The sequence below is a fragment of the Ambystoma mexicanum genome, chromosome 1q (genome assembly GCF_040938575.1).
Source record: "Ambystoma mexicanum isolate Mex_15411 chromosome 1q, UKY_AmexF1_1, whole genome shotgun sequence".
Taxonomy (NCBI): domain Eukaryota; kingdom Metazoa; phylum Chordata; class Amphibia; order Caudata; family Ambystomatidae; genus Ambystoma; species Ambystoma mexicanum.
Window position 1 is genome coordinate 459,306,595 of NC_090922.1, and position 144,179 is coordinate 459,450,773.

General features: G+C 47.7%; 1 protein-coding gene and 1 non-coding gene across 2 annotated transcripts; one reads left to right on the plus strand and one right to left on the minus strand.

Moving 5' to 3' along the window:
* Positions 1 to 14,932: 14,932 nt before the first annotated feature.
* Positions 14,933 to 15,039, minus strand: LOC138565197 (U6 spliceosomal RNA). Its single transcript, XR_011301103.1, has one exon. It is a non-coding gene; the product is annotated as a U6 spliceosomal RNA (small nuclear RNA).
* A 4,292-nt stretch (positions 15,040 to 19,331) lies between these two features.
* LOC138521462 (N-formyl peptide receptor 3-like) lies at positions 19,332 to 107,387 on the plus strand. The gene is made up of 2 exons (XM_069634326.1): positions 19,332 to 19,486; positions 105,859 to 107,387. Exons 1-2 carry the CDS (start codon positions 19,474 to 19,476, stop codon positions 106,962 to 106,964), a joined length of 1,119 nt encoding a protein of 372 aa, XP_069490427.1. The 5' UTR covers positions 19,332 to 19,473; the 3' UTR covers positions 106,965 to 107,387.
* The last annotated feature ends 36,792 nt before the right edge of the window (positions 107,388 to 144,179 follow it).

Consider the following 144,179-nt stretch of genomic DNA (forward strand, 5'->3'; position numbering starts at 1 on the left):
TCACGTAGTCGACAAGGAAGTCCAGTTCCCGTTTGCAGAAAGGCTTCTTCCTCGACGTGCCGGAGGTTGTGGCAGTGTGTGGGGTCCCAGCCTGTGCTGCAGGTGCAACCTTCCTCCTCTTGGATTGTGGCGCAGACCCAAGCTGGCTAATGCCGCCCTGATCAGTATGGCCAGTGGGTTTGGTGGATTGAGGCAAGGGAGTGGCAGGTGGAGGGACGACCAAAGGCCTGACTTGTGTCAGTGGCAGCTGGGTGCCCTCTAATGGACCCTGCGCAGCAACATCCGCTGTGGCAGGGTCATTGACCGCAACTGTCCTAGTTGGCAGACTCACAACCGGGGTGTTGTTGGGTGCATCTGCCCATGCACTTGCCAACACCCGGCTGTTCGGGGCAGCAGATGACATAACTGCCCCAGGGACACGTGTCTTGGTCAGGGCAGCCCTGCGTGCCCCTGCGGTTTCCCTCCTGGCCTGTTGGAAATCTTCCAAGGGCTCTTCAAGTGCCAACGCAGCCTGCGCTGGCAGACCCTGAGCTTGGGTGTTGGGGTCCACAGCTGCACCTGCAGCTACCACTACCCTTGGGCTCGTGGCAGTCGATGAAATGGACTGCCGGGTCACACAGGTGCCAGTGCCAGATGCAGAAGCTGCATCTCCCAGAACCACAGGGGGTGGTGGCATGACTGCACCAACACATGGCACAACATCGTGCTCAAGTGGCGCACCCCTGCCTCTTTTCCCTCTGCGGCCACCCTGGACACCCTGGAGTCCCCCTACTCCCTGGTCACCCGGCCATGTCCCCGACCACGCCCACCACGAGGAGGACACCCAGCTGAGGCGCCCCTCACCTTTGGTGGCCTCCCAACCATGGCACAGATGTAGTAGTGCCGGCACAGATGGAGTAGTGCCAATGGAGGTGTACACCACAATTGACCTGGGCAATTGGGGTCAAGGGGGTGGGATGCAAGATGTTAACAGCCCCCCTGCACCTGCAAGGCTGTATGTGACCCCGGTGATGCAGTGACGGATCGCGCAACACTCAGGCACCCCAAAACTGCAGTAAAACAGTGCACGAAACCCTGCAGCCTACGTGTGTGGAATCAACCTCCCGCAGTACGCGGTGGCACCCAGTAACACGAAAAACGCGTACGCGTGGGACACGCAGGCTACTATGACCTTGAAAATGGGTGCGATACACAGGGGCACCCGCAGTGGGAAAAATAGCGTGCGCGACTCACCGTCTGACTAGCGCGATGCAGAAAAACACGCCTAGCCAATATCCACGCCAAAAGAAGAGATACGTCCTTGATAGCTGTGAAGTTGTGATGGCGCGCGAAACAACACGAAGCAGCCACACACATCGGTCTCCATGAAAGGCACGTACAGCGAACTGCTGGCCCCGCTCACCTTTAACCTGTGCTGAGGGGAACGCCCACGCGCGTCACGTCACTTACGTGTGTAGGCCCTTTCCTCGGATAACATGCATTCACGCTCGGACGTGCAGTTTATTCACGCGCGCTGAACCACTATGCCCACGTCACGAGGGAAAAGCCAGCGTGAGTCACGTCACAGAAGCGCTTACGCGCTAAGGGCCTTTGGTCCAATGAAACCGGGTACGTGTGCTGACGCGCTTACGCGCAAAGGGCCTTTCCTCGAATTACACGCTGACGTGCAAGATTTTCACATGCTAAATCACTCCGTATCAAGCTGGCCATGCAACAACACACGGAAGACCACGCTCCTGCCCAGAAAGCCGAATTACTGCCTCCCTGAGCACGCTCCCACCTGCCATCTGCTGCTGCCTGACTGCCTGCTGCCCACGTGCCCTGCTATTTGCTGCCTGCATGTCAACCAGGGGTGCAGTTGCTGTGACCATCCCTGCTGGAACCGAAGACTCCCGACTGGGATACCATCGCTCCACATCCCAGCCCCAGGACCCAGTTGCCCACCCACTCCTGCCTCTGGGGTTGCCATGTCGGGCACAACACCATCTGGCACCACTGGCAACCCCCAGCCAGAGAGGCAGAGGGCCACCAGCTTCAGTGCCAGGGAAGTTGGTGTCCTGGTGGAGCAAGTCCTGGGGCAGTATGATGCCCTCTTTGGAAGTTTGCAAGCCAACAATGAAGGACGGACCAGGATCTGGATGGACATCGTGACTGCCATCAACACAGAGGGGGTGGCAGTCCGCGACTTACAACATGTCAAGAAGCGCTGGGAGGACTTCAGGTCCAGGACCCTCAACAAGGCCAGGCGCCTCTTGAAGGCAGCGGATGCCAAGGGACGCCGGGGCCACCTGTCCGACCACCAGATGAGGGTCCTGGAACACATATGCCCAGTGCTCCACGTCCAGGTCCTTGAGAGGCAGATGCGCCTGGAGTCGAGCGGTAAGTGTACATGCATACTGATTGGACGCTTTGCGTGTGGTGGTGTGCCAGTAGTGTGCAGGTTGCACATGTGTTTTCGTAGGGCCATGTAGGGATGTGTATGAACAGGGGCGTGAGGCTGCCACATGTGAGTCCTCTTAGGTGTGAGACACATCGATGGTGTATGTGTTGGTAAGCATGCTCTGCAAATGCAGGTGTGGGAGCACACATGTTTGAATTTCTGTGTATGTACGTTGGCATGGTTGTGGTGTCACACATGGATGGTGGATCCTGCTGCATGTATCTGCACTGTGTACATGTGCATGTGTGTGTATTTGACAAGTGTGCAACTGTGATGCAACATGGATGCACGTGACACTGATATGTAGAAGGCTGGATGCCAGATGTGACATGTATGGCGATCGCATCACTGCGACAGTTGGAGGAGATGTTGACATGCATGTAAGTGTGGTGGCGTGTGTGTATGTCTAGTGCACTCCCTGTGTTTCATGTGATGTCAGGCTCACCTTCGGCTGTTCATGCTGTTGTATGTGTATGGATGTTGCTGCCTGGTGCAATATTGCTGTGGAAATGCTCATGTGTGTGAGTTGAAATTACATGTGTGTCGTGGAGTGTGATGCCATGTCTGAAGTTTGACACTGCCACTCATGTGCAACTGTCATGTGTGTATCAGTCCATTGTACAGTGCCCTGATGTCTGTGTTTTATCTCTCCCTGTCTGCAGCGTCAACTGATGAAGAGGGCGGAGAGGGTGCTGCGGAGCACAGCGGCAGGGATCGCACCACCAGCCGGAGACGCAAGGCTCGGCTGCCCTCCCAGATTGTCATCTCGTCAGGGAGTGAGGAGTCTGGTGCCGCATCCCAGGCTGCAGCTGCCGAGGGTAGGTCCAAGAGGCAGAGGTCAGAGGTGGACTCCTCGGCAGCAGAAGGGGCAGCTGAGACCCCACAGGGTCCAACGGAGGACAATGGCACGGAGTCATCCAGGTTGGTGGGGGGTTTGGTGGAGGAGGAGGCCGCGGAAGGGACACACACGGGGTCTGGAGGTGGGGATTCCACTGGTGCTAGTGGTGCAGTGCAGGGACAGGAGGCAGCACAGGCGCGGAGGTGCCTGTGTGTAATCCTGTCCCTGATCCTGTCACTCTATCATCTGGCACCAGCAGGGATGCCTATGTCCAGACCCGTTTTCAGGGAGGGGATGAGCGCACAACAACTGGCCTTCCTCTCCCTGCAGACGTGGTTATCCGGGACCGTGTTGAGCCTGTCCTGAGTGGGATAGCATTGCGTCAACGGGGCATGCGAGGTGACCTGCAGTCTTTTCGTGAAGAGACTGCATGTCGTCTCGCATGCCTCTTTGACCACGTTGACCTACTGGGATGGGTCACCGGTGCTGGATTCCTCCGTGTGCTGGGCCTTCTTACAACCCCCTCTTCACCTGTACCCCCTACGCACCAGTCGTCCTCCCTGCCATCTTCCCACCCATGTATCACCTGGGTACCCTGTGGAGCTGCCCCTGACCCAACGGCCAGGTTGGTGGAGGACACATCCCTGCCACAGTCGGGAGTCGGACGTCCAGCGTGGGTGGCCACCACGACAACTGCACCCCAGCCGGAGGAGGACATGCAGGCAGCAGAGCCAGGACGCAGGCACAGCAGCAGCAACATGGTGGGAGCAATGATGGCTCGGGCCTTCAACATTGGAGGGGCAGGCATCGGCCATAGGGCAGGAGGACCCCGGATTTCAAGTGTCTTCCGTGTGGCAGCGGTTGGGCCACGCCATAGATGCGGAGCGGCAGCGGGCGGAAGAGGCACGGCTCACAATGGTCAGGGGGGAGAACTCCATGCGGAGGGCCCTAAGCCGGGCCGAGTGCGTCGAGGCAATTCGCAGGGAGTTGGAGGTGAACATGTCGTTGTCCCTGCGAACCCTCAGGGCCATGGAAGAGGACCGCCTCCAGGACATTGAGAGGAAGTTCGACGATGCCCTGGCCCGAGACATCAAAAAGTGAGCCGTCGGACTAGTCCGCTGCCATTTTAAATAGTTAGATAGTGTTAGGTTTCCTTTCTGTTTTTGTTTATTTTGGGCCGCTTGGACAATGCACCACATTTTTGTATATAGTTCATTATTAGGTAGGGTTTTTGTAGGTTTCATTTCAATTTTTGGGCTCATGGACCCTGGATTGGTGATTTGTATATAGTTGAACAGTGGATGTTTCTCGTTTCAATTTTAATTTCACCATGGCGCAATGGATCTCATATATTTTTTTTCCCTTGGATTTGCTTTGTTGGGCTGAGACTTTGGACACATTTTCATTTGGATTTCTTTGGATTCTGATTTCATATTTTTAATTTTTTTCCGGACATGCTGCATTTTATTTCTTATTCCCATTATTGAGTTTTTTTTTTCATTACATTCATGTTGTGTTCAATACATTTTTGTTTCATACTTCGATGTGTGGTATTTTCTCATTGGTTTCATGCATGTCATGATGTGGGTTTTCACATTCACTTGCACCCATTGTGTGTGTGTGACGGACATGTGGTCATGTACATACTTGGCATTCGGGTTGTATCATGTAATGGCCATTTCTCTGTGGGTGGATGCAATACTTGTTTGGGTCTTTGGGCTGGGGTGTGATGTGGGTGGCCATGAGGCCCATGATTGAGGATCGTCATGACTTGGGTGCTGGGGGACATGAGTGGGACACGAGTGGGGGCCTGCTGGCAGGTGCCCCTGACTGCTGGGGGGTGAGGGTGCTGGGGGACATGAGTGGGGGCCTGCTGGCAGGTGCCCCTGACTGCTGGGGGGTGGGGGTGCTGGGGACATGAGTGGGGCCTGCTGGCAGGTGCCCCTGACTGCTGGGGGGTGGGGGTGCTGGGGGACATGTGTGGGACTTGAGTGGGGGCCTGCTGGCAGGTGCCCCTGACTGCTGGGGCGTGAGGGTGCTGGGGGACATGAGTGGGGGCCTGCTGGCAGGCGCTCCTGACTGCTGGGGGGTGGGGGTGCTGGGGGACATGAGTAGGGGCCTGCTGGGGTGTGGGGGTGCTGGGGGACATGTGTGGGACATGAGTGGGGGCCTTCTGGCAGGTGCCCCTGACTGCTGGGGGGTGGGGGTGCTGGGGGACATGAGTGGGGGCCTGCTGGCAGGTGCCCCTGACTGCTGGGGGGTGGGGGTGCTGGGGGACATGAGTGGGGGCCTGCTGGCAGGTGCCCCTCACTGCTGGGGTTTGGGGGTGCTGGGGGACATGAGTTGGTGATCACTAGTGCAAGGTGACATGTGGCTTGGCTGGGGGGCATGCCCATGGTGGATGGGCTGCCTGCGGGACATGACCAGGGGTGCAAGGTAGTCCCCTGTGGTGTGGGCTGCCTGCAGGGGCCGTGGAGGGTGTAGAGGGAACACCTGGGAGGATCCACACTGCCAATTCACGTGTAGGACTCCCCGCACACCCCCGAAATTCACGTACCCCGCTCTGACAGCAAAATCGCATGTGAAACTTCCCGCGAAGCCCAGTTATTGACGTACCCCACTCACACAGGGCATTTCGCATGTGAAACTTCCCGTGCACCCCCGAAATTCACATACCCCGCTCTGACAGCAAAATCGCATGTGAAACTTCCCGCGAAGCCCAGTTATTCACGTACCCCACTCGCACAGGGCCTATCGCATGTAAAACTTCCCACGCACCCCAGGAATACACGTACCCCACTTGCACAGGGCATTTCGCGTGTGAAACTTCCCGCGCACCCCCCGAAATACACGTTCCCCTCTCCAATTGCGTGTGAAACTTCCCGCGCACCCCAGGAATACATGTACCCCACTCGCACAGGGCCTATCGCGTGTGAAACTTCCCACACACCGCAGGAATACACGTACCCCACTCGCACAGGGCATTTCACGTGTGAAACTTCCCACGCACCACCGAAATACACGTTCCCCTCTCCAATTGCTTGTGAAACTTCCCGCACACCCCAGGAATACACGTACCCCACTCACACAGGGCCTATCGCATGTGAAACTTCCTGCGCACCCCAGGAATACACATACCCCACTCGCACAGGGCATTTTGCGTGTGAAACTTCCCGCGAACCCCTGTTATACACGTACCCCACTCCAATCGTATGTGACACTCCCCGTGCAGTGGGGTACGTGTATTCGAAGGGGTGCGCGGGGAGTTTTACAGGCGTTTTCGTGGTTGGGGGCCTGTGCGCTATGTATAGGATTTGTGCGCTGGTGCATGGCGCACGGGCAGGGGTTGGGGCGTAACTGGCGCTGCTGCAGGGTTGCTGCGCCACTCTGCGCCACGGCTGGTTTTGGAAGCTAAAATCCATGAATACGCTGTGCACAGAAATGGATTTTAGCGCATGCGGCTGGCGCAGAAAATCACACGCGCACACTGTGCACCAGCCTCGTGCACCACTTGTGCGCTGAATTCTATGAATTACCCCCATAATGTCAATTTCTTTTGTTGAGGATTGGGATAGACGTTTGTCAATTTCCTGCTTAATTGGAGAAAGGGAGTTGTCCCTTTGGTGTTTAAGTGGGCTGTTGTACATATTTATCAGATATAGGGATTGGCCATGTGGGGTGGATTAGCTCGAACAATTTGAATGAAGGCAGTGGTATTTCTTGACCATTGTATTACCTTACATTGCAGCGATTTCTTAAAAATGCAGCATTTCCTCCATAATATCGCCCCCTGGACTTTTTTTGCTCTTATTTGATATGCTAAATAGCCATTCAACAACAGATCCTCTCCCTCCCATATATCTATTTCCTCTAATGACGTGAGTTTTTCATACCGGTTCTCAGTGAATATTTCCCAATAGTATCTATGTGAATACTGTGGAAAAGAATACCAGTGCCAAAAATGTTTATTAGCCCACCCCCTTACTCTCAGGGTTTTTTACCCTAACCCGCCCACCCCACATTTAATTGCGTTAACATGCGCAGTATACAATTCAGCATTTTCAGCTTCTGCGTTTTATGCAGCGCAGTATTGGTTGATATACAGATATTATTGTCAGGATCTGGGAATTGTGATCAGAATTGCCCCACCTGTATACAAGTTCATGGATGGAGTTCTGCATCTCTCATGAATCTAGAAAAACACTGACCATTATAGTGAGTACACTAGAAAGAATGGCAACACCCTGCTTAACCTCTCTACTAAAATGCCCAATGTCCCCTGGATAAGTAATTTTGAGTTAGCTACTAGATGCCCATCTCCCCAGTCCATGATTGTGTCTGCAATGTCCGATAGAGCACTGGTTCGTGTCACCCTCTGACTGTTTAGGATAGACTTGGTCACTGCGTTGTCCATGCATACCAGGACTCTTAAACCATCCAGGAAACTTAAGAAGGCAGTAATGGCTTTGACAAATCCGTGAAGTTCCTTATAATTGGATGACTATTCCCCTCTGAAAGACTAAAATGGCACTGAGTTTTTTTCCTTTCCACAGGTGCGCCCTTAACTGACCTCAAAGGCATGGGTTCTGATGATGTATTGATGGGAAGCGTCTAGCAGCGTTCTCTCTGGAGATTGACTGGATTCAACTCCAAGCAAGATTGTGGACAAGTGAAGGAGTCACCTTGATCTGGGCCTTGTAAATCCTGATGATGATCTCCAGTGCCGTGGGTCATGATTTAGCAGCACCTTCATATGGAATCCTGGCGAGGAAAGCAGAAAGAAAGTGGTGCCAATTCCCACTGGAGCATAAACTAACCCCTGCCTAGTTAGGACTGTAGCTGAAGGAGGGCTGAAGCCTGATCTTCAGCTCTACGGCCCTCTCTGCTGGGAAAATAAGAACTCTGTAATATGTGTGCAAATTCAGGCTCAAGTAAACTTAAGGTCCATGGGGGCCGGTACTAGATAGGCTTCCTCTTGTTCATCAAGAACCCCAGTTGTTGTTGGAGCTGACATGTCCTGGCTGAATCCTCACAGGTTGTTTCACTTGTTGGGGAATGAATGAACTTCGAGGTAGGGGGTTAAACCTGTTTGCCTTGTGGATAAAACAACTATACAATGGGGGCATAACTTTGGTGAAGAACATTGGGGTGGTTGTTAGGCCAAAAGGCAGAATGCTGAACTGATAATGTGGACCTGCAATGGCGATATGTAGATATCTTGGGGGATTTACATGGATTGGATCAGTGCAACTTCAGATTAATCAGTTACAAGGTGACCATCTAACATCCTCCTGATGATTTTGAGATGATGAAGACCATAAATCAGAACCCTTCCCCTGGCTCCTTCCTGGGAACTGGACTAACAGTATTTTTTGCAGGGAGGTTCTGGATGTTGTTGAAGAATGCCAAGGAATTCTCCTTGTTCCCTGATAGTGACATGTATATAACTCCAGAATGAGCAAGGAGCTGGGGGAAGGGTTCTGATGGTCTTCCCCATCTCAGGAGGATGCGAGATGGTCACCTTGCAACTGATTTCTTAAACAGATGCCTCTGCTAGAGGAGTGATATCCCATGGTCTACCCTGAGCATGTTTTAAGTCGCTTGCCGCTTTGGCTTAAGCTTAGTACAATTCAGAAGAAGAAAAGTTGTTTTGGGAACGGTGCACGTTTTTTATTCATATGTATTTTTGGTACTCCTCAAACTTTCAAGCTCCAGACCGTGATGCACGACATTACCTTGCTCCACGGCTAGCACTTTGCCCTGAGCTTCCTGCCACTGCCCCCAGATTAAAGTGCAGTAGTTGCCATCTCTCATGCATTATGCGAGAATTAAAGGGGGTGCACGCAGCATATATCTCCCTTCCTAGCCGGCAAAGGTAAAATAGCTAGAGCTTGGTTCCTAAAAAAAAGTTTCCTTGCTTGTGTGCTCAAGCTTCCCATGTGGGCTGGATAAATGGGGATCATTGCGTATAGAGCGGATTTAATGCTCCTGTAATGTGTGCTTCCTATGTCCAAATCATGCTGATCCAGACCTGCACACAAGATGTAGATTGCATGTCCCGGGGCATTGCAGGAAACATGTCAAGGGAGCTGTGAGTGAATCCTTCATTCGCAAAGGGGTGCCCTCACAAACGAATACTGTCATGGCATCTTTCCATGTGCCAGCTCTGTGGGGTGCAGGCTGGGACCAAGGGAGGCAGACAGGGCATATGTAACCACTGCATCGTTTGCAGTGATCCCATAAGGTAAGGGTATGCTAGGCATGCATGTTTCTATTCAGTTCAACGTTTCCACCACTAAATTAGGGCTCGAAATGTAAAACATGTAATTTCAGTGACGGCCTTTGAAGTCCTAACACCTGAAATATGCTGCCATTTAAATCAGGCCCTCAGCCCTCAACTAACCTGGATGCTGGGAAGCAACGCGCTCAGGGGGTTTTGGAGAGTGCACCGACACTTACACGTGCACTGATGCCCAGGCTGCCCGCCAGCAGCATAACCAGTGGACCCAAATGCAGGCAGGGTAGTAACATGACCTGGGTGACAATGCGTCCCATGCTTCGCCCCACCCAGGTAGTACACGAAACATTGGGTAGGTGTTGGCAATAAAAGGCAGTGGGATTTTATTGCACAGTTTTGGTCATAACAAACATACTCGTAATTAGGGTAACCATAATATGCTGCACTTTTGGGCATCGGGTTCCGAGGTTACCCCCTATGGCCCGTGCCGCCATTCTTGTCCCACGACAGTGTGGTCACCGTACAGTGACCTATCGTCTTTCTCTTTCTTCTTGTCCTTTTTCTAGGGTGGAAAGGTTCTGGGAAAAAGAAGAGACTCTGAGAGCACATAGTACTCTTTGGTTTGGGTCCCTGTGCAGGGACCACATAATGGTTCGCCTGGGTCCCCGCACAGTTACCACAAGCTGTTTCTGTTTTCTGCTGTCAAAACAGCTCCTTATATGCGACCCAGGGGCTGTACCCTGGGTCCTTCTGTGTGGTGGGGGGCTGTGGTGCCTGCCACCTGGCCAGCTGATGCCGACAACAAATTGCACCTTATGGTGCCTAACAACTGCTCTGTGTTTCCCGGTATGGCGACTGCGTGTCGCCTTTGTAGTTTGGTGGGGGAGAGGGGGAGCACTGGCACATGTGTTTGGCTGCTGCTCCCCCTCTCTCCTGCCTGGCTGCCATGGGGCACAGGTTACCAGCCCTCGCCTGGTGCCTGCGGCGTTGCCCATAACCAGTGGACCCGTATGCAGGAAGGGTGGTAACATGACCTGGGTGACAATGCGTCCCATGCTTTCCCCCCCCCCCCTCCAGGTAGTACACAAAACATTGGGTAAGTGTTGGCAATAAAAGGCTGTGGGATTTTATTGCAGTTATGGTCATAACAAACATAATCATAATTACAGTAACCATAATATGCTGTATTTTTTGGCATTGGGTCCCGAGGTTACCTGCTCTCCAGGCAATGCGCCACGACCTGGATGGGTTACCAGCTGTCCAGGATCCCCCAAAAGTTGTTGCTCGTTTTTCCCCAGCTGACTTGTCTATTCCCATTAGTTTGGGCTAGTTCCTTGACCGTACCTGGTACTGGCCCCTGTAAGGGTTTTGTCATTACCTGGTCTTAACCTTAACAGGGTGCGTTAATGCTGCAAAAGACGTTCTACCGCTATTTGCATGCACATTGCTGGCTTGTAGTTATGTGTGGCCCAACGTCTTGTGCTGGCCTCTTATTTCCCCTTGTCTGGCTGTCTAAATTTGTTTCTTTTAGTAAAACAATCAAAACTAGATTGTTTAAGAAAATTAGACCTTGGCTATCCCTTGGGTGGGATGGTTCCCGCTCTGACCGCTCGCGGTCTTTGAATGGTTCTAGGTGCCCTTCTATTTTATCTACTTGATGTAGTAATTACGTGTAGCCCTGCCGTAGAGGCCTTCTGGCACATCTGCTGTGGTGTGGGGATTTCTACCCTGTGTTTGCAGCGGATTGGTTTTGTCTTATTACTTCGGTTCCCGCCTAGAGCCGAGTGTTTGCGCCTGTTCCTGGGAAGCCCTGCGCGCTACCCCTGCTTATCAGTATTGCTCATATTTCTAAGCTGTTTCAGATATTATGCTATTAACTGCTTTCTGCCCCGGCCCTTGCGGCATTGGCCTGTGTGTCTATTTCAACCATTATTATTTTTTATGCTATTAAAAGCTTTGGGCCCTGGCCCTTTGTGGCGTTGGCATGTTTGTCTGTGCTGCATGGTGATTTTCCACCCAGGGTGGACTACGAACACAATTGGGGAGCCTTGGAGGTAATTGTTCACATTAGGCCCGGGAACCTGTTCCCAGTAACCCAAAAACCTTTTTCTTATATAGATGAGTGCCTCCCCCCTGCAACCCGAGGTGTGTTAACCTGTTGTGGCACTTCCCGGGTTTCCTATCGGACGGTCCCCCTCTGTTTTTCTCTTGCTTGTTAAAAAAGAGTATCCAGGTTCCATGCTACGTTGTAGCTCCCTGGCCCCGACCCTCAGGCGTTTTGGCCTGTTACCTTGTGCTGTGTGTTGCATTTCCCCACTGTTCATTAATTTGTCGAACCCGTTTTCTGGTTCCGTGATACTTATAGCTCTCTGGCCCTGGCCCTCGGGCATTGGCCTGTTGTGTTGTGTGGTGTTTATTCCCCACTGCTTATTATTTTTGTAGAACCCATTTTCAGGTTCAGTGCTACTTGCAATTTTCCTGCCCCAGCCTTCGATTGTTGGCCTTGTGTCTTCTTTTCTTTCACGCTCGTATTTTCCTCTGAGTATTTTTGCTGCCATGTGGGCTGTGTCGCCCTATTTTCTAGTATCCTGATGTACTATCTACCTGACTTGTGATTTTTCACATGTGCTGTGGCTTCTCTTTGTGTTTAAACGAACACCTTATTCTCTTATATGCTCTGATACTTTTTTTGATTTCACCCCTCTTTTTCTGTTCTGTACCGTTTGGGAGGGTGGTGACTATGTTTAGGGATGTGTCGCCCTTTCTGTTACCTTGGCTGCCCTTTTGTGGCAAGCCTTGGCTGCTCGTTTGTCCTGCTTATTTGTGTTGCCGCTGCTTCTTCCCCTGTCTCGGTTGGATATGCTTGTATCTGTGACTCTGTTTTTTAAAAGCTGTCAGGAAAACGTGCTTCTGTGTCTTCCTTGGGTGGCTCCAAACTATTCCGCCCTTGCTGTGGTCTGTTGCCACTGACTGCTGGAAGACTGGTCATCAACTTGTGTACTACCTGCATGTTGCGGGAAATCCCAGTGGTCTGGAAGGCTTCGTGTTTGTTGGCACCCTAATTTCGGGGTTTGTTATGATCTTTAGGCTCTGACTTTGGTATGTGTGCTGTTGTTGCGGCCACCATGGTCAGGTGCTGGGTCTTGGCCCTGATAAACCTATAATTGTGCCCTTTGGGATCTCTGAGTGCTGTATTATTCTTACCCCTGATGTGAGGCACTGATTTATCACCCTCGGGGAGGTGACAGGCTGAGTTTTGGCCCTGCCAGGGTTTGAAACTGCGTTGGCAGGTTCTGGGCCGATGTGAAAAAGGGAGCGCTATGGTTTTTGTGCTAAAAGCCCGGCTCTGCATTTCTGCACAGCTTTATAATCTGAGACGGATAGTTCTTTTGGTTTTTAAAGGCTGTGGGCTGTGTTTGGTACTGCCCGTACTGGACGCTGTAACCAACAGTCTCTGAGCAGATTAAAAATGTAAACACTCTGCTTGCTGTGCTACCTGACTGTTGGGTTGTCTGTCCTGCCTTAGCTCTTTGATTCAGTTCTTTAAACAGTCTTTGGGCCTGGCTTGATTGTTGTCTGCCTAAGTGTGTGCTTCTTTGGGACCCTGGCTGGCTGTGGGACCGTCAGTAGGTATGCAAAATTGTGTGTCTTCTGGTGCCCCCTGCGTGTTTTCTTTTACTTACTATGCTGTGTTGTTTCTTTGGTGCCGTCTACCCTTCTTCACCTGGCTACTTACCGCTAGCACCCGATGTCACAAACGCTTCTGTGCTTGTATTGCTGTATTGTTGTTGCCCCATTCCGTGCCTGTGGTCTGATTCAGTTGCACTACCTCAGCAGTGTTGTTGCAACTGGGTACCCCGAGTACGGGTTTCCCTTAGTTGTGAGGTATTGTTTTGAAACCCTGTTTCAGGGTTCTGTTGTTTATTCTGCATACACAGAAATATTTGGCAAGCTCCATTTGGATAGCTGCTTGGAGTTGGAGATCTCTTTTTACGGGTTCTCCTTTTTATGGCCTTCTGTTTCTGGCTGGTGCTGATCGCATTGGCTTGTGTGTCGGCTCTGCCGGGCTTCAAACTGCATCAGCAGGTTCTGTCGAAAGTTCAAAACTTGAGCGCTTAATGCCAGCTGGGCTGACTGTTTGGTGTTCTTATAAAAATACTGTGTGACCGCTGGGGCTTTCTCCTGCGTTTTTTAGAATTGATTTGTAATGTTTGATGTTTAATCTTGATAAAGAGCGCTGATACAGAGGCTTCTGCCTAGTCTGATCCATATTCCAATTTTTGCCCTGTGCAGGATATTGCTTTTTCTGTGGCGCAAAATGTCTCACCCTGCGTTTTTTAGGTTTGATTTGTAGTTTGTGATGTTTATACTGATACTTGAGGCTGCTTGCAAAGTTTGTGGTAATTTGGCTTGTTGCGTGCTGTCCAGGGTCTACCCCTGTTTGGTGGCATGTTCTATGTCTTGCTTTGCCCCGTGTCAGCGTACTGGTTTGTAGATATAAGGAGCTGATCTGACTGTTTGGCGTTCTTATAAAGTGCTGCTTGACCACCATAATTTCTCCTTTGTTCTTGGGTTCCCCTTTGTTCGTCCTGAGAGGAGGCTTATGCCTAGTCTGATCCCTCTGTAAATTTTGCCCCGTGCAGAGTACTGTTTTTTGGTGCAAAAAATATGTCTAAATCAGTGTTTCTTAGAATTGATTTGTAACATTTTCTCCTCTTGGGTTTGCCATTAGTTCGCCCCTCGTGAATTTAAATTAAGCTACGAAATTGCTTCACGTTGTCCGCCCATTGTCTTAATCTGAATTTTGAAATCCACCCGGGTCTTTTGGCGTGAAAACCCAGAGAAAAAAACGTGTTGCTCCTTGTCATCTTGCTTCCAAAGTGAGCATGTTCACCGTGCTTGTGGGTCCATTCTTCTGTGGTTAGTAATTAAACAAATCCTATGGCCTTGGCTCTTGTCCTGAGGCAACATTGTTTATTGAATTTTAGTGATTGCATTTATTTTGATTGCTATGTGACCTGCAAGACGTTCCCTTCTGTTTTTTGTTTTTCTTCTGAAAACGACTTGGGCGATTCTTGGGACAGAAAAGCACTTGGCTACCCGAATGCCTCTGGTGATTTTCTTGAGCGTTTAATAAACTGTTTTATTTCTCCTAAATTGTGTCCGTGTACGTGTTTCCTTATTTTCTACTGCTTAAATGCTGGAGAGCCTGAAACCCACATCGATATTGTGCAGCGCTGTGCATGTGTGGGCGGTGGTTACAGTGTGCAAAATGCATGTCTTACAAAATTTAAATGTGCATAATGGAAAAAACCTGCGTTGTTTCCCCTCATTAAAAAATGTGGTGGACTAAATGCAGTGGCTGTATTTGGGCACCTTTGGTAGTTATTAGCTGTGTGTCTTCACTCTCTTTGGAAAAAATATGAAACGCTTCACGAATTTGTGTGTCATCCTTGGGCAGGGGCCATGCTAATCTTCTCTGTCTCGTTCCAATTTTAGCATATGTGCTGCCGAAGCGAGCACAGAGATGACCGTATTCTTAAGTTTAACATATAAAAGGCTGTCCCCGTTCCTTAAGGGGTTCCTATCCCTGCTCTGTATTTTGTCCACACACATTCGATTGTCAAGACTATGCGGCAATGCTTAATCTGCCCATAGTTATGCTGTGGGGGTGGGGGGAGCAGTGGCTAGCCTTTTGTAGAAACACAGACACTTTGTGAATCCTTTCGTCACTGTCGTCCTTATTGTTTATTTATTTATTTTTATTTATTTATTACATTTGTTATACGCCCAGACCCGGGGGTATCACAGCGTAGTTACAGACAATGGGAGAATGCAATCTTAGAAAGTACACAGAGGTACATAGGAATAGCAGTCAATAATATACAACAACATGCAAAGCAGTCAGATATGTACAGTTAATTGGAGCGGATTAGTGCTCTAGTTCAGTTAGAACTTATTGAAGAGCCAAGTCTTCAGGAAGATTTTGAATTTAGGGAAGGAGGTTTTGTTCATAATGTGGATAGGTAGCACATTCCAGTGTCTAGGTGCCAGTGTTTTGAAGCTACTACCCCCTGCTTTCTCTCTTTTGTATCTGGGGGTTTCAAGGTATGCGTTTTTGTTGGACCTGAGAAGTCTAGTCTGGGGCTTCATCGTGACTGTATTGTTGAGGTATTTGGGAGCTTTGTTAGCCCTACATTTGTGGGTGATGCTCAGGGTTTTAAATAGAATTCTGGCTTGGATGGGGAGCCAGTGGTGGTCTCATCTGGTGTTAGAGATATGTTCAGATTTTTTGATGCCTAAGGCTGCTCTGAGGGCTTTGTTCTGCATGAGTTGGAGTTTGACTAAGTTGGCTTTGGACATGCCCAGGAAAAGGACATTACAATAGTCTAGCTTAGACAGTATGAGTGCTCTGGCTAGAGTAACACGATTTTTGGCTGAGAGGAATTTACGGCTGAGGGAGATGAGTTTGGAGGTGTAGGAGGTGGACGAGGCTAATGTGTTTACTTGTTTGGACATGGATAGTGTTGCGTCTAAGTAGACGCCAAGGGTCTTGACTTGTTTAAGAACAGGGATTGTGGTTCCATCGATGGTGAATGATTTGAAGGCGGGCTCAAGGGTGTTGATTTTGCTGGGGGAGCCTAGTATGAGGAGCTCCGTTTTATCGTCATTGAGACAAAGGGCCTCATTACGACCCAGGCGGTAAGTTACCGCCTGGGTCGTACCTTTACCACCATGGCATAAACTACGTTTACGCCATGGTGGTTGGCGGACTTACCGCCCCATTCCGAGGTTGGCGGGGCGGTAAGTCCCCATTAACCCATTTACCCTTCCCCATTCCCATTTTTGCCCCATAGGGCATAATGGGAGTGGGGAAGGCGTTAATTACGCCACCGTAAATTACGGTGGCGTAATTAACAACAAGGTCCCTTAGCGCCATGGATTTTAACACCTGCTAAAAGCAGGTGTTAAATCCTCCATGGCGCTAAGGGACCTCGGAATCAGGCGGTAAGGGTCGGTGCTGTTTACGCCGCCGTAAACCCCTTACCGCCTGGGTCCTAATGAGGCCCAAAGGCTGTTATTGGCCATCCAGTTTTGGATGAGTGAGTAGATTTGGTTAACCAGGAGGGAGTCTTGTTCATGATTGCCTGAGAGAGGAATGAGGATTTGGGTGTCATCGGCGAAGTTAGTATAGATGACACCCATGGCATCCAAAGCTGTAAATAATAGCTTAGTATAGGCATTATACAGAGTGGGGGATAGGCAAGAGCCTTGCGGCACACCTGCTGGGACAGGCACTGGGTCTGCTGATTCTTTGCCGATGGACACTCTGGAGGTCCTATCAGCCAAGAATGATTTGATCCAGTTGGTAGCGCTCTGAGCTAGGTTGAAGTTGTTTGCTAGAGTGTTGCAGAGTTTGTCGTGGTCAACCAGATCGAAGGCCGCTGAGAGGTCCAGGAGCATCAGCAGACAGAGTTTGCCTGCTTCTTTAGTGGCATCCATTTGGATCTTCAGATCAAGGAGGGCTGTCTCTGTACTATGGTTGGGGCGGAATCCTGACTGGCGGTCTCCTAATAGTTGATGTTGTTCCAAATGGTTCTGAATTTGGCAGTAGGCTATTTTGTCAATTATTTTTAGGCGAAATGGGACCATTGTAATAAGTCGGTAATTAGTGGGTATTGAAGGGTCCAGTGATGGTTTTTTGAGGAGTGGTGTCACCCAAGCTTTTTTGATACTGGTGGGGACTGTGTTTGTGAGGAAAGAGGCATTGATGAATTCGGTAATTATGGGTGTGAGGGTGGGGGCACAGAGTTTCACTAGATGGGAGGGGAATTGGTCTTCTTTACAGTTGGAAGCTTTGCGTTTCATTATGGTGTCAAATACTTCTTTGTTAGACACTGGTGTAAATTGAAATGGGGGGCCAATAGTGGCATTTGATGTAGTCGTTGATATAGTGGGTGGAGTTTTGTCAGCTAGGAGCATTTTTTTATGATCGATTTTGTTTTGCAGTAGGAGAATTTTAGATGAGAGTGCGTTTTGTATAGTGGTGCACCAGTCTTTGCTAGCGTTAGAAGGTGCTGAAGTTTGACAGGGGTTTTCGAGCTCTCTAAGGATGGTAAACAGTTCTTTGCTGTCGGAGGACGCATTAGTAATGCGGAGATTGAAGGCATTGGCTTTTTGATTGATTATTGCTGATTTATATGTTTTGTTGGCTTCAGCGAAGGCTAGTGCCGATTCTGGGGTATTGTTTTTGTTACCTTAGGTTTAGTATGGATTCCTGAGTAAAACGTTCCCATCTGTTTTTCTTCTTCCCTTGTGTGATCCATTTTAGCATAGTATAAACATGCTGCCCCGATTGCTTAATGTTCTTTTTAAATCGTTTTCTTAAATTTTTCTTTCAAAACAATTGCCAACCGTGTTGTTATATTTCCCAATCTGTTCGTTCCTGTTAAAGCGCGGTATAGCTTTTCAGAAAGTTGTTGTAACAAGTACATCATTATATATTCTACATTCTATACATTCTATATTCATACAGTCTTAATGTGCCGCTTCTTTGTGCCAGCCTTTTTACCGCCTTAATTGTTTTTAATACAGGGCTAACATGCAGACCTGTTGCCGGGTAAACCGCAGCGCAGGGGCCGATTTACTTGTTTACAAGGTGGCAGAAAAAACACACCGCCTGGGCCAGGTTTCTTTGTCATTTCTCTCTCTTCCTGAAAGCTTTTGTCAGCCCATCCGCCTGCACCGCTCTCTGACCCCGACTTTGGTCGCGCCACTGCAGCTGATCTGGATACTTTTTTTTCCCTTGCTCGCCTAATGACACCGCGGCCTTCCATAGTAAGTGTTGCCACATACTCGCTGTACTGTGCTCAATTGGGCTATTTCGAACAGGGCAATGTTCGTGGAGGGAAAGAGAGAGGAATTCTTTAGACGCTGAGTGCACAGTGAACTAGAGTAAAGAAAAAAGAAGAGACTCTGAGTGCACAGAGTACTCTTTGGTTTGGTCCCCGTGCAGGGAGCACAAACTGGCTTGCTTGGGTCCCCGCACAGGGACCACAAGCTGATTCTGTTTTCTGCTGTCAAAACAGCTCCTTATATGGGACCCTGGGGCTGTCCCCTAGGTCCTTCTGTGTGGCAGGGCTGTGGTGCCAGCCACTTGGCCGGCTGATGCGGACAACAAATTGCACCTTATGGTGCCTAACGGCTGCTCCCCCGCCTACTTGCTATCTTTGGGGGCCCTGATGCTTTGAATCCTTGTGGGAGGAGGGCAAGGCGTGATTAACACCTTCCCCTTCCCTCTGTTTCCCCGGTTCGGCGACTGCACGTCACCTTTGTAGTTTGGTGGGGGACAGGGGGAGCACTGGCCCATTTGTTGGGCTGCTGCTCCCCCTCTCACCTGGCTGCAATGGGGCACAGGTTACCAGGCCTCGCCTGGTGCCTGCGGTGTTGCCCACAAGCAGCGCCCATCTCCCACAACACGGTGCCCTCATTGGTGGGACCTGGATGTTGGCGAGGACTCTATCCCTGCCATGAAATGGGCGCAGTGCTGACGCCATGCAGCTGGCATGGACTATATTGAACACAGTTAATGTGTTTGCAGATCCATATGCAAGCTAATATTATTATTATTGCAGCGTGTACTGACTTAATAGTTATTGACACGAGGCATCTCCTATCTACTGCTATTATCAGTCGCGTGCTTCGCTGCGTGTCCATGTTTGGTCACTGGCATCAGATACCGCATTGCACTGTTCATTGCGAGGAAACCACCCCTCGTCCCACTCGTCCCTGCTGGAGTAGAAAGTAGCGACCAATCAGAACCAGTGGCTACTGAGCTCATCGTCTCTAGAGGACCGAGACAACTAAGGGAACCGCATCCCAGCGCCTCTGTAGTCCCAGGGCAGCAAGTATTGAAAGAACGGAGGCGGAGACCGGGACAAGCTGAAATCACAAAGAATGAACGCATCAGGTAGGGGCAGTGGCTGGCACATTCAGGCCAACATGTTTTGTTCCTGGAATTATCTTTTCTGATTCAGTGAAAACAAGACATCGGAGATGAAGCCCTGGTGAATTCTGCTCCAGCCCCGCCTGCCTTTCCTGATCCAGGCCGGCCAATGTCCCAATAGTCATAGATCAGTCTGCTGCCTCGGGCCCCTTTCTTTCTACACTGAACAGCTGAGCTGTATACAAAGGAAGCCAATACACTGAAGAGGTCCCTAAAGCCAGGTACCGCCACAGTGCATAGCGGATATGCCGCACTGCAAGCCGTTAAAATAATAAGCATGGGGTGTCCCAAGAGGTCCGTGTACCCCCTTCACCCCTGCTGGAATCAGAAAAAGAAAGAAGCAGGATCTCAAGGGAAACATATGCTACCTGTGTCCTCGCGGCTCATTTTACCAATAGCAGCCACACGAGGTGTCCCTGGCCTGCTGTGGCATAGATGCTGGACACAGATTAGCAGCTGTATGACAATGGACAACATAGCCCATCACAGGCAAGGAACATAGATCAAACATGCCAGGGAAGGTCCATATACTTCGGAGAGGGTGGGTGTGAGCAGCAGGAAGGCGTGGTTGCCGCGCTGAAGCTTGCTTCTCTGTGGATGCTGTGTACTTGCAGCCGGTTGCAAAAATCCGAAGGGGCCGTGCTCAGAGCCCCTGGTGGGACGTTGTAGAGGGGTTGGGCATTTTTGCATAACTAGGGTGCCATTCGCTGCGCGGCCAGAGAATCCGAAGCGACTGGAGCTCGCATAACTACAGACCCAAGTGGTCAAAACACGTGTCGCCACCCTAGAATCATTAAAAAAACCTTGCAAAATACAAGTGGTTGTGAGCTTTTTGTAACCACAACATGACAATCCGAATCCCAATTCTTTGACATTGTACCAATTGCATGTACAGCGCCTATTACGCAAAAATCCGCAACCCCTCTACAAGGTGCATTATGCGTATACTGTTTTGCGTGATTTATGAGTTTAAAAGCCACGAGAAATGGGCATGAGCCCGGGCGCGGCTACAGGGCACGGATTGAGAGCTATAAGAAGGGGTGCACATCGTCACTCAGGAGGGAAAACCCTCCCCAAATCACTAACGAGAAGAAGAGCCAACACGAGAGGTGCAAAGTACAGGGTTTAGAAGTTCTGGGGAATTCCCACATAAACACATCACAGGTGCAGGGCACAGACTAGCGGCCTCAGTTGGCAGCGACGAGGAAGGTGGGCACACCATGGCATAGATAGGAGATTCGGAGTAGAAGGTACCAGAAAGGTGCACGAACCTCAACATGAACACGGTTTGGAAGTGGCGTTGCCATAACCGAGCCAAGACACATATGGCTTTGTGGTATGCTATTTATCACCGGGGAACATTATTAATATAATTATATAGGAAGCGACATTATAGCCAGTCAAACTGTGAGGGAGGTTTCTTTAAAGAACATACCCTGACAACAAAACCAACCCTAAGGGCTGACAATTATGAAATATTTGGAAGCTGGCATTTTTGACAGATTAGATATTATGAGATGTGTGTCCAGTATCACACACTTTCGTGGTAAAGCTAGGATTTTTGGCTCAGTCTGAAACGTTGGTACTTGACCAAGTTTATTGCCAGTTCTTGTCATAGTGCACGCTGTGAATCTTTAACTCGCAGGAACTAAATACCCTGCTCTGTGGTCCTGAAATTGGAAGGTACACACATCGCCCAATAAATCAATATGGCCTTACTTACAATATAAATCAAAGAAAAACATGTTTAACAAAAAGAGTATGATCGTAGCTTTTTTTCCTCCATCTAAATGGAAGTCCACAGGTTGTAAGAAAAAGAAAACAGTGTGCTTGCGTCAGAAAATCAAACTTCAAAATAATCGTGCCAGATGCCAGTGGCATTTGTTTGGTTCTGTGTTGCATCGGACCCACTCTACTCAAATGGCGGATATGAAAAGAAAGAGCAGGCAATGGGCTAAAGAATGCCACCAGAATGCGAGGAGGCAAACCTTTCCACCAAAGACAGCACAGTACTTACTACACTGAGAGGCAAGGTGATCTGTCCAAAATGACAGTACCTCAAGGGGCGCAGTAGGCATTGGATCGCGTCTCTGGTTCTGTGGTCTTCACTTTGGCAACTCAATCACCAGTGCCGATTACCTCATTATGCTCTTCATTGAAGGTGGCTGCCCAGTTTTTTCAACCCTTATTTGGGTGATCTGAGCTCTAGACCCGGACCGCTGTAATGCTATTCTATTCTAGTTTAAAAACTGGTGCTCAAGTTCATCAATATCAGAGCGGAAAGGCTGAGGCTGCCAGGCCAGGATTTGGAACTGTGATCAGGCACATGAACGTAGATGTCTGCAACAAGTGCTTAACATACTGAGCTATCTTTGGAAAACATCTTGGCACTCAGAGTTGTCAATATGCCTTTTAACTTCGGTTATTGCACTTGATCAATATAGTCAATACAAGCAATGTTAAAACCCTGCACAAGTTGACCCATAGGGAACGCACAACCTACATGCAGGACAAGGAAGAAAGCGCCCATTAAGAGATACCTGATCAGAGCTGATTGTAGTTGTTACCAACAGCAGAGCAGCAGCTTCCGGTTCTCAGCAGCACATACACAGCAGCATTACATGGGGTGTTTATGTTTTATACAAAAATGGGCACTTACTTTTTTACCATGAGCAGTCAGGTGGGGGCCGGGGATACTACCCGATATGGGGTCCCAGGGCACGTGCCCTTTTTGGCCTTCCTAACAATATATTTTTGAACATGAAGTGTGTGCAATATCGCGTTGTGATATGTTTCTTTGTTATAAGCAGTGTCTTTTCTAATATGTAAATGTTTCAGTGTTTGGAATTGTATTGGAGCGCTTCAAACTGAGAGCAATCACATAGCTAAAGGTTTCGATTAATAGATAACGAAAGTGATCAAAAATAAAACTCCCCTTTTAAAGCTTAATTTTTATCTATGATTTCTGCTATTTTGAACTGCAATTTTTTTTTAAAATTAAAACATGCATAAAAACAAACGAGTTTCTATGAAAGTATCCCAGCTTCACTTTTTAAACAGTGTGTGATTCTTGGCAAATCATTTTATGTCACTGTGCCTTACCAGCAAAAATTGGTAGACTTTGAGAGTGGCCAATTTTTGCTGGTAAGGCACAGTGACATAAAATGAGTTGGGCAAATTTGGGAGAAATTGGGCACTCTCAAAGTCGACCAATTTGCATACATCAACATGCTGGGTCAAAACAGGCCACGCCAGTCTGTGATTGATGAGCATCTTTGAGAGATGGCAGAATTAGGCTGACAGAATCAAATGCAAAGTGCATGACTTAACAGTAAACTATTAAACTGAGACGTGTGTTGTCATCACTCAGATGTTTCAGAGTTCCATGCGCCCAAGGACCATGCTTAGAAAGAAAGACAGGGTTAGACAGCGAGTTCAAGAGGGTGCGATAAAATGACTGGAGTGGGAGTAGGGGCCATTCACAAATATAGCATTAGACACAAAGAGAGAGGCATTCATCGTAAGTGAGACAAATGGAGAAGCACGAAAATAGAGTGGGATACACTGTGTGCGATTCATTGAACTGGCTCAGTGAGTCTCTGCCGGGCCCCACCTTGAGAGCAAGTTTAAGAATATTCGGGTCTCTTCCGAGTTTTTAACCCTGCCCCCAATGGGTTTCAGAATCCTACTAATCCCTGCCCAACAGGGATCATGAAAAATACTTCTAAAAACACTGATGCGTGAATTAAGTTTACTTCTCTGATTTCGAATTGTTGTTTTATGAGATGAAAAGGGAAACACATATTGAGTCAAGTCAGATTTGTTTGATTTTGGGTATCAACTCTTTTTCCATACAACATAAAAGTTCATTGAGAAAAACACATTAAAAATAAAGCAAGGTAAGCTCACAAAGATCATAAAATCTGCTACACATTAAGAAAATACATACTTTATCAATCTAGTAGTGTAGTGCAACTCGCCATAGTGCAGAAACACAGATGAGATTACAACTCATAGCTTGTAGTTGTTATAGAGCTTGTAGTGAAGTGATCCTGTGGTGTAGTGCAAGTCGAAAGTAAGTATGAGACTATTCCTGGTGTTTCATCTTTTAACAGACAAGTACACCATAGGGGTGAAATGGACCACATCAACATTTCATACATTTAGCAATAAAGGCCTGCTCCTGAAAAAAAAGAGCAAAAAAATACCAAATGGATAAGATCCTCCAATGATGCAGGACAAACTAGACAATTCATCTCCTCTGAGTGGGGCACCCATTTGGAGATTATGGCTTTCTGTTGTAAAAGGTTACATCTAACCCTAGTAAACAACACACAGTGAAATTAAAATTAGCTGCTTTGTAAAATGGTCTGTGTGCTGATACTAGTAAGGAGTCCATGTTGCATTAGCTGGTTTAATATGATATGATATGATATGGCATTTATAACACGCTTATACACAAGTGTTTCAAGTGTTTCTGTAATTGGCATTGTTCACTGTCCATGGAATAATGCCTGCACAATGCGACTTTAATTGGAGTAGAAGTATGCAAGTCAGGTAATTCATGGATTATTTGTGCCAAAAATAACGGGATTTGTGCACCATTCTGCCCGCAAATCCCCATTTGTTAAACAGGGATTTGCGGGCAGAATGGCACACAAATCCCGTTTTTTTCGGCGCAAATAATCCATGAATTACCCAGTAAAATGGATTGAGAATAGACTTGCTTCATTTATTCTTATAAATGGCAATTTCACGGAATTGAACTGTGGAAATGGCCTTACTGTTATGCCAAATTCTTACCCATAAGAGCAATGGTTCTATTGTTAGGTCATCCTCCAATTAAGACATCCCCAGTTATGTTTTAACTGAGTATGAAGGGGCTGAGGTCGGAAAGCCAATGAGGACATTTAAGACTTTGTTTTCCTGCACTTGTAATCTTGTAGAATTCTTGTGTCCCCACAGTGCTGCCCCATATATGGCTACAGCTTTTACCTTTGTGCAATAAACCTGGAAACACACATCTGTAGACTGGACTTCAAATTGTGTGCAAAAGTGATAATTACCTCTTATTGTCTGAAACATTCTTGACTCTTGTAAAAGGCTATTCAAATTACTATCAAATGTAGAAAAGTTAATCCCAAAATACGCAGAAATAGAAACCTGGTTGGCCGTCTGTTAAAGATGTACATCAGAGAACTGTATTTTTATTTAGTTTGCAACATATTACCACTGATTCCTTGGCATTTATTTTGAGCAGTGGTGGCTGGTGATTCTTTTCATGGGAGAGGCATAAATAATGAATATACGGGAGTGAACGAGTGTAGAACAGGAGGCTGAAAAAACCAGGAGAGGTCTGGGGTTTCCCCAGGCATTTTTATTAAAAAAGGCTGGATCAGGTATCATTGCTATTGGCACCCGGGGATTACAATCCGCAAACCTGGGGGGCTGACAGCAACATATTTTGTCAGAATTAATGGGATGCATGATGGCGTCTCTTTCATTCACACACAATACTTAACTAAGATGGCTGCCATGGAGCTGGGTGGCCCGGGAGGCTAAAGCAGCAGCGGCAGTTGAGCCGCCACCAAGATAATATGGTGAGTGGGGTAGAGGTTTGGGCAAGGGGGGAAGTGAATGAGGGAAGGGGAGTGTGAAGGGAAGATGGCAGGGTGGGGGAGCAGCCATCCAGTTGCTTGAAACACAGGCTTGTATCGTTCGATTGAGCTCATGATCCAAGTAACCTGATTAGCTTGTTCCCCTTCCCCAGGTGCTAATGCCAATGCCACCAGTAGCAACCCTCCCAAATAAGCGGCACGCTCCCTGTCACACACTCTGCACAGGGCAGGCACATAGATACTCTACTACATTTATAAAACATAGGCTCTCTCATTTAACACGCCATTCAATCTACACACAACATATACTCTCTAATTCACCCAGGAATGTGTACATTCACACAAAATATACTCACTCATTCACCTAGTCATTCCATCATTCACCCTTCAGACATCATACACTCTCATTCACCCAGGCATTCATACATGCACATAACATATACTCAATCATTCACACATGCATTCAATATTTCACACAAAAAAACTCTCTCATTCACTCAGGCATTGATAGATTTACACAACATATACTCACTCATTCACCTAGGCATTCAATCATTCACACAAAATACACTCTCTCATTCACCAAGGCATTTAATCATTCACACAACATATACTCACTCATTCACCAAGGCATTCCTGCATTCCCACAACATATATTCATTCACCGAGGCATTCCGGCATTTACACAACATATACTTACTGATTCACATATGCATTTAATAATTCACACAAAATACAATCTATCATTCACCTAGGCATTCATGCATTCACACAACATTTGCCCACTCATGAACTCAGGCATTCAATCATTCACACACCAGGCACTCGCTCATTGACCTGTGCTTTCATACATTCACAAAACATATACTCACTATTTTGCCAAGGCATTCAATCATTAAAAGTGTTCATTCAATCGTTCACACAACATGTACTCTCTCTTTGATCTACACATTCAAACATTCACGCAACATCCACTCTCATTCATCCAGGCATTTATACATTCATACAACCTATATTCTCTCATTCACCCAGGGATACAATCATTCACACAACATATATTCTCTCAATCACCCCGGCATTAATAACACACGACATATACACAATCATTCACATAGGCATTCATGCATTCACATAAGATATGCTCACTCATTCATCAAGACATTCATATATTCACACAATATATACTCACTGATTCACCCAGGCATTTATTCATTCACACAAAATCCACTGTTACTTTCACCCAATCATGCAATTATTCACACAACATATATTCACTCATCCACACAAGTATTCACTCATTCGCACAACTTATATGCACTCATTCTCCCAGGCATTCAATCATTCACACAACATATACACTCTCATTCCCCCAGGCATTCAATCTTTCACACAACTTATATTCTCTTATTCATGTAGGCATTCAATCATTCACACAGCATATACTCACTCATTCCTTGATGCATTTAATCATTCACATAACATACGCTCTCATTCGCCCAGGTATTCATACATTCACACGAACTATATACTCAACCATTCACACATGCATTCAATCATTCACACAAAATAGACTCTGTCATTCACCCAGGCATTCATAGAGTCACACAATACAATATACACTCTCATCCTCCCAGGCATCAAATAATTCACACAAGATACACTCTCTCATTGACCAGCCCATTCCAACATTCACACAACATACACTTTCATGTACCCTGGCATTCATACATTCACACAATATATATGGACTTATTCACCCTGGCATTCAATAATTCACACAACATATACTCACTCATTCACACAGGCATTGCATCTTTCACACAACATGCACTCTATCATTAACTCGCACATTCATACATTCACACAAAACAGACTCACTCATTCACCAAGTCATCCATACATTCACACACACAACATATACTCACTCATTCAACCAGGCATTTGATCATTCACACAACATATACTCAATCATTCACTCACTCATTCGCACAGGCATTTATACATTCACATAACATATACTCACTCATTCACACAGGCATTTAATCATTTGCACAAAATACATTCTATCATTCACCCAGGCATTCATGCAATCGCACAACATATGCTCACTCATTAACTCAGGCATTCAGTCATTCACACAGCATACAATCTCTCTTACAATCACCACAAACTTTGCTTTCACCGTATGCTGGTACTCACGAGTCTTCGGGTTTGGCAGTTGATTCTGAAGAGGTAAGAGGCGTCCCCCCGGATGTCCAGAGACCATACAACTGGGCTCTGTGCAACCCAGGGGCCACCCCCATGGAAACCCTCGTGGGGAAGAAAACCCAGAATCTGTTGACGTAATGGAAGTCCAAAGTAAAGATGTTTCAAATGTCCAGTGGAGGAATGAAGGTTCAGTTGATGGAATCTCCAGCAAGGCTTGAATCCCAAGGCAAGTAGAAAGTTGCAGGAAGGATACTTCACTGGAAACAGTAACCAAAATGGGAATTCCAAACTACAGAATCGCAGAGAAGGAAAAGAAAAAAGAAACGGACTACAGAAGAACAGAAATAAAGAATGGATATGGAAAAGTAAAAGGTAAGTGACAAAATGTCAGAAAGGCCAGAGAGCTGAAAGGAATTCCGGAAGACAAAGCGCCAGGTAGCCCAGAGAGCCGAGAGAGGTGAATAAAGGCAGCGAGCCGGAAGGTAAAATGAGCCGAGAACGGCGCAGGAGGCGGGGTGCTAAAAGTAGCAGGGAGCCGAGAGCGGCGAAGGCGGCAGGGAGCCAAAAGTAGAAGGGAGCTGAGAGCGGCAAAGGCGGCAAGGAGCCGAAGGTAGAAGGGAGCCGAGAGTGCCGTAGGCGGCAAGGAGCCGAAAGTAGAAGGGAGCCGAGAGCGGCGTAGGCGGCAAGGAGCTGAAAGTAGAAGGGAGCCGAGAGCGGCTCAGATTGGCAAACTCTGTGAGAAGGAGAGCCGCGGCGAGTCCGGAAAGGGACAGAAAGAAAAACAACAGGGATGAAGTCGGAAAGACGAACGAGCAAAGGGGAACCTCAGAAAGGTTCGAGTAGAAAACTGCAAGAAAGGAGGAATGCTAAGTGTAGAGACAGAGTAGCAACGAAGTTACCTGTCTGTTCTTTGGTGTTTAAGTACGATTGAATGGTAGAAGTGCGATCTCCATATTGAATGGAAGACTAGACCTGCACTGTTAGTTGGTGGTAACGTTGTCAAGCAGGCACCACCTTGGATTCCACTCAACATGCCGTGGATGATGCATCTTCCAGTGTCTCCATAGGCTTCTAGGGTTCCTTCTGACAATCTCTCATTGACTCATGCATTCATACATGCACACAACATATACTCACTCTTTTCCCAAGGCATTCAATCATTCACACAACATATACTCTCTCAAGCACCTTGGCATTAATACATCCACACAACATGTACTCACTCATTCACCTTGGCATTCATGCATTCACACAAAACATACTCACTCATTCATCCAGACATTCATACTTTCACACAACATATACTCACCCATTTGCCTAGGCATTTAATCATTCACACAAAATACACTCCCACATTCAAACAAGCATGCAATCATTCACACAACATTTACTCACTCATTCACCCAGGTATTCAATCATTCACACATGTTTTACTCGCTCATTCATCCAGGCATTTAATCATTCACACATTATACACTCTCCCATTGACCAGCACATTCCGAATTCAAACAACTTGCACTCTCATTCACCCAGGAATTCATACATTCACATAAGATATGCTCCCTCATTCACCAAGGCATTTAATCAATCATACAAAACATACTCACACATTTACCCAGACATTCAATCATTCACACAACATATATGTATTTTATTCTATTGGTTATTACAGCTCTTGTCATTGACACTTTACTGTAGCTGCGTGATCGAAGGTGGAATGTTGAGTATCTGTTGGAATTTGTGGTGCAATTGTAGGGGTTCTGGGCAAGGCTGTTGGATGATGGTTGGCGAGTGGTGAGCATGTATGGTGGGGCCTGTTACCATGATTACAAAGATACTTTGAATTGCTACCTACTTGTCTGATGTGACTACTTCAGATGGCGACAAGGGTGGGATGGGAACTGCGCTGAGTTCTTAGTGATTCCTGAGCCAGTGAAGTCAGGCTCCACAGTGCTGCAACTGGTACGTTTCCTTCTGATCAGTTCTGGGTTCCGACTGGCAGTTCCCAGTAAGCGCGGGTTGGCGTGGATCAGTTGTGCTGCCTGTGAAAAGAGTTTGAGGGCTAAATATAGCGTGTTGTCTTGCCGGCATTTTATTAATTGGACATGCGCATGTTGATGGATAGAGTTTCCATTACCGCAGCTAGTGCCGACGCACGTTCGAGGAAAGGACCCTTGAACATGAAATTGCATACAGCCATCTTTGCTCCAGGCATATCCCAGGGCCTCCTAATAGAAGGAAACTACGTGGTGGCACACGTTTAGATATAAAAAGTGTCAATTGGGTACACATTTACAACTGTTAACACACACGCTGCCAGCAAAGAAATAGCACCTGTCTGTACTGATCAGCTGCCTGCACAGGAAAAGAGCCTGCCTCCACCATTATGAGTAGCCCCTGGCAACATTAGAAACACTTGCCTACAATTAGAGATTGCAAGGGTTTGCATTGGATTCTGTTGCTTTTTAGTGTGGCACTTTATTTTCGCATCGCATACTTCTTTTTAAGCCACATTATTTAATACTGCTTTATCAGTCATTCTGGCAAGCAGCAAATGTGCAACAATGCAGGGGGTAACCATTCATCCACCACAACCATTTCTGGCAATGGCAGGAGATCCCCCTATTCTGTGGAAGGTGTAGAAATAGTATTGGGGGAACTTTATGGATGCTATTGACAATGACAGTTTCACAGCAATTAAGAGGAAAAAATCACTTCTACACTCGCTGGGCCCTGAAGTGCACAGGATTTACAGAGAATACCCATCTCAAAGGGCCAGTGAAGGTGAAGGAGAAGGCGTGGATGAATATGAACTCAAGGTCTCGGTTTCCCCCTGGGATTGATCTATGATTTACTTTCCCCGGTGTCTCATGATACGAAAAGACATGAGTTGCTATTGTAGAGATATACGGTCGTGCAGGCTTTAGATCTGTGGTGGGCACCTTAGGGAGGTCAGGGCCTGGGGGTTGGATACTTATCGGTATCTAAAAAGGTAGGGGGTCGGGTCGATGAAGTATGGCCGGCACCGGCCTCGCTGGGTGGGGGTCAGGGGCCTAGTGGCAGTTTAGTGGAGATGAATGGACATTGTTTTGGTGCCTGGTACTGTCTCATGCTCTTCGCAGGGCGCATTCTTAGAAGAGATACTAGATTATTTGTAACACTGAGATGACAGGAGGGAAATTGACTACCGTGGGAACAGAGATCATGAGTAGCAGGCTTGGTGTGCCGATGTCAGACTGGGAATCTCTGAGTGAACTCGGGCCATGCGCATCGCAGGCCATCAGCATGTCTGGTTTTGGCTTAATATAAAATGGAGTGACGAAGCAGGAGCATGGCTAGAGCTATTCACCTACTTCTAAGCGCTATGGAGCTTTTATATGTGCCCTGTGAGTGGGTGCTTTTCCTCCCTTGTAGGTTATATCACCTCATATGGGGTCCGCCTACTTGGAAGTGTCTAGGTGGGTGGGATAGGCTCTTTTCCATCTCAACATTCCCCCCTTTCGTTACTTCTACAGTAACACATTCACCCCCTCCATTTCTTCATTCATTTTCTCGTCTTTCTGCTTCTTCCCATGCTGGGGTACCCTTTATGGGCATCCACACTCTGCATATGCTTCTCAAATGTTTCCAGCGCAGCGCATACTGTTCAGTTGTACAGGTCATGTATATGCACCCTCCATCTCCTGCTAAATCTACCCACACTTCCTTGTAATTCTCGGGGTCTGGCAGGTGTGCAATAGTCATATGATACACTGTGTCCACTTCATCCCCATGACCATGATATATTGCAACCATATGATATTTAGGATCATCATTTTGCTCTGTCTTTATTTCTACTTCCTTTGTATAATGAGGCAACCTTTTATTATTAATATTCCCAATTGTCACCATCATCATTGCACTATTAGGTGCTGCTTTGGCACAACAACGGAGACCTAACTGGCACACACAACAAAATCACCAAGATGAACACAATGATAGGGATCAGCATCTTTACCGTAGTTCCAAGCCATGATGCTACCCAGCCGAATGCACCCAGTCATCTTCTTGTATCCCTGCTTCCTTTTTCATTTTTACACGAGTTCATGCACCACTGCTATTACATGTCATAGTGTCCCGTTTTCAGTGTCTGTAGAAGGTACGAACTTGCAACATGAACTCCCGATCTTTTTACAGACCCCACCCTCCATAGCCGTGAGGAGGTCGAGGACGTACCGGTTCTGCATTGTCATTAACCAGAGTGCTCTGATTTCCACCTTGATGACGCTGAACCCTTCTTCATTGTCATTTGCCAACTGGATCAGCTCCCAACGGACGATTTGAAGCCACTTGGCGTTAGCTCTGGTTTGAATGCTGGGCACAAGGGATGCAAAAAATGCCTCTGCAGAGCTGAAAAGTTTATCTTCATCAGGTGTTTGTGCAAGCAGATCAGAGGAATCTTGGGACAGATAATTGGAGGATCGTTTTTTCCTGAACAGGCGATCATAGCACTCTTCTTCTGGGAAGGTACAGAAGCTTGAGGGTGATGCAGTAGGCATTACTTCTGTTGTCTCAGATGTTGCTTGTCCGTTGTCAGGCAATGGTCCCCCCTTTAGGTGTTTCTCAGGTACTACCAACAGGGCTGAATGTAGCGTTGCGACCAAACAATAACCTCTCCATGATGACGGGAAGTGCAAGTATGCCTTTTTGCCACAGACCCAGTAGTAGTCCAACAGCACCACAGTTCCTTTTCGGAGAACTGAAATAATCACTTTTCTGTTGCAGTGTTTGTTGGACCCCACATAAACAGCTCTTTCACCGTAGAAACAAAGCTCAAACTGTTCTTCTTGTACTTTCACTGGCTTCTCAAGGCAGTAACCCATGTCAGTTTTGTAATATGTTCTGTCCATATTTGCGCACATGTTTTCTCTGCAAGGCTAATGTTTCTTCGGAATGACCATTGAGTCCTTCTGCTTTGCACATGAAAGTTGCTTCTTGCCACTTATTTTCTATGAAACTTGTTTCGTCTATGGCCAGGAAGGGTTCCTTGAAGCATTTCGGATCTGTCGAGCCCATCTTGCATTTACGAATTTCCGGATCAAGAAGTTTTAGCTTGATGCTGCGTGCCTGAAAGGTCCCCTTTATCCTACATAGTGCAAGGTGGATGAAACATTTGGGGTCATTACGAGTTTGGAGGTAGCCATGGTGCTATTAGCGCCATGGCTTCCTCCAAAGTCATTTCCGGGTCTGAGTTCCTTGAATGGGGACTTACTGGGTCATTCCAACTTTGGAGGACCCGGTAAGTCCCCATTCAAAATACCCTTCCCCATTCCCATTCGAGCCCCTATAGGGCTCGATGGGAATGGGGAGGGAGCTAATAACGTGGCCATGAATAACGTGCCTGTTATTAGCTCCCTGGTCCCTTAGCGGCTCCCACTAAGGACAGCTGGTTTTACCAGCCGGCCTTAGTGGAACCCGCTAAGGGACCTCGTAATGCGGTGGGAAGGGGTTAATGGAACTGGCATACTTACTGCGCCATTAACCCCTTACCGCCAGCCTAAGGGTACCTCTTGTCGTACTAAATCCTTGGGCACCCCACATGCGTGCAGTATTAAGGAACAAACATAGCAACTCCCATTAGTCGTTCGCCTTCCCATTGCACTCATGTCAGAGTACCAACTGTTTGAGTGACCAGGATGGCGAGGGTCTTCCACTTTATCCAATCCTAAGCCATGATATGCATCATATTTATACTGGCGTGCCTGACGTTTTCGTCTGTCACAGCGCAGGGGTAATTTCCTTCCTTGTAATAATGTTCTATGTGATCTACTCCTGTTGCATAATGGGCTTTGTACACGTGTTGTCAATAGTTGAGACATTACACTATTACACAGTGTGATTTGGGAGTTGCTAAAGGTAGTGTTAGTGGTATTAGGCATTGTGTGGCTTTCCCTCAGTACAGATTGTTCGATACGTATTACTGAAACATTATTATTTACATTCACGTGTTCATCCTGAGTTGGGGGGTAGGAGGAACCTATTATCATGTTAGGGGCCGGGGTAAGCACTATGTGAAATACTGAGGTCGATGGTTGTACATGGAAAACTATAGAGGGTATAGAAGTTGTATTTGGGGCATCAGGTGACACATTAGTTACATTTTCACTGAATACAATAATACCTGGATCTCTTTTCTTTGTATTTTTATGCAAACTAGTGAGAAAACATGCAGAAAACATTTTCACCTACCTCCCACCTTCAGCATGCCAACACCATCCATGACACCAACCCCATGCAGATCGCACTGACTGACACAAGAGAAGAGGACTCGTCTCCTGTCAATCAGCGTGCTCGTATGCTAGTTGAGCAACAATGATAGGTGGCAGGGCTCGGCTTCCTATGCCCCGGGGGCCTCTCATTATTGCCTACTGTGCATTTAAACATGGCAACTAAACCAATCACATTATCATTTAAAGAGTTTTGCATTCTTGGCCATTGAAAGTTGGCAGACCATTGAAACAGTTTTGTTCTTGTTAATCCCTAATTTGTATTAGAAATCTGAATTTCATTGATAACACACCATACAAGAACACTCAGCAATATAAAAATTAGACAATCTGTCAACACATTACAAAACATCATAAATGGCATAATAAAATGACAAGTAAGAACGTTTCCTAAAAGAATGATTAAAGAAGGTTACAATTGACTTAATTTCTACTAAAAGGGTGCAAGTTTTCAATATTTCCAAAGCAGTAAAAGAGGATTTTCCACTAAGACAAGACCAAATTGGCTTCATCCAGTGAGATCTCTCCTTGATGTGGACATGGCAGAAAGTAAAAGAGTGCTTTTCATCCTCAAGTGGGCCCAAACATCAGGGGCACCTGGCAAGCAGATTCTTCCCCTATTTGCAGGTGTGGCATGCAAGTGGCAAAATTCGAAACGCGAAGTTTTCATTTTCAAGTTCAAGTGGAAATCCAAATACTGTTCAAATCCCTAGGACTTTTTAATCACGAGGTAGGTGACCGCCCACTTGCTCCCAAGACAGGAGTCCATCATCCTCCCCAGGGCCAATGATTAAACCAGGTGTTACTAGTGCCTTTATATGCCACACCAATTTTAGTAGGATTTGGCAATAAGTCTGCAAGGCCAATATTAAGAAGCATAGTTCGTACATGTGAGAATCAAGAGAGCGATCAACCTCCAGCCACGGAAAGCAGCTCGCTCAACCCTTTCCTATATGGCACAAGAGCCCCAGAGTACCAGATCCTCATCCAGTATAACACAGGTGAGAGCATTATTAAATATTTCATCTGGACTTGCCCTACTTCACATGCTACTTGCACAGATGGAGTATTAATAGGCAAGCCAAGTAATCTTTTAAGAATGTATTCTCGGCCACTTGGATAGGTGCGGTATCAGCCCAGCCCCATAAGTCTGCTCCATACGAAATTGCAGATACCACTTTAATCAAGTATAGTTTTAGGAGCAAGGAAATTGACTCCCCTCTTAATCACAAAACCATACTACTGATAGTGCCATGCTGGCATGCACCCATCAAAGCCCTCCTTGCAGACTGGGGTGCCCATTTTAATTTATTTAAAAAAACAGGCCCAAATGATTGTAACAATCGACCATTGTGATGCTGGAAATGCATTGGAGGGACATGGTCTCCCTGTCCTTGTTCTGTAGTCCTTTTTCATGTATGTTCTGTATTGTTTGTTTCTGTCCAGGAATCCATGTGGGACTCCTGGCAGTGCAGCTCTTCTTCTTTTTTGGTTTGGTGTACAGACACTTGGGATACCCTTATGGCACCCATGGGTGGGGGTACAGCCCTGTACCCCTAGTGTATGTTTTTGGGCCCCTGTGTGTGGCCCACAGAGCAGGGTATGGGCTGGTGGCAGCTCCATGCTGAATTTGCCAGGTGCTCTGAGTATCCTCCATTTTGGGGTACCCAGGCCCTGCCATTGGAATCAGTTGATTCCTGATAGGAGACAAGATGGCCCTTGTGGCCTCATGCTTTCTATTGCCTGTTACCTTGTTTTTCCCAAAGTCCTGGGAAGCCCTGACTCTGTCCCTTCCCCCTGACTGGCATTGGGTGGAAGTTCCATGTATGGTTTTGTGGGGAAGTCCAGGCCAGACTTGCTGGAGCCCTCCCAGTGACTGTATATTGTTGGTACACTCTTGGAGTGGGACCTGGGTGAATGGAGTGTGTGACCAATATGCACTTCTTGTTATTTGTGTCTGGTTTCTGGTATGTGACACCAAGACTGAGACAGCCCTGCCCGAAACTGGTATGAATGCAGTGTGGAGTGCTGAATGGCTGGGTACTTGACCCAATACACATTCCTTGTTGTGAGTGTCTGAGAGGGAGGAGAATGGCCTGAATGCACTTTGAGCCTGATTGGCTGTCTGCCTGCTGAATGCCCTTCTGGATGATTGGTTGCCTGAGTGTGACCCAGCAGAGTGAATGAGGGACCTCGCACTGATGGAAATCGTTCAGAAGTTGAAGTTGATACTTGATGCTTAACCTTGAAGCCAGCTGGAAGAAAAAGAATTGCTACTGCTGTCCTTCGCCAATCTGAGAGCTGCTGTGCCTTCAAGGAACTGATCCAAGAGAGTACCTGGCTAGGAGACCTCTCCCCGTGCTATGAGGGACCATCGTGCACCAGCTAACCTTTGCCGAAGCGCCCTGGAAGTCAGTCCTCGAAAGGCTGCTGACCACAGATGGGGACCGCCACGAAATTACAAACCGAAGTGCCCACACATTGAAGTCCATCACTGTCACCGACCGCCGTCGCCGACCATAGCCGCAGTTCTCCTTTGCCTAAGAACCCTTTGAAAAAAGGACTCCCTTGCTCATCCTCGTCGACCGTTTGCTTCCTACTGGAGAAAGTCAAGGCAGCTGACGACCAAGGAGAATCCGCCGGTGGGTTTCCCGCCACCCGAAGACCACTGAGACGCCGATGACCTGACGCCCTTGCTGGGCCAAAGTTCTTCATTACCTCTCTGCGGCAACAAACACTCGTCATCAAGGTGCACCACACGCCTCGGCTTGCAGGATGTTTTCAACCGATTGTCAACAAGCACCGCAAGAACCGATGCTGCTGCCGCAATGACAGTGTTCACCCTTTTCTTCACCGACTCTCGACAACCCATGACTCCTGCCTTAAAGAGGGTGCACTCAAGAAGGGCCCGTTGAAGACTCACCAAAGAACTCCACGAAACCAGGTACTTTGGGGTCATGCAACCTTTTAGAAGGAATCGAGACTATATTAAGCATAATTGGACTCAGCTTGTCAATACGCTTTTTTTAGGTTGCCCAGGTGGGGGGATCCTCACACAGAACTGTCTCTGGGTAGACGGGGGACTGTTCTGCCATTGCTTGATTTAACTTGCATTCTTTCTGTGGTCTATTGTTGATTTGTCTTATAATCTGATTCGTATGCTATTGGGAGCTGTTAGCCGTGGACGCATTTTAAAGGAATTGATAGGAAGAGTAGTACCACATAGACCTGTATTTGCCATTATAGTATTGCCAGAGTACAAAGTGTGTTATTGTGATTGTGTATATAACGTGAACCTAATTTATATCAAGACTGTGTTTTCACTAGCACAGTGTGTGGACATTCGTTTGTGGGTGTTTGGGGACTACACTACAAGAACCAGCCTGCATCACCTCCCTAGAGCTAAGCCTTGATTGCTCGCCACGTTTTACCAATATAGAGAATCTTGGCTGGGGTGCTCTGCTCCTGTCCTCTGCCATATAGAGAGCAGGAGTACAGACACCACCCTCCAGTCTTTACAACCATCTCCAGTAATTGGTCATTCAAATAAAACTTAGAAACTAGGCAAGCTTGATGGGGCACACACCATTGTCTTAGTTTTTGACTGGTTGATACGAAGGCCTTTTATAACACATAATTTGCCAAATCTGTCAAGCGGATGTAGCAACCTCACCAGTGTTTTAGCCAGAAGAACAGCATCATCAGAAAAGAGAAGTAGGCTCCCTTTGTGGGAACCCAAAGTAGGAGCATCCTTTGCCACTTTGTGCAGATCAGAGGCAATGTCATTAATAAATAACAGAAATAAATGCGGAGCCAACACACATCCCTGTTTTACACCAATCTCAATTGCGACTGGCTCTGTTTTTCCCCATTGGGACCCCAACGAATCCTTGCACTGTTACCAGAGTATTATGACTTAATGGCATATCCCAACCATGTTGCGATTTACATCCTCTCTAGGGCCACCCATAACCAATCTTGGGGAACAGTGTCGAAAGCCATTTGCAGATAAACAAACTCTAGGTATATTGGGTGCGATTTCAAGGTTACATGTTTGCGCAGCAAGAGATGCAACCTCAGGGCATGGCAAAGTGTAGATACCCCAGGGCAAAAGCCCGCCTGTACACGCGAGAGGATACCCAAATTATCTGCACAGTCCTATAATCGATGCAGGATGACCTTGTAATACATTTTCACTAGGCAATCAATCAGAGAAATGGGCCTAAAATGTGATGGTAGCTTTGAATCCCCCTTATTTAAAATAGGAATGGTAGATTCTCTCCAGCAATCCGGAGGAGCATTTGTACGAACAACACCATTAAAAAATGTGGTTAAAAAAGGGACCCAGATGCCACGTTCAAAGGAATCAGGGTCCACAGCTCTGCCACTTTTCTGCTTGTGCACTGCTCTTTCCACTTCCTTAAATTTGAAAGCATCTGGCATAGATGTCATATCTTGATGATGCAGCCATTGCTTCCCAACAGCTTTGCTCCCACTACCCCCATTTGATGACAAAAGTCCAGGAGATTACACTGAAGAAAAGTGCCTGAATCATTCGCCTGGATCGATGTTATTTGAATTTGAATCCTGCTCAGACTTGATGTTAGATTTGACTAATCACCAAAATGTTTTACTTTTGTTTGCCACTTCTGCAGCTTCCAGAGGCCGCCAGATACTTTCACCACGTTCCCTCTTTTTCTGAAGCAGAAGGGACTTATAGGCAGATCTACAACTAGCTACCTTTCATGAGCTTTTTCCATCACTATTTTTTTTTATACTTGTATTAGAGCCACTTTAGCCAATCTAACCATCAGTACTGGTTAGTGTTAGTGATGGGGGCCCCTTTACCCCTTCTCATCATCAAAGGTGTCCATTTATCCACCACTAAGTTATAAAAGTTGATATGAGAGAGCAGTGAGTTAGGTTTAGAGAAAGCAGCAAACACAGGAAGCAGAGTCTTAGAGATCAAGGGAAGCAAGTTCCTAGAGATCACTGATGACCAGCTCTGCATCCTTAAGATAGCGGAATTTGCGGGAACATCAATCTGGCTGCCCCTAGAACTCTCGCTCTAGTTAAACACATCAAGCAATAACGATATGAGAAGGGGGTCATTGTCATTTTCGGTACGTTCTACGACACTTTAGGAGGTCGCAGCCTCCCAATACAGAATTGATATCCAAATGTAACCAATATGGCTATTCCTAGCTTGGGTACGAAAAGTTACACAAGCAGGGACATCCTCAGGAAACCCACCCTTAAATACATGCAGCCCATGACTATATAATATAATGCAGACTTTATTATCATATGGATAAACACCGCTGGTGCTGGGATGCCCCACAATTGGTCTTCTTCAACTAAATCAGACAAGTTTGGACTAGGGACCTACAACTGGCAGTTAACGTCACCAGCCAGCACACAGCATAGGTCACCATGCCCTGTGACCAGAGTATCTAAGCTGCTTAACACACTCTCCAGGAATGCTATGGCTTGATGGTCTTACCTTAGATATACATTTAGGATTGATAAATTGAGGTCGCCATCACTCCTCACAATCACGCCAAGCATATCAGGTGAATTCAATTCGATTTGACAACACACAATGTTAAGGCTTTCATAGATCCAAGTAAGGAGTCCACCCTTAGGATGGCCCCCTTTGGATGGAACTGCTGGTCTATAAAATGTCCAGTAGATTAACTTATGAGTGGGAGCAGTAATCCATGTTTCCTGAAGACAAACCATGTTTAACTAGTTTCTATTCACTACGAAAGTGCTCAAGTGCATGAAGCTGCTTCTTAATACTAATGAGTATTTTGGAAAAAAGAGATATGTGATCTGCATATAATAAAATATCAGGTTTTTCTCCATCAATGCTCACGTGTCACTGTTGAGGTTTTGGATGGTGGTAGCCAATTTGTTAATTTAGATTGAAAATTAAAAGGTGCCAAAACACATCCTTGTCTCCGCCATCCCCTCCCCCATTTTAGTGGCACATACATCAGTGTTATCACCATTTGGGCCACATCTAACTCTTGCTCAAGTCTTGGTGTAAAGTGACTGTAGTTTATTTAAAAGTGAAATGTCTATGCATAACCATTCTTGCAAAACCCACTAGTACCCCACACCGACACAACACTGACACACACACACACACACACCCACACATCGAACAAATCACACACACACAAACATACACACAATATCCAAACCTCCCAAAGACACAAGCACTACAACACAAACATTCAGGTCTCTCACAAAGGTATTGCTACAAATAGGTGTATGCAAAGAAATTATGATGCAAACACGTTAGGTCAATCTACACATACAACATATACACATAATGGGGCTCATTACGAGTAGGGCGCAAAGGGATACCGGGCACCGTTAAGGATATCGGTGCTGGTAATCCCTTTGCGCCCTATTCCGAGGACCCTTAGCGGGAGTCGCAAAGGGACCAGGGAGCAAATAACGGTACTGCAAATTGCGGTACCGTTATTAGCTCCCTCTCCATTCCCATTGAGCCCTATGGGGGCTTAAATGGGAATGGGTATTGCCTTTTACAATGAGGATTTACCGGTCCCTGCAGGGTCGGAATGGACCCGTAAGTCCCCCTTGAACCAGGTCAGACTCGGGACCGGTATGGGAGGTAGTCATGGCGCAAATAGCACCATGACTACCTCCATACTCGGAATGAGGCCCAATATGTATATGCAGACACACCATGCAGTACACACAAACATCATATTCATATTACACACAAGCATGGAACCAATACTCAGCATATACATACACACTTCACATGTGAACAAAATAGGCACAGGATATTTCAGAATCTGTGAATTTATATTTCTGCTAGTGCTTTACGTACATATTCTTATTTGATAGCTGTCTTGATCATAAAAGGAATTAATTTTTCATTTAGATTCGACTTTTAGGAAATTCCTGTTTTTAGGCATTTTTAAATCACCTTTCATGAATTATTTTATTATTATCTTTTGACTCAACTGCATTCTTAACTTCAAGCTGTCTCTGTGCCCAGACGCTGCCCGCCAGCACCTGAGAGACTGCATTGCCCTGACACTTTGAAATGCTGATAACGCTACGAACTACAATCCCCTTTGGGTTTGTAGTTTTGCGAACTTATTTAGGAAGTAATCCGGTGCATCAGCGCCGGCGCGTCAGGGACTAGCAAGTCTGCGCAAGTCCGCAAAAGGACGTGCAGGTCTTCTTACAATTTGTATTGTACCTGCCTTCTGGTTATGGATACAGCCCTGAAACTGGATGCCTTGTTGGCAACCCAGCAAGTAAAACGGGAAGCCGTCGCACAACATTTTGCACTCCTACAAGGAAATCCGATGGCACAACAGGAGGCCATAGTGCAATGGTATTTGAGTAACCTTGTGGTAAATTCTGAACCGAAGGACATCCAAAATGCTTACTGCCTACTAGACTTAGGAAATTGTGTGCCCCCTGTGCAAACAAACACACCTGTCCCTATGCAAAATGAAACAAACCTCACATCCATTGATCTTAGATACTAACACTATCGTAGCTGCCAATTGTAACAGCCTCACAGGATGTCCCATCTAAACTTTCCCCTATGGACCCTGTGAGAAACCTGAAGGTGTCTCACTTACTAGTCCCTGGGGATCAGACATCCAGGTGGCCAAGACACTGCCATCACTATTGGATCTAGTTCCTGGGGGAGGACCAGTGAGGGAGGATCACCTGGATGAGGTATCTTTGGGGAGTGGAAGTGGGACACCGAAGGGTGAGACGCGGTATCCCCTTCCTTATGACACCTTTTCCCATCCTGTCCAGTAGGATACTTAGACACTCTACCACCCCACCCCCTTTTCCAACACAAGCACTTTCTTACCCTGTGAGCAACAACAGACTAATATCATAGCTATTTACCCAACACAAGAGTCAGGCAGAGTCAGGTAATTGTCGACAACTACACACACCTGACAGCCCTTTCCCTTCCCCACTGGGATAAAAGGCAGAGCGCAAGAGCACAATCCGAGCAAGACCGAATGCAGGAGGAAACAACTATTACAGAATGGCAGTTCAAACGGAGGAGAAAGGCAGCGAGACCTGAAAGGACGTCAAGGAGGGAGTTGCCCTTGTCCTCTTCAATGCAGACCCGCAAATTCTCTGACAAAAGAAACATAGGACCGGGAATCGCAGCTGGAACATGGTGTGATGGATGTCAGTGGTACATGGATCCTCCCGCACTGATAGCCTGGGCGAGGAGACATGGTTGCCATTGTGGTACCATCCTTGACTCCAGTGGCAAAAGAAGCACCAACGAGTTCAGCACAGCTGGTGAGTTGGAAGAGCCTGATAGTGGGCCGGACTGTGGTAGACTTAAGGTTGCAGTGGCACATTAAGAAGATCAAGAGACAGAGGTCCTTTGTGAGTGAACTTGGTACCAGAGATAGAGTGTTCCGGCGCCATGTGGGCACTTGTTTGGAGGTCTCTAAAAGGTTTCCCTCTTCTGAACAAAGAAACTGATTTGAACTAAATATTGCTCTCGACACAATCAATCCCTCAATCCTCCTAGACCGCCTCCACTCCCTAGGAATTCGTGGAACTGCTCTTAAATGGATAGCTTAATTCCTCAAGGATCGGTACCAAATAACGATACTCTCCAACTATACCTCCCAAGCCCAACCAGTTGACACGGGAGTCCCACAAGGAGCGTGCCTATCCGCCCTCCTGTTCAATCTCTACTTGATCATCCTCCCACCAATAATTTGCTCGCACAACATCCTGTGCTACAACTACACCGACGACACCCAACTAATTCTGAAACTCCTGAACTCAAATCCCAACTGACGACCTGACCTGGTCTCCTGCCTCCCTGACATAGAACTCTGGATGACCCAAAGCCACCTCCTGTTAAACCACTCCAAAATGGAAATCATGCTATGTGGCAACATGGAACTTCATCCACATCCACTACCCTGGTCATCCGCCATGGGCGACTCTCTGACCCCCTCCAACTCAGTGAAAAATCTTGGATGCACCCTTGACTCTGACCTAACACTCTCGCGCCAAGTCAACAACGTCTCAAAGTCCTGCCGCTACCACCTTAAAACCCTTAGGCGCATCTTTCCATATCTCTCCTTTCCCAACAGACTCTCCGCGGTCCAATCAATCATCATATCTAGACTGGACTACGCAAACCCCCTATACCTCGGAGTCCACGCGTACCAACTGAATAAACTCCAAAGGGCACAAAACGCGGCAGCTAAATTGCTTCTTGCACTTGGCCCAAGAGACCACATCTCCCCAGCCCTTAAAACGCTGCACTGGCTTCCAGTAGCCTGAAGGGTGACTTTCAAAACCTTGTGCATCTCGCATCGAGCACTGCATAAAACCGGACCTCAATATCTTCAAGACAAGCTAAAACCCTACGATCCCCCACAAACCTTAAGATCAAGCTCTACCGGCCTCCTAGTCATTCCAAAGACAAACTCAATCAGGTTAGGAGGATCATCTTTCTCAGCCTTGGCCCCCACGCTATGGAACTCACTCCCACCCCACATCCGCCAGACTGAGGATTTAATGTCTTTCCGCAAACTGCTGAAAACATGGCTCTTCCCCTAAAACCAACACATACCAAACTAACCCAAACAGACCGACAGCAACTCAATGACACCAATCCATCAAACCACCGGATGCGAGAATCTGACAGCGACCCCCAAGGTAAACTAGAAGGGCAAACTTAATTAAATTAATAAAGTAGATCAAGCAGTGAAATGGTTAATAAGAATAAATCATACGGGAACAGGAAGAAAGAGTTTTAAACTCCCGAAATGGATAGAATACATGCAGAGCAAACAAAGTAAATGGCATGGATGAATTACTTAGAACAAATAACTATATAGTTTGAATGAATGTGGAAATCGAATGAATATGTAGACCGATGAGTATATGGAATGGATGTATGTAGAATGGACAAGCGTGTAGAGCGGATGAGCGCGTAATACAGTGAAGCGAGTAGAACGCAGTAGTGTGTAAAACAGATGAATGTCCAGAACGGATGAGCGTAAACGGGATAAGCGTGTAGAAAAGACAAGTATGTGAACCTGATGAGTATGTAGTGCACATCAATATGAATAACGCATGAATATGGAAGTGCGGAGTGTGTGTAGACCTAGTGAATGTACAAAGCGGATGAGTGTATAGAGCGGAGGAGTGTACAGAGCGGAGGAGTTTACAGAGCGGAGGAGTGCACAGAACGGAGGAGTGCACAGAACGGAGGAGTGTACAGAGCAGAGGAATGTACAGAGCGGAGGAGTGTATAGAGCGGAGGAGTGTATAAGAGTGGATGAACGGATAGAGCGGATGAACGGATAGAGTGGATGAACGATAGAGCCGATGAATGGATAGAGCGGATAAGAGTGGATGAGTAGATAAGAGCAGGTGAGTGGATAAGAGCGGATGACTGGATAAGAGCGGATGAGTGGATAAGAGCGGATGAATGGATAAGAGCGGATGAGTGGATAAGAGCGGATGAGTGGATAAGAGCGGATAAGAGTGGATGAGTGGATAAGAGCGGATGAGTGGATAAAGCAGATGAGTGGATTGAGCGGATGAGTGGATTGAGCGGATGAGTGGATAGACCTGACGAATGGATAGTATGGATGAGTGGACGGAGTGGATGAGAGGATAGAACGGTTGAGAGGATGAGTGGATAGGGCAGATGAGAGGATGAGTATATAGGGCGGATGAGAGGATGAGTAGATAGGGCGGTTGAGTGGATGAGTAGATAGGGCGGATGAGCGGATAGAGTGGATGTGCAGATAGAGTGGATGAGTGGAAAGAGAGGATGAGAGGATGGAACGGTTGAGGGGATGGGTGGATAGGGCGGATGAGTGGATTGAGCGGATGAGAGGATAGAACGGTTGAGAGGATGAGGAGATAGGGCGGATGAGAAGATAAGTAGATAGGGCGGATGAGAGGATGAGTAGATAGGGTGGATGAGTGGATAGGGTGGATGAGAGGATGAGTAGATAGGGCGGATGAGTAGATATGAATAGAGTGGATGAGTGGTTAGAGTGCATGAGTGGATAGAGTGGATGAGAGGATGGAACGGTTGAGAGGATGGGTGGATAGGGCGGATGAGTGGATAGAGTGGATTGAGTGGACAGAGTCTATGAGAGGATAGAACGGATGAGAGAATGAGTGGATAGGGTGGATGAGTGGATAGGGCAGATGAGTGGATGTGTGGATAAGGCGGATGAGTGTTAGAGCGTATGAGTGGATAAGTGTACAGAGTGGATGAGTAGATAGAGCATATGAGTGGATATGAATACAGAGTGAATGAGTGTACAGAACAGATGAAGGTATAGAACAGATGAGTGTAGAGGTGAATATATAGGACAGGATAGTGCTATTGAATGCGTGAAAGGCACAAGTGCTTAAAGCAGATGAGTACGGGGAACAGATGAGTGTGGGGAGCAAAAGAGCGCGGGAGTCAGATAAGTGCGTAGAGAGGATGAGTGCGTAGTGGGGATGAGTGCGTAATAGGGATGAGTGCGTAGTGGGGATGAGTGCGTACTGGGGATGAGTGCGTACTGGGGATGAGTGCATAGGGGGGGTGAGTGCGTAGTGGGGATGAGTGCCTAGAAGGGACAAGTAGGTAGAAGGGACGAGTAGGTAGAAGGGACGAGTACGTAGAAGGGATGAGTGCGTAGAGGGGACGAGTGCGTAGAGAGGGTGAGTGCGTAGAGGGGGTGAGTGCATCATGGGGGTGAGTGCATCGTGGGGGTGAGTGCGTCGTGGGGATGAGTGCGTCGTGGGGATGAGTGCGTCGTGTGGTGAGTGCATTGAGGGGGTGCGTGCGTAGAGGGGTTGAGTGCGTAGAGGGGGTGAGTGCATAAAACTAGTGAATGCTTAGAGGGGGAGAGTGCGTAGAGGAGCATGTGACGAATATAGTATGATTTAGAATGCAGAGAATGTCTGAAAGGGCATATAACTCATCTTATCTCATCACCACGCTTACCCTCTCCTTACATCACCACTCAACTAGAACACAGAGATACTATGACACCATTCGGTATAACTGTTCTCATACCAACACTCGCCGCTCACTCCAAATCATTCTAAGTAATCCCTGCTGGTTACACACCCCCCAGCCGGGCGTTCTCCTCAGGCCTAACGCAGCCACATCCGATCTGGATAAATCCTGCCAGAACGAACACATATTCCTGACCTCTCTACCGGCACACCTATCGCTAGAAAGCAGCTATCACATGGATCCCGCACAAGCTGCACACATACCCGGTGCTCACATGCACCCTTATTTTGACTATCTCTACTCCCTCTACGGTATGAACTTCGGTTCCCAAGGGCGTTCAACCTGCCAGCGCCTTCAGAGCATACCAATGGTATATAAGGCGCTATATAAATGCAAAATAACAATAACAATAACAACATGGTCTCTGCGGAGGCATTGGGGCACGGTTGCAGCCCTCCCAGGGGTGAGGTTGCTTGGGTCTGACTTCGCCCTCTGCGCTTATGTGGTGATAAGTGGTAATAGGTGATGCTGCTCGGGACTGCTCCTGCATGGAGAATAGGGGGCGTGAGCATGCCAGCTTGGGCGCCTGATCTCCTTCCAGACCCCTTCTCCCAAACCCTGGTACCCATGGGATGCACTGTGCCTGGAAAGCTCACCTGTTGATTAGTTTTGGCGAGCACTCCATCCTGCTGCTTCTGGCAGGGGAGTTTGTATAATCTGGACCGAGTTCCTTCACTGGTCCCTTGCACGTGGTAGTCCAGTCCTGCTGCGACTAAGCCACTATACTTCAGGTAAGTGTTCCTGTTTGCCTTTGTCTTTCCTCGTCTGTTTTTGTTGTATTGTAAAATTTGTTGTCTTGTATTGCTGTCCGTTCCACTTTTGATGTTTGCTCTTTTGCTTTCTTCCCTTGCAGGTGATGTTGCTGCCCCGGCAGAAGCTGCAGAGCCCGAAGCGGCAGCCGGAGGGAATGAGGAACGAAGCTGCAGCGGTACAGTAGCTGGTAAGTTGTTAACAAGGGGGCATGCAGGGTTCAAATGCGGCATGGCCCTAGGATGGATGCTCTAACCTTGTCTTTCTTCTTCTTCACAGGGTCCAAGTTTGTGGATGCGGAGTGCAGTGCTGCAGCATCGGGATCAAGATCACTGGATGTCAGGAGATGAGTCTGCAGATGAAGTGATGACGCACCGGTTTCCTGGAGGTGAGTATGCAGGAGAACGCCTGGTTTCAAAGGAAAGTAAACTGGTCCAAGCGGTGGTGAGTGTCATGTTGCACGCGAGTGCACAGTAACGCGAAGCACCGGCCTTAAGGATGGAGCAGCTTATATAGCTGAGCTTCTGAAGCCACGGCCACCAGGTTCAACCTGCCTGCCACACCCTGTCACACCCGATGAGTCAGCACATGAAGACCAGGCCTAGGGAGCCATACCTGATGAGTCAGCACATGAGGATGTTCTCTGGAATAAAGGCTTTCAGCTCCTGGAAAGTTCTTGTAAAATAAAAGCACTCCTGCACTGAAATAAAGTAAAAGCACTCATGCACTGAAATAAAGTGTTCCTGCTCACATCTCTATATGAGCTTGGCAGCAAAGGCGCCAGGACTGAGTCCAGCCAGGGCCCCTGTGTTTATGGGTCCCAAAGGGACATAAGTGAGTTAAGTGACCCATTGCACCCATCACTAGATGGTGTGGTTATTGTGTTCTGGGGCCTTTGGCCATGACACTAAAAGGGTAAAGAAAATACCAGTACCAAGAGGCCATAGGGAAGGCCGGCGTGTCAAATGTTTGATGATTGAGGAAATTGTGAGACATTAATTTGCACCCGGAGGAGGGGAACGCTGTGCAAACTGGTTTTTGTGAATAAACACGCCCTTGCCATAGGCTAACATAATGACCCAGCAAGAAGTTATCGCCCTTCGGAAGTCTTTGTTTGAAGTTGGCAAGTGCTATTGATGGTCTGAGCCCGGATTAGGGGGACCTACCTAAAAGATGATCGTTTAAGAAGACATGGATGTTTGAATATTACAAATAAGGAACTTGAGTGAAAGACGATATTGAACCCGACTGAGGGACGCCAAAAAAAAAGTGTGAAGAAGGTAAATGAACAGTATTGTAATTGGAAAAAAGGGATTATATCCTGTTGTGCCAACCAGTTATTTTCAAAAAGAGGAAAAAGCAATTGCCAGTTTCTGTTTAACAGTTTACAACTGTTTGAAACAGTTTTCATTTTAATTAAAATTTTTGGTTTTGTTGGTAGATACTCAAATTTCTCTCTCTCTACAATATTGTGACAACAAATATGAACCTGACTGAGGGATATCCACAGTGAATAGTTGGTCTGAGCCGGATAGAGGGAGGTTAACCACTAAGAGGAAGATTGGGGTCTGGCTTTGGGGTATGCAGTAATAGAATTGCAGCAAACATGTCACCTTGACAAGAAATTGCGGCAAAAATGCTGTGGTTTGACCTGTTAAAGCTGTACCCCATTATACCATTTAAAGGGAGCAGGGGTTGCGGGGGTGTCCCCTGCTCCCCTTAAATGGTATAATGGGTCTGGGGGTTGCGGGGGTGTCCCCCACATCCTTTACATGGATTGCGGCGACAAAACCACTGCCTTTTTGACGCAATTGTTTGTGTAAACAGCCATTTTTGCTGTGATTTTAACACATGGAACCGGCTGGGGGAATCCAAAGGTGAAGAGGAATCACCCTATGTGAAGGTTACCAGATGGAATTGGTTGTTTTGTTGTTTTGGCATATCGGACCCTCTGAAGCAAGACACTTTGCACTAAAGAGACTTGGGCACAGAAGACCCTGATATAGAGAAAAGGAACTGTGAGCTCATGCCGGAGAGGCCCAGGAGTGTGATGTGCTTGAGAGTCCCATCTTGTCCCGTGCTGAAAACATGGTGAATGGAGACCCTGGCCATAACATCCTGACTTATCATTTTGGCAAACACTTCTTTCTTTTTTTTCTTAACATCATTCGACACTATTTTGTAGCATAGCGGTAAGGATTGGCAATAGGTTTTCTTAGTTTAGGCCCTTTTTATTTGAATAGACTCCAAGAAGACTGTATTATTATTATTTGATGGTCGTAGCTTGCTCCCATTTTAGATTTAGGTTTAGATTAGGCGTTTATCTCACCCTATTTAGAGTTTAATGAACACCCTTGAACTGTGATCACCTGTGTCTGTTTTACTTTGATACCATGCCATTCTTACACACTTGAGTATCAAATAGGAGCAGAACTCTCACAGCCAGCGATGTTAAACATGCCCTTCTGAACACTAGTGGCCTGAGTCACAGAAGCGTTTTATAATGGTGCAACCCCATAGGAAAAGTTTTGTGAATCAGGCCTTTGGTCTTTATCTAAACATGTTGTCGATGTCCATGACTGCATTGTCGAAAATCAAGCTGACATTATGTGTCTCACAGAGACTTGGTTGTTAGACTCACATGGGCCTGTGATAGAGCAAACGACAGATGGTTCTTGGGGGTGGTGTTGCCATCATCAGTAAGAGAGACATAGGAATGTATGAAACCAAGATAGATAGTGAGGGGTGTGAAATCTTAAACACAAAGATCACCCCGAATCAATATAATATTATCAATCTAATCATGATGTATAGGCCTCTCACAGAGATCTCTTGTTAGCGCTATGGCATAAATAATCCAAAAATCGAAAGGATGTATTTAGCGAACTGTATGGGGGAAATTAGGTCTCAAACAGCTGACCTGGATTGCCCCGACCATCTAGCAAAGAGCTTTAACACCCATCTAGAATTGCTGTTAAATAGAACTGTGCCACTTTAATTCAGAAGTTAGAGATCGCCCAAATCACCCGCGTTGGTTCACATCTGACCTAACTCTTATTGAACAGAAAAAAAGACATGCCGAACGTAATTGGATTAAGGTGAAAACGCAGACAAATAAAGAAGCTTGGAAGCTCCTTGAGAAGGATTATAAACTCAAGATCATGGAGGCTAAAATATCTTTCTGCAATGAACAAATAACCAAAGCTGGAACTGAAATGAAAGAATTATTCAAATTGTTCAAAACATGGGAAATAATCAATGTTCTGAATCATTCCTTCAATCCAGACAGAGAGGCCCGCACTTACAGTCAGAAAACATTTGTGGTTAAAATGATTACGACTCGCACCAGAATCTGTAAGGACTTAGACATGCAACTTCAACTGGAACACTCCACTACCATAGAACAGAAGCAAGCTCTGGGCCGCCAGACGTCTTTCAAATTTATGTCTGCATGCACCCAACAAGTTGTCCTGGAATCTCGTTCCCTCAGAAATTATCTCGGAGAACAGAGAATTGTTTGAACCATTCTCTAGAAGGTTTATTAATACCTCCTTTTTGCAAGGTATTGTCCCTGCCACTAGTAAGGATGCAGTGGTGACTCCACTATTAAAGAAACCAGGCTTGGATCCCAAAGACTATACAAACCTTAGGCTAATAACTAACACCCTCTTTGTCTTAAAAATCATTGATAAAATGGCCACTTACCAGATACAACATAATTTGGAGACAGTAGGCCACCTTCATAAGAAGAAATCTGGGTTTTTGTAGCGCATATGCAACTGAGAGTGCCCTTCTTGATCTTCGCACCTACATGTTTACTACCTTGGATAGGAGTGGGTCGGGCCTGTTGATTCTTTTGGATCTATTGGCATCTTTCGACCTACTAGTTCATAAACAGCTGTTAAAGAAACTGAGCCTCATTATGATCCGGGCAGTAAGTACCGGTCATTACCGGCATGGTGCAATTTCTGGGGCCCCTGCTGGCAATAGACCGCTAAAAGCAGCCCATTACGAGTTTGCGGGCACGAGCTTTGCACCATGCCGGTAATGAACTCACCGCCATGCCGCAAAAGCCCGAATAATCCCCCTTTCCGCCATCGTCTGTAGTGGAAATAGCACCTCCGGCATCCTAGCCATCAGCATCAGCGGTCACCTCTAATAGCGGTGATCTCAAATAGCGGTAACCGCTATTAGCGGTGACCGTAAATACACGGAACCGGAAGTAGTGTCATCGCACAGGAACGGGAAAGAGCACGGTGGCCATCTTTAAAAACACAATCCATTGCCATCCACCACAACCAAAAGCCATGTGACCCCCAGAACTCCCACACACCTCTACCACTACCTGTTTCAATTTAGGATGCCAAAAGCTGTTTAAAAAATGGGAGATCGGCTGCGCCAGGAGCGCTTCTCCAGAGAGGAGCTCATCATGTTAGCAGAGACACTGCAGGAGCATGCAGATGTGGTGTTTGCAAATGACATGTCCCGTCCAGCACCGCAGCCTAAAAAGCTTTGGGCTGGTCGCCCAGAGAGTCAGTGCCGTCGGCAGCACACCCCGCACTCCCAAACAATGCCGTAAGCGCTGGGATGACCTACATCTACGTGTGCGGAGTATACTCTCCGCCAACCAAAACCTTGCGATGGCGACAGGTGGAGGTGCGGAGTCGCCCATAAAACTCCAACCATGGGAGGAGATATGTGCTACCACCATAGGCACCGAGGCAATAGAGGGAGTTGGGGACATGGAGAGAGGAGCGCCGTCATCAGCCGATGCAGGTAGGTGTCTCTAATCAAACAATGCCAATACCGCCACGATGAAGTCCACCTGAACTGACAATGATGTATAGCAGGGTCCACCAGACACATAAGCACAAGACTGCCTACAGGCAGTGCAGAGCATCACCTTGTCCACATGCATGATGCACCCCATTTGTGTTGCAACCCAAATGCCTCCATGCATCACCCACCCAAGAGTGAGGCAACCTGTATGTCACTCCCCCCAATGTGACTCATCTACCATTCCATATCAATGAAGCCACCCCAATGCATGTACGATGCCGTAGACCCATCACTAACCCTCTCCCTCCTTTGGTCCCCCACGGGCACACATTCTGACAGCGGTGATGAGGACACCAGTGCCACACCACGGAAGAAGGCCAGGGCCGAGGAGGGTGAACACCGCCCCTCAACCTCAAGGGGCAGAGGCCAACCTAGACCACCTCTGAAGGACAAGAGAAACACAGAGGCCACAGCACCAATGTGCACCACGGCCCCCACAACAACACCCACACCAGCCACCATCACCCAGGAGGCATTGGCAGAGGGCACACCATCGGCTGGCAGCAGCACAGTCGGTGAGATGGCTGCCACATCAGCCATATCTGATGACAAGGGCGACGTACAGCTGCATGGCCCAACACCCGCCACAGGCCCCCTCCACTCACCGAACCTATCCCCATGCTGCGTGGTGGACGGCAGCATGCACGGGCTGTCATCTGTAGATTCATGGCCAGCAAGTTTCAGCCCCACACCAACTGTGCCTGACGACCAGATCATGGTTGAAACGCCTCACACTTCCGCCACAGTGACAACCACCCAAGTGGGGATCCTGGCTATATAGAGGTGCCAGGAGGAACTCACAGGGCTGCTGACTCAGCATATTACTGAAGGTATCCGTGCATGGGATGACATCAGGGACAGTGCTGCATCGATAAAAAGTGCCATCGAGTCCAACTCCAAGGACATATGTGCGGAACTTGCAGCAGTGCGCCACGTCCTCTCGCAAATGGTGGCAGCAATGTGGGACATGCATCCGCTGCAGTTTCCAGGACAATCTGAGCCATCATCATCTGCCAGCTCTACTAGGACCAGCCCTGTGCGTCGGTCTAGCAGGAACCTGTGCAGATTGGACAGGGGGGCACATGGTGCTGGAAGAGGGGGAGGGCAGTAGGCACAGCCATGCATGCTGGTGGCGTGTGGACCACTTGTGTGCGCTACTGCACACTGGGAAGTCAAGGGTGGAGGGGGGAGAGGTTGTTTGGGGGACTTGAAGGGGGAGGAGGAGAGGTTGTTTGGGGGAGTTGAGGGGGAGGGGGGAGAGGGTGTGTGCGTGGGAGTGGAGGGGGAGGGGGGAGAGGGTGTATGCTTGGGAGTTGAGGGGGGAGGGGGGACAGGTTGTGTGCTTGGGAGTTGAGGGGGAAGGGGGAGAGAGTGTGTGGGGTGGAGGGCTTGTTCACTTTTCCATACTTCTTTAATACACATTTTGGTAACTCATGATTCACATGTGTGGACATTGCTTATTGCGTACGTGTGTTTTATTGGTGAACAGTCTACAGTGTCCATGTCCCTGACACACCCAGTGCCCCGAATGCCACCTCTATGTCACACTCCCTGTCCATGTGTGCTAGAAACATTGGTTGATCAGAGTCTGATGCATGTCACGTCTCTCCTGTGCATCGCTGCCTCCCTGAGGTGATGCCCCATCTCCACCCTCCCCATTCTCATCATCTGGTGGTTGCAGTTCAGCGTCAGGGGGCGGGGGCACATTCCGTCTGATGCACATATTCTGTAGCATGACATATGTCATGACAATCTTGGCCACCTTCTCATGGCGGTACAGGAGTGCCCCACCAGACCTGCTGAGGCAGCGAAACCGTGCCTTCAAGAGACCAAATGTCTGCTCAATATCCACACAGGTGCGAGTATGTGCACGATTGTAATCCTCCTCATGCCTGTTCTGTGGGTTCTGGACTGGGGTAAGGAGCCACCTCTTCAAGGGATAGCCTGCATCACCTGCATGTGGCAACAATGTATATGTATAAGTCATCACATTATATGGGACCTCGATCAATGACACCATAGCATGCATTAATTTCCTGATTGCAACCACATTCCCATGCATGAATAGAGACACACGATGTGACTGCTATGTGTGTATTCCTCTTATGGACTGGTGTGCGTGCCATCAACTAGTGGGCACAGGGGGGTCCAGTTCCTTGTGATTGCTCATGCACTGTGTTATTCCACGGCGGTTGTTTCCATGATCTGGCTGATGTCCAGTAATTTGTATGCTTTCTTCCTGGCACCGTTGATGTCAGCCTCATGATGATCTCACTATGCACATCAAATGGTGACATGCAATTCAGTTGGACCTCTGTGTCAGTGCAGTGGTGTATTAATGTATTTGACCCTCATGTGACTCCTTAGTACGCAGTAATGGGGGACTGTCCTTTCAGTTGATGGTATTTGGTACTGTGTATTGGCCATTGTAATTGCTTGTAGCTGCATTGTGTTGGGGGGGATACGGTCTGATTTGGTACAGTGCACATGTAGATGGCTATGGAATGGTTGTGACACTGCATCATTCACACGGTAGGGCTGCTTACATCTTGCATTATGTGATCAGGTGTCAGGTCCAGTCTGGGCTGCTTTGGGGTATGAGCATGGTCCATTCTCTCCGGCACTCGCAGCCAGGTGAAGTATGCATCTCTCCCCCCCTCCAAACTCAGCCAGGTGAAGTGTGCATCTCTCCTCAAATCACCTACCCACATCGCATTTCCATAAGCCTTACAGAAACTAGGATCTGTGCCCTGCATGTCGCTCCATGTAGCATGGTATTGTGGAGTTCCGCAGGACCATTGAATCATGGGTTGAACCTGGGTTATCGGGCACAACAATGTGTGATGATCTTGTTTGAGTCACATACAATTTGCATGTTGATGGAGTGGTATAGCTTACGGTTGCAGTACACTACCTCCATGGCATGTGGGACCACCAATTCCACATGGGCGCAGTCGATGGCGCCAATGCAACCAGGGATGCCGGCCAGTGAATGGAAACCAACATTGGTGTTTGAAATCCCCTGCCCAGTCCGTGGTAAGTAAATGTGGTCGCATGTGTGCTTCAGGAGGGCATCAAGCACTTGGTTCAGCGTACGTGAGAATAATGGTTGAGATATGCCATGCATGTGCCCCACTGTGTGCTAGTAGGTGCCTGTGGCCAAGAGGTGGAGCACAGACACTACCTTTAGTAGGGGTGGGATGGCGGTGCGTGTTTCAATCAGGCTGACAATGTCGTCATGTATCATGTCAACAATGGTGGTGATAGTGTCCCGGTCCAGACGGTACAGGGTGTGGATCTGCTCAGGAGTTAGGTCGAATGGACTGGCTCTGATGCAAGGGATTGGGTGCTGCCTGCGTGGTGCCACTGGCTGCACAGGTGGGGCATGCTGGGCCTGCCTCACCCTCCTTCTCCTCCTGTGTCTCCTCTGTGCTGCCTGTTGTTTTAGTTGTTGTTGTTGTTGTTGCAGCAGTTCCAGTGCAATCATGTCCTCCAGCCCCAGCATTGCTAGTAGTATTGGATCCATTTTGGTGTGTGACTAGGTGTGGGAAGGGGTGGGGTGTGCTCCTTTTGTGCTGGCCCAGTCTGTATTGCCTCCACCTGTGCTGATTGTGTGCACCTGTGGCAGTTGGGAACACTGCACATGGCCATTTACGGGTGGTCCACGATGCCGGTATTTGCACCATGCCGGTAAGGTACTTTTCAGCCTTCACTAGGGCGTTATTTGCATGTCCGCCTGACTTGTGATGTTCCCCTGTTTGCGCCATGCCAGTATTGCCTCCATGATTGGTCGCGTGCCCGCGCTCATGTCGCTATTACTGCCCGGGTCCTAATGAGGCCCACTGATTCATACAGGTCACTTCTCAAAGAAAGCCGCAGTATGGATGGAGTCTTCTTTTTGGCAGCAACTAGAGTATGTTGGGGGATGACTCATCCAACCTTGCCGCAATTTCGTGTGAAATACCGCAGGGGGATTGTTTGTCCCTGTCCTATCAAGCCCTTATGTGCTGAAATAGAAAAACTGGGGGTCTTTTTTGCAAATTATGCCAACGACTTCCAATTAACTATGGAACTGAGCGGAAACCACAAAGTTGATCAGGAGAATCGGAATACAATGTACAAGCTTATTAAAGATTGAATGACCACAAATTGGCTATGCTTAAATGAAGCCAAGACATAACTTATGGTCTATGGATCTAAACAAGCCAGAGAATGATTAAGCCCGGCTTATAAGAGTTTTACAGGGTAATTCATAGAATTTCGCAGAAAAGTGTCGCAAGCGGCTGGCGCAGAGTGTCCGCGTGCGATTCACTGCGCCAGGCACGTGCGCTAAAACCGATTTCCGCGCACAGCGTATTCATGGATTTCAGGCTTCCAAACCAGCCGTGGCGCAGAGAATCGCAGCGACCCTGCAGCAGCGCCAGTAACGCCCCCAAGAACGCCCTCGCGCAAGGAAAAGCCATCCAAATCGCTAAATCATCGCAAAGGGCTGCGCTAACCCTGGACCAGTTCACCGGGCTGGCAAACAGCAAACGGCAAGCGGGGAACATGTATTGCAGGGGTGCGCGGGAAGTTCCACACGCGACTGGCCCCGTGCAAGCAGGGTACGTGAATTTCAGGGGTGCGCGGGAAGTTGCACACGCGATTACTGCAGGGTACGTGTATTTGAGGGGTGCGCGGGAAGTTCCACACGCGACTGGCCCCGTGCAAGCAGGGTACGTGAATTTCAGGGGTGCGTGGGAAGTTGCACACGCGATTACTGCAGGGTACGTGTATTTGAGGGGTGCGCGGGAAGTTACACACGCGATTGGCCCAGTGCGAGCAGGGTACGTGTATCTCAGGGGTGCGCGGGAAGTTCCACACGCGATAGTCCCATTGCGAGCAGGGTACGTGAATTTCAGGGGTGCGCGGGAAGTTGCACAAGCGATTTCAGCAGGGTACGTGTATTTCAGGGGTGCGCGGGAAGTTCCACACGCGATTCCAGCAGGGTACGTGTATTTCAGGGGTGCGCGGGAAGTTCCACACGCGATTCCAGCAGGGTACGTGTATGTCAGGGGTGCGTGGGAAGTTCCACACGCGATTCCAGCAGGGTACGTGTATTTCAGGGGTGCGCGGGAAGTTCCACACGCGATTCCAGCAGGGTACGTGTATTTCAGGGGTGCGCGGGAAGTTCCACACGCGATTCCAGCAGGGTACGTGTATTTCAGGGGTGCGCGGGAAGTTCCACACGCGATTCCAGCAGGGTACGTGTATTTCAGGGGTGCGCGGGAAGTTCCACACGCGATTCCAGCAGGGTACGTGTATTTCAGGGGTGCGCGGGAAGTTCCACACGCGATTCCAGCAGGGTACGTGTATATCAGGGGTTCTGGGGAGTACTACACGTGAATTGGCCGTGTGGGTCCTCCCAGGTGTACGCTCCACAACCTCCACGGCCCCTGCAGGCAGCCCACACCACGGGGGACTACCCTGCACCCCTGCTCATGTCCCGCAGGCAGCCCATCCACCATGGGCAGCCCCCACCAGGCTCCCACTCATGTCCCCCTGCACCCCCACCCCCAGCAGTGCATGGGCGCCCTCCACCAGGCCCCCACTCATGTCCCCCTGCACCCCCACCCCCCAGCAGTGCATGGGCACCCTCCACCAGGCCCCCACTCATGTCCCCCTGCACCCCCACCCCCCAGCACTGTGGGACACCCTCCACCAGGCCCCCACTCATGTCTCCCACCACCCCTACCACCCAGCAGTGCATGGGCACCCTCCACCAGGCCCCCACCCATGTCCAACTCATGTTCCCCACCACCCCCACCCCCCAGCACTGTGGGGCACCTGCCAGCAGGCCCCCACCCATGTCCAACTCATGTTCCCCACCACCCCCACCCCCCAGCACTGTGGGGCACCTGCCAGCAGGCCCCCACCCATGTCCAACTCATTTTCCCCACCACCCCCACCCCCCAGCACTGTGGGGCACCTGCCAGCAGGCCCCCACCCATGTCCAACTCATGTTCCCCACCACCCCCACCCCCCAGCACTGTGGGGCACCTGCCAGCAGGCCCCCAACCATGTCCCCCTGCCCCCAGGTCTTGACGATACACAATCATGGCAGTAATGGGTAGCATACCCAGCACAAACACCCAGCCAAGGATTGCATCCACCCACATAGCAAATGCAATTACATGATACAACCCCAATGGCAAGTATGTAAATGAACACATGTCCGTCACACACACATACACAATGGGTGCAAGTGAATGTCAAAACCCATATCATGACATGCATGAAACCAATGAGAAAATACCACAAAAGAAAGTTATAAAAACATGTATTCTCGAAGAAAATGAAGTAAAATAATCAAACATACAACAATGGGGATAACAAAATAAATTGACCTTGTCCGATAAGTAATGTAAAAATCAAAAAAACAAAGGAATCCAAAAACTAATGTTGTCCAAAGCAAAATCATGGTGAAAAAAAATAAGGAAAAACCATTGCCTCATGGTGAACACAAATGTAAATCAAAAAAATGTATTTTAAAAAATCCAACTATACACAAGAATATTCCAGGGTCCATGAGCCCAACACTATAAATGAAACCTACTACTACCTAATAAAAAAAACTATATACAGAAAAGTGGCCATTGTCCGAGCGGTCCAAAAAAATCTCATAAAATAAAGGAAACCTAACACTAACTAACTAAAGAACTATATACAATGGCAGCGGGCAAGTCCTGCGACTCACTCTGTGATGTTGCCGGACAGGGCATCATCGAACTCCATGTCGATGTCCTGGAGGCGGAACTCTGTCCTGGCCCCGAGGTCTCGCAGGGATAACCCCATGTTCACCTCAAACTCCCTGCGAGCTTCCTCGAGGCACTCAGCCCGCCTCAACGCCCGACGCATGGAGAACTCCGCCCTGACCATGGTGAGCCGCTCCTCTTCCGCCCGCTGCCGCTCCGCACCTATCCGCTGGACCAACTGTTCCCACACGGAAGACACTACCATCCCAGGGTTCTCCTGCCCTCCGGCCGATGCCTGCCCCTCTGATCTTGATGGCCCCGAGCCATGATGCCTCCCACTTCGAGCCTGCTGCTGCCTCCGACGCCACTGCCTCTGCCAGCACGACGGCATCCAGGATGATGGAAACCACCGACGCCGTCGTGCACGTGCCCTGCCCGATGATGCCGTCACATCCTCCATCTGCTGGGGTCCAGTTACTGTGTTGTCCACCCCTGCTGGACCTCTGACTCCCGACTGTGGCAGGGATGGGATCCCCTCCGAGCTGGCTGCATTGGTCAGGGCAGGTCCACAGGGGGCCATGGTGGCATCTGGGCCGGAAGACGGCAAGGAGAACGACTGGCGTATAGTCTCCACAGAGGAGGAGAGGGCCGCCAGATTGGCCGACACATGCAGGAAACCCCCGAACATGGCCGATCCCAATTGGGCCACGTCGGCACGGTGCTCTTCGTGATGACGTGCGTGCTCCTCCTGGGAAGCACGCACGGCATCACAAATCACAGCCGTGCGCATCGCGACCCCAATCAGGACCTTCTCCACATGGCCAGGGGTCCCCTCGTCTGCAGGTGGAGGGGAGTCAGATGACATGGACATCCCCTCTACCTGCGGACGGGCCTGGGACGGGGCATCCCTGCTGGTGCAAGGTGGTGCACACACAGGTTCAGGGACAGCGACATGCACAGGCCCCTCCACGGTGACCTGTGCTGCCTCCTGCCCCTGCCCCTGGACTGCACCACTTGCACCAGCAGGGATGCCCCCACGAGGCCCCATGTGCGCCTCAGTGGCGGCCTCCTCCTCCTCTGTGGAAAACACCAACCTGGATGGCTCCTCGCCGTCTACCGCCGTAGCAGGCCCCTGTGGGGGCTCACCCACCCCTTCCGCTGCAGCCGTGGGGGCATCCCCGCCGCCTTGCTCCACAGCGCCGTCTCCGCCCTCTCCTTCACTAGCCGCTGCGTAGAGGGAGACATAGAACACAAGCATCAGGGTACTGTACAATGGTCCCCTAGACAGGAAGCAATAGCAGATGAGTGCCACTGTCAAAGTACACTTCCATCATGTCACACCACAACACATGTGTCAGTCCAGGCAAAACACACACAGTGACAGTCATGGTGCGTGCCATGGACATTTCAATGCATGTCCAATGGACTCTCGAATCATACAATGTAATGGGACTCACATGCATCATGGGTCATGCCTATCACATGCACACACTTCACCTCAGTCACATCCATCTGGCCCTGTACACCCCAATCACAGTGCATACAAGGATGACTAGGCTGCATCAGTGAATCTGTACATTGTCACAGACATGTGTCATGCATTCATGGCACTCACAAGTCACAGACACGCAGGTCAGGCACACAGACATGGATACCACATATGTATCTGGCATCAGCACCCATCCCTCGCCCCCACCCATGTCCAGGAACAGAGACTGCCATGCTCTCATGTGTGCAATCTGCACAGGGCTCCCCATGTCGCATTCAAACACATGCAACAACCGTGCGGTTCACACATTACAGGTCGCACATGCATTCCCATGATGTCCCTGTACACATACATGCGTACATGGCCTATGTCACATATGCAGGCAAGTATCAGACAACCAGCACACTGCAACATGCCCTGTCTCACACAGCAATGCTTGGCCACTTACCGCTCAACTCCAGACGGGTCTCCCTCACAAGGACCTGGGCGTGGAGCGCTGGGTGTGCGCGTTCCAGGACCCTCAACTGGATGGAACTCATGCGGCCCCGGCCCCCCTCCACGAGGCGCCGGGCCTTCATGAGGGTCCTGGACCTCAAGTCTTCCCAGCGCTTCTTGACCTTCTGGATGGTGCGGGTTGCCACCCCCTCCGCGTTGATGGCAACCACACAGTCGGCCCAGATCCTGTCCCGTCCTTCCTTGTTGGCGCGGGACGATCCGAAGAGGGCATCATACTGCCCCAGGACTTGCTCCACCAGGACACCAACTTCGGTGGCAGTGAAGCTGGTGCCCCTCTGCCCCTCTGGCTGGGGGTTGCCACTGGTGCCAGATGTTGATGTGCCCGACATGGCAACCCCAGGGGCAGGAGTGGGTGGGCAACTGGGTCCTGGGGCTGGGCTGTGGAGCGATGTTATCCGAGTCGGGAGTCTTCTGTTCCAGCAGGGGTGGACACAGCAACTGGACACCTGCAGATGGCTGATGTGCAGGCACCAAATGGCAGGGCACGGTGGCAGCAGGCAGGCAGGCAGGCAGCAGCAGATGGCACGTGGGAGGCTGCTCGGGGCACTGGGGGGCAGTAATTCGGCCTTCTGGGCAGGAGCGTGGTCTTCCGTGTGTTTTCGCGTGGCCAGCTTGATACAGAGTGATTTGGCACATGAAAATCCTGCACGTCAGCGTGAAAATCGAGGAAATGCCCTTATCGCGTAAGCCCGTCAGCACACGTACGCGATTTCATTGGACCAAAGGCCCTTACAGCGTAAGCGCGTCTGTGACGTTTTGCGCACGGGCGTTGCCCTGGCAGGGCTTGGTGATCCCGCGTGCCTTTATGTTCTGTACGTGCTTTTCGTGCGGTGCGTGTGTTTTCCATCCGTTGGGGTTCACACGCTATTACTTCACAGTGGGTGTTGGCTACGCGTTCTTCTACGCGCAAAGGCAGACGGTGAGTGGTACCCCGATCCCCCAGGCCCGATCGCGTGAACCCCTGAAATACACGTAGCACGCTCCCCCAGGCCCGATCGCGTGAGAAACTTCACGCGTACCCCTGAAATACACGTAGCACGCTCCCCCAGGCCCGATCGCGTGAGAAACTTCACGCGAACCCCTGAAATACACGTAGCCCGCTCCCCCAGGCCCGATCGCGTGAAAAACTTCACACGAACCCCTGTAATACACGTAGCCCGCTCCCACAGGCCCGGTCGCGTGAAAAACTACCCCTGAAATACACGTAGCCCGCTCCCCCAGGCCCGATCGCGTGAGAAACTTCACGCGAACCCCTGAAATACACGTAGCCCGCTCCCCCAGGCCCGATCGCGTGAAAAACTTCACGCGCACCCCTGTAATACACGTAGCACGCTCTCCCAGGCCCGATCGCGTGAAAAACTTCACGCGAACCCCTGAAATACACGTAGCACGCTCCCCCAGGCCCGATCGCGTGAGGAACTTCACGCGAACCCCTGAAATACACGTAGCCTGCTCCCCCAGGCCCGATCGCGTGAAAAACTTCACGCGAACCCCTGTAACACACGTAGCACGCTCCCCCAGGCCCGATCGCGTGAAAAACTTCACGCGAACCCCTGAAATACACATAGCCCGCTCCCCCAGGCCCGATCGCGTGAGAAACTTCACGCGAACCCCTGAAATACACGTACCCTGATGAAATCGCGTGTGGAACTTCCTGCGCACCCCTGAAATACACGTACCCTGCTGAAATCGCGTGTGGAAATTCCTGCGCACCCCTGAAATACACGTACCCTGATGAAATCACGTGTGGAACTTCCCGCGCACCCCTGAAATACACGTACCCTGCTGAAATTGCGTGTGAGACTTCCCACGCACCCCGGTATACACGCACACGTATTTTTTGTCAGCGGGTGTCCGTGTTTGTGGGTACCCCTTTGCACGTCATTTGTCCTGGAGGGCCACAGTATAGGACATTCATCATGGCAGTATATAGGTGCTATTTGTTGGCGCACCTTTTGGCGCACATTTCTTACAGCCGCAGAGATGCTACCGCCTGCTTTCTTGTGGCGGTCGTGTTTGTGCCTGTGCGCTGGTTTGAGCGTGCGCTTTTTCCCCCTATTCTATTCCATGAATACGTGTTGTAGGCGAGCGTGTGGCCGTTCCGCGCACTTGTGCCCTGTACTTCCCCCGTGACACCCACGTTTTGGCAAGTTGTTCCCCATTCCGAGTGTTACGCCCGTGTTCCCCCTACTTTTGTTGCGTGCGCCGCACTATGTGCGAATTTCGCTGTGGCCTATGCGATTTTCGCTGTGACCTGGCGCACGCTGTTAGATGGCCTGTGCGCCAACGTGCACCGCGCACTTTTTTATGGCACATCCGCTGGTTTTCTCGCGCACGGCCTTCCATGAATCGATGTGCGCTGCTTTTGGTGCGATTTTCGCACTTGCACTGCGATTTTCGCTATTCCACTGCGATTCGCACGTTTTTGCCCACTTGCGCCGCGCTAATTATTCCATGAATCGGCCTCTTAGTATAGAAGGAGGATTTATCGCTGTGGTTGAAAAAGTTACAAACTTGGGTATTTTCATGGAAGCGTCCCTTAATGTGGATGCGGACTTGAGGAGAACCATCTCAGGTTCCGGAAGCACCTCAAGAACTTTCTCTTTTCTTCTGCTTTCGATCCCCCTCTACCCTGCTAATATGTTCTCTCTTGGCACCGTGGACCTGGCCACCCTCTGTCCTCTGGACCCAGGTACCTGCTCACCCTGCCACCCTCCTGCACTGCCTCTGGGCCACCCCTCGCACTGGGGTCTGTATCTGTACCCATACAGCCCCCACCCTTTTTCTTCCTGCACTTATCAGACCTACCCTGTCTGCTGCCTTAAAACTAGCACTTGCAAATTGCTGGCTGCACTACCACTGTTTGTTGCCTTTATTATTTTTTTATTTATTATTATTTATCTGTTTCTTCTCTGCTTTGCACTTTCCAGGTCTCCCCCCTTCCTTGCACTTTTCCCCTCTGCCTCTCCCATGCACTTGCGCGTTCTCAATGTCACTGGGCCTAGTAAGATCGCTGTTTTGTTCTCCCCTCCCTTGCCTTGTCGCGCTCTGAAACACTTGTGTACGAGCGCGATTGAAGTAAAATATCAATATCAATATCAATGCCCATGTAAACTTTGTGGTTAAAAATTCAAATTATTACTTGAAGATCATGAGACAGATCTGCCCCCTGTTAAGTCAGAAAAACTGTGAGAAATTAGCTGAAGCCATTGTCTTACCCAGACTCGGTTATTGTTATTCCATGCTTGGTGGGGCAAGTATTGATTGTCTGAGTAAACATCAAAAGATCCAAAATGAAGCAGTTTGAGTGGTCTCCAATATTGCCCAGAGAGAACCGGTATCCGAGGCCTGCAGAATCTCTATTGGCTCTCTGTTGCTGCTCAGTTTCAGTTCAAGATACTGACGCTGGGTCACAAAGGTTTGTTCGGAAACGCGCCTTCCTATTTTCCTACATGGTCTCACTATTCCACGCTTTAAGAGAAGCAGGGGAAATGGTCGCTCTTTACCCATACTGATTGATTGAAATTGTGAAAGGAAATAATTCATCTTGCCTTTAGGAAGAAATTGAAAACTAGATTATTTGTTTAGACAGGCACTTTCCCATGTCATCAATGTCTGTGTCTCACCCTGTCTGTGTCTGTGCAGAGCCTTGATGCCTAAGGGCTTTGGCGCTTAACAAATATAAACATAACATAACAGGAGATATGCACATAATATCCTTACACATTAAAGACACAATACAAAACACACTAGCATGCCCCAAGTAATGCATGGAATCACAAACATAGACATGCAATACACATGCAGACATAACAGGTAAGCACGCTATGCACTGTGACAAGGGCCCATGCGTGATCCTGCTCTGAATGGTGGGATTGTTGAGGGTGCCAGGTGTTGTCACAAGCCAAGTGATTCTTAGCCGGGTGTGGCATGGGGAGTACACTCTGGCTACTCATGCCAGGCCACAAATAGGAGGCAGGGGTTCATCACAATGTAAGGTAATTAAGTGAGAACAGCAATCCCTCCAAGCAGGTCAAGACTGTACACTCAACTTCCATTGCATGGGTACAGAAACTAGATATAAAACTACAGGTGAAAGAGAAGGATCCGACCCAGGAACCAGTGATTCATTTGCAAAAAATAAGTGACAGGGCTCAACAATTTTCTTTGACTGTTACCAGTGCTTTAAAAAGCCCCATCGGCAGGTGGCCAGAAAGGTGTTGAAGGCTTTTTGGCTCTGAAACGTGTGGGTATATGACAAAATGATAACCATGTTTATCATAGTAAAAGCAGTAACCAGTGGTTAACTTGTAGAGAGAGGAAGACGTAATCCATTTGAGCGAGTGACGTGAACGAGCAATACTCACTACTTCCCAGAGCTTTTGAGGGGATTCAGGGCCTTGAAAATATGAAACTATGAGCATAATGGTTCATGCTATAGTATAATATTCTAAACAAAATTGGCTAAATAGGTAAAGGTTGTACAGACACTTATGGAGGGAACATAAATCATGTAGAATGCAAACCAGAAATGGAAACTCCTTTATCGAGAACATGCCAGTTTTGAAAGGGTCCCCTGCTCATAGTACAGGTCCAGTATGGGAAGCAGAGTAAGCTTCCTTCACAAATAGCATGTAAAGTTAGAGGTGGAACAGTTCAACCTTCTAATGTGAGCCATAGAACAGACACTGCATGGGCCTCAGCATGCTTCTCACACATGTAGAACTCGTTCAGCAGCAGTGCAAGCTTCCGTCAAAAAGACCAGGTTACGTTGCAGGTGGGGCAGCTCAATCCTCAAATGGGGGGCCTAGAACAAGCATCACATGGACCTCAGCAATCCAGGCTTCTCACTCAATAAGAACTTCTCCAACAGCAATGTAAGCTTCCTTCACAAAGAACAGGAAAAGTTGCAGGTGGAATAGCTCAGTCTTTCAATGAGGGGCCAAGAACAGGCATTGCACGGGCCTCAGCAATCAAGGCTTCTCACTCAATAAGATCTTCTCCAGCAGCAGTGCAAGCTTCCTTCACAAAGAACAGGTTAAGTTGCAAGTGGAGCAGCTCAATCTTTCAATGAGGGGCCAAGAACAGGCACTGCACGGGCCTCAGCAATCAAGGCTTCTCACTCAATAAGATCTTCTCCAGCAGCAGTGCAAGCTTCCTTCACAAAGAACAGGTTAGGTTGCAAGTGGAGCAGGTCAATATTTGAGGGTCCAAGAACAGGCATTGCACGGGTATCAGTAATCAAAGCTTCTCACTCAATAAGATCTTCTCCAGCAGCAGTGCAAGCTTCCTTCACAAAGAACAGGTTAAGTTGCAGCTGCAATAGCTCAATCTTTCAATGAGGGGCCAAGAACAGGCATTACACGGGCCTCAGCAATCAAGGCTTCTCACTCAGAAAGATCTTCTCCAGCAGCAGTGCAAGCTGGCTTCACAAAGAACAGGTTAAGTTGCAAGTGGAGCAGCTCAATCTTTCAATGAGGGGCCAAGAACAGGCATTGCACGGCCTTAGCAATCAAGTCTTCTCATTCAATAAGATCTTCTCCAGCAGCGGTGCAAGCTTCCTTCACAAAGAACAGGTTAAGTTGCAAGTGGAGCAGCTCAATATTTCAATGAGGGGCCAAGAACAGGCATTGCACGGGTCTCAGCAATCAAGGCTTCTCACTGAATAAGAACTTCTCCAGCAGCAGTGCAAGCTTCCTTCACAAATAGCAGGCAAAATGGCAGTTGAAGAACATCCATCTCCATAGCACAGGCACAGCACAGGTTTGAAGTATGCTGGCTTCTCAGAACACACCCAGCTGCAGTGCGGGCTTTTGAATTATTATCTCACACAGAAAAGGTCAGCTTGTCTTGTGCTCCTCTGGCACCCCAGTCACCTTGACAGCTAATGTGATTAGACTAATCCTGCCTTATGCATGAGTGACTTAGCTGTGGCAACAGACTTTTCAGGGGGTGGTAAACCGGGCTGTTCAATTCACACTTGGAACAGTTTTGCACATTTGTTCAAGGTATGTTGAAGTTCAGTGGGTTTGGTAGGGCATCAGGGCAAGCTTATCTCACACACAGAACAGGCACATTATGGGCAGCAGCACTGCAATTCCAATGACAGATCAACAAGGTACATCATGTAAGCTTTGGATATGCAGAACAACTACAACATTTCATTTTTCACACAAACACAGAACGGGTCAGCATGAACTTCCCTCACACAGTAGGTCACATTAGTCCTCAGTAGAACTGTATTTCCTCAAACAGATCAGGTACCGAATGGATCAAAGTGGTGCACATTTCTTTTCAAATAGAGCATATAAACATAAGCAGCAGAAGTGAATGTTTTCCTCGCAAACAAGTAACCACGAACTTCAGAAGTGCTAGCTTCATCGCACTGAAAATAAACAATGTCGGTCTCAGCATGAAGGCTGTGTTGCAGTGGTAAATCCAGTATGCATGTAGGGCACTGGATGATGGCTTAACATGATGTACAACATGATACACATTGTTTTGCCAATCATGCTTCAATATACATGATGACGTCATGTACATGTCCGTCACTGCCTTTACCCATGTGACCATGGCACAAGGGAATTGGTGGTATGGTCCGCCAGTGTAGGGAGACAGTTCTGTGATGGCACTGGGTGTCAACTGGCATGGTGGAAGTGAGGTGCAGTGTATTGGTCCTGCAGCAGTTGCACATGTGTCAGTGGTGTTCACCACTTGCTGGAATCTATTCTCTACAACCATGTCCCATTGGATTTGTGGGTGTCCCTTCTGGTGCTGTGTATGGCATGGTAGTGCGCGGTGTACTTGTCGGGTAGGGGCTGTGACAGGGGATTCCCTGAGAGGCAGTTGGATTAGGCTCAGTCATGTCTGCATGACCTGTGCTGTACTTTGCTGCGCTCATGTGAATAATGCACTGTGACTGCAGGTTGGTGCACTGTGATACCTGTGGTTGAGGTCTGATGATGTACCTTGTGCATCTGCAGGGGTGGGTACTGTGTACGTAGCTACCATTTACACATGGTTGTGCAGTCATAGCACGTCTGCATTCATTATCAGTCTCACACATCCCGTCATATTCATTGGGGTCGCAGTGGTTGGCACCCAGGACAACCCCCATGGCCCAGCCAGCAAACAGGTTATGTATGCTTGTGGTCCCCCCCAACAACAACCCCCATGACCCTGTGGTTGTACTTACCCAGAAGCCAGGCACCTCATGCAGCGTCATGTTCTATGTAGCGGGCAAGAGTGGAGTTGCGCAGCACCATTGCAAGGAAGTGGAGCACAGACACTACCTTCAGCAGTGGGGGGGGTGGCGGCATGGATGTTGATCAGGCTGACTAGGTCATCGTGAATGAGATCCACAATTGAGCGTATTCTGTCCCTGTCCAGGTGGAACAGGGTGTGGATCTGTGCAGGGGTTAAGTCAAATGGACTGGACCTCATGCGAGGGATTGGTGGTTACCTGCGGGGTACCACTGCTTGCACTGGTGGCATGTGCTGGCCCAGTCTCACTGTCTTTCTTCTCCTGCGCCTCCCTTGCATCCCCTGGTTTAGTGCCTGCTGGAGTAGTGGCAGTGCAAGCATGTCCTCCAGCCCCTGTATGGCAACTCCTAGTGGTATTATTTTGGACTTGGAAGGGGAGTGGCTCAGCGGTACATTCACTCTTCATGTAGAAAAGGTAAAGCATGGGTTGTAGCAGTATAAGCTTTCCCCATAATAAAATAGGACAGCATGTGCCTCTGCAGTGCTCCCTTCATGCATCCATGTCCTTTGCAAACCTCCCACCATCATGTTGTGCTCCAAGACTGCCACATCTAAGAGTCACAACATGGGCCTCGGTAGCGCTTCCTCTCCTCCCAAATAGCCACAGCATGGGTCTCTGCAGTGCGCCTTTCATGCATTCAGGTTCTTTGAAACATCCCACCCCTTATCCCATTTTCCCATCCCACCTCCCCCACCCCAAAACCAAGGTAAGAAATTGAGGAGGTCCACTCTCCTCCATATTTGGGAACACTTTGTCATTGGGTAGTACTATGGCCATCAACCTGCTGCTCCCACGGGAAAGGCCACTGCCTCAGCTGTCCGAGGCCTCATGTAGTATTGCGGCTAGCTGTCTTCCAATAATTGTAAATGTCACGGCTGTGATCCCCGCTCATCTCCCACTCCAAGCGAGCCACGCAATCGTCCGCATGGGGGATGTCTGGACCATTGTTTCCAGCTCACCTCATTCTGGTCGTCTCGTAGTTGCAGTCCTAGTATCTTGGCAGCCTCATCATGGGCCATGCTCCTTGTTTCTCGGTCATTCCACGTGAATACCAGCCTGACGTGTTAACGTTAATGTAAAAGGATATTTGTACTGCGCACTATTACCACCGCAGTGGTCCCCTTGCCCTCTGGTGGCTCCTAAAAGGGATAAGGGGGGTGAGTTAGTGGGAATAAGCTGGAAAAGTGCAAGAGAGCAGTGATGTGCTGATGGCAGCCTCAGCTCGGTTGGTCCGTTGGCTGGGCTTGGGGTGTTTTATGGCTGGTAGTTGTCGTGTGCTGTTGTACAAGTCTATGTGTGGTTTGTTTTGTTGTTGAAGTGTAGTGAAGTTTGTGCGGATTGCTGCGTTTGAGGTTTGTGGTTGTGTTTGGTTTGAGAAGTGTATGCAGAGGGATGAAATTGTTAGTGGATTGGTTGGTTGGCATTGCTGTCCTTGCAATTGTGTCTGGGTGTGATGCTTGCTATCATTCAGTATTCCATCTGAGTGTGGCATTGGCCAATCCTCAATATTCTGACTAGATTTGAGGCAGGCCAGTGATCACGATTCCATCTAGGTGTGGCACATGCCATTATTCAAGTCCCGTCTAGATGCGATGGAGGCCAAAGTTAAGGACTCCATCTAAGTGTGGCATATGCTAACATTCACATTTCTATCTAGATCCGACGCAGGCTAGGTTAGGAATTCCATATAAGTGTGGCACATGCTAACATATACGTTTCTATCTTGCTCCGACGCTGGCTGGGTTAAGAATTTCATCTAAGTGTGTCATATGCTAACATTCACATTTCTGTCTAGATCTGACGTAGGCTAGGTTAAGAGTTCCATCTAAGTGTGGCACATGCTAACATTCACATTTCTATGTAGGTGCGACGCAGGCTAAGAATTCCATCTAAGTGTGGCATATGCGCATTTCTATCTAGATCTGACGCAGGCTAGGTTAAGAATTCCCTCCAAGTGTGGCACTTGCTAAAATTTACATTTCTATATAGGTGCAACGCAGGCTAAAGTTGAGGATGACGTCTAAGTGTGGCACATGCTAACATTCACATTTCTATCTAGATCCGACGCAGGCTAGGTTAAGAATTCCATCTAAGTGTGGCATATGCGCATTTCTATCTACATCTGACGCAGGCTAGGTTAAGAATTCCCTCCAAGTGTGGCACATGCTAACATTCACATTTCTATGTAGGTGCGACGCTGGCTAAAGTTGAGGATGACATCTAAGTGTGGCATATGCTAATATTCACATTTCTACCTAGATCCGACGCAGGCTAGGTTAAGAATTCCATCTAAGTGTGGCACATGCTAACATTCACATTTCTATGTAGGTGCAACGCAGGCTAAAGTTGAGGATGACATCTAAGTGTGGCACAAGCTAACATTGTTATACCTGTCTGGATGCAATGCAAGCTGATCTTGACCGTTCTCTATAGGTGTGGCACTAGTTAACATTCTTAGTACGTTAGTGTGTAGTGAAGTGCCACATTTACAGTTCAGGCGAGAATGGATTTAGGCTGGTGGTCACAAAACTGTCTAGGTGTGCATGGTGTAAATCTTTGGTAGTTTATGTTATGGAAGGTGAGGCAGAGTGGCAAGGGCTTTTTGGAGTAGAGTAATTGCTCTACACCCCACACATGCCACACTTACAGTTTTGTTGGTGTCTGTTGGATGCTGGCTTCATTGGCTTCCCCTACGGACACCTGCAGACACATCTTGGAGCTGCCCTTTGCCTTGGGCCCTTAGCCGCAGGGGCTGCCACGCAGAGGGCTGCGTAGGTCGGGTCAGTGAAGGCCAGACAGTCAGCCAATCACGGGTGGAGGGAGGTCCAGGAGGCGGGTAGAGGGAGGTGAAGGGGAAGCAGAGGAGATGGGGAAGCAGAGAAACACGAGGGGACCTGAGGCACATGGGGGCATCAATATACACCACAACGTGGCAAGATGGAGTAGGGGGTCCCTGCAGCTCACCTGGGATCGCTGTGCTGGTAATGGCGTTATCCCACGGTGTAGCTGCAAACCCAAACAGAGTAGGTCCGACTGGCCAATCACGGTGGAGGGAGGTCCGGGAGGTGGGCAGAGGGAGGGGAAGGGGAAGCAGAGGAGACGGGGAAGCAGAGCAACACAAGAGGGTCCGGGGCACATGGGGGCATCACTATAAGCCACAAGGTGGCAAGATGAAGTAGGGGGTCCCTGTAGATCATCTGGGATCACTGGGCTGGTAATGGCGTTATCCCACGGTGTAGCTGCAAACCCAAACAGAGTAGGGAACTTGGGAAGTCGGAAGCGGCCTTAGCGTGACCCTTACGTTAGCGGTGGTACGCTGGAGAGGTGCGGCTTGACATCCTGACGCTCGAGAGCCGGAGTCGGAGCTGAGAGTGAGAGGGAGCCGTGAGCCGCGAGGGAGCTGCTGTGCCACGGCGGGCTGGTGTGACGCGGCTCAGCCCTTGTATCGCCTGACGGCTGTAGCTGCGGATCGAGCGAGCGTGGTGCCCGGAGTGTTTGAGCTTTCTGGAGGCGAGCGAATGAGGTAGCGCCCAAGGTATCAGACTCCAGGGTGGGCGTGTGATCTGGACACGGTCGACAATCACGCAAGTACAATCACGCAGGTATCGTGGCATCTCTGTGCTAAGTTGCTCGCTTTGTAGCCGGCCCCGTGGCGGATCCTCTTTATAACTGCACTGCAACACTCAGATTAAGGTGTTCGCTGGCACTGTGTTATATGCCAGAATAGCTGTGACACCTATTGAGATCTTGGCGAGCCAGGCTGGGGACACCAATGTGACAAAGTAGGGCTGTAAAGTCACTGATGAGGGCCCTTTTAATTGTCGGATTCACAGCGGTACACAACAAGCACTAGTCTCTTTCCCTTTAAGCTGAGCGTACCAGGGACTCCTGAGAGAACCGGGTCTGAACTTTTGAGACAGTGAGCACTGAAAGGCAAGTGCATCTACTGCGACCCTGACGCTATCGTTATACAGCTGAGCCTATAGAGTCTATAGAGGAATAATACCAGACAGCTCAGTCTTACATATTGATAACGATTTAGAGTAGAATAACCCTATGCCCTCACGCAAGAAGCTCCAAGCACGCTATAATCTGCGTCAGCGGAAAATAAGGAGTAGTCCAACGAACGGCGAGAGAGCAATGGACAACGAGAAGCAAACAAAGCCAGCACCAGCTATCAAAGGTGCAATAACAGATTTTATTACAGTGGAATCCGCACCCCGAAAACAATTCTACCACCATGGAAGAGGGGGAGGCGAACAATATTGACCTGCAGGATCAAGAGAACTATGGAGATATTGATAACAACTCTCTACTGGAGCTATGCCTCTCCATGCAAAGATCGATGACACCTGCGGTGATTAAAGTACTACAACCGGCTCCGAGAGATCAAATAGAGGAAGCTACTCAACCCCTGAGAGCTGACTCTGTGAGGTTGTCAACAACACCAAATCTAAAAATCCACAAAAACTCTGAGCTGGAACTTAGAGAGTTGGACGTAAGAAGCATCACATCTTCCAGCCCCACAGACTTGGCTGAATTACAATCGTCGGTTGCTTCTGTACAATTTGCACTCAAGATCCTGCTAAAAATGTGTGGACGCATATTGGAAACCACATTAAGTTTGCATACACAAAAAACCCTGCTACAGAAATAACTACTGTCAGACCCTCAAGGGAGAGTTCGGTTCCAAATCCAGCGGCAACCGAGACAGTGGAAAACCTGGAAAAGTCCCCTAATGCAGTTAACACATTTGAAGTATTTCATTCCCGTAAACAGCGGAGACTAGCCAAAAGAGCAGCAACGAGAAAGAAGGTTTGTGAGGTGATACCCCCTGTATTGGAGATTGAGACATCAGGGAAGAACAATAAAAAACCGAGGAAACCAATCACAGACGGGGGTAGACGTAAGAAGAAGCAAGCAGGCTATTTAACAAGCTTGGTACTGTCAGATGATGATGGGGACTATGAAATAGAAGGTGGAACCACACCTGTATCTGTTAACATAGCTGATACAGAGCAGCCTGAGGAGTCTTATGTAACTGGTGGTGAAGGCAACATACCAGCCGACAGAGATCAAAGCAGAATGGAACCTGTGGTCAACCCTAAGAACAAGGAGGTTCCTCCTAAAGAGAACAGGATATGCCTCATTAAAAATCTGTACCAGCAAAGCGAGAACAGCTGGCTTTCCAGATCTGAGTTAATGACTAGATTTCATGCAGTCCCACAACTACGGGTACTAAGATCAGATGACTTCGAATTTGTTGAGCCTCTGCAAGTTGTCAATGCCAATGTCTCCACCATTCATTGTAATTTTATCTCCTCCGCTCAATTGATACGCAACTATAAAGAAAGCCTTCGAGATGTCGACATTGAAGTGGATGCCGATCCAGACCAGGAGGATCCTAAGTGGCCACGTAAAACCCCCTTAGTGGTAAAAGAAACTACCGAAGGACTGCCTAAACTGAAAAGGGATCAGGTAGCGATAGCTGATGTCCAGAATGTGCTAACCTGGCTAGCATCAGCATTACCGAAGGTGGTGAACTCAAATTGAACCCCCTCACTACTATCATGGAACTGCAGAGGATTTAAGCATTTATTCGCCTCGGCAGGTTCTCTTCAGCTCCTAACCGAAAATATATGCATATGCCTGCAAGAGACCTGGTTGAGGGCATCTATAATACTTAATGGCTACTCAATTTACCAGTCGCTGGCGATGAAAGGAAGGAGAGGGAGACCTTATGGAGGACTGATTATAGGTATTAGAAACACGGTTAAATCTAGACAGCTGGAGACATTATCCAGCGATAAAGTGATTGCAGTGGAAATGGAGAGCATAAGCGATGGATGCAAAGAAAATATGCTCATCATTAATCTATATAGTCCACCTTATGGAAATGGAGTTGAACCTCTTCAAGAAGCAATTCATGAAATACTAGCGGCCTGGGTGATTGTTCCGACTAATAAATCGGTAATTATTGCTGGGGACTTTAACTGCCATATGTCAGGCGCAGCTGGTACTACGACTAATCCCTTTTTGAATCCAATAAATAATATGAAACACAAAATCAAAGATCCAATTGGTGCCTCTTGGCAGACCTTTTTCAATGAATGGGAAATGGAGATGATCAATGGCAGAACTCCAAGCGACAACCCAGGAAATCACACCTGGCATAGTGGGAAAGCAAAAAGTACCCTGGACTATATATTTGTGAGCCCTCAGATGGCCTTGAAAGTAAGAGATTTGAAGATCACCTCAAACGATTGGAGTGATCATTCTACCCTGGTGTTAAAGTGCAATATTGGCACGCCAGCCATACATACTAAACCCCTGGGTGATATGTCAACTAACCACTCGGGCACCCGTATATGCTGGTCTGATAAAAACATAAACGCGGCTGGAAGCTCGGTGCAAACTATGGATGATAACATACTGTCCCAGCTCCAAAACATGTCCATAAATGAGATGGAACATTGGGCCACCACATTTTCCTCTATACATGCGACATCTGCTGTAAACCAAATAGCGACAGATGATAAAACGTCAGTAATATACGACAAAAGCATAAGAGATGCTAAACGCAGGTTAAGAGCAGAAATCCGACAAGCTAAATGTACCAACAAATCCTTTGGAGACTACCATGAGGTATGCAAAACTCTAAAAAATAAATATAGAGCGTGGATCAAAGCCAAAAGATTGAGCAAAAACTTAAGCAATGGCAGTCTATGGTTCAAACCATATGCTCCAAAAATTCGAGAAGCATATGGTCTTTACTTGGCCAAGCAAGGGGTAGCGGTAGTAGGGATCTGATTAACCCGATAAGTGCAAATAAATGGACAGACTTTCTTATGTGCCGCAATATCCCCAACGATGAGGTGGGCAAGCAGGTAGAAAAGTGACACCAAGATCCGTCCCTTTCAGCATAACAAGTGAACACCTAATCTGTAAAATTAAAAAGCTTAAGTCATCTAGGGCTCCTGGGCCTAATGGCCTCTCAAATGCTGTGCTGAGGAGCCAGCCGGAATTCTGGGCTAAATTTGCAAGCATATTATTTGGCAAAGTATTGGCGGTCGGGAGAATCCCTAAATCATGGCAACATGCCTACTTAATACCAATCTTCAAGAAAGGTGACAAGAAAGATCCCTGTAATTTTAGACTACTTTCAATGCTAGACTGCACAGGGAAACTCTTTGCATCACTTTTACTGGAGAAATTAGAAGAATGGGCGACCAAAACTGAAATATTCAATACATTTCAGAGTGGCTTCCGGAGAGGCTACTCAACAATCCACAATATCATCATCTTGGACACTTTGCGCTCAAATGCCATGAGGAAAGGAAACCCACCATTATACACTTTGTTTGTAGTCTTTAAAGCAGCCTTTGACTCGGTTCGCCGAGAAAAACTGTGGGCAAAACTCGAACTATTAGGCTATCCCGGGATCCTTCTGTATTACTTAAAATTATTGCACGAGGACAATACAGTGGCCTGCAGACTTAGTACTCAGGGGGATTTGACAGCTAGGATTCCACAGAACTGTGGCGTCAAGCAGGGATGCGTGATGGCCCCATTTCTGTACAATATGTTTACATATGATCTACCAGGTATCATCTTAAGTGAACATAATTGTTCTCCTGTAGTCGGCACTATCCACTGCGCAGTATTAGCGTATGCAGATGATCTGATAATTATGGATCATACATTTAGCGGTTTACGGAGGTCCGCACTGAAGCTATGGGAATATGCTGCAAACAACGACCTAATTATCAATCAGGAGAAAACTCAGGTGATGGTCTTTTCAAATAAGAAGATTGCACGACCCAGACTAACACTGCATGAAACAGAAATTAAATATACCCAGCAATACAAATATCTTGGGGTCGAAATAGATGCCAAGCTGGGCTATAACACTTTCATCCAAATGAGAAAACATCGTGCAGCTCAAGTAACGTCGTTGATCAGCCAATTTGCAAGACAGAACTGTGGAATGTCACTATGTGGAATCCGTCAAATCTATACCCAGGTATTAACTCCTATGGTCGTCTACGGGCTGGAAGCGCTGCTGCAAATGGACTTAAGCTGGCTGCAAGTGATAGAGGGGAAGTTCTGGAGAAGAATCCTAGGTCTCCCTCAATCTATCCCAATGGCACTGCTAAGATTGGAAGTTGGGGTTTCCTCGCTAAGGTCCATTGTCCTGAAAAGGAGAGCAGAACTGTATTTAAAGATGTCTAATCAACCAGAGTCTCGGCTATTAAAAGAATTTGGCATGGAAAGTACAAAGGAAACCACCAAATGCCACCTGAAAAAAGAGACTGAAGCCCTCCTGAGGACAATATGCTGGACCATGAGTGGAGAGAAGCTTACTGATCCTCAAAAAAAAGCTCTATCCAAAAAAATCGACCTTTGGGATTGGCTAGAAAACTACGCACATCTCGACAAGCTTCCAAAATACAAATTTATTCATTACATGCTCTACTCATTCAAACAAATGCAGCCGTACTTAACCCTCAGTCCCTCTAGTAGACTCAGGCGATTTTTACTCTTACTGAGGGTTGATAATCTACTGCTGTTGACTAACAAAAGCAAATATAATGGTTTATCTTCCACAGAGAGATATTGTAGACTCTGTAAGGATAAAGGATGCAAAGAAACAGCTAATCATGTACTAACTAGTTGTGTAAATATGATGGACATTTACTTAGTAAGCTTTGGCAACTTTGTCCATGATACAGAGTTTATAGGGGAAGCTGCTTTTTGGCAACGCCTCACAAACACTCAAAGTATGCAGCTGCAGATTGCCACCTTTAGAGTATGGTTGGAAATTGAAAGAACTCTGAATATCTTTGCATGAACCTGTTAAACACTATGACATTGACTTCTGTAGAGGTCTATGATCTTTTGTCCTATGTACTTCAGTATGTGTAATCGTTATTAATGTCTAATGATCAGAAGAATAGCAAGTGCAATAAGTTTTAAACTAAGATGAGCATAATGGTAACTTAAATCTTTTTAGTTAGCCAGAATTAATATGTAATATGCAATATGTAATATGAAATTGTTTTTTTTTTTTGCAGTTTTTTTTTTTGCAGTTTTCTTTGTTAGTTTTATATTTTATATTGTATTTATCTTTGATCTTATATAATTTATCAGTATGTGTAAAGTTTAAATATAAACTGTAACACATTATTAATAAATAAAATCAAACAGAGTAGGTCTGACTGGCCAATAACGGTGGAGGGAGGTCCAGGAGGTGGGCAGAGCGAGGGGAAGGGGAAGCAGAGGAGACAGGGAAGCGGAGCAACACAAGAGGGTCCGGGGCACATGGGGGCATCACTATAAGCCATAAGGTGGCAAGATGAAGTAGGGGGTCCCTGTAGATCATCTGGGATCGCTGTGCTGGTAATGGCGTTATCCCACGGTGTAGCTGCAAACCCAAACAGAGTAGGTCTGACTGGCCAATAACGGTAGAGGGAGGTCCGGGAGGCGGGCGGAGGGAGGGGAAGGGGAAGCAGATGAGACAGGGACACGGAGCAACACGTGGGGCAAATGGGGGCATCACTATAAGCCACAAGGTGGCAAGATGAAGTAGGGGGTCCCTTCAGATCACCTGGGATCGCCATGCTGGTAATGGCATTATCCCACGGTGTAGCTGCAAACCCAGAGTAGGCCTGACTTGCCAATCACGGTGGAGGGAGGTCCGGGAGGTGGGCGGAGGAAGGGAAAGGGGAAGCAGAGGAGACAGGGAAGCAGGGCAACACAAGGGTGTCCGGGGCACATGGGGGCATCACTATAAGCCACAAGGTGGCAAGATGGAGTAGGGGTTCCCTGCAGCTCACCTGGGATTGCCGTGCTGGTAATGTCCATCTGTATTTGATACCATCCTATTGCAGCTTGCCCATGGTATTGCGAAAGGCCTACCTCTTCTGCAATGTGAGAGCAGCTATGTCTTGGAATATGAGTCAGACTGGACATTGATAGGTTATGGTGCCCACCTTTCTTGACGCTTCAAGGATCTTCACTTCATCTCATATGAGTGGAATTTCATAATAATGTCTCTCGGCTGGGCCTTTGGGGTTCTTCTCAAAGGTCCCACTCGATGTACTCAGTCCAAGGTTATTACCCCCATAGCCAGCTCTGGATCTATGGCTTGAACAACTTGTTGCACCCAGCCGTGCAGGTCGGGTCCTTACACTCCTTCTGGGGTACCTCGAATGCAAAGATTCTCCCAATGATTTCTATTTTCCAGGTCGTCTATGGTTGTCACAAATAATGACACGTCTTGTTTGGTGCTTCCAGGCTCTCCATGGAGGCAAAGGACGTCTTCCTGCAGTGAATTCGCAGATGTTTCTGTGTCTCCCACTCTTCCTTCAGCTCGGTCTTAAGACCCTGAAGACAGTCAATGAGGTCTGCTTTGGAGATTCTTCTGTAGGAAGTCAGAGCCGTACTCCCCATCACTTCTTCTGTCCTGGAGGGTTTCCAAGTCATTCTTGTGGATTGTTTTACTGATGCAGACTGTTCTGAGGTGGCCCATAGGGTGCTCAGCGTCTGGACTCACGTACCTCGATGCTTCAATCTGCGTTGCAACATCTGCTGTCTACATCTTCAATGTAGACACCTTCCTGCATCCTTGACCATAGTCTCGGGGGGTGTCCCTTGTCTTCCCCAAATAAGGTCACACATGCCTGACAGTTCATAGGCTGCTAATCCTCGTTGCAGATACTTCAAGGTATTTGGATCAGGGTGCTAACTGTGTGCACAGTGCACCACTTCCACTTTGCTAGTGGACTGTGCTAGCTGCTGGCTTGACTACTGTGAGTGCTAGGCCCTGTTCAACTCCACCAGTCCGCTGGTCTCAGTGAACCAATGTGGGATCGCTCACTGCTCCTCAGATAAGTGCTGTGCCCTGACACATCTTCTAATGCCCAGCCAGGCGGTTCAACTGTAGGTGGTTGACGGTGGGAGTCGCCAAGAGTCTTTGTGCTTACTCCACTCTGTCTCCACTGGGGGAGAGGTGCTTGCATTTCCCGCACGTATTAGTGAAGCTTCCCCCTTAAATTACTGCAACTGCTCACTCCGGGACAGTGAGTGTGAGGAGCTCACACGCTGGGACCTGTCATGGAGCTCACTGTGGAGCCCCTGCTCTTACCTACTGCAGCACACCAATGGAGGCAAAATGTTGATGGTGTGTGGGTGTCCGAGCGCAGGTGTAAGCTCTGTCACATTCTGCTTACAGACAGATGGTGAGGATCACCACAGAGATAGGCAATGTCCAACATTTAAGCTTGTAAGGGCATGCCGGGTATTCTCAAGGGCTCCTCCTTCAGTTTGCCTTAGACGGCCGATCTCTCCCTCAACGCTGCTGTGGTCTGCCCTGCTTTGGAACACAAAGAGGTTCAAGCCCGGGGGATGTCAGGGTCATGCTCTGCCATGTTAAAGGGTGCCAACAAGGCACAACGCTCGGCCAAGAAAGGGGTGCCACCAGCCCTACCTAACCTTGGGCGCTTCACTTGTATGCAGCGTTCCTGGCATAGGCTGCTCCTTCAGCCGTTGGAGAACAGGGGACCCTGCAGAGCAAAGGCTGCCAGTCCTTAGCGTCCTCATCACTGTGCTATTGCCTCCTCTGTGTCTCTAGGACTGAAGCGGCGGAGCAGCCCACCTCACCGTCCTGTGTGCTGGCCTCCCAGGATCTGCTCTGCTGCTGCCAGAGACAAGCTACTCTCAGCCACCATATCTTCCCCGTTAATTCGAGGCCAGGAAGCGTATCAGATCAGAGTCCCTTCCCCCATTGGCATCAGAGCAGCCAACTTAGGTGGCCATGTTTGGCGGCCCCTTAGCCACGTCCCCAAAGCGGTTGTTTTGACAGAGTAGCCCAGGCCTAAATCTCAGAAGGTGAAGTGGGGTGGTGCACAGATGCATTGCACACTTTATGTTACTACCAAATAAGAGACTGTCCACATAGTACATTCTTATAAGAATATTATTTTAAATGAGAAAAGGCAAAGAGAAAAAAAAACAATACAGTCACAGGTAAGTGAACTATGGTAAACAGAAGATACCACAATGTATCAGGTAAGTAATACATTTTTAAGCACGAGTTCGGTAGAGTCAATAGATAGTCCTTCCTAGAAAGTAAATGACAGTAACAGATATGTAAATAGTTTTGTAATGGTATATGTTTGACTATTGATGTACACTTTGACCTATCCTGGCTGACTTATGATGTAAATATGCATGATGTAAACATGATGTAAATAAGACCCAGGGTGTAACTAGCTGCATGGGATGTACATAAACTTGATTTTCTGTAAAATGTCTGTAACCTTTTGCAACTTGAAATGCGCCCAGATACCTCAGGGTTCGGAGCGCCATATAGATGAATAAACAAACAAACAAACAAACAAACAAACAAACAAACAAACCTATGTTAAGGCTTTTCTATATAGACTGGCAAGTTCAAGTAAAGACCAAGGGAGATCAGTAGTGTGAATAGGTGCATTTGTTGGCCAGAAAGAGTTACCTTATTATAAATGCGCCCCAAGGAGCTATTCCCGAAGTTCCACTGGATTGAAGCCCTTGAAGCCCCAAAATGTTATTTGGCAATGAAGTCGAGGCACATAGGTGAAGATGAAAATCCCCATCCAGCAGTGCAGGAGGGATATGTTAGGAAAACCCATTGAATAAAAATGCAGGATAGTTGAATGTAGCTAGTAGTTTCCAGGGCGGTTGCTGTGTGCACACTCTTCAGAGACCAATGAGGATTACAGTGATGACACACTGATGCCAGAGAGCCCCAAGACTCTTCAGCACAGCCATTATTCCTGCTCCAGTGATTCCCATGTTAGGGGATGAGACCAGAGGAGCGTTGTTAGAGGATGAGTTGTCTCAGGTAGGTGATTGACAGTGATGCTGGGTTCACACATCATGCTCAGGCATGTAATTTGGCTTCTGAGGATGAGATCAGTGAGGAAATACACCCCAAGAAAGAACAAATTGGGAAGAGGGGCTAAAGAAGTCACATTAGACAGGCGACAGTAATTGAAGAGATACCAGGAAGTAGAGTTTTGCAGTGTAGCTTCAGGGAGACAAGGTCTTCAAGCATGAGCTGTGATCCAGTCGTCACCACTAAATCGGGAATGGGACACCATTGTCGTTTATATCTGGTCATCCCGGAGCAGCAGGGCTTGCCGCCTGATTCCCTGGAGCGTCAAAGTGAGCTGGTGAACAACGGCAGTCCTTCTTCAAGCAGTACGCCTTCCAGAGTGCAGACTTTGAGCTGCTGCTGTTGACAAGGTGAGTGGGCAAAGGGTTCTGCTTTTGTCCCCTTCAGGAGGCAGTGAGTTAACATCACCCCTATCACACACCAAGCATCATTCAAACAGAGAGGTGGTCATCCAATGGGCAGCAGTCTCTCCAAGCACACCCATGCATACAGGAAAGCCTCTCATACATAGGAGTGAATCCACACTGTCCCAGGCCAGTAGTTACATGTGCCAGTCAGAACTGGGTTAGGCTGACTACTGGCCAAAGATGGCCACCTAATTGTACATTCATAAAGAGGAACAAGGGCTAGTCATCTGACCCCCCTCAGGTTTTGAGGCAAACAAAGATAAACTCCATATTTGGATGAACGTCGGACGGGGTCATAAATGACCCAATCAGGCAAAATGGATTCCACCATTGGGTAACATTTTACACAAGACAAAAAAGAGCCACCACCGGCATAGCCACATGACTAACAGAGAGAGGAGTTCACTCTCTGAAAGATTATGGACTAGATTTGGGTACCCAAGTTTTAGGAATCATAAGGACTCTTAAGGCAGAGCACGTAAAAACACAGAGCCACACTCTCAGTCAGACATGGAATTAAGCCTGGATGAAAGAAATAAATGTCCAAAAACAAAGAAGAGCCAGCAAAAAGTCCAGGGAACAACCACCTGTGGCAAAAAGTGGGATTTCTGGCTCACCCAGGCAGTTTGGCGAAGCAGGATGGAAATGAGTAATGCATATTTGGCTCTTTGGCAAGCCTAGCCCTTCACCTTTATGCCCTCCCTTGTAGATCAATATGCCTATGATGAACACCCTTACTGCTCCTCCATCTTTTACCTTTACTGTTGGTCACTGCAGTCCTATTTAATTTACCTTTAATGTTGTCCACAACCTGCCTAGTTACAAAACATGTACTTTTGATTGTGTCAGAAGACCTACACAGGATTCACTAAAGACTGAACATGGATGGGTTTGTTCACAGTCTTTTATTGATGGAAATGGGTCAACAATTGGTTTCATAACAATACATCAAGAAGGAAGTATTTTACACTGGGGGTATTATTTAATTCCTCAGGTTTGAGCAGGATCTCCATCACTTGTAATATCTTTTCAACAAGTGGCTGTTACAGATCTCAGATCATTTAGGAATTCCATTCTACATATCACTAAGGCACATCCCCCAATGTAGTACCCCCTTATATTCAATCACTTCACCCAATTCTGGAACAAGCAACTGGGCTGTATTCATACTTAAAACTCAAATGTATTTAAGTAAAAGAAAATCAAAAGGGTCACCTAACTTTATGATGGGGTAGTCACCCCAATCAAATATCCAGATAAGGTAATAGATGATATACAGAACTAAGAAGTATCCTACCCGTGATGTCCTACTAAGAAACCCTGCACACATACACAATAGAGCTAATAATGATGATGATGATTCTTGTCCTAATCCTATGCAGAAAAGTACATTTACTAGTTGTTTCACTTTGAATTAAGGCAGGGAAATCATCAATCTCGCTAATTACTACCAAGAGGAACTAGGTGAAGGAAATCCCCTGCACCAAAAATGGAAAAGTGCAGCCATGCGACAAAAGGTTTACTGTCTTAATTAAAAAATAATGAACGGAGATTGAGACATGATCAATGGAACATTCTCCAGTGTGCTCTCTCATCGATCACAAGTCTGTCACCAGGTTTTGTTGCAGTGTGACATCCTAAAAATCTAACGGGGACCAGGATAGGTTAGTGAGATAGTCTATGTATACATTATGTAGGTGGTTAGTTCATCAATTGGATGAGAAATATGTGGTAGCTCCTTCTGTGACCACCTTCTACATGTTGCAACTAAGGTATTTTAGGCTAGTTTACTGTAATTGGGCCATGCAACAAAGTGGGAATTCAGTGTGGACGGTGGATAGGGATTGGACAAGGAGGGCCTTCTTAGCTTTGGAGCTTTGTAAAGTTACCAGGCTAAGAGAAGCAGTTAAAGGTAGTGAGAACTGCCCCAAAGTTGCTGCATCTTCCCAAAATGTTGCCATCTGTGATCCTCTAGAGCATGAAAAAGAACATTCTGCTTTGAAACGTTTGTATCATCCTGCCTTAGGTTGGATGGGAACAGCTATCTTAGCCTGGCTCAAATGAATAGTCTCTATTTCGCAGGTTCAAATCACGTGTGCAGGGACCACAAACTTAATTTCTCCTGCTTTTATTTATGAGAGTTTTCAGCCTGTAATATTGCAGGTGCCCTATCTCTTCTGTTAACTTGAAACTTTTCTATCTCTCAGTATCCTTTCCTGGGCTGTGCTCATTCGCTGCACTGGAAACTTGATCAGCACGTCTCTACGTAAACAGCCTGTCAGCTCCTCTCTTTGTTCTCGAGTCCTTTCAGCTCCATCCATTACCTCCAATGTACTAGTGGCTTCCATCTTGATTTACCTGGCCGCCCATGTTAGTTGCAATTAAGATCAGCAAGCAGTTCATATGTATTCTTGTGCGACTTGCGTTTCTGCGTAGCGGAAGTGTGTCCGTCCTCTATCTAAGTGAGTTATAAGAATGTTCTTTGTGTCTATCAGCAATCAATATATTTGCAGGCATAGCTTCATGCAGGGATGTCTATGTGCTTCATGTTTAATGCATCTTTGTCATGCCGCAGTCATGACATCATCGGCTTTATTCAAGGTTACAGTCAGTCGACTTGCTCCATCGATTGCAGGCTTGTCTCTTCTATGATGTCATCAGGATAAGTCCTGAATGGCTGTCTGAGTGAATAGCGTTTCTCACATATGCGATACATCGACGATGGGGAAGAGGAACCTAGGAATGATGTACACCTTTCATTCCTTTGCCACCAGCATGAGAGTGTGATAGGTACGTTGAGGGCTGTGTTTAGGTCTCCCTCTTCAATCCCCCCTCTGGTCGATACATCAACCACAATTCCTTGATCTTTCTCCCTGGTTATGTGCATCTTTGGGATACATACCTTCGCCACTCCAGGTCATATGGCAGCAGTCTCCATCGGGCTTGCACCATACCCATTTTCCCATGTATTTGCTTCTGTGAGTGTTCCATTTGCTCCGTCGTGGGAGGGTACGTATGTGCAGCAAGAGGGCCAGATATTGCTGCATATTCCTCCTTCCATTGCTCTGAGGAGATCCAGAACATATCTGTTCTGCAAGGTCATCAGTCGGACTCGGGGCAACTTAGCTTTTTGGTTGTATCCCCTGAGCTTGTATCCGGGGCTACAACTAAAATACCAGGGGCTATATATCCCCCTAAGCCCCCCTAGCAATTCCTCTGCTGGATGGCTCTTTACTGGCTGATGTTAATCGCTTTCAAGACAAAAGTAATGTTTCTCCATCCCACCAATGGTAAGCCCACACTCCAAACACCTTCCCATCTGACCTCCTCACTCCATCCATCAAGTATTACAACTGTGGGCCGTCTTTGCCAGTGAATTTGACCTAGGCAAGTCATCACTGCTCCTTCAGTGCTTCCTGGATTAATTGTCTTAATATATGGGGATACAGCCCCACCTCATCCACCACTGATAAAAAACACTGTTCCCTAACCTCATGCTTAGCAAACTGAACTATTGCTTGATATCCTTCTCCTTTTTCAACCCATCTGCATCTTCATTCCTCTACATGTCATCTCCACAGCCTAGCCACAGCCTAGTCAGATTGTCTTTAAATATATCCATTATCCCGCTGCATACATTTTTCTTTACTCTCTGTCTCAAACTCTGCAATCATCTTCTCTTCATAAACTTTCTGTCTCCCACATCCTGCACCTTTGCACGTTCTTACATTTTGATGCCCCCAGCTCGAATGCTCTTCCTTGGCCATCAAGTACAACCCATCAGTGTACCTGTCTAGACCCAGATCAAGCTGCACAAACTTACTGCTACTGCTATCCTCAATATATCTAATTGACACACCACCCTATGTATCCCACTAATATCGATCACAGGTGTACATATTTAATTGTACTACATAGACTATAACAATGGAGACTGAATGTATATCTTATTAATGACGTTTCCCTATACACTGTCCTTTGCTGATATCGAACTATGCAACCATTCAATCGCCTGTTATGATCTCCTCCAAACAGCCAAAGCATATTGGCATGCTACCCAGGGAATGACTCCTAAACATTTAATGGATCCCAACATTTTCATTTTTGTTAACAATTCCTCTTTCCTGTTCAATAAATACAGAGATGTAGAACTTGAGTTGGTCAAGACAAATAGGCCAACTATTAGCAAACAACAGAAAATAAGGCAGCAAAACCAAGTGAGACACACTATAGACACTGCAAGACTCAGAGGAAATGTTAGAGTGGAGAGCCTACTGAATGCCTTGGCCCAACAAAGGCAAGTAGGAGCTAGGCTTTCAGATGAACAAGCTGTGAGTAGCCTTGTGGGAGCTCGTGCCCAAATACTAGTGGGAGCTGACAAGCCATCAGAACTAAGACGTTTGCATCCTTGAAGAAAACCCTTGGCTGGGGGATTATAATTAATGTGGCCTGACAAATGCCTATTGATGGGAGGATCCTACTGAGGCAACACCACCAGGACAAGAGGAGTAAATGCTAAGGGCTTGCCCCCACAATACAGGGAAAGAAAACACCTAGGGAAAGAGGAGAAACTAAAGGTTTTGCCTCAGTTAAACCATGAAAGAGACCTATTAGGCAAGATGGGACAGCTAGAAGTCTTGTGCTGGCAGGACATCATAAAGGCTGCAGAGTCCCGGAAGGCTACTCAACATCAGAATTCTCTTTCAAGGCCAAGTAAAAGAAGAGTGCTAGGGCATTCCTAAGACTGTTCTTGATTTCAAATATGCTTTCCTGGTTGTGGACAACCACATACCCTGTGAGGTAGCTTATAGACTGGACATTGAAATCAGGACACTAGGTCCTCTTAACAAAGGCCCTTCACTGGAATTGTTTTATCCCATCATCCTTTCACTTTATGTGGTTCATTTGTTTCCCGCCCACTAGGCATTACTTCAACCCTAACCCATTGAGGTTAAATAAAAAAGGTTGAAGAATCCCTTTGTGTGATGTGTTCTGATGTGTCTTCAATTGAACGTCCATGCATTACTTACATGTTTGTTGTATTCCATGATATTGTGTTATTGGACAGTATGTACATGCACTAGCATCAGCAAATGTGTATATATTAGTTGTTAATCTGGACCTACTTGCATGTCCAAATTATCAATGCACAGTGCAGGCATGAAATATAAATACACTTGCAAAAAGGACCCAGATTCTGCACGGGTTCTGTAGACAGACATGATAACACTCTCATCAATTGTTGAAAATCAATGATCCTGTAGATTGCTGTTTTGAGTTGATTATCACTTGATGTGCATTGTCCTCTGAAGTAAACTGTACTTACTCCAAATGGGTGCATGTGTCTGGTTGACATACCCTGGAGCAGACGTACAGGGGAGGTGAGAGTTGGCGTGCTGCAGCATACTGGAGACTTCTGTGCATTCGCCTCACCTGCACCTCGCCCTGGCATGGTGCAGTGCTCTGCGGTGTGTTGTGGCGCAAATATCTCCAAAACAGTGAATCTTAGGGCCTTGAAACATGGTTTTAGAGGACCTGTTGGGGGCTTCGAGTTTTTTTCCTCGCATAGCTTTTGTTCAGTCCTTCTATGACTACATTGATGTTTTGCTGATTTCAGGCAACTGTCTCATGTGTGAAGGGGCTGACATCCAGGGAAAGGGGTGGGGTGTCCAAATGTCATCAAGCCAGTAATATCCGGATTGTCCTATCAGGTAACTATGCAAAATTTGTTGCAGTTTGGAGGAACAATGTGGACTTGTATAAGGAACAAACTAACAGATGTTTTGCTTTGTATATATAGATAGATATATATTAAGGAATTCAAAAAGTGAACATGTCTATTTTAACGATTCTGACCTTTCAAATTATTCTGCCATGCACTAGTTGAAGTTATAATTATAATTTTTCTTTTACAAGGTTTCTAAATGTGAGATCAAGATTTGAATCTGTGTTGCAAGGCATTGTCTTGTTTCCAAGACAAACGCGCTGCCTCTAAGCAATCCTCCCGGCCCACGTTATGGTCTATGATCCTCCATCCTGGGTAAGCCTGTTGCTTCCCATGTATTTCTCTAAGCAGGCAAACATGATAGTAGAAACTGTTGTAATGAGTGTGTGAAAATGAGCAAAAACATGGGGCCGGTGCTCAGCCATTTTGGATATCCACTTCCAAACCACAATGAAAGTCTATGTTTCTATGGCTCAGTTAGAAGGCAGGCATGAGTTCTGCAATGTTTGCAATATTATATTCTGAAGCAGATGAGCTGGCTATGAAGGATAGTTGTTATATTGTTCGCTCAAGGATGAGCCGAGAGGGGAGTCAGAGATGTGCAGGTGCATTGATAAGAAGTGCTGGGAACGAGAGTGCAAGAGACGAGCTGGGTTTTTCCACTACTGTCTGGATTCTTCCGCTCTTTGCCTCCCATGCTTGCTGTCTGTCCTCCGGCTGGGAACAGTTTGCAACTTATGAGGGCCGGGGATTTGTCCCCCTTAAGAAGAGAGGTTCCCGATGAGGAGACAGAGAATTGGAACCGCGGGTGATGAAGTCTCACTGAGAGGGAGGACGCACTGCTCCAGACCCCGTTAGTACGTGTGATCTCTCTGCCTACCTGCCTCAGGACTGGGTAGTGATGTTGCGGCTGAGATGAAGTTGTCTCCTGCAACTGTACTAACAGTGATGTATATACTTTGTAGCTATCTGTGTTTGTGTACTTACCTATAACCAATTGCATTTATCCCATAGGTATCGGTGTGCTTATGGATTGTGAATAAAGGAGCCTGTAACAAGCCCATTATTTTTCAAACCTTGGTCTAAGTGTGCTTTTTTGCCTTCCCGAGTCCAAGAACTTTTGGTCCGTGTGTTAGGGTATTTCTGAGGTCATTACACATGTCCGAAAAGCAAAATATAGTGGTGCTGTGAGCAGGGTCTTTGTGCTGAAATTGATGCAAAAGACCAAATGGATCTGAAGCTTGGACACAGAAAGGCAATTTCTTTACGTTTGTGAATTGCGCGATTGTGTTTGAGGTATTTTTGTGACGGGACATGAAACATCCATTGATACGATGAGTTCCTTATTTAGGAAAAAGGTACGCTCTGCAGGGAGAGGTTGTCCCAAAGTGATGATCCCAGGGTGGACAAAGAGTAGGTATGACAAACTTGCACAACAAGTTTGGGTGTGTGGTGCAGGTTTGAGTGAGACCTGGGACACGAGTATAGGAGAGGAGAGTTCGACCATGGTGGCAGCTTGCTTGCAACAGGTGCGGGTGGAAAGGGGGTATGAGTGCTCAGCTTTGGGCAGATGAGGTTGGAATTTGCTGCATGCATTCAGAAAGGTGCATCAGCAAAATGTAGCATAGCAGGCACTTGTCTTGAAATTGGAAAACAAGCTGGCTGCTGAGAAACAGATTTCGTTAATGCAGCAACTTCAGATGAAATTGTATCATGATAAGGCCAATAAATATCAAGCTGTAGCCGAGCGAGATGCTGTGAGAGTTGCCCAATACAAATATCGAAAGACAAGAAAGAGAGTGAATACGCGCAGGGTGCCAACGGTGATTGCCTCTGCAGGGGACGCAGATGTATTCGACAGTACCAGTTCAGAGAGTGATTCAGACAGGGAAATACCATCCAAACCAGAACCTGACAGAAAGGTGACTGCTAAACCAATTACACGTAGATGAGCTGGGCCACATCTAAATAATCCCAGGGGGTGGTTTAGTGTATTTAACAACGTTAGAGGATTATTCTCAACAAGAGGTTGGGGAGATAATGAATCGATTAAAACAGAGGGCTGGTGAGCCTCTGTTAACATGGATGGTCAGATTATTTGACGGATGTACGGCAGGTCTTTTGGTAGATTTGACCGATTCTCCGAGGTTCCTGCCATTGTCCTGTCAAACCCATAATCAAGAAGTATTACGTGCAGGGCCGCCACTGGATGGTCAAGGGAGAGATCCGCAAGTGACTTTGTTACAGTTAGCGGCCCAAGGATGTAATCGCAAGTATCCACTTGCATCGGACTGGCCTGGTGAGGAGAAAAGGTGGTACACATTGAGAGAGGACATCCAAAGGCTCAGGGAGCATGCTATGAAAGAGGCCATCCATATCTATGATCCAGAACATATGGGGGTGGTAGCATTGTCGTTCTCAGCACGAAATATGATCGTTCGACCTGCCCCAGCCGCCTATAAAAATGTAATTATGACTTTACAGATGGTGATGACAGGCAAATTAACAGATGAGGTGGTGGGTGCTAATTGACAGTTAGCAGACGTGGGGGAATGGTACGAAGCTGAGAGGCCCAGAGGGAGTGAGGGGGCGAAGTGATAAGCGGACCCCTGGAAAGAGGCTCGTTAGTAGAGATTCACGTGTATCAAGAAAATACATGTTTTTGGCACTGCTAAAAGATCGAGTGCCACGCGAAGGTATTGATGGAATTGAAACTTGCAAAATGTATCAGCTGTATAAAAGGCGAGGGCTTGAAGGGAAAGAGCGGTATAAACAAGTGAAAATGCATTATAATATGATAGGTTTTTTAGAACACACTTAATACCCAGAGGTTTCTAAGCGCGGACCCGGAGATCGAACCTGTGTTGCTCCATGTTGTCTTGCTTCCAAGGCGCGCACGTTGCCGCTGAGCTATCCTCCCGAGACAGTTATGTAAACAAGCAAAGTGGGGATAACTCTCCTTCTGCGCGTCCTGAGGAGGAGATGGATGATCAGCTGACCTATCTCGATTTACGAAAGGTTGTGAGTGCGATGTGGAGACAGAGTCCAAATACACGCATTTAAAATGCGAATAGGATTGTGGTCAAACTCTGGTAGCGTCTGCCCAGATTAATGTAGACAGACGACCTCATGTGAATGTGAAATTATTCTGGCAATCAGGAAATATGCAAGAGATTCAAGCTTTGATTAATACCGGGGCAGAGGCCTCATTAATTCATGGGAATCCTTCAAGATTTAATGGCAGACATTTTACCATTACGGGACTGGGAGAGAAACAGACCCCTGCAGTCCAAACGAGAGTTGACATGAAAATTGGTAATTTAAAACAGAACAAATACCAAGTGTTGATTGTTCCCATCCCTGAATATATTATTGGCTTTAACATTCTGGAGGGATTGACTGCAGGATTAGGAGGTAAAACGTATCAGTTCGGCATGCGTGCATTGATGTGTACCCTGTCATTGTGGAAAAATTGAAGATGCCCCCGGTGCAGGTTCAGTTGGCCACAAAACGGTTATCTATGAAACACTATCACATTCCTGGTGGACAGAGGGAGATCTCCATGAAGGGATACATAGAAGCAAGCCTGCTACGTACTGTAACCACGGCGTGTAACAACCGTGTCTGGCCGGTTAAGAAACCAGACGGAAGCTAAAGGATGACTGTGGATTACCATGAGTTAAAAAAGTACACTCCTCTGTTAATACCTGCAGTCCTAGATGCTGTTACCCTGATTGAGAATGTGCAAAAGTTTGATGGAAATTTGTATGCAGTGATAGATTTGGCAAATGTATTCTTCATGGTGCCAATCGCAGAAGAGTGTCAGCAGCAGTTTGCATTTTCCTGGAATGGGAGGCAGTATACGTTTCAACGTTTGGCCATGGCGTACGTGCATATTCCTACTATTTGGCACCAGCTGGTGGCGCAACATTTGGATAAGATCCCATGCAAACCTGATGTACAGATTTCATAGTACATTGATTACACTCTGATACGGGGAAAGGATGAGCCAAGTGTACGGACGCACCTAGACACCATTATTGAGGGTTTGAGAAAAGAAGGATGGGAAATTAATGAGACAAATATCCAAGGTCCAGCAGAGACCATGGTTTTTCTGGGAATTCAGTGGCATAATGGGCATTGTGAAATGGTGCCCAAGGGCAAACAAAATATTCTTGAATTCACTGCACCAGTGAATAGGAAACAAGCTCAACAGTTGATAGGATTTTTTGGGTTCTGGAGACAGCCTATACCACGTTTGGGGCAGATTTTAGTGCCTCTTTACAAAGTGACATGAAATAAATCTGACTTTGAATGGGGCAGTGAGCAAGAGAGAGCATTTCAACTAGTGAAGGATACCAACCAGAGAGTGCTTGATTTATGGCCGTTAAGGGTAGGTGAAGTGGAATTAAATGTGTCTGTACATGAAAATTATGCCAATTGACATTTGTGGCAGAACCAGGAGAGGAAGTGCATTCCTTTGGGTTTTTGGAGTCATAAACTACACTCCTTTTGAGAAGCAGTTGTTGGCATGCTATTGGGCTTTTGTAGATACAGAGCAAATGACAGCGGGTCTATCTATCTATCTATCTATCTATCTATCTATCTATCTATCTATCTATCTATCTATCTATCTATCTATCTATCTATCTATCTAATTCTTGTATTGCGCCACTAACCCGGAGGCCTCAGGGCGCACACAGGAGAGAGAAAAAGACAGACAACAGATAGCATGAAAAATTCAAAGAAAACATGAGACGCAAAAGAACCAAACAGCATCTAGTACTCACAATAAGCCGATGTAAGGGTACATATAGTGAGATACAAGATTCAGTGCACCGGCACTATACAAGGAGGATCGTTTAGCCTTACCCTTTGTCAAACAAGGAGGTTTTTAGTTGTTTCTTAAAGACATACAAGGAACCACTATTAGCAAGGTGTTTGGGCAGTGAATTCCATAGGGCCGGGGCCCATGAATCAAAGCTTCTTCCTCCAAATCTTTTCAAGATGAACAAGGGTTGAACCAAGATAGTGTTGCTGCTTGAGCGCAGAGAACGACCAACCGATTAATTTTTTAACCTGGCGGTAAGATAAGGTGGAGCTTTACCATATAGGCATTTAAACGCAATGGTTAAGCCTTTATGTTGTAACCGCTGTTGGACTGGCAACCAATGTAAACTACGCCTAGTATCGGAAACATGCATATTACGCTTGAGTCCCATTACAGCTCGCGCTGCACTGTTCTGTATATCCTGCAGAGTCTTAAGATTGGCCTGCGAAGTACCGATCAGAAGACTATTGCAGTAATCCAACTTGCAATTTACAATCGCAGCTGCGATCAAGTCAAGATTTTCTTTGGACAAGTATGGACGTATCTGCTATAAGAGCTGAATATAGTAGATTTAAGGTAATAAGTCTGTCGAGTAAAAGACAGTTGAGGGTCAAAAAAGACCCCCAAAGGTTTTACAGATTTTGATATGGGGATAACATGTTGACCAATCAAGAAGTTTTCATATTTTATGTCAAGTTTCTTTAACCATGATGTATTAATCTGACTAGAAATTCCGATCATGCAATGGGTACTGAGCTTTCCCAAAACACATTGAATTGGACATACTCATGAGGCTAGCATCATTAAGTGGAAATGGTGCATAAAAAATGGTGCCAAAACAGGGTAGGGTGGAATTGTGAAATTACATGAGCAAATGGCTGGTGTTCTGCTGGTTGATTTGGAACCGTTGGAGGGGAATGAAATTTGTGAGTCTCCTTTAAAATGGGGAATTCCTTATGGGGAGCTAACTAGTGGACAAACTGAACATGCCTAGTTGACCAATGGTTCAGCTAGATATGTGGGGACTGAACAACACTGCAAGGCGGTGTCATATGATCCAAAAACGAAGAAACTTTTGACAATGTTGGGTAAAGGGAAGAGTAGTCAGTGGGCAGAGTTGTATGCAGTGTATCAGGCATTGAAGCAAGAAGTGCCTGGTTGTTGTTATATATACACCAACTCTTGGTCTGTGGCGAATGGATTAGCTGTTTGGATGCCGACATGGCAGAACATTTTATGGAAAATATATGCAAAATTCATGCAAAAGAATTATGGGAAAAAGAATTGTGGCAAGATGTTGTCAAAATGTTGATGCATAGTGCTATGCTACAGACTCATTAGAACGATTGTTCAATTCTGTTGCAGATGAACATTCCAAGATTTCGGCTATGGACACAAGGTCTGTGTAAGATGATTTGGAAGGGATTGCTAAGTGGGCACACAAGAAGAGTGGGCATCTTGGAGAAAAGGCTACTGACAGGTGGGCACAAGATCGAGGAATTAGCATTCCTTTAGAGATTGTGAAAACTGTGATTTTACAATGTCCGGTCTGCCAACCTCAAAAACAGAGATCTATTACACATGTTATTCGAGGCACTCTAAAACGAGGTAAATTACCTGAACAAATTTGGCAAATCGATTACATCAGTCCAATGCCAGTCAGCAGAGTATGTCAATATGCATGTACAATTTTGGACACGTGTTCAGGATACTTGATGGTGTTACCATGTAGAAGAGCCACGCAATTGAATGCAATTAAATTGTTGGATCAAGTGGCCGTATATTATGGGGTACCTTTACAAATTCAAAGTGACAATTGGTCTCATTTTAAAGGAAAACTGATTCAAGACTATTGTCAGGATAAGGGTGCCGGATGGATTTTCCACATTCCTTATCACCCCGAGGCAGCAGGGGTGGATTTACATGTGAGGGAGGAGATTAGACTTGAACCCAGAGGAATCAGTGTTATTGATACAGGGATTGGAGTACAAATTCCATCATTTTCAGTGCAGGCGGCCGACGCGAGGTAAGGAAGCCCTTCTGGGCATGCCTCCGATTTTGGAGCCAACTGGCCCCCAGGCCCTCGGAGCGTCCCTCTCTCACCCCGCACCCTCTTCCTGTTTCCCGCTCCCCTCCCGCCTCCCAACCCGCCCACCCCCGCTCTGATTGGGCCGTGAGCCCCAGCTGGAAGGGTCTAGCGACCCTCCTCGCGGCGGCCCCTGCATTTCAGTGCAGGCGGCCGACGCGAGGTAAGGAAGCCCTTCTGGGCATGCCTCCAATTTTGGAGCCAACTGGGCCCCCAGGCCCTCGGAGCGTCCCTCTCCCACCCCGCACCCTCTTCCTGTTTCCCGCTCGCCTCCCGCCTCCCAACCCGCCCACCCCCGCTCTGATTGGGCCGTGAGCCCTTCATCACAGGTCCTCCCAGGGCAGCCCTCTGCCCGGCAGCCCCACCGGCTAAGGGCCGCAAGGCCAAGGGCGGCTCCAGGAAGTGTCAGCAGGTGTCCGCAGAGGAAGCCAAGGAAGCCACCAGACACCGACAAAACTGTAAGTGCTGGCTTGGGTGGGGAGTAGAGCAATTACTCTACTCCAGAAAGCTCCTGCCACTCTCACTTAACTTTCAATGGCATGCAGTCTAATGTTAACCAGCACCATTGCCCTAGAGAACCACACTGATTAGCCTGCGCCACATCTAGGCAGAAATGTGATTGTTAGCAAATGCCGCACTTAGATGGCATCTCTAATAGCCTCTCTATGAAAAGTTGCATCTAGAAATGCGGCCAATAGCATCTCTGTGAAAAGTAGAATTTAGAAGTGTGCCCAATAGCCTCTCTGTGAAAAGTTGAATTTAGAAGTGTGCCCAATAGCCTCTCTGTGAAAAGTTGAATTTAGAAGTGTGCCCAATAGCCTCTCTGTGAAAAGTTGAATTTAGAAGTGTGCCCAATAGCCTCTCTGTGAAAAGTAGAATTTAGAAGAATGCCCAATAGCCTCTCTGCGAAAGTGGAATTCACAAGTGTACCCAATAGCATCTCTGTGGAAAGTTGAATTTAGAAGTACATTTAGAAAGTTGCATTTAGAAGTGTACCCAATAGCTTCTCTGTGAAAAGTTGAATTTAGAAGTGTGCCCAATAGCCTCTCTGTGGAAAGTAGAATATAGAAGTGTGCCCAATAGCCTCTCCGGGAAAAGTTGATTTTAAAAGTGTGCCCAATAGCCTCTCTGAAAAGTAGAATTTAGAAGTGTGCCCAATAGCCTCTCTGTGAAAGTTGAATTTAGAAGTACATTTAGAAAGTTGCATTTAGAAGTGTACCCAATAGCTTCTCTATGGAAAGTTGAATTTAGAAATGTGCCCAATAGCCTCTCTGTGAAAAGTAGAATATAGAAGTGTGCCCAATAGCCTCTCTGTGAAAAGTAGAATTTAGAAGTACATTTAGAAAGTTGAATTCAAAAGTGCACCCAATAGCTGTGAAATGTTGCATTTAGAATTGTGCTCAATAGCCTCTCTGTGAAAAGTTGAATTTAGAAGTGTGCCCAATAGCCTCTCTGTGAAAAGTAGAATATAGAAGTGTGCCCAATAGCCGCTCTGTGAAAAGTGGAATTCAGAAGTGTGCCCAATAGCCTCTCTGTGAAAAGTAGAATTTAGAAGAATGCCCAATAGCCTCTCTGTGAAAAGTAGAATTTAGAAGTACATTTAGAAAGTTGAATTCAGAAGTGCACCTAATAGCTGTGAAATGTTCCATTCAGAAAGTTGAATTCAGAAGTGCACCCAATAGCTGTGAAATGTTGCATTCAGAATTGTGCTCAATAGCCTCTCTGTGAAAAGTCAAATTTAGAAATGTGCCCAATAGCCTCTCCGTAAAAATTGATTTTAGAAGTGTCCTCAATAGCCTCCCTGTGAATTAGAAGTCTCTGAAAGTGCATGAAACCCATCATATCTCACCAACACGCCTACTCTCTCCTTACATCACCACTCAACTAGAACACAGAGATACTATGACACCATTCGGTATAACTGTTCTCATATCAACATTCGCTGCTCACTCCACATCATTCTAAATAATCACTGCTGGCTACACACCCCCCAGCAAGGCGTTCTCCTCAGGCCTAACGCAGCCACATCCGATCTGGATTAATCCTGCCAGAACGAACACATACTCCTGACCTCTCAACCACCACACCTACCACTAGAAAGCAGCTATTACACTGATACTGCACGAGCTGTACACATACCTGGTGCTCACACGCACCTTTTGACTCTCTCTACTCTCTCTACTGATATGAACTTCGGTTCCCAAGGGCGTTCAACCTACCAGCGCCTTCAGACCATACCAATGGTATATAAGGCGCTATATAAATGCAAAATAACAATAACAATAACATATGGGATTGATTGTCCCTAGATTTGGGTTGGCATTAAAAGTAATCCAGGTACTGGGAGGAATTGTTGATTTAGACTAGGTGAAATAAAGGGGATCCTAATCAATAGTGGAGAGAAAATGTTGCCCACCCATAAGGGTGATAGAGTGGCGCTGCTAATTATCATCACTGTGAAATTATCTATGGTGAAGAAAGGAGAGCCACCCACTGTAGTAACGACACGTGGGGAAAAAGGTTTTGGCTCATCAGACAGAATGGTCCCCGTAGCAAAAGTGTGGGTTGAGAAACCTAGTGGTCCACCGGTTACAGCAGATGTGATTGCAGCAGGGGAGTATCAAATTGTTCTAGTAATGGAACCAGGAAAGAGGAAATGGAGTAATGGTCCTGCTGACAAATGGTATTTACGTGAGTGATGTACTTCACTGATATATATATATATTTTTTTTAATTTCTTTTTAGACCGCATGTGTGATGTTTGCGCTTGTGGATTTGTGTGGAGCCAATTCGGGAGGGTCCGGGGACATGCAAAGAGGTATGGCACATATCTCCATCCTACAACTGGATTCGATGGACTGGATGACGACTAGCGGCTTTGATGTTACTGCGTTACCTGATGCTGGATCAACTGCATTGTACCACGGCTTCTTGAGAAAATGTTGTGGTGATGGGCGTGATGGGTGTGATGTTTTGCCCCCTTACGTGACTTCCATGTCTTTTGTGTGGCATGGCTATGCTGCAGTTGTTGAGCAAGCTGAAAATGTATGGGTTTTTCTAGCCCGTCCAGTATTGAACATCTCACACTTTTGCCTAGCTGATGTTCATGATGCTGCAAACTTGATTTCTACGTGTCTTGTGGCCGTACCTATGCCGGCCCCTGTGCCACGACACATTTTCAGAGTACCGTATAATGATTCTCTAGCTGAAGATTCGGATGTGCGAAATTCTTTTTCTGTCTATGAGTACTGCAAGTTTTGTGTGGACACGGGATCGCAAATGGAGGAATATGACACGTATTGTCACCTATGACATTGCCCTGGTGATGTTTGCTATTCCATGACTTGTGATCCTCAGCACATTGGCAAATGTCGGCAATCGGACTTGACGAATTATTGAGCTGTAAATGATTTTTAGAAACGTTTATGTACATGGTCTATGGCTGTGTGTACTGATGAATCTAATGCTATGTTTTGTAATTTTACTGTTTTAGCTGCCAGCCATCTTCGACATGTTAAGCTTCCGACGGGTTGGTTGTTTTCCTGTGGTAACTTTACCTACACCTACATTCCTGCTAACATTTCTGGGGGCCTTTGTGCTTTGACGCGACTAAGTTTGATGATGTTCCCTTGCAGCCTGCTATTCGTCATTCTACGCATTCTGTTCATTATACACGGAAGGCCGCTGGAGGGGCAGGAGCTCCCAAACACTGCAGGGATGCCCTGCAGTCTCCAGCCATTCCAAACACTCTGAGGTAGGCCATTGGGTGTTACCTCACCTTAGAAGTTTGTTTTCTCTGGGTTTACTCTTAGTGCTTTCGGCGCGGTAATCCCCAGTGCTTCACAGCACTGCCGGCCATTGGGCTACTTTCCGATTTTATTATCTCCATTCTGTGATTATTCCTGTGTGCAACCAGATGCCATTGCACAGCACGAGTCTTGAACCTTTCCAAGATGGCTGTCCGTAATTCCGAAGCCGCATCTGCAGCCTAGCCTCTCTGGCACTACCACATCGCGATTGGCTACTCCTGTCATCTTCTCAGCCAATCTATCGCGGGGAGGCGTGAGCCGGCCCTTTCTCGACAAGGCCCTGATTGGCCCTGAGAGACCAGAGTCCAGAGACTGTAACTCTGTCCCAGCACTTATTAAGGTAATCAGTCACCCGGCATTTCGGCGACCCACTGCGGTTAACCCCCACATCAGCCTCCTGCCCCAGCTAAACTTTTTCTCCAGCCTTTTCCTAAACTACCTGTGATCTCGTCTCCGTTACGCATATTACCAAGTTTCATGACACCTTTCTAGGCGTGTTGGACCTACGTTCCCCTTTCCACTATACTCTGCCCAGGTTTATGACTTGTTTGCGAGTTTTCCCCTCGCAGCATTACTTGCCTTACTTCTGGTTTACTTGTATGAATGTCAACCTGACTCAAATCATCAGTTCCCCTACTGCTATAGTATGTCTGTATGATTCCTATACCATAACGCTGATATTTTAGTCAGTCCACCCTTGTAATTTCAAACGTATTTAGTACCTACAACAGGTTCCACTCTACGCTTCCGCAACCTATTGTATACCTTTTATTAGAGCCTTAACACGGCACACTGCATTAAGTGATGCGGTACAAATCTGTATTACTATTCTTCTGTATGCTGCCTTTACAACCATACTCACAGGCGTACGCACTCACTTGGCATTTCCTACTGCCGCATCTGACACTCGGCGGTCCTACACCATAGTTCTACTCAATTTATCTTGGTTCCTCTACTCATGTGCTAATTTATCAGACGAGCAACTGTGTTTTCTTCATCTGCATTATGTACTTCAACAAGCCTGCTATCTGTGCATTCATTCTATCTGATGCATACCCTCCTATTTGGCGCTTACCCTCCTTGCTCCATTACTACTATGCACTGTGGACCCGTCGCTTTAGCACTATGACCACCGCCTGTTCCATAATGTGCACATAACTTTCTAGCCTTGTGTCTACCCGCTCTCTCTTAGCTCAACGCTCCAGCTGTTGTTCATGACTCATGTGCTACCTTGAGGCTCGAGACTCCTATCCCTATTTGCACTGCCTTAAATAGCTCTGTTCACAACATGCACATCCCCGACAGAACGTTCTGCCACCTCCTGTCACATTGGTCGCTAACACTATTGACCTAGTCTCGCATTTACCACTGCCTGGCACTACCAGTCAACCCCCTCATTACTGAGAATCCTAACTCCACCATGCTAGGCCCTACATGGCACCACAGTTGCACATTGCTACCACACTGCCAGCCTACCACCTCTTTGCTTACAGTCCCGCAGCATAGTAGCCCTACCACAAGTTCACCCATGTCAACGTCCTTTTAATCCTTATCTGAATGCCCTGGCTCTTTGGCTGGAACACTTTGCAGCTAAACCGACACCCAATCAACCATGTGCCCTAAACATAAGATTTGCATGCATAAGACGTCAATCACGCCACAGAAACTTCCCCATACACCTAGTACTTCTCATCTTAACACCACACCATCAAATATGCACACCATCACACCTGTGCCCTCACCTAACGCTAACACAAGCATACCACACTCTCCCAAATACCTCACCATCAATGGTGCTCTTATCAATGCTAGGTCCCTCACAGCGCACGCTCTTGATATTGCCGATCTCACAATCTCATTACAACTAGAGACCTAGACTTCCTCGCTATCACAGAGAACCTGGTTGCATGCCGCATCAGGACCCCTCCTTTCACTAGCCTTACCTAATAACTATACTATCATTAGATGAGACCGTAACACTAACCAATCAAAAGGCGGTGGTGTTGCCTTCATCCATAAAAAGTGTATCGGCTTGAGAATCATACCTACCGCACAGTTCCCTTCAGCAAAACTGTTATCGGTCAAACTTCCCATCTCACATAACTAAAACGCCACCCTGCATCTGATCTATAGGCCACCAGGACCTGTCACCACCTTTGCTGATGATATCTCATCATTATTGACAGACAAAACTAAAATCAACTCACAAATTATATTATTAGGCAATTTCAACCTGGGCCTCCAGGACACCAATGACCCATAGCTATTGAACTTGCCAGCTCCCTTACTGACCTAGGCTTCACCCATCGTATCCTGGATCCCACCCATGACAAGGGTGGAAACCTCGATTGGTTGGTCGACCTAAATTGTACCATCAACTCAGTAGCTAACTCCCCTTGCACTTGGTCTGACCATCATATTATCACCTTTACTATTGCAACCACCACAATTACCAACGCACCACACCTGACATTGCACCGGCAACCCTCACCAGAAACAAAAGAGACATAACCACAGTTAATCTCCTCCCCCACATTATACCTACACTGAATAAGGCATTATTATCCTGCTCAGACCCCACTTTCCTAGTAGATACCTAAAATGATACCATTCTCAGAGCAATGGACGCCATTGCCCCTGTTAAACTTAGGAAAGCTAAACCACATGCACACCTTAATTCATGATTCACACCACAACTGAGGGTACTACGCAAAGAAAAAAGAATTACTGAAGCCCGTTGGAAAAGTCACTCGTCCGCTGATAACAAGGACAGTCTCTTCATAGCCTCTCTTAACTACAAAGAGGCAATCTACCTCGCTAAAAAAGACACCTACAATAGGCGTATCCTGCAAGCTGAATCTAATACAAAAGAGCTCTTCAAGATCCTCAAAGAACTTCACTCCTCCCAAGACATGTAATAAAGACAGCACCAGGTGTGCGAACATACAAGGCTAGAATTGATGACAAAAAACGTAGTCTCCAATCTAACTCCGGGCCCAACTACCTTGCCAACTTAAATAATCTCACTCCACACATACATAAACCTTGCAGCTTCTCACCTCTAACTATCCCAGAGGTAGAAAACATCATCAGAAAACTCAAACCGTCCAACTGCCAGGGTGATTCATGCCTGGCCCCCATTATAAATGAGTCCGCCCATGAACTTGCTCCTTTCATTACGACACTTATTAACACATCATTCAGCTCTGGCATTGTACCTGACAACCTGAAGGATGCTTGGGTTATCCCCCTTTTGAAAAAACCTACCCTAGACCCAAAAATACCCACTAACTATAGGCCTATCACAACAGTGCCATTCCTGATGAAAGTCCTAGACCGAGCAGCATATCTACAGATCCAGGATTACCTGGAATGCAATAATCTCCTCGGCTTTAGACAATCTGGTTTCTGTCCCAAGCAAGGAATGGGAAGGGCCCTCACTGACCTAAACACACAAATTGAGTACCTGAAAGATAATGACAAGATTGCCCTCCTTTTTACTTCTTGACTTATCTGCAGTGTTCAATCTTGTGAACCATCAAATATTGTGTCAACATCTCAAAATGGCAGCCCATTTCTCTGACAAAGCCACATCCTGGATCAGCTAATTCCTGCCAAACAGATCCATGAGAGTTTTCTCCCCTACTGCCTCTGCTGAACCAGCTCCCGTATTATGCGGGGTCCCACAAGGCTCTTGTGTTTCACCTACGCTATATTGTGTGTTTACAAAACCATTATTCGATATTCTTGACTTTCTGGTTGTCACCTACACTAATTATTTGGATGACACCTAGGTACTCATCCCTATCACAGGCAACCATGCAGTTGACACTAAAGCTTTAAACAATGTTTACCAGGTCATACAGGCATGGATGGCTCAACACAAGCTCTGTCTTAATGATGACAAGACAGAGCTCCTCATCCTGGGCTCTCCCACTCATTTTAACAGATTAGATCACACCTTCAAATAAAGGAATAGGGAGTCTGTGCACGCACTCGCTCTGCGTTCAGACCGTAAGGTTTTGCAGACACAGACAAGGTAAGCCCACCATGGTCTCATACGGACACAATTGATTCTCAATGTTCCTCGATTCTTGACAATGTAGCTTTTTGTTGTCCACAGACTGTCACGTTCTCAAACGCTGAACCTTTAAACCTTTTCTTGATTCATTACCGCTGACTTCCACAACAGGTTAGTCATGCTTGCAAGTTTCCCAGCAACATAGAAATCACTGTCATTTTTAGAATTTCACATTTACGACAACGTTTCTTTTCTCTTCTCTTTTATGTTTGGTAAATTGGTGTCTTCAACTCTGTTGCATTTATATGCATGCATCATCTTTCGGGTAATGTATTATGATTCTATAATGATTTTCTACCTTTGTGGATATTTTTCACTTTGTCTATAATTGTTCGATAACGGTGGGTTATCGGTTACTGATTTTTAAAAAATGTATTTACTCTCATTATTTCCATGTGATGGCAGCAAACTATTGTGATACTTTATACTTATGACACCGGTTGAACTGATGATTTGCACGAATACATTGTTGATGTGCCAAACACATTTTTGTTGTTGTTTGGATGATATATTTTGATGCTATGTTACTATGATTACATATTTCAATATGAATAATAATTGTTGTACAAATTGTGGGTACATATACTATATGTAAATTAGATATTAGTATATGAGGAGACCAATCACTGGCCCTGAGGAAGGACAACTATGTCTGAAATGCATAGGCCAATAATGTGATTTATCGGCCTTAAGTGGACACAACATCTTGAATGCTGATTTAAAGAATAAATTCATCACTTATCTAAATTGTTTGGACTAATTTGAATCCAATTATGAAAGAATAAGTAAGAAGAAAGAAACGCCACTTTACTGTGGTTCCCGGGTGTGCAGCCCACGCCGCTGGCTTCACAGCCAAGGTCTCGTTAGAACATCATCGAGGTTACCAATGCTAATAAAACTCTAGGAATTTACCTCGATTCCACCTCATCTCTTTCGAGACAAACTAATGCCGTGGTCTCAGCTACTGCCTACAACTAACAAACTTATCACTGCTCGCCGTCCATTTCTCTCCACCGCGAACTGCATCCTCCTCGCCAGAACGTTAATCATGGCTAAGATAGACTAATTCAATGCCCTTTATCTAGGTACTAGTCATCGTAACCTCTGCAAACTTCAGGTTACCCAGAATAATGCCATCAGGGCCGCCCTGAACATACCTAGGAACCAACACATTTCGGGCACAGAATGCAATTTGGAATGGCTCTCCGTAGCCCAAAGAGTCTCTCTCAAATCTCTTGCCCTCACACATAAATGCCTTGCCAACAAGGCCCCCCAATACCTGGCTAGCTGGTTCACTCCACACATCTCTAGTCGGCCTCAGAGAGCAGCCCAAGCTCATTGCCTATCCGTGCCCAGATTTGGACTTCCGAAATCTGGGGGTGCCAGCTTCCCGGTCCTTGCCACCAAACTGTTGAACTCCCTGCCAACTCCACTTAGACTAGAACCTATTTTCTGTGACTTCAAGAGCAAAGCCAAATTGTGGCTCATCGCTCAAGTGTCTAACAGTACACTACCTCCACGCCAGTAATACATAGTTCCATTGATCCCTCACTGACACTGTCCTCTGCGTCTCTCTGTAAAACTGATGTTAAACATACCCATGTGTACTTGACAATGTATTTCCTGCTTTGCAACTGTATATTGATGATGATTATGTAACCCCATCTGAATATTTTATTGTAATTGCACCTGTAAGTACCTACAATGTATATCCTGATCTATAACTGTATATTGAGTCTGTGTAACCATGCAACTATGTGACTGTAAGTACCTACAATGTATATCCTGCTATTTAACTGTATATTGAGTTCATGTAACTAAGATACACACCCAGATGCCTTTGGGCCAGGCGCGCTATATAAATAAAGAAATATAAATACAAATACAAATACAAATATTGGCCTGTCTCCTGATTGGGATTCTAATGTGCATTTGTTGTCCGAACCTGAAGTTTTGGCTCTTGCATTTTCCTTCGTGGGTGTTTGGGGTTTAGCTGCTGGGGGCTATAAATCTTTGTTTAGATTGGCCTGTGTGGTGGTTAAAAGGCTTAATGAAACTTCTCAAGCTTTGATGTGACTGTTGCTAGACAGCGGACATTTTAGAAAGGCTATTTTGCTGCTATTGGATGAATTGTTTTTGAAGCACATTTTGGGTTGCAATGCCTTTGAAGGGATGTGTTGTTTTGATTTGGATGACCATTCCCGTTCTATAGAGAAGCATATTGGTAGTTCAAATTACCTGATTTCCCAAGTCACTCAGGATCAGGGTGGGAGCTGGTGGGACCAACTGTTTTCTTGGATTCCTGAGGCGTTGTGTTTCTTTGTGTTTTTGCAGTTGCTTTTGTTTTAGTTGTTTGTTGTTGTTGGTGTGGATGTTTCACCAGTTTCGGAAACCTTCTTTTGTTTCATTGGGATATTGTAGATGATTGTCCAAAGGGTGGAGTGTAATGCCTGTGTGAAAATGAGCTAAAACTTTGTGCCGGTGCGTGGCCATTTTGGACATTCACTACGAAACTCCAATGAAAGTCTATGTTTCTGTGAGCTCAGCTAGAAGGCATACATGAGTTATGCAATGGTTGCAATATTATATTATGAAGAAGATGAGCTCACTATGAAGGATAGTTGTTGTATTGGTTTCTTAAGGACGAGCTGAGAGGGGAGTCAGAGATTTGCAGGTGCATTCATAATGGATGCTGGGAACTAGTCCGTGAGAGACGAGCTGGGTTTTTCCACTTCTGTCTGGATTTTCTGCTCTTTGCCTCTCATGCTTGCTGTCTGTCCTTCGGCCGGGGACAGTTTGCAATTTATGAGGGGCGGGGCTTTGTCCCCCTTAAGAAGAGAGGCATCCTGATGAGGAGACAGAGAATAGGAACCCCGGGTGATGAAGTCTTGCTGAGAGGGAGGACTCCGCTCCAGACCCTGTTAGTATGTGTGATCTCTCTGCCTACCTGCCTCAGGACTGGGCATTGTTGTTGTGGCTGAGATACCACTGGTGGTGTATATCCTTTGTAGCTATCCTTGTGTGTGTGCTTATGTATAACCAATTGTATTTATCCCATAGTTATCTGTGTGCTTATGGATTATGATTAAAGGGGCCTGTAATGAGCCCATTATATTTCAACCCTTGGTGGTAAGTGTGCTTTATTGCCTCCTGACTCCAATAACTTTTGGTGTGTGTAATAGGGTGAGTATTTCTGAGGTCATTACACGAGTCCTAAAAGCGAAACACCTGTGGATCCCTTTACCTCGTCACATCTCGCTATGCAAGACTCTAAATCTTCCTCGCCACTGGCACATCTCTACATTTAGATTTTATCTTTTAACAAGGCTGAGTGTGCAGGAAAATAAATGTAAAATTTCTGAATGTCCAAATTTCACACAATGGGTGAGAAGTGTGTGGGTCTTGATACCCTGTTGGCCACAGGTAATGTGCCCTGTGGAATACTCCATGTACAGTTTGTGGGGGTCAACGTCAATGAGTGGACGATTTTCTGTGGTCATTTAGGATCTTCCTTGCCCGATCCTCCACTTCTTATTTGTGACTTCATCAATTATGCACGTTAACATTTTGAAAAATGAAGAACTTAAAATTGCCTCAACTGATTTTATATATTTTTTTTTACATGCACCAGTTATCCATAAATTCTAAGTGCAAATATCTCGAAAAGTGAAGTATACAATTTTGAAATATTTGTCCCAAAAACGTGTTTTTGGGTCTATGTAACTTACTGGACAAAACACATTTTTAACATAATTTTCTCCACATAAATACTTTCATGGATTATTTTCTCCACAACTGGCAGGCCATTTCAGATGCAGCTAAATATACTTGTGCTATTTTTGATGACCATTACATGGACAGTTTAAAGCTACAGTTACAGTTAATGTTATAATTTCCAATACATTTAACACATTCTCACCATCTAGGTAGACATACCTTTGTAACTGATCTGAAAAATGCCCTGTTTTCTTTCCCATTTTGTTGTTTTTCTTCTTAAGTGTTAAGACCTGATCTGGGAGGCCGGATTGAGTGTTAACGGCCTGGAGCCTGAGTTAAAGGCACAAGTGATGCGAGGGTGATTAATGAGGGGCCCCGTGCCAATTACACACGATCTAGCATGCTGGAGAGGGTCTTAATGCTACTTGCACCTCCGTGATGCCAATCCGGTAACCTGGGGTACTGAGAGCATTGCATTTTCATTCAATGAATGGGACGTCCCGTTCATTGAAGGAAAATACTTCAGTAAGATGGCCGCCATAGATCTGGAATGCAGGGCTCCATACGGGGCCCCTCTTCCATTTCCATGGCGGGCACAACGGACCGGAAGTGGAAGCAGCAGTAGCTGCGGCAGTGCCATCTGCCGCAGCTGCAATCAGGCAAATGGGAGAGTAGTGGAGAAAAATAGGGAAGGGACACTGGGGGGAAGATGGTGGGGGGGTGAAGCAGCCCATGTTCCTTGACTCCTGATTGGCTGCCTCCCCCATGCCCGGTGTTAATCTAGATTTCAAGTTTTAGGTACATTGGACTTTCAATCTAGTATGTATTGCATATATTAACTTAATTTTCCAGTTTCACAAATCTTTAAATGTAATATCATGTTATCTACATCCTTGTTTTATTATCTCTTTCTTTTAAAGAATCAGCTTTAGAAAATGACTACTGACATTCCTTTTTTTTTTCAGAAAACAGTCACATGATCAGGGAAGATGTCACTGAGATGCTAACCTCTCTGCCAAACGCATCACATCTTGCGACAACTATGCCTATCTATCAAGAAGATGGAGAATATGATTACCCGATTACCTTAAACAACTGCATGACCTACTTCCGCATGGTGTCATACATTGTCACTTTTCTCCTGGGCATCTCAGGCAACGGCCTTGTGATTTGGGTCGGCATCTTTCAGATGACAAAGACAGTGAATGTAATTTGGTTTATAAATTTGGCCATTGCTGACTTCATCTTTGATGTATTCCTTCCCTTTCAAATTGTGCCGTTGGCAATGGAGGCACAATGGCCTTTCGGCAGCATTCTGTGCAAATTAAGTCATATGGTGTTAAACTTAAATATGTCTGCAAGCATCTTCTTTCTTGCAGTCATCAGTATGGACCGCTGTGTTTCTGTTTGGAAACCAGTCTGGTCCATGAACAACAGGGCACCTTGGCTGGCCTACAGGGTGGCATTGGCTATATGGATATTGGCAGTAATTTCCAGCTCTCCATATCCAGCATTTTATGACACTGTAACTGGTTGGCATAATGACACATACTGCTCATTGAGCTATGGGATCCAATCGTTTGATTTTTCACAAGAAGATTTTGATAGAATGACAATCCGCCACAATGTAATTGTTATAACTAGATTTGTGTCTATGTTCTTAGTCCCGTTTGCCATCATCATCACTTGTTATGGTGCCATTGCTCTGAAGATTAGGAACAGAAAACACCAGCGCACATCCAGCAGGCCCTTCAAGATCATTATTGCCATTCTGGTTCTGTTCTTCATCTGCTGGTTCCCCTTCAATGCCTTGCCCTTACTGACATTTTATTATGCTTGGCCTATCGGGTTCCAATTAGTAAGCTATTCACTGGCAATTAGCCTGGCATTTTTCAACAGCTGTCTCAACCCTATTCTGTATGTCTTCATGGGCAGAGATTTCAAGGTTACAATCAGGAGGTCTGTCTTATCAGTCTTTGAAAAGGCATTCAATGAGGAACCTACAGGGGCAATGCTGGTGACACCCACCCCACCCCCATTATCAAGGGAAGTAGAATCCCACTTGCTCTGAATGTTTCTTGCATCTCATATCTGTACATTGACACAATGCAAGATTTAAGTGAAAATATCTCCATATTTGTGTTTCCAAAGGTAATGCCGATCTAATTATTTCCCAGATCAGAAGGTGCTTCCATGCTCTGAATGGCTATTTCCTAAAACTATCTCCCATTCTCTCATTTGAATATACATCCTGCAAGCAAACATTTTATGCAGTTTGTATTTCATCACTGTTCCAGACAGCAAGTTTATAAGCACAATATGTGTTCCTGAGCCCTGTTTGAATCCTGTCACATCTAGCATTTTAGAGCAATGCCTTCATTTTGATTGATACATTTTGAATATGTTTACTGGAAACATTTATTAATGGCTTTGCTTTATTGTCTATTCTATAATTGTAAGTGCTTCATAAAGAATTTGTATTGATTGCCTGGAATCATTTTCTATTTTTAAGAAACAAGTGCTAAGTGTATAATAATACAATCTCTGATTAAAATATCTTTTGGGATCAATACTTACATGGAAGCAAGTTTAATAGTTGCTAGATGGTGACATCACTCACTGATCCTGAGAGGAGCTTTAGGGATCTCTATATTCGGTTTTTATCTCACACTGGTCATTTACAGGAAGGTACTGTGTGGAACTCTCTGGCATTTTTTGCGATGGCTCTATTAGTATAAGAAATGCTGTATGTATTGCACCAATTATATACTAATGATATAGTAATGGGCTACAAGAAACATGTTATCAGTGCACAAGTTCTTAATCATACCACAGTTACGATACCGAGTTACAGTTTAGAAGGATGTTGATGTCCCACTATCTTGAATACATTAGAGAGAATCATCTCACTAGCCAGGAAGGCTGGAACGCATAGATATTCTGTTACTGTCATAGAAAGAAAAGTACGCACGCCAGTAGAGGAAAGATCGAGATTATCAATGTGTGACAGATGTTTGTACCACCCAATGAGCAGGGATGAATGTAATTCTAACCACATTAGTTGAGATAGACGAGCCTTCTGACAAAAGGCATCATTAGGGTCTTCTTTAGTATTTTCGAAAGTATTGCAGAAATATGGTTGTTTGTAGAGAAGGAACCGGGTTGGGGTGGGCTTGCATGCAAGTCTTCAATCTGGGGAGTAAGAAAGAGACTCCCCACAATGAGGAGAGTGGCAGATTCAGCCCAGCAGTCCATCCGGGCAGTTGAAGGTACAACAACACGACACACCATGACACAACTCAAATGTAGATTCCAGAGAAGCGATCCTGTATATTTGCTTGTGATGCATTGGATGCTTTGCTGAGTTTGGCTACTAACCAGTGGCAAGTTGAAAGTGATTATACAGGTGGTGTTATACAGGGAACTAATTGTCTCTCCTGAGCCTATACCTATTTTTCAGAAGCAGAAACTCTCATGAAGACATTGAAAATATCCCCATGGTGAATGGTAAAAAGGATCATTATTGAGTCCAGCAATTGATCAACAACATGATAAATGTGTTTACATGAAGACAATGTAGTGCAGGTACCATTACTATGGGTTCTCCCTACTTTTGGACTCGTGGCATGGGCTTCAGTATCTGGAAAAGTGAAACCTCAGCAAGTGGTGATACTGCCACCATGATCTCACCCTAAGTGGCTGCAGAAGACAGGAGAAAGATAAAGATCCATGCCCTCAAGGGCATCTAATTCGAAGGACATTGGCAGAGTGGAGCAGAGAAATATTCCTGGGACTGAATACTCTAGGCAAAAGGAAACCTTTTGCATTGATGAGCATAGTAATAATAATAATAATAATCACTTATTACTTTTAATAGTATGCATTATAATAAGCAATAGTAGTAAAATAAGAAACATGTTCATCAAGGCAGAAAGTTTACTTTTACGCAGTAAGTTCGAAATATGTTTAATTAAAAGTAATTTAAAATCTAAGAAAGCGTGTTTATATTATCAGCAGGGACGGGGCTTTTGGAAATAACTGAGGTTTATTGCTGAAATTTCAAGAACTAACTGCCAGAGAGAAACTTTTATTTTGTATAGCAACATTTTTTTGATGCATTAACGTGGCACACAAGCAGGGAAGTCCACTTGAGGCAGAATCCTCTATTGCTGTGCAATGACACGTAGACAAAATTACGCTGATGATTTATATTTAAAATATTTTCTAGGAACCAACGGGGAGCAAACAAGTATCCCTTAATATTCTACTTTATTAAGTAGAAAACTTTATTCTGGATTTTTCTCACATGAGCTATGGTTTTCAAAGGTCCAGAAGTTTATCAATCCCTGCAAATCTTTCAGATACTTTGCATACCACACTCGGAAACCCATACATAATTTTCTGCTGTGAAAATCCAAGGAATTAATAAATAACTCATTAATATCAGAGACAAATATTCCATGAGGAAAGATATATTTTGGGACAATCTATTTTCAATATACTTCAATAAAGTTTAATTTATAGCCTCAGTCTGCAGTTTGGTTAGATAGCGTGTAACCAGAGTGCCACTAAAATACCTTTAATTACAATCTGGGTTTTAATGAATTCTTGGCGCATTTATATAAATGCTCTATCATTATTGTACTTATTTCTGGTTTGCCTTTCAAAGACTCTGGACAGGGAGAGGCATCAACCAGCCTTGGTTAACTCTTCCAGGAACGCTTTTTACTTTCAGTCTGTCCACCTGCTCAAAATCCCACTCAAGCCATCTAGTTCTGCCTTGGGAAAGGCAGTCCCCTCTGTTAAAGGCCTACTTAAGGAGATTTCCAATCAGCTATTCCATGTGGAAGTCCAATCTGCTTTACTTAGTCAAAATGACTCTCTTCCCTGTTTGCTTTATCAAAACTCTACTTTTAATACCAAGAAAACTGCACCCATGTGACACAGCATTTTTAGATTAGACAGAGAGTGAGCAAGGGTACCTGTACTTATTTAAAACCATTAGGATCCTCCTATTTGCTGCAATTGGCCCATTGACTTTATATGTCATAAGCATATGTGTTAGTTATGAGGTAGCACTTTCATTAGGAATGTAAAATCAAAATGTGAGTGAATATTTGATAATGCCCAGTTTGAACATTCAATCTCAATAAGAATGATATGTTTGGATTTGCAAGAATGTTTGTAATCCGATGACATCTGTTATGCCTTTATGATTGCATGCATAACAGCTCTCAGAATAGGCACTTTTTGACAATGCATGCAGTTTAATGTGTCCTTTTTATATGCATGTGATCTCTGCTTTCCCTTTGGAATATAAATATGTATCTGTATTTTTAATTGAACCATTATAGCCAAAAATGTATTTACTATTTGTCACTTTCAAGTCATTGGGCCTCATTACAACCTGCCAGTCCGGGACCGTGCAAAATCCGTGACGGCGGTAAAAACGTTTCCCTGTCCGCAAGGGTGCGGAAAAACCGTCCGATTACACGCTGTCGGTCACGCGCACCACACGGACTCGGAAACGTTGTTACCGCCGTCACGGAAAACCCCACGGAAATGGAAATAACAAAGCCACAAGTGGCGCAAAACCCGTTTCCGCCTCCGCCGCCACGGACACGGAACCGGAAATACCATGATCGCCAAAACAGGAAACAGAGAGGCGGCCATCATATAAAAGCACAATCCATTGCCATCCAGAGCCAGCACAAGCACAATCCTAACTCTGAGAAGCCAAAAGGGACCACCAGCATGTCTGCCAGGATTCCTGCTCAGAGGCAGCGCAAACAGCGCTTCAGCGAGGCGGAGCTAACCGTCTTGGTGGAGCACATTGTGGACAATGCTGAGATGCTGTTCAGCGCCGACCAACGGCGTGCCACACAGCAGCGGAGGAAGGAGGTGTGGGCCGAAGCTGCACGCAAGTGCACCGCCGTGGGCGTGGCAGTGAGGAGCGTGAAGGACTGCCACAAGCGTAGGGACGACCTGAGGCTGAGGGTACGCAACCTCATTTCCACGCACCTCCAACACAGCAGTGGGACAGGCGGAGGACCCCCTTCCCCACTGAGGCTGCAAGCATGGGAGGAGCATTGCAGCAGCGTCCTCCACCTAGAGGGAATCCATGGGATTGGGCAGGCTGAGTCAGGAGTGAGCCCACCTGCAGATGCCGGTAAGTGCCCAAACATGAATGCCACATGTAAATATGCAGTTGTGAGTACTGGGCCAAAGGACCCATTAACAACCCCCCCCCCCCAGGCAGTGCATGTGTGGGCCAAAGGACCCATTAACAACCCCCCCCAGGCAGTGCATGTGTGGGCCAAAGGACCCATTAACAACCCCCCCCAGGCAGTGCATGTGTGGGCCAAAGGACCCATCATGATCCGTATGGCAACCAATATCACTGAATGCAGACACCAGCAATCAGATGCATGTCTGACCCCGCATGCCGGGCGCATCGCGGCGCCACAACGAGGCTAAGCCTCGCTTATCCTGTGCATTTCATCCGCCGGCAGGCGGATGTGCCGGCGGCCCTACGAAGGCCATACAAAGGCCTGTTGAGAGCCTGTTCGGCCTCACTTCGTCGCCCCATCCAAGGGAAGAGGGCAGGAGCCCTTTCCCCATCGCTGCAAATCGCAACAGCTGGTAAGCTGCAACGAAGGCCTGCCTGGCCTTGTCCTACTTCCTGCCTGACCCCCGCATGCCGGGCGCATCGCGGCGCCACAACGAGGCTAAGCCTCGCTTATCCTGTGCATTTCATCCGCCGGCAGGCGGATGTGCCGGCGGCCCTACGAAGGCCATACAAAGGTCTGTTGAGAGCCTGTTCGGCCTCACTTCGTCGCCCCATCCAAGGGAAGAGGGCAGGAGCCCTTTCCCCATCGCTGCAAATCGCAACAGCTGGTAAGCTGCAACGAAGGCCTGCCTGGCCTTGTCCTACTTCCTGCCTGACCCCCGCATGCCGGGCGCATCGCGGCGCCACAACGAGGCTAAGCCTCGCTTATCCTGTGCATTTCATCCGCCGGCAGGCGGATGTGCCGGCGGCCCTACGAAGGCCATACAAAGGCCTGTTGAGAGCCTGTTCGGAGCCACAGGAGCCTGGGGCCACTAACTCTGCCCTCACCGCTCCAGCCGCAGCAGCACACCACGGAGGAGGGCGAGGAGCATCTCCAGATACACACGGTTCGGCCGTGCTTCAGATCACCCTGCCTCATCGAATTCCCTCAAGGGCGAGGGTTGCCTTCATATCACAGTCAGGTATGCCCACCGTGCACATTTATTGTTTTCAAGTTGTACGTCGAGTTCTGAGGCGCAACGCTTCTTGAGAATCGACTGACTTCGTCGGTTTCTTCCGCCTGGCCCAGCAATGGCGGGCGCATCGCGGCACCAGAGTGAGGCTCTGGCCGCACGAATCAGCTGTTGACCTCCCTATTTCATGATTATCCCTTCCGCCGGCAGGCGGGAACGCCGGCCTCTCAACAAAGGCCCGCACTAAGGCCCCTGTTTGCATCCGGAGCCTCGGAGCCAGTGTCCACTCTGACCTTTAATCCATTGCAAGTAGAGGGGATACCCTCAGTCTACACTATTGTGCTTTCTGGTATGTCTTCTGCTACTCCGCAATCATAAACATTTGAACTCGGTTGCTTTCACCTTCGATAACTGTTTGCTACATTCGCTTATGCCTCCAACTCCGCCGCCTCTATGCGTTACCGCTGCCACCTCTTATTAGTACAGTCATTTTCAGCCCCCTGTGCTTTATGCCTCATGACTGCTATTTGGCTGTGCCTTATGGTCGCTACTGACCACTGCAATTGTGTTGTGCCTTATGGTCGCTACTGACCACTGCAATTGTGCTGTGCCTTATGGTCGCTACTGACCACTGCAATTGTGTTGTGCCTTATGGTCGCTACTGACCACTGCAATTGTGTTGTGCCTTATGGTCGCTACTGACCACTGCAATTGTGCTGTGCCTAATGGTCGCTAATGGACCACTGCAATTGTGCTGTGCCTTATGGTCACTAACTGACCACTGCAATTGTGTTGTGCCTTATGGTCGCTACTGACCACTGCAATTGTGCTGTGCCTTATGGTCACTAACTGACCACTGCAATTGTGTTGTGCCTTATGGTCGCTACTGACCACTGCAATTGTGTTGTGCCTTATGGTCACTAACTGACCACTGCAATTGTGCTGTGCCTTATGGTCGCTAACGGACCACTGCAATTGTGCTGTGCCTTATGGTCACTAACTGACCACTGCAATTGTGTTGTGCCTTATGGTCGCTACTGACCACTGCAATTGTGCTGTGCCTTATGGTCACTAACTGACCACTGCAATTGTGTTGTGCCTTATGGTCGCTACTGACCACTGCAATTGTGTTGTGCCTTATGGTCGCTACTGACCACTGCAATTGTGCTGTGCCTTATGGTCGCTAACGGACCACTGCAATTGTGCTGTGCCTTATGGTCACTAACTGACCACTGCAATTGTGTTGTGCCTTATGGTCACTAACTGACCACTGCAATTGTGTTGTGCCTTATGGTCGCTACTGACCACTGCAATTGTGTTGTGCCTTATGGTCACTAACTGACCACTGCAATTGTGTTGTGCCTTATGGTCGCTAACGGACCACTGCAACTGTGCAAGTGTCATATGGTCGCCCTCACGTTCCGTACCAGACCACGCGCGCTTAGACTCTACTAGGTCAACATGCCCCCCTCCAACAGTCTAACTACTGCATACTCTCCTCTGTACTCTTTCAGTATCCTACTTACCAGACTGCTGCCCTCCCTTCTCCTCCTTATACTGCACTTTGGCTGCACTGCACTACACCTTACCACCACCTCTATCTACCACTCTTACTTGCATCACACCTCTACTGTGCCATCCCACGCTCACCACACCAACCCCTATCTCAACAACCCAGCCCTCTGGATCCAGCACTTCGCCACCAGACCTTCACCTAACTTACCCTGCTCTATCTCCGTGAGAAATGCTAGACTTGGCTCGCGTTTTACCCACGCTTCCCATCATTTAGCTCACCGCATCAAACTGCCTCTCCCTTTGTCACCACCCACACTTTCACCTAATCTACCACCATCCTCCAACTCCCCTAACCCAAACAATATCAAAGGCGCGCTAATCAACGCCAGATCACTCCCGGCTCACGCCCTAGAAGTAGCTGACTTGATCATCAACCTTGACCTCGACTTTATAGCAATCACTGAAACCTGGCTCCACCCAGCTTCAGGTCCTCTTCTCTCCCTCGCTATCCCTCCAGGCTACAACATTATCAGACATGACCGTAATTCCATCCAATCTAAAGGAGGTGGCATCGCCATCATCCACAAAAACGCTCTGAACTTCCACCTCTCAGCCACACATCACGCCTCCACTCTGGAAGCACTGACAGCTAAACTAGCTGTCACACCTAACCATTCTATCACCTTCCATCTACTCTACCGGCCACCTGGCCCACTATCCACCTTCGCGGAGGACCTCTCTAACATCTTCGCACACAACACCAAAGCTATCTCCCAGGTCTTGATACTGGGGGATTTTAACTTAGGCCTCCACGACCCCAAGGACACTGCTGCTTCGTCTATTGACAACATCCTCACTAATGCTGGATTCACTCAGTTCCTAAACCAACCCACCCACAACAAGGGCAGAACCCTTGACTGGCTAGCCGCCCTCAACTGTCCCATCAACATCACCTCTAACCAACAGTGTGCCTGGACAGACCACAACTTAATTACATTCAATATTGAGTCCAAACCTATCAGCCTCCCTCACAACATTGCCCCGGCTATGGCCACTCGCAACAAACGCAACATTACCTGCGATAGACTCCTCCCCCTCCTCCTTCGAGCTCTCAATGACCGGGATCCCTCATGCTCTGACCCTACGGCCTTGGTCGACACATTCAACCAGGCCATGCTTATAGCCTTAGACACCATCGCACCCTCGAAACTGAGAAAACCTAAACCTCGAGCCCACCTAAACTCCTGGTTTACACCCCATCTCAGAGCCCTGCGCAAAGAAAAACGAATTGCAGAATCCCACTGGAGAAGCAATCACTCGCCAGCTAATAAATCACGCGTACTCCTGGCCACCCTCAACTACAAGGAAGCTATATTCCAGGCAAAAAAAGACACATACAACAAACGTATCGAACAAGCCAAATCTAACACCAAAGAATTGTTTAAAATCTTAAAAGAACTTGAAACTCCTGCTACTCCACCTGACACTTGTACCAAAGATAGCACCTGGTGCTCCAAAATCCAAGAAGCTCTCCTAGGTAAGATTGCCACTCTCCAAATTAAAATCAACAACAAACAATCTAGCCTTCAATCCTACCCTCTACAGATCCCTATACCTACTACAAACCTCTCTAGCACAGACTCTCTGACTCCTTTTAGCTTCTCTCCTCTCTCCATTCCCGAAGTGGAAAAGATCATCACTAGCCTTAAACCTTCCAATTGTCAGGGTGACCTTTGTCCTGCACCTATTATTAAGGAAGCAGCTCACGACCTAGCACCATTCATCACTACGCTCATCAACTCCTCCTTCAGCTCTGGGATTGTACCGGACAATCTTAAGGATGCGTGGGTCATCCCGCTTCTGAAAAAACCTACCCTGGATCCCAGCATACCCACTAACTACAGACCAATTACCACTGTACCTTTTTTACTAAAAATCCTTGACCGCGCGGCCTACCTACAAATTCAGGAATACCTTGAATCTAATAAACTTCTGGGACTCAGGCAATCAGGGTTCCGGCCTCGCCATGGCACTGAGACCGCCCTTATCGATTTAAAAACGCAGATCGAAGAGCTCAAAGACAAAGGCAAACTGGCGTTATTACTTCTCCTGGACCTCTCTGCTGCTTTTGATCTTGTCAATCACAAAATTCTTTGCCATCACCTCAAATCAGCCGCACATTTCTCAGAAAATGCCTCTACTTGGATCAGATCCTTCCTGGATAATAGATCTATGCGCGTGTTTTCCCCACTTGCGGCCGCACCACCCGCTCCGGTCTCTTGTGGTGTGCCCCAAGGGTCTTGTGTCTCGCCCACGTTATATAACGTGTTTACCAAACCCCTTTTCGATATTCTGGACCACTTGGGCGTCACGTATACCAATTACGCTGACGACACACAGATACTAATCCCCATCACAGGAGACTACACAACTGACTCCCGTGCCATCAACGCCATCTACCAGGTCATCCAAGCGTGGATGGCCCAACACGGCCTCTGCCTAAACGATGAAAAGACAGAGCTCCTCATTCTTGGTTCACCACAAAAACTCACTAAACTCGACCCTGCTTTCAAGTCTTTCACCATTGATGGGAACACCATCCCTATTGCCAAGGACACGAAAACCTTAGGGATTTACATCGACTCAACCCTATCCTTGACTAGACAGTCCAACGCAGTCTCATCTGCAGCAGCGTATACTTGCAAGCTCATCACCGCCTGTCGCCCGTTCCTAACCTCTGCCAACTGCGTAACCTTGGCCAGGACCCTCGTACTATCCAAGGTCGATTACTGTAATGCCCTCTACCTAGGTACTAATCTCCGCAACTTAAACAAGCTACAAATTGTCCAAAACAATGCGATCAGAGCGGCCCTTAACATTCCCAGGCGCCAGCATATATCCGACACCAGGCGCAACCTGCACTGGCTCTCTATCCCACATCGCATCTCCTTGAAGTCCCTGGCTCTCACACACAAATGCCTCCACAACCAAGCCCCTTGTTACCTGGCAAACAGATTCTCTTTCCACAATTCCACCAGACCTCGCAGAGCAGCCCAAGCCAACTGCCTTGTCATCCCGCGTTTTAATCTCCAAAGATCAGGTGGAACCAGCTTCCCCATCCTGGCAGCCAAACTTTGGAACTCACTCCCCAATGACCTTAGAGCAGAACCTTCCTTCCTGAAATTCAAACACCTTACCAAAGCTTGGCTATCCTCCCAAGACAGCTAATACCAGCTTACTGCCCTACTTGCACTTTGACCTACTTCGCATCCATTATTAACTATCCTGTATATCACTACCTTATATATATGCGCTTGAATGTATACTTTGTAAATTTTGTAAAAATTCTTGTAATACTCCTGTAATACTCTGTCACATGCCTTGTCTTGCCTTCATCTTGTTGTAACTAAGTTAAGCGCCCGGTTGCCCCTGGGCCTGGTGCGCTATAGAAATAAATAAAATACTAAATACTAAATACTAAAAATGTGACTAACACTATTCAATGTACAATCTTAATGACGCATGTGATGCACCCATCTGCCACCACAACAACACTAATTGCATGCCCTTTGTGTCCCCACAGCCGTTTCAAGTGACAGTGATACTGCACAACAGGCCAGCCAATCTGCATCGGCAAGTACACTAGCCACCGCCACCACACAGGAGGATGCTGCCGGCAGTTCTGCACCTCTGGCCACATTACCAGCCACTACAGATGTGCGGCACACCACCACCACCAACATCCCCACCATCTCCACACTGGCTGAGTCTAGACAGGTGCCACGGGAACCTATCATGGCCACCCAACACAACACCGAAGGCAGCAGCACTGCAGAGGGGGCGGCCTGCAGTGATAACAGTGCCCCGCAAGAGCACTCGGAAACGGGGCCACAGGGGGAGATGCCCACATTGGAAGACCTGGGCTCCTTCCATGAGCTGGGGTTCAGCCCCACTTCACTGGGGAGTCCCATGAGGTCGCCCACCCCATCCATGGCCGAACTGAATCACCCAGCTGGTGGAGAGGCAGCTAGAGGAATCCAGGCTGCAGAGGGAGAGCTACAGCGCCTCAGTGCGTCGCCTGTCGAGGTCCATTGGACGCTTTGCGAGCACCATAGTAACCCTTGCACGCCATGTGCGGGAGGGCAACGACCACACCTCCAGGCTTGTAGAGGCCATGTTGGTTGGCCAATAGGCAAATCTGGCACGGATGCCCTCAATCCCTGATTCTGGCCAATCAAACACAACCACCCCATCCAGCTCCACTACTGCCAGTCCGAGGAGGCGCTCGAGTAGGCTAACGGGTCCCTCGGGCAAGGTTGCACAGAAGCGCACACAGAAGTGATGGTATGTGTGTGGGGCAGTGCAGGACACATGTGGACTACAAGGGTGTGAGAGGGGTGGGCACGTTTGGATGGTGGGGTAGGTAGTTTTGGGGGTTTGGACAATGGGCTCTGGGTGGGGGTGGGCACGTTTGGGTGGTGGGGTAGGTAGTTTTGGGGGTTTGGACAATGGGCTCTGGGTGGGGGTGGGCACGTTTGGGTGGTGGGGTAGGTAGTTTTGGGGGTTTGGACAATGGGCTCTGGGTGGGGTGGGCACGTTTGGGTGGTGGGTGGCCCCGGGTGTACAGCTTCCCTAACCAATGCACCTTTTTCCCTGTTGTTATTACATCAATACATCACCATTTCAAATCAAGACATACATGTGTGGACATTGATCATTTATTTTGCAGTGCAACTATTAATTCATTGTCGTCACCATGTTTGTGCATTTCTGTGAATGTGCTGTGACTCAAAAGTAAATGCGAATCAGGGCATCCCGTGCTCTCTGGCCATCATGTGGACCCCCAGGGGGAGGCGGTGCCATCCCATCCCCATCTCCATCCCCATCCCCATCTCCATCCCCATCCCCATCCCCATCCCTATCTCCATCCCCATCCCCATCTTCCTCATCTGCGTCTGGTGGCATTGGGATGTTCCTGCGCAGGCATGTATTGTGCAGCATGGCACATACGAGCGTGATTTTGCCCGTCTTCACTGGGCTGTACAGCAGTGATCCGCCAGATCTGCTCTGACAGCGGAAACGGGCCTTCAGCAGTCCAAATGTCCTCTCAATCATTCCACGTGTGCGGATATGTGCCCTATTGTATGCCTCTTCATGCCTGTTCCTTGGTCTCCGTACAGGTGTCATCATCCATGGCGTGAGTGCATATCCCGCATCACCTACATGGGATGTAGATGGGGGAACATGTCAGTGTTTGTGGCATCATGTCCTCATCTGCTTCTGTGCATTCTTGTATCATCATTCATTCATGCATATGTACCATGCAGTGTCTGGAGGTATGTTTTGGCCATCACGAGGTATGTCGCTGACTGCATATGGGCCTACACATTAACTTGCATGTTTACTGTGCCCTGCGGGTGACATTTGATTGTGTGCATGTCATGGTGCAGTGCTGTCCACACATGGCAGAGTGACTCCACTGTACGGAAGTAGTAAATACACGTCGTCTCATTTACAAGCCTCTCGTGCTTTTTGGGGCAGTGTTTCAATTGAGGGTGGGTGTCTGCAGTGGCACAGGGTTCATGGGACAGTGACGGGATTGGCTGTGGCAGCGTGTGCACGGGCACATTGTGGTGCCCTGTCATGTCTTCCTTCATGATGTTTGGCATCCGCTGTGTATTTGGTAGATGGAAGGGGGTGATGCATGTGCGGTCACAGCGGCACACTCACAATGCTCATTGGCCTGGACACACACACACCACTCCGAGAGGGTTGTAGCATCGTCAGCTGTACTCACCCAATAGCCATGTGCTTTGTCCGGCATAGCGTTCCATCTACCGTGGCAACGTGGAATTCCGCAGTACCATTGAGTCATGTGATGAGCTTGGGAAACGTGCACAGCAGTGTGTAATCAGTTGCATGGCATCACAAACCATCTGGACATTCAAAGAGTGATACTGTTTCCTATTGCGGAACACCGCCTCAATTGCATGTGGTACTGTCAGCTCGACGTGGGTGCAGTCAACTGCGCCTATGCAATTTGGCATGCCTGCTATGGCATGGAAGGCTAACTTGGTGGCAATGAGCTCGGGGAGGGTGCGGGGTAGGGCTATGTGTTCCGACACATGGCGCAACAGGGCATCCAGTACCTGTACCAGGATTTTTGAGAAACACGGTTGTGATATGCCGTGCAGCTCACCAACCGTGTGTTGATAGGTGCCAGTGCCAAGGAAATGCAGAACTGAGACAACCTTCAAGAGGGGGGGATGGCGGTGGGGGTGTCAATTAGGCTGCTGATGTTGTCCTCAATCATGGCGGTGATGTGCAGGATTGTTGCACGGTCCAGCCGGTATAGGGTGTGGATCTGTCCTGGGGTGAGGTTCCAGGGTGAGGCCCTGATGTGTGGTATTGGTGGCTGGCGGCGGGGTCGGGCTGGCTGGGCAATGGGGTTTGCCATAGCTGCAGGGTTGGCTGGTGGCCGCCTGCGCCTCCTCCGCCTACGCCTCCTCCTCTGCGCCATTACTGCCACCATGTGCAGTACTGCCTGTTGGTTGAGTAGGCCCAGTCCCAGTTCTACTAGACCTGCTGCCTGCATGGTTCTGTGTTGTGTTGGGCTGGGTGTGGCCCTTTTGTAGGCTCCCAGTGGCCTGCTAGGTCCAGATGGGCTGATTTGGTGCACCTGTGCCCTGATTCAGTTCAGCAGGCAGTGTATAACGCCATGTTCGCGGTGGCGGCGGTTCCGCCACCGTGATCACGGTATTTCCGCCATTTTTTTCCCGGTATTTCCATGTCCGCGCTAGTTGTGATGCTCACGGTGTTTCGTGTTGCCGGTAACGGAGGGGTTTCCGTGCAGACGGACTTAAGGGGAACCCTATTTCCGCGGTGGCGGTTTAGGGTGGTGCTATTACCGGGGCCGCGGGTCATGATTGCGCGGACATGGAAACGGTGCCGGTATGGTTTTACCGGCAGTGTTAATTCCGGACCGGAGTACTTGTAATGAGGCCCAATGGGCCTCATTACAACCTGCCAGTCCGGGACCGTGCAAAATCCGTGACGGCGGTAAAAACGTTTCCGTGTCCGCAAGGGTGCGGAAAAACCGTCCGATTACACGCTGTCGGTCGCGCGCACCACACGGACTCGAAAACGTTGTTACCGCCGTCACGGAAAACCCCACGGAAATGGAAATAACGAAGCCACAAGTGGCGCAAAACCCGTTTCCGCCTCCACGGCCACGGACACGGAACCGGAAATACCATGATCGCCAAAACAGGAAACAGAGAGGCGGCCATCATATAAAAGCACAATCCATTGCCATCCAGAGCCAGCACAAGCACAATCCTAACTCTGAGAAGCCAAAAGGGACCACCAGCATGTCTGCCAGGATTCCTGCTCAGAGGCAGCGCAAACAGCGCTTCAGCGAGGCGGAGCTAACCGTCTTGGTGGAGCACATTGTGGACAATGCTGAGATGCTGTTCAGCGCCGACCAACGGCGTGCCACACAGCAGCGGAGGAAGGAGGTGTGGGCCGAAGCTGCACGCAAGTGCACCGCCGTGGGCGTGGCAGTGAGGAGCGTGAAGGACTGCCACAAGCGTTGGGACGACCTGAGGCTGAGGGTACGCAACCTCATTTCCACGCACCGCCAACACAGCAGTAGGACAGGCGGAGGACCCCCTTCCCCACTGAGGCTGCAAGCATGGGAGGAGCATTGCAGCAGCGTCCTCCACCTAGAGGGAATCCATGGGATTGGGCAGGCTGAGTCAGGAGTGAGCCCACCTGCAGATGCCGGTAAGTGCCCAAACATGAATGCCACATGTAAATATGCAGTTGTGAGTACTGGGCCAAAGGACCCATTAACAACCCCCCTCCCCCCCAGGCAGTGCATGTGTGGGCCAAAGGACCCATTAACAACCCCCCCCCCAGGCAGTGCATGTGTGGGCCAAAGGACCCATTAACAACCCCCCCCAGGCAGTGCATGTGTGGGCCAAAGGACCCATCATGATCCGTATGGCAACCAATATCACTGAATGCAGACACCAGCAATCAGATGCATGTGACTAACACTATTCAATGTACAATCTTAATGACGCATGTGATGCACCCATCTGCCACCACAACAACACTAATTGCATGCCCTTTGTGTCCCCACAGCCGTTTCAAGTGACAGTGATACTACACAACAGGCCAGCCAATCTGCATCGGCAAGTACACTAGCCACCGCCACCACACAGGAGGATGCTGCCGGCAGTTCTGCACCTCTGGCCACATTACCAGCCACTACAGATGTGCGGCACACCACCACCACCAACATCCCCACCGTCTCCACACTGGCTGAGTCTAGACAGGTGCCACGGGAACCTATCATGGCCACCCAACACAACACCGAAGGCAGCAGCACTGCAGAGGGGGCGGCCTGCAGTGATAACAGTGCCCCGCAAGAGCACTCGGAAACGGGGCCACAGGGGGAGATGCCCACATTGGAAGACCTGGGCTCCTTCCATGAGCTGGGGTTCAGCCCCACTTCACTGGGGAGTCCCATGAGGTCGCCCACCCCATCCATGGCCGAACTGAATGCCCGCATGCAGCGGATGGAGGACCAGCAGGCTACCCTCACCCAGCTGGTGGAGAGGCAGCTAGAGGAATCCAGGCTGCAGAGGGAGAGCTACAGCGCCTCAGTGCGTCGCCTGTCGAGGTCCATTGGACGCTTTGCGAGCACCATAGTAACCCTTGCACGCCATGTGCGGGAGGGCAACGACCACACCTCCAGGCTTGTAGAGGCCATGTTGGTTGGCCAACAGGCAAATCTGGCACGGATGCCCTCAATCCCTGATTCTGGCCAATCAAACACAACCACCCCATCCAGCTCCACTACTGCCAGTCCGAGGAGGCGCTCGAGTACGCTAACAGGTCCCTCGGGCAAGGTTGCACAGAAGCGCACACGGAAGTGATGGCATGTGTGTGGGGCAGTGCAGGACACATGTGGACTACAAGGGTGTGAGAGGGGTGGGCACGTTTGGGTGGTGGGGTAGGTAGTTTTGGGGGTTTGGACAATGGGCTGTGGGTGGGGGTGGGCACGTTTGGGTGGTGGGGTAGGTAGTTTTGGGGGTTTGGACAATGGGCTCTGGGTGGGGGTGGGCACGTTTGGGTGGTGGGTGGCCCCGGGTGTACAGCTTCCCTAACCAATGCACCTTCTTCCCTGTTGTTATTACATCAATACATCACCATTTCAAATCAAGACATACATGTGTGGACATTGATCATTTATTTTGCAGTGCAACTATTAATTCATTGTCGTCACCATGTTTGTGCATTTCTGTGAATGTGCTGTGACTCAAAAGTAAATGCGAATCAGGGCATCCCGTGCTCTCTGGCCATCATGTGGACCCCCAGGGGGAGGCGGTGCCATCCCATCCCCATCTCCATCCCCATCCCCATCTCCATCCCCATCTCCATCCCCATCCCCATCTTCCTCATCTGCGTCTGGTGGCATTGGGATGTTCCTGCGCAGGCATGTATTGTGCAGCATGGCACATACGAGCGTGATTTTGCCCGTCTTCACTGGGCTGTACAGCAGTGATCCGCCAGATCTGCTCAGACAGCGGAAACGGGCCTTCAGCAGTCCAAATGTCCTCTCAATCATTCCACGTGTGCGGATATGTGCCCTATTGTATGCCTCTTCATGCCTGTTCCTTGGTCTCCGTACAGGTGTCATCATCCATGGCGTGAGTGCATATCCCGCATCACCTACATGGGATGTAGATGGGGGAACATGTCAGTGTTTGTGGCATCATGTCCTCATCTGCTGCTGTGCATTCTTGTATCATCATTCATTCATGCATATGTACCATGCAGTGTCTGGAGGTATGTTTTGGCCATCACGAGGTATGTCGCTGACTGCATATGGGCCTACACATTAACTTGCATGTTTACTGTGCCCTGCGGGTGACATTTGATTGTGTGCATGTCATGGTGCAGTGCTGTCCACACATGGCAGAGTGACTCCACTGTACGGAAGTAGTAAATACACGTCGTCTCATTTACACGCCTCTCGTGCTTTTTGGGGCAGTGTTTCAATTGAGGGTGGGTGTCTGCAGTGGCACAGGGTTCATGGGACAGTGACGGGATTGGCTGTGGCAGCGTGTGCACGGGCACATTGTGGTGCCCTGTCATGTCTTCCTTCATGATGTTTGGCATCCGCTGTGTATTTGGTAGATGGAAGGGGGGTGATGCATGTGCGGTCACAGCAGCACACTCACAATGCTCATTGGCCTGGACACACACACACCACTCCGACAGGGTTGTAGCATCGTCAGCTGTACTCACCCAATAGCCATGTGCTTTGTCCGGCATAGCGTTCCATGTACCGTGGCAACGTGGAATTCCGCAGTACCATTGAGTCATGTGGTGAGCCTGGGAAACGTGCACAGCAGTGTGTAATCAGTTGCATGGCATCACAAACCATCTGGACATTGAAAGAGTGATACTGTTTCCTATTGCGGAACACCGCCTCAATTGCATGAGATACTGTCAGCTCGACGTGGGTGCAGTCAACTGCGCCTATGCAATTTGGCATGTCTGCTATGGCATGGAAGGCCAACTTGGTGGCAATGAGCTCGGGGAGGGTGCGGGGTAGGGCTATGTGTTCCGACACATGGCGCAACAGGGCATCCAGTACCTGTACCAGGATTTTTGAGAAACACGGTTGTGATATGCTGTGCAGCTCACCAACCGTGTGTTGATAGGTGCCAGTGCCAAGGAAATGCAGAACTGAGACAACCTTCAAGAGGGGGGGGTGGCGGTGGGGGTGTCAATTAGGCTGCTGATGTTGTCCTCAATCATGGCGGTGATGTGCAGGATTGTTGCACGGTCCAGCCGGTATAGGGTGTGGATCTGTCCTGGGGTGAGGTTCCAGGGTGAGGCCCTGATGCGTGGTATTGGTGGCTGGCGGCGGGGTCGGGCTGGCTGGGCAATGGGGTTTGCCATAGCTGCAGGGTTGGCTGGTGGCCGCCTGCGCCTCCTCCGCCTACGCCTCCTCCTCTGCGCCATTACTGCCACCATGTGCAGTACTGCCTGTTGGTTGAGTAGGCCCAGTCCCAGTTCTACTAGACCTGCTGCCTGCATGGTTCTGTGTTGTGTTGGGCTGGGTGTGGCCCTTTTGTAGGCTCCCAGTGGCCTGCTAGGTCCAGATGGGCTGATTTGGTGCACCTGTGCCCTGATTCAGTTCAGCAGGCAGTGTATAACGCCATGTTCGCGGTGGCGGCGGTTCCGCCACCGTGATCACGGTATTTCCGCCATTTTTTTCCCGGTATTTCCGTGTCCGCGCTAGTTGTGATGCTCACGGTGTTTCGTGTTGCCGGTAACGGAGGGGTTTCCGTGCAGACGGACTTAAGGGGAACCCTATTTCCGCGGTGGCGGTTTAGGGTGGTGCTATTACCGGGGCCGCGGGTCATGATTGCGCGGACATGGAAACGGTGCCGGTATGGTTTTACCGGCAGTGTTAATTCCGGACCGGAGTACTTGTAATGAGGCCCAATATCTTTTAGTTCACTTGGGATTTCTCTCAGCAAAAGCATATAGCCTCTTGTATTCCACGAGGTTATGCACATCTTTCCTGACTCGTATGACCTTCGGCATAAGCTGATATTATGGTTATTGATGGTTTTCGCAACCCATGTCCAGTCGAGGTCCTCAGTTCCCAAATCGGATTTCCTCGGGCGTTGGGTATCAGAGTGTCTACTTCTTGTTCCAGTTGGCACAATCTTCAATTCTTCGTTCTCAGCGATTTCCCTCTCGGGGGAGACATGTTTGTTTTTCGGGACATTTTCTTCTACCTCGCTTGCGGATCTTTTATGTTCTGCTTGTTTGTAGTTATAGAAGGATCTTTTTCCCCTTGCTGGTTGTCTCTCCTTTAGGTCACCAATCTCATTTATGTCAAACCCTAGGGAGTTGAAGATAGCACCAGTCTGTAAGAGGGCGTCTCGAATGAGTTTAGAGGCTATGTGAAGTATTCACAAGTATTCATCAATTAAAGGATGGGAGGCTCGGTCCAAGTCCCTGGGTGATTGACTAAGAGCTACAACCACCATGGTTCCTTGGAATTCTTCTATCCCTCTTCAAGGCCTGAGGGCCGATGGGTACCTTAATCACTCCATAATGAACTGTCCTAGATCCGGAGAAACACTGGGCCAAACAGACTGTAGGAAATCAAAACCAATGTCCTTGGACTGTGCAAGGCTGTTTCCTTTTTTATCAGGAAATATTAGTAAAGGAATTCAACTTTGTATCACGACTGAGCATGCCAAGGTTTGGGCAGGTGCAGCGGTGGAGGGCTGCTTCTCCGCCAGTGCAGAAGAGAGTGTTTAATTCAAAGATTTGGCAATAGTAGCCATTTGCCCTCCAAATACCTATATTCTGCCTTTGAATGAGAGGAATCTATGAAAGAGGCAAAGGTGCCTTTCAATGCCTCCTTGTTCCGTTTATCCCCCTCTTCCATATAGTCAGACTCCTGATATCGTTCTATAATATCCTTGAAGTCGTGGTCACTTGAAGTGATAAACTTTGCTTAAATATAAAAATGATGCTTATGCACTTCGTCAGTCTTAAATCCACCAGTCCCCCCCCCCCTCTACGAGGCCCCACCGCTTTCAATCAGTGGCATGCTGGACTCTTTCCTCTAGTATTTCTGTGTGCCTTTTGTGTGAAAACTCCACGGCATGGGACCTGATAAGTGAGAGACCCTTGCTACCTGCTCTGAAGTGGATAGACCACCACCAGCCAAACCCTGTGCTATAAAGTGAGGCTGTAATGGAGCTCTTGGGTCAAGCAGGAATGGCAGCTACAGCCAGGGAAAATAATTAGACCCTGGTGAGCAATAAAACACTTTAGTAACAGGACAAATCATGATGCTTAACCTCCAAAAGAGGAGAAGTAGGAGAAGGTGACATTTTGATTTGTTGGAACATCGAGAACAGGCTACCTGAAGTGTGATCGGACATTCTGATAGGAGCAATGGAGGGACATATGGGAGCAGAAGAATGTTTTATTTATTTTGTCTTTTCACTTTTACTGCTATAACGTAAACAAAACACATTGAAGTGCATATTAAGAAGACACCAATACCATAGATTGCATAGCCAATTTCTGGCACACGCATCAAACTTTTGTTTTGAAATTGCGCCACATTAACTCATTTTTTTTTTAATGCATTGATTGAAAAGTTCATTGTCACTGGTTTAATACAGAATCATGGATCCCTCCAAATGCTAAAATAGACTCTTTTCAGGGACTCTACACTGGGTGAACATGCAAAACCATTAAAACATTAATATAAGTAGGCTCAGTTAAATCACTCAGATACAGTTATTAAATGGCTATATGCTAGTCCTTCACAAAAATTCGACATCCCCTGAGAAGTGCCTTTTATTCGTCATCAACGGTGCATTTTGTAAAGATTTTATTTCGGGGACATACGGTAATACTACTAAAGGATGCTGTTTATAAAAGGGGCAAGTCTTCAAGAGATGTAGGACACAATTACCTCTGGATCATACATTAGGGTATAGCTTGTTCCACAGCTTGGTACAAACCACTCAGATCACACCACCTGATCAGACTTTCTGAAATTGAGGTATGATTGTTAGGTTTCATGTAGAGGATCTGCGAGCCCAACGTGGCAGAGAGCGATACAACAATTAATTTCATGGAAAAATGCAACTAGCGGTATGATAAAATATGTAAAGTTTTTGTCTACTTATTTCCGTTGCAGTACCTCGTTCCTCTGATTATTTCAAAATCTGGAAAGCTGCAGTGTTCAACCAGCCTTCCCCATTGTGGACATTGCTATATATACACAAACACACACACACATGCAAGCACACACACCTGCATTGGTTTGAATGTTGTCTCTAATGTGAAAGTCACAATATCACCCTGTGCCTTCCAATTTTGAAAAGACTACTCATTGGAACCTCTTGCTTCCACCACCTCTCTCACATGCTGAAAGGAACGGACACGAGAGGAGGCACAAGGGGAGGGGGGACAGAGAGAAGGAAGAAATTGGCAGAACGGATAGAGCGGGAGGGAGTGCAGAATGAAATGAGCAAGGAGAGGTATGGAGGAGCAAGATCGTGAAGGGATTTAAAGACAAGACAGAGGAAGTGGATTTTAAGTTGGGAGTGAAAGGAAAGCCAGCCAAGATGAGAAAGCGAGGAGGTGATGGAGTCATGAGGAGAGAGAAGACAGAGGATACGAATGGCAGAGTGGTAGAGGGATTTGAGAAGGGCAAGATGGGAAGCAGGAAGTCCAAGAGGAGGGAAGAGCAGTAGAAAAGACGAGAGAGGACAAGGGAGGAGATTAAAAGTTTAGTGGCATGGAAGGTGAGAAAGGAGCGGACTTTACGGATATTGAAAAGGTGGTATTGACATGCGCGAGAAATAAGAGAAATATGGTGGGTGAAGGAGAGGGAGGAGTCAAAGTGAATGCCTAGATTACGAGCGTGGGCAGAGAGAGGAAGATTAGAGGGGGGGAAATGAGTAAAAGGAGGGGGAAGAGTGTTAGAAGGGAAGAAAAAAATGTCAGTCTTGTCTGTGTTGAGAAAGAGAGAAAGTGGGACGACATCCAGTTTTTAATGGCAGTAAGAAAAGAAGAGAGATTAAGATGGAGGTCAGGAGTGAAGGAAGAAAATGAGAGGAAAAGCTGGGTGTCATCTGCGTAAAAGTGGTGAGAAATACCGAAGGAAGAGATGAGAGGGGCAAGAAGGGAGGTGTAAAGAGAGAATAGAAAAGGGCCAAGGACAGAGCCTTGGGGTACACCGTAGTGCACCGATTGTGCCAGCACCAGGACAATCAAAGTGTCTGAGGAGGAGAGATGGCGATAGGAGGGGGGATCCTGGCATAAAAGGGAGTAAGTAGCCTCTTCAAAATTGTGAGGTTCAAGAAACTGATATTGGAAGCGACGTTTACCTGCAAGACTAGGGTGACATTCATTGTTATCAATAAAAGGAACATGTTCCCTTGTAAACTGAAATTGGGACCTACGCACAGTCTCACGGTAGGGGATTTTAAAATGAACTTTACACTACTCTTGAAGTGACAGAGAGTACTCAAACATGATCCTGGAATTCTACTTAATGAGAGATACTTTTTAGATTAGGATTAATGGACAATATTTGTAATTGGAAATATTTACGCCTCAAATGCAAAACAAAATATATTTTATACGGCCCTTTTGACAATTGTTGATCAGATAAGACTCCTAGGAGGAGACTTTAAGTTTACCACGGAGGCCCCAGAACAGATGCCCCAATTGTGCACAATAAGACTGTAGATATTACAAGAAATTAAAAAGAAATAACGACTCACTATCATTTCTTGAATGCTTGGAGGATTCAGTACCCTAATGATAAATACTGCTTATTCTTCTCTAAGGTACACACGAGTTACTCCCAAATCAACTATGCTCTAATCGACATGGATATAGTGTTATATGTTGAAGATGTTGAGGATGAATTTAACTTACTTGAGCTAAATGTCTCGCTATTAGAAGATGAACATTCAACTGAAAGTTTTGGGTATGAAATACATTATTTTTGGAGAGTAAACATTGCCTCTGTAATTGCTAACAGTTTGGGATGCTTTCCAATAATGTATCAGAGGGAAAATATTGCAATGGAGAAAGAGCTTGAGCAGAAGCTTGAAGCTGGAGAAAAAGTTTGCTTCACCTGGTGGGACAGTTGAAGGTAAGTGGGTCTCAGGCCACAGAAAGCCTTGTGGATGATGCAGAGGGTCTTGAACTTGATCCCTGCAGCCACAGGGAGCAAGTGGAGAGATTTCAGGGCTGGAGAGATACGATCCCTGGGCTTGAGGCCAAGGACAAGTCTTGCATTCCTGTTCTGGATTAGTTGTAAAGGGTGAAGAGTAGAGGTAGGCAGATATAGAAAGAGGCTGTTGCAGTAGTCCAGCCTAGAGAGGACCAGGGCTCTGGAGATGGTGAGCTACTGGGGAAAAGTGAGAAAAGGAAGAATACATCTGAGTGTTAGAGGTCCAGTGTGAATCTCTTGCGCGTTAAGCTAAGAATGCGGATCTCCTTTTCCAAGCCTGCAGCAAAAGTCCCAATACAATACAATGACATTTCGCTTTCTCCAGCCATACAAAGACACAGGGCCATTTTTACCGTTCTCATATGCATTTGCCTAAATAAAGGTAACAGCCATTTGATCCTGATGTTGGCGTAGGCTGGACAGAACAAGATAAAGTGAACAGTGCTCTTTTTCTTCGTTATGACAGAGGGGACAAATTGCTGGATCACTTGCATTCCAGGTGTGCTTTAGACTAACCAAGGGTAATATACCAATACGTAATTTCATATATAGGGCCTTCAATAACTTCCCCTGCATGCTATACAGATAACTTTCGAGGCCCAAGGTAATTGCCCTTGATAGATAGGGCGCCAAACTAGCTGCAGGTGTGAGCTTTGCTCTTGACTCTCTCTCCCATCTAGCTGCATTAACCTTTTTAAATAACACTTTGTAATTTACTAGAATAGATTCAGGGTGCAGCCATATCCTTCCAACCCCATTGCAACCAGCTCCTTTCTTATGGCTCGAGGCCAGTATAGATTCCGCCCTCCCGGGTGAGTCAAAACATCCCTAACAGCCATTCTATAGTGATCCAAATTACCATTTGACCACACTCTGGCCCATAGGGATACTGGCTTTGTTTTACAAACAAAGACAAAGGCCCTCATTACAAGTCAGGCGGTGGACCATGGTGCTATTAGCACCATGGTCCATGCCGGATTCCGCCATGGTGGATGGCGGAATTACCGCCCCATTCCAAGGTGAATGGGGCGGTAATTCCCCATTCACCATTTGCCCTTCCCCATTCCCATTTTGCCCCATAGGGCACAATCGGGATGGGGAAGGCGCTAATTACGGCACCGTAAATTACGGTGCCGTAATTAGCACCAAGGTCGCTTAGCGCCTTGGACTTTAACGCCTGCAAAAAGCAGGCGTTAAAGTGCGAATCAGGCATTAAGGGTTTAACGGCGCCAACGCTCTTTACGGAGCCGTTAACCCATTAATGCCTGACTTGTAATGAGGGCCAATGCCCTGTAAACCCAGTTCCCACAAAACCGGGATGTTTGGCGCATTTGCTGGCTACCCTAGTATGGATTTGAAAAATGTCAACTCTGCCACCTGTAACATGCCTAAATTACTCAGGCCCCAGAGTTCGGCCCTGTAGAGGGCTGCCTGCCATACCTGGATCATATAGATCTGTGAGATCACACAAATCGGGCTGCCACCATGGGTCTGAGTGAATCTAAGTACAGCCCCACTTTTGGTCAGTTTTAGGTCCTCCCGTATTACCTGGTTAGTCCAGATACAGTTGGCCATTACTCGGACCCCTAGGTGGTCATAGCTCTTTACCTGATCTATGGCACCACTACTCAGACAAACTTTGAGCCCAGTGATTTTCCTGGCCCTTTTCCTGCTGAATACCATTCATTGGGCCTCATTACAAGTTTGCCAGTCCGGGAACTACGGGCCATTGAGCTGCTACTCAAATGGAACATGACCCACGAAGGGTCCAGTTTCCCTTGGAACCTTGCCCATCACTGCATCGGACCCAGTGTCAATAACTGCAGAATCCAAGAAGCATGTATTAGCAGCACTACAAACGGAATTTTTAATAATGAATAGGCCCTGCGGGTACGAAAGACTAAAAAAACAACACTCAAAAGACCAGCACAAGAATCTAGCTTTGCCGGTTAGCCTGCCAGCTGTAGATGCTGCCCAGCCATCCATCAATTCATCTAAATACATTGTGGTCTCCAGGGGGACGGCACAACCAGGAAGGTGGCTCTGCATGTGGCATTGACTCCTGGCTTCACCTTCCACTGGCCCATGTGGTCCCTTTGGCAATATCCGTGCCAGTACCAGCTCAGATGGAGTCAAGCAACAGGAGCCAGCCACAAAACCATTATATATGGGTGCCACAGATCCCTCCCATGTTACCAGCTAGTCCATTGCAGCGGCTGAATTCCCCAATGCCTCCATTTGCTTGTTTGAATCGCCCCTACCAACTAATGCCTGATTCACATGTAACAGGGATCACGACCCTGAACCCCAGATCCAGTTTGGGAACCTAGTAAAAATTGAGGAAACAAGTCCAAATGCTGAGAGCCCATTTCTAAACAGATCCTTTCTGTTGGCCCTATGGAGATGGATCCCAGTCCTCGTGGGCATTACCAATGTCGACATACTGCATGTGGAACTCGCAAAATGGTCTAGCACCGCAATTTGGGCCCTAATTGAGCTGACATCTCCTGTGGTGGCCACCTTTTTATACATGTGTTCAAGCATGTTGTATGAGCTGGGCTTCCAGTTAGCAGTACGCCACAAACAACCACCCAATAACTATGACAAAGCCAACTCAAATGGCCCCATGTATACCCCACGGGCATGCAAGTGTGCTGTAGACCGGCCACCTGAGAGGCTTGACCTGTTGAGACTGGGTGCAGGTTCTTATAATGAAGTTGGTAGGACCAGAGAGTCTGCAGTTGAGGCTATAAAGTATGAGACCTCGAATAACCAATGTCATTGAAAACACTGCGGGGGTAAAACTGGGTCTGATTTAAAGTTTGCAAAAATACCCCATGCCGCTAGGTCCAGGTCATTGGAATGAACGTGGGTGAGGTTGTGGAATATAGCAGGCTTTCAGAAGTACACGGAGGATCCAGAGTGGCTGGATCTGCTATACTCCTAGGACCTTATAGCACTGCAAGAGACATGGTCACTGGTGACCTATGATATCCAGGGTTTTGTAACATTCAATGTACCAGCTTCAAAGGGGAAAAAAGGGTGCCCAAACAATGGGTTGAGTCTGTGGGTTAACGTGAACATATTTCCGGCAATATGTATGTCTCCTATTGTTCATGGTGTTTATATGGAAATTCAAATGTGTTGTCCTGATGGGTCTAACTTGTTGTTTATTAATTGGTACAATGGTCATGACGCTACCACAAGCAACCCCTTGTTGTCACTCCTGGAAGAAAGAGTGACTGACTGAAGGGAAACGCACGCTGGCTCGATAAAAGTCATAATTTGTGGTGATTTGAATCTCCAATTCGAGCCACTCGACATTATGATAGGGATCACGGATGAGGAGGATGCGAGATGGGGGGTAGGGGCCTTGGTGGTGAAACATTCAAAGAGACTTTACCGACCTGCCGAGGAAGTAGCAAGATTGTTCCTGCAGCTAGGTTTTAGGGCTTCTAATGGTAGTTTCCCAAGTGACTGCCCGGCAAGTATAACCTTTGGTATGCACACTAAGAGCAGCCTAATTGATTACATCCTGGTGAATGTGGAATTCTGGGGTCACCTGCAAGATTTTTGTGTGCTCAAGAGGCCAGAAAGTGACCACCATTGAAGTCCCTGTAGTAGGTTCACTATTTGGTGCAAGGAGGGAGGCACATGGGTGGAAAAAGACCCTTACCACGCCAAGGGGCAGTGCCAGGTGCCCCATTATGTGGCACCTATTAGACCAAGAAACTAAATTACCAGGGATATATGCAAGTATTCTGCCTCTCCTTGAACTTTTCTGTAGAAGTGAGGTTAATAATGCTGACAAACTCCTTCGCCCATCTCTGACTGCCTGTCTGCTATCCAGGAGTGGTGTGCTGCCAGTGACCTCTGCCTTAATGCCAGTAAGATGGAGATTCTCCTCATCAGCACACCTGCTCCCTCCTTACCTGTTGCTCACTGGCCGGCCTCTCTTGACCGTCTTCCTGCTCCCACCTGCAAGGCTAAAAACCTTGGGGGTCATCTTCGACTCCACACTCTCCTTCTCCCCTCACATCTCTGACGTCTCTAAAAAGTCACACTACCAGCTGCACCTCCTCAGAGGTATTCTTCCTTTCCTCTCCTTCCCACAGAAGCTCACTGTCTCCAGAGCTCTTGTTCTCTCTAGGCTGGACTATTGCAACAGCCTCTTTCTAAATCTGCCTGCTTCTACTCTCCGCCCTCTGCAACTAATCCAGAACAGGACTGCAAGACTTGTCCTTGGCCTCAAGCCCAGGGGTCGTATCTCTCCAGGACTGAAATCTCTGCACTGACTCCCAGTGGCTGCGAGGATTAAGTTCAAAACCCTCTGCACTGTCCACAAGGCCTTCTGGGGCCTGGGGCCTCAATACCTTCAACTCTCTCTCCCTAAATATCTTCCTTCTGGAGCTCTCCGCTCATCCGCCTCCAACTCCCTCAGAGTCAGTCGCTTCCCTAACCAACGAGTATGTGGTTGATCTCTTTCTTCGGCTGGGGCCTCCCTCTGGAACAGTCTCCCTGCCTCCCTTAAACTTGAGGAGAACCATTGCCAGTTCCGGAAGCACCTCAAAACCTTTCTCTTTGCTTCTGCTTTTTCTCTTCCTCTCCTCTGCTGACCTCCTGGGAGTTATCGGAACTGCACCGGCTACCTGGACACCTTCTGATCTCGGTCCCAGGTCCCCCCCCACCGGCGTCACACACCTGCACTGCCCACCTGGCAAACCCAGCACTTAGGGACTGTTTCTGTATCCCTACAGTCCCCCTACCAGCCCTTGACACCTGATGTCTGCACTTACCCTTGCACTACCACATGATGGCCGTTACCTTACTTATTGTTTTATTTATTCCTATGTACTGCCCTGTCCCTGCCCCCTTCCAACGCACTTGCATGATCTGAATGACACCTGGCCTATTAGGATCAGTGTCTGTCCTCCCTTTGTTCCCCACCCTTGCTGCATCGCGCCTTGAAACACTTGTGTATAGGCGCGTTATAAATGCCATATCATATCATATCATATCAAGTGCATGAAGGAATTATGAGTACTGTAGGAAAATGTATAACCCAATTAGACCGTGCTCCCAGATCCCTAGATGAGCGGATTGTGCCACCCTATGGCATGATGGTGAGTGCCGGGCCGCTAAAAGGGCGTTGATCGAGCTGGTCAAGGGTTGGGGGGAGCAGGGCACACTGACCCTTACTAACGCAAAGGCACTGTGCCACAACCTGCTCAAGGTCAAGGGCATACTCAGAACAACTCTGGGACAACCTTCTGAGGGCCACTATGTCTGGCAACTCTAGAAGTTTTTGGCACCTCTTAGAAGCAGGGAAGATCAGCAGCTGGAACCAAGCAATGGAAAGCATCGGAGAGGAATCCTGGGTCGAGCACTTTGGCAGCCTTTACAAGGCAGCAAGACAGGCCTCTTGCCTGGATCATGGTGCTGCCTCTGGAGGGTCTGGGAAGGTGGACACTGCCCCCCTTGTGCGGACTAAACGTGATATCGAGACTGCCCTATTATCGCAGAAATGGGGGAAAGCACAAGGCCTGGATATGGTCCCAGCAGAGTGGTACAGGCAGGAGCTGGCCAAATGGATCCCATACTTGCAAAAGTTCTACAATGTCTTAATGGCAACCAATAGGGTCCCTTATTCGTGGACTCAAGCAATCCTGGTCCACATCTTTAAAAAAGGAGATGGGGGCTGTCCATCTAATTTCAGGCCCATCTCCCCTCTGGATTCAGGGGCCAAAGTGTTTGCCAAGGCAGTCCTTGCACACTTAATTGCATGGAGCACAGAGGTGGGGGCTTTGCATCATTTGCAGGCCAGCTTCCAGAGCGGTATCAGCACAGTGGATCAAGTATTTAGGCTCCAGTTGATCCTGGACAAGCATGTGGCACTAACATCAATTATATCAATTATAAGTATTCATATACTTGAAGGCTGCATTTGACAGTGTACCCAGAGAGAAATGGTGGAATGTGCTGATTATCAAGGGTATCCCAATCGGTATTTTAAGAGGCATACAGTCACTCTATAGCAATAATGGAGACACAAATAGGTACTCACCAGATGGTAAAACACCCGCAGGAATCGATATTGAGGTGGGTGTTAGGCAGGGTTATGCCCCTGCACCCATCCTGTTATGTCTGTTCATTAATGGGGTTATTGTCCGCCTGATGGGCGAGCAGAATGATGCCCCATCCCCTGCATGCAAGCCAATACCCACCCTCCTATTTCCGTACAATGCGGTTCTCCTCTCATGGACCCCCGGTGTCTCCAAAAACAATTGACAACCTTCTAAAGTTTTTTGGAGGAAAATGGGCTCGCAATAAATATGCAAAAAACACAATGGGCCTCATTACAAGTTTGGCGGTAGCCTTGCCGGATAAAAACAGCATGCTGCCTCCAACGTGCAATATTTTTCAGCACCCGCGAATCGGCAATAAATGGGTCATGACGACCCGGCCGGACCCGGTAATTGCCCATTCCCATTCGGCCCCATAGGGAATGGGGAGGTTGGATGCTGTGCTCGTGGGTGCCACTCGGCTCGCCAGGTCCTACCTGGTGGGCAGAATGGCACCCATGAGCACAACTCGTTTCTCTCAAATATGTCACAAGAAGAGTGTTTTCTAAGGAAACTAATATAAAACTTCAAGAGATCATTAAGACAGATCCTACAATAGTTTGGCTTCCATGGCCATAGACAGTGTGCAGGGGATGGGAGTTCCCAAATAGGGAACTTATCTAGCTTCTGCTGCGAACTCTGGTGACAGTAGTTGGACTTCATATCTCTCTGATACACCTGCTCTTGGTCTTATAGGGTCAGTGTTGCAGTCCAATATGACGTCCAACACTCTTGCCAGAATCCTTTTTGTCCCGAGGTGATCCTCTGCCAGATTTGTGCATAGCACCAAAAGAGTATCTAATTTGGACATGAGAAAATTTGATGTTGATGCTCGTGTGGATGGATCACTGGAGAGAAGCATCGAAGATCTGCCAAATATGAAACTGGCCGCACCAGTGACATGATCTTGGTCTACTTCGCCACCACTAGATGGTCCCTGCATCAGGGTTGCTTTACCCCAGGGTTAGGGCAGGTAGACGGGTTAGTACCAATGATGCTATCCGGCATTGTAGGAGCCGTTCGCTGCACATTTCTGTGAAGTGTGCAACATAAATTCAGGAGGGATTCATTGCTGTCAATAAGTGGGGAGGAGGGGGGTGCTTTTCCCAGTACTGCCAGTACCCACTGCACCCACTGCATTCTCAGCACACAACGGCACTGGCAGTGAATGCTCATTGACTAGTGGGCCCCCTGTGACTGCCTCTATCGAGCCGAAGAAATTATTGATCTTGGGTTGCCCATCCAGTTGTAGTAGGTTGGCCTTTTTTTAGCGCAAGGATTTCTTGTCACAAGAGGAACTACAGGGGCATTTCCCCAGGCCAAGCATCCTGCTCTGTAGGCTCTAATGGTTATGCTTGATGGAGGACTTTGTGGACTTGACAGACTTCCTTGTCTTCATGACCCCACAGGCTCTTGCCAATGTGAGTAGCAGAGATATAGGTGGGGTTTTAGTTGTGCACGGCCAGTAGAATAGCGGCAAGAATGGAAGGGGTCTAATAGGAAACAGCCAAGGTGTAGCTTGCGCTTACCTTCTGATCAGAAAGGACAATGAGTCGATCTCAGAGTGTCCGGGTGAAAACGGCGTGTAGTGCAAAATCCACCGGCCAGGTCCTGGATAGCAGATTCGGCTGGGCCACACAACCGCACAACCACAGACCCGCACACCCGAACACAGGAACTCTGTGTGGAGTGGAGTAAGTGAAGGGTGAGTTACCTCCTCCCATGCTGGAATCACTGGAAATAGAGGAGAGACTCCTTTTTTTTGGAAGTAAAATCCGCGAAAGTAGCAAACAAACTAGCAGAGTCCCACACCCACAGGAACAGTCAGTACACTTCTGGGGGTATGAAACTGTAGGTAACTGTAAAGGTAGAGTAGAGTGGGCGGTGGTGCAGGGGGTAGGTAACTCCTGACATAGATCAGAGTGCTTCTTGCACTCACTGAAGATCACCAGAGAGAACTAGTGAAGCCACCTACCCCATCCTTCTAACGGATCGTGCCACCAATGCCCTTTACTGCACTTTGCAATTTGCCGATTCTTCAATGGTCCTCAATGGTCCTCGGCGCTCCCCAATGCCCCTCGATGCCTTGGGCTGTGGTGGTCACTCTCTCTACGGGGACACGAACAGCTGCTGGTGGAGCTCCGTACCTGAGCCCGCGTATGTGTCCCTCACAAGCAGACTAGAGGAAAGGACCATCTAACACGTCGGGCACGTCAAGCTGCAATGCCGTCTTTCGTGAGTCGGAGTTCAACAAAGCAGCCGCTTCCAACGTTCAAGACGTTCAGAAACCCATCTATATTCAACAAAACACCTATCCCTACACAAAAACTATGCGCCAATCCCGCCAATCACTTTAGGAAAAAAATCAATAACATTCAGCTAATCATACAAAGCAATCCAAAAAGTCCCACAGACCACCTCAACCAGCCAACACCGGCGACAATGACCAGAATAAACCTCTTCCCGCCTAATGTCAAGAGATAAACTCACCAAGCTGGCCAGGTGAGCAAAAGCAACAGAACCCCACCCACCAGATACCTACAAGGCCATCCTCGCCCAGCAAACACCAGCAGAGTATGACCTTAAACTCTTCAACCTCTCATTGACAACAGAATCAGTTCCAAAACCTCCAAATCGGCCTACATCAAACCACTCCTCAAACATACCTTGGGAAACGTGGAAGGCATTATTAACTACCAAGCAATTTCAAATATACCATATCTACGAGCAAATCCAAGAACACGTGGAAAACGACCAGCTGCTGGATAAGGCACAAGTACGCGGACACACAATAGCTCCAGGCCAGGACAATATGTACTGCACATAGGTAAAAATAAAAACTATCTGAAGCCAGAAATTGCTGGTTGTATTTGGTCTACCTGATGACCACATGTTCTTCCTAAACACTTTGGAAAGCGACTCAGTAAAAGTGTGTTCGTCCGTAGGATTCCAAACTGTGTTGGTCATTCATGAGTTTCTAATCTCACTACGAGCTTTCTCTGGAATGTTGGCTTGGCCCATAACACACAATAGATAAAACCAAACAGATATACACTTGAGATAAAAATAGCATTTTTGCTTTTTTTTGTCACAAGGGGAGGAAGCAGTAGAACACGAATAAATAATATTTGTAGCATTGCTAGGACCCTGCTAGAACTATGACTACCACCATTTCTAGAACTAAAATCGAGCAGAGTTCTTGCACCAGCTGGGCCTTTGCTATATATATTTATTTTCTACGTACTTGTGAACATTATTTGTCATCTTGGCTGACACACAATGTGCCGTTTGCAGTGATACAATCAGCTGCATATCGTTCATTGCACATTTACTATCTTTGTTGACTCGCACGCGGGCAGAAACGGAAGGAAAATCAACTTGCAGAGCAGTGGCAGCCATCTTGTAATCGCAGTTTTTGCCACTGTTGCCTACTGCTTATGTTAATCTATTTAGCATGCCCATTCAATTACATACACCTATTGTTATATTGTTTTACTGAAGTGTTGGCATCTTATTTTTTTTAAAGCAGCTCCTGCGTTTCTTGCTATCTAAATTGTGAAGTAAATGTGTTATTTCTGTATGCATTGATTTTTTATTATTTGTTTATTTATTGTAATTTGTGTGCGTCATTCACAAAACAAATATTGTTTTCTTCATGGCATACACTGGAGTAATTGAAATGTAGTGACAGCAGAAGGCAAATGCCAATGATACAAATCAATGAATTCAAACAGCTCTGATGTGCAAACAAAGACCAGAAAGAACAGTTAGACCGACATGAGGGAGGGAAATAAGGAATGCATATCAAGATTAAAGCAGTCTATTGCACTCATTTGGTTCCATACCATTTAACCGTGTCCACGTCTCCTGCCCGGATATGTGCACCTCTAGCGGGGTCATCAAGGGGTCTGGGTATCGCCCCAAAAGTCAAAGGAAATATACATTCAACACAGGCCCTTTAAAAGCTTCCAAAGAATCAGGGTCTCCCCAAAATCATTATAAAAAAAGCCACTGCTGCTGTGTTTCCGTGGGAAACAGCCGCTGTTCGCTGTACCCAAGATGTCAATTGGAAGGATCCTTTTTAAGACCTCAGCTCAGGATGGATGAGCAGAGTCCCTTTAAAGGAACAGATGTTCGGAAAAGAAAAGGGGGGCCCCGGGGGGAACGCGAAGCGTTTCCCCCCGGGGAGTTTTTTGGCGCTGCACATGGCCAGCGAGTGGCCGTGGGGCAGAGCGCCTCCTGGGGGGGTATTTAAGGGCTCAGGGAAGGTTCGGGAGGCAGGCGACGGTTAGGACTTGATGATTGTCAGGTCCTGTTGCCCGCTCCCGAGCCTTCCCTGTGGTGCCTGGGGCCTAGGTGGCGAGTTTAGTGCAGGTGAGGTAGGGGAATAGTATAGGAGGAGGGCGGGTAGGTTTTGTATAAAAAAAAAAAAAAACAGAAAATATAATAGTTTCGTTTGCGTGTGTTAGTAATTTTGTGTAGGAGGGGTGCCGTACATAAGACACCCCTCGCGTTTTACCGTGTCTCCGGGCTTCCGTTGTCGCTCCGGGGGTGTCCCGGGGGCGTGGGGGCTCCGTGGTTTTCGTCGGGGATTTGGGGGGAGTGCGGCGTCCGTGCGCGGGCCCGCTGTGCCTGTGGGTTGTTGGGGCCTGGGTGGGAGCGGAGCTTCGGCGGCTTTTTCCGCGGCTCCTCTGGGGATTTTTCCCTTCCTGTTGGCGAGCGCTGGTGCTGGGTACGGTTGGCGCGTATCAGCGCTCGTACATAAAGGGGGCAGGGCAGCGCATTTAAAGGGGCCGTGTCCCCCGTGTGTGTGTGGAGTGCGGTGCTGCCTGGGCACCGCCAGGTGGCAGTGTGCTCTGCCGTTTAGCAAGCACTAATTAGTGCTTTGCTATAGTGTCTTGTTGGGCTCCCTTTTTGGGTTTTTGACCAGGTGGTAAGGAGGGAGGGGATTGAAGAAATTTTTTTTAGTTCTTTAGGGTTTTTAAAAAAAAAAAAAAAAAAAAATATACTACATTTTTAGATTTTGCAAATTGGCATAAGGGAAGCAGATAGTGACAATACTAGTAAGAAGCTAATTAGGGAAGGTTATTTTGGGAAAATTTTTCTTTTTATTAATAGTCAATATTAGGGAGGTTATTTACAGGTTATCACACAAGGTGGTTTTTGGTTCTTGGGGGCTGTTTAATTTAGTGTCAGGGTTGCTTAGGGCCAAGGGTGCTAGTCCACGGGTAGGTCCCGGCTCGGGGGCATAGAGTAAGTAGTGCAATTTTAGGGGGCATATTGTTGGGCACACGCGGTTTAGTGTGCACAATGTCAGGCCGGGGGGCAAGCAAGAAGGGGCTGGTGGATGCTGGGGCCTTGAAGAAGGCCCTGGAAATAATAAGAAGGGCAACTAAAGCCCAATTGGACGGGGAGGTAGGGGAAGTTACAGGCGAGAAAGAGTGTGGTGGGGGCCGGCCGCAGCGTAGAGCGGCGGCGGACGGTGCCCTGGCGGCGGTGGTGGCTTGCACCCCTACGGCAGGGAGAGGGGAGATTTGGGAATCCAGGGGCAGGAAGATGAGGAGGGAAATAGACAAGAGGGCGGATGGGGGTTTGAGGAGGTCGGGGGGGCAGCCAGGGAGGGAGGAAGGGTGTGAGAGCTCTAGGGAAGAGGGGAACGCTCGAGAAGTTAGGGACCGAGGGAACACCATTGGGGGCAGGGGTGGGGCGCAGGCGGGAGTGTCGGGGCAGAGGGGAAGAGGGGGTAAATGCCTGCAGAAGAGCGCAGGTGGGAGAAGAAGGGAGAGGTCCCCGTCAAGTGAGGAGGGTAGGGCGGGGCGCGGAACGGCCCCCCCGGGTAGGAGGAGTGGGGGCGGAGGGTGCTGCGCAGCCCCCGCTGTACAGATGGAGGGTGAGGGTTTCGGTACGGCCCCTCCTCGGTCAACGCAAGGAGAGCCTGGAGGGCGCAGCACGGCCCCTAGCAATGAGGTTTTCAGGGTGGAGGTCGGAACGCCTCGCCCAAGAGAAGAGGACCAGGCAGAGGTTCCCACAACCCCGCCGAGAAGACGTCAGGGGAGCGGCGGGGCGGACGCCCCGGGCTCGCAAGAAGAACAGCAAATCATCTCGGGCAGGAGCTCGCATCCTCAATGGTATTTAAGGGGTGATGAAGTTGGTTGGGAGGAATACGGGGGGCAATGGGAATTTGAAGACTACAGGGCGGAAAGGGAAAGGGTGGATGAGAGAAGAAGTTCAAGGTGGGATAGGGAAAGGGAAGTACAGGGCGGTCGTGGTGAAAGGGGTCAAGGGAACTATTGGCTGGGTGATTGTGCTGACATGTTTTGTCCCCGCAGCAGGAGCCCTCTAAGAACGGAGAGGAGGAGCACCGGTGTGGATGCCAGGCTGCAGGTGGCAGGCGTGGAAAGAGGTGAGCGGGAAAGGGATTGGTCATCTGCATGGCAGAGAGGGGTTACAAATAGGTGGTTGGGGGATGAGCGGGGTGGTTTTCAAAGTGTGATGAAGGAGGTGGGGGTGCAGGCCATTGGAGCCGAAGGGGTTGAGAAGAACATTTGCTCAGTGGAGGTCCAAACGGACAAAGTGGTCGAGCCATTGGGGCTCGAGGTGCAGGCGGAAAAAGATAAAGAGGTGGAAGTAAAAGGAAAGGAGAAGAAATTGCCATACATGGGGATAACAAAACCATTGGGGGCACATTTGATGGTGGCGACCAGGGAGAAGATACAGGCAGGTGAATTTGTGGATGTCTTCAAATTGCTTCATAGGGAGGTGAGAGCGAAAGAGGGGTCTAAGGAGGAAGAGAGGGAACTGGCTTCACGCCCAAGGGTCCCGGTGACTATTGAAAATTGGACGTCAGCGTTTAGCATTTATGCCAGTGTGTACTGTGAAAAATTCCCGGAGCGTTGCGTGGCCTGCTTAAATATATGGACGTAATTAGGAAGGCTTTCACGAGTTTTGGGGGTTTTGCCTGGGTACGCTATGATGAGGAATTCAGAGCGAGAATGGCGGAGGACAATCAGGCGGTCTGGGGGGAGATAGACATGGATCTGTGGCTGCAATGGATGGCTCCAACGAGGCCTGCCCCGACATTGCACACAGCAAGTGGGCTGCCTGTGCCTTACCGGCCCTTTCTTGGTCACCCCGCTCATGAGGGGGCGAGGGGGAGGAGGCGGAGGACAGCCCTCGACAGCATGTTGGGCGTTCAATAAAGAAGGGTGCACGAGGTGGATGTGCAAATTTAAACACGAGTGCAGCAAGTGTGCGGGTCGGCATCCAGTTACAGATTGTTTTCAGGCAGGGGACAGTGGGGCAGGGCGAGGAGCGGGGCAAGGAGGTGGGGGGGAAGGACCGCATGCCAGGAAAAAATTGGGGTGTGCTGGTAGTTCGGGCTCAGTTTAATGTAAAAGGAGGGGGGCACAAGGTTTGATGAAAGGTTTTTTGGGGGTGACTTAAAGGAGGTAGGAGAAGGGCGAGGAGGAAGAAGGGTAGGTAGGGGAGGGCCGCAGGGGGATGTAACTGTGGAAATTGTTAAGGGGCGGTGGCCGTCGTTTAGAGGGCATGGACGACGGTGGCGTAGCTCTCACGCTTGCCGCACGACAAGGTGAGTAAGCTTCAGGCTGCATGGACGGAGGTGCGGGAGCACCTCTGGTGCAGCTAGGGGAAGTGATGAGCTGGGTCTGCATGGCCGGGGGTGCACTAGGGCCCCTGGTGCAGCTGGGGGAAAGAAGTGGAGCAACAAAGCAAGGTGCTGGAAGAGGAATTTATGTGGAATGGACTGCATGGACGGGGCAGAGGTTTGGCCCCTGGTGCAGCGGTGGAGAGGAGTAAGGAAGAAAAGGGGCCTGCATGGACGGGGGTGCACTAGGGCCCCTGGTGCAGGGGGAAACAGGGGTAGTGGACGCGAGGTTCTTGAAAATGAGTGTTAAGGAAGGGACTGCATGGACGGGGGTGCAGGTTTGGCCCCTGGTGCAGTGGCGGGAGGAGCAATAAAGCAAAGGGCCTGCATGGACGGGGGTGCACGTGGGCCCCGGTGCAGGGGGGGGCAACGCAGGGCCAATACTAATAAGGTGATGGAAGGTGGGGGGGGCAAAGGGGGAACAGGGGGGTAATAGTTTAGAGGAAAGAGGGGGTCTAAGTGGGTTTAGGTGTATTGTATAAAGGTTAGGGAAAGGGGCGAAATATTGGGGGACGGTAGGAGAGATCCTGAGGTGTTTCCGGAGAAGGTTAAGGAGATGGCCAGAGAGGATACAGTACTGAGGAGGTGATACTAGTGGTGTGGGAAAGGTTAGGAGGTTGGAACTCAGTCATTCAGGGGGGGTGCAGCATCTGAAAGTAGCAGGCTGGGCTATTAAGAGGAGTAGGTGAAAAGGTTGGGACGCTGGGAGTAAGGGAGATACAAAGGGTATGTCAGGGACCGGGGCAAACGGAATGTCTTTATAGAATTATTTTTTTTCAGTAGGTAGCAAGAGTGTTGCATTTATTAGGATGTTGGTGATCTGTAAGTGATTTTGTAATTTCTTTTTCAGATGCTGCTAGGAGGTCCGGTCAGATGTCAAATCTGGTTTTTGGGGCATTCTAGGGTTAAGTGGGCGGGGAAAGAAGT